The following is a 144,179-nucleotide window of genomic DNA, read 5'->3' as shown; positions in this document are numbered from 1 at the left end:
TCCCTTTTTCTTCTTTTTGGAGCATGGGATTTACACGGAGAAAGGCAAGTCAGCTTGTTGATATTCATTCAATTAGAAGACCATTTACAGGGAATATGCTTCACTCGTAAACTTTTGGAGTCGGGACTGCCTTTTGTTTTGTGTTAGTGCCAGGTGGCCTTGGTCTCTAAACAGGAGTTCTGGTTGCACTAATAATAAATAATCTTTAAAGATTATAGTAATTCTTGATTTGGAGGTGACAAAGAGGTGCAGAAAGTAAGCCAGTCATTTATGAAAATCCAGCCTAGGCTGGCTTAGCCTTTTCAGTGCTGTGAGCCAAATGTCAGCTTTGGGGCACCTCTGTAAGCTGATCTCTGGAGCTCCATCAGAGCAGGGTTCTCCTCCGACACAGGTGGGCTGACAGTTTACAGAGTAAGTGTTTGGGCATGGGGAGGTGCTCGGGGAGGTAATATGCCAGCTGAGACAGTCCTGGCAGCCAGCTCTGACTCATGAGCTGCTGCTTTGATCTGGCCTTTTCATTGCACTCATGGGAGCTGCTCCATTTTTTTCAAACATGTTGATAAATTTCTCATTTTCCCCTGTATTTGCGTAACTTGTGTAATCGCTATGAAGTGACTTGAGAGTTCTCTGTAAGTATTCCATAATCCGTGCTTGGGAGTTGTGTCATCTTGATTAGGTGCGATCGTGTAGGGTCTTGCGATTAAGGTTTTGTTTCTGTTCCTTGGCTGAATGAGAACTGAGATACTTAGGGCAGAAGCGCAGATGCCAGCAGCACTGCCTTCCTGCACACTCTGTCACAGCAAGCACCACATTTTCAGGAGAAATCTTCTAAAATGAATCTTCAGCAGACAAACTTTCAGTACAAACAAGCAGTGGAATATTAATTATGCATCAGTATGAATGAAATAGGTGTCAGTCATGTACTGTAGGCAATCACTTATTAGAGAAATGCACAAGTATGTAGCACTCAGTTGTCCATCTGCTCTCGTGTAAGAATAAGACCATAGTTGAGCTACAGTCTTCATGTTAGCACACGAAAGACATGCAACAGGGTCTACATGTATGCATACAAATCATATTATATTGCAAAAATTGTGTTTCTCTTTCACTTTGAATCGATTATTTAAAAAATACTAACAGGCTAGGAATTTGCAAGGAAATTCCATTGTACAGTGCAAAAGTTGTGCAGTTTGGAAACGCAGCAGTGAACTGCAAGGCTGAATACAGACCCTTTTTTTATTACGAAGTGACGAAGGGCCAGAACCGGAGCAAGAGGAGGCCCTTATAAAGCAGGGCACATAATTCATAATACATTCTAAGGTGTGTGTAGAAAACTGAGGATTAACCTGAACGGCCAACAAAAGCTGGACCACACACAAGGTTCAAAGACAGAAAGAGCGAGCTACCGTGACTCAGAATCTATGGAAAAAACATTAGCAATACCTTTATCTACTCGTGGAAACACATCACACTGATTTGGTCAGCTCTGCTCCACCTCTTAATCCACAAGTTTTGGTTTAAAGTTGCTGCAGTCACTCTCGAAAACCTGTATGGTGCTGGTTGTCCTTTTTTTTTTGAGTGATGTTCTGACTGGTTGTTCCAACAAGCACCAGACTTGAGGGGAGTGCCTGGCCAAGGTTGCTGTTCCCACGTCTCAAGAAGGACGCAAGGCCACCACCTTCGCAGCCGTCAGAGGTATAAAAAGGTAAAAGCACGCTGTGCCTCCCCAGCCAACTGCTTCCAGACTTCCCTCATCTCATGTGAATGTGAAGAAATGTAATCATACCCGTTTATCACCAAAGGAAGGAAAGAAAAAGGCCCTTACTCATGGTCAAAGGGAGCAATCCGGCAACACATCTTGGCATCTAATAAGACAAGAGCCAAAAAAAGAGTTACTCCTGTGCTTGACCTGAGTGGTTAACCAAAAATCAGCCTCACAAGAGTATTTTGTTGTAATAAGAAATTGCTGATGGAATTGGGTAATTCTTTGATGCCATTCTGATTCTTTTCAGAGGCTGTGCACGGACAGTCCTGATCCCTGAACACAGCAGAAATGTGACAGCAAAGAACCGTACTTTTGTCTGTAGGTCCAAGCCCTTTACTAGCCCTTTCTATTCCCTGTAAAAAGGGAATTCCTTTAACAGAAAAGTAACTTTTACACAAAAGTCACTTTTACACAGTCGCTAAGCCTGCCATACAGTTCATTTTCCCACTGCATATGTTTGACATCTGTAAGAAATATTGTTGTACATGGTTTGGATATACAGCCCACCACTCAAGCCGTGCAGAAAATCTGGAGGAGATGGCAGAAGCTCAAGACATCTGAACAGAACTTTTACTGTTAGGGAGGTACATGGGGTTTCAATCAGAATGATCCTGACTAGCTAAAAAAGAAGAAAAAAAAAAGATAAAGTATTTCTGTCTGAAACATTTAATGGTGGGCTCATTCACTCTGTTACAGAGCGGAAGCAGTGGGGATGAACAGTAAATGTTTCAGCAATGCAATTCCAGTCTTTCAAATGTTTAAGTCTGAGAAAAATTCCTTGATTTCTTCCTGTGCTCTGATACCTTAGGAACAAGAGGAAATCATCAATTCCATTTTTTAATTTGTCAGTAACTCTCCTGTCTTCTAGTTTGAAGCAAATGAATCTTCATCTTTTTTTTTTTTATATGCATCAGAAATTGAATCTATTAATTTGTAATGATCTCTTATTTAGACAAATAATTATCTATATGTAAATTTTATTCTTTATTTGAAAAAACACTTCCCTACTTTTTAATTTTTAATTTTTTTTTTTTTAATGATAAGAGAAGGACAATATAAAACAATTTAAAAAATTATAAAGACAATATAAAACCAGACAGGACTATGACACAGCTCTGCAGACCTCAAATCCCTGAGCAGGATTCTCTGTCCTGGCCTCAGAGCAGATTACAGCTGCAGTATTAAAGGCCAGTTCCCAAGGGTCTTCCCTCCCATGTAAATTAACTGGAAAGCAGTGGGGGGGGTGAGGAAAGAAGTGGGCATGGACAGTGTTAGGAGATCTGATCTGCTTCTATCTGGATGGAGTAGTTAATGATTTAAATTTAAGGACACAGTCCTGTATGGTACTGGATCCTCTCAACACTTATTTATTTCAACATTTGGTGAAGGAACTGAGGATCTGGAAAAAGAACATCTGAAATACAGCGAGTGGTACTGACACAGTGCCTGGATCCTGGTTTTCAGTCCGGCCCTGGGGCAGAACAAACCCAGGGGATTTCTGGTCAAGAAACTCAGTCATGGACTGAATATGACCAGGGCACAGCTGTTACAGACTAGATCCAGCTTCCCAGGGCTTGGCTCACCTGGGCCACCCTGGTGCTGGGCTCTGGATATATCCTTAATGCTCCTGTACTCAGTCTTGACACCCACCTACCGACTTGCCCTGTCCTCAGCATCTCACTACTAAGTCCACCAGCTGGTGGATTACATCTCTTCCCTCTCTTTTCTGGAGCTTGTGTTGGCTGTCCAGAAGGTGGGAATCTGCAAGGTGGAGGAGATGAAAGTCTCTGTCACCGACTAGAAGGTTCTTTGCAGGACATGTGTGAACAAAACCATGAAGTCTTATTGTTCATGACAGATATGGTCTTCAAAGTTTTTTTGACCAGTGGAAATATAAAATAAAAACCCTGAATTGGTCTCCTAGATTGTCCAGGACCTGGCATAGTCCTCTTGGAGTAGACGGAGCATATTCCATGTTGTGAGGATTTTACAGAGATGGGCTGTTAAGCCATACCCCACCTTCTGCTGGTTCGGCCTTTTCTAGCTACCCCAGAACAGCTTTGGCAATGCTTTCGAAATGGTATGAGCAGCAGAGGTGACACAAAAGTGTATTCACTGCTAAGCCCAGGATTGGTCCTGACAAAATATAGTGTGGATACAACCAGAGTAAAGCAAAGACAACTTGAGGTGATGTTTTGCAGGCACCTGATCTTTGCTGTTTGGCTCGGCATGCCTAAGTCTGAATGCAGCTGCAGTTTCTGAACACCCTGCATGTAGCCAGGACGACTGTATTCATCAGAAAGTGGGTGGGTCACCGTTATTAACCCCGCCAATGGCTTTTTTCATTTTTCTGTTCTAACACTGCCCATCCCAATCCTCTCCTGTGGGACGGGGAAGAGGAGGCACAGAAAAGCATGGATGCCCCATATTCTTAAGCTTCCATGCCAGACTTCTTATTTCTCACATGCGGTGCTGTTTTTACAGGTGAAAATGTATTGATTCCCCTGCTTTGGGAAAGGTCTTTTAGACAACTAACAAAGGATGCTGTTAATTACAAAGAGGTAATTCTATAGGGCATTGTCATGGTTTAACCCCAGCTGGCAGCTAGCACCATGCAGCCGCTCCCTCACTCCCTCCAATTTGGATGGGGGAGAGAATCAGAAGAGTAAAAGTGAGAAAAAACTCTTGGGTTGAGATAAAAGCAGTTTAATAGGTAAAGCAAAAGCTGCAAACACAGAAAAGCAAAACAAGGAATTCATTCACTGCTTGCCATCGGCAGGCAGGTGTTCAGCCATCTCCAGGAAAGCAGGACTCCATCACACGTAACGGTTACTGAGGAAGACAAACGCCATCATTCCAAAAATCCCCCCCTTCCTTCTTCTTCCCCCGCTTTATATGCTGAGCATGATGTCATACGGCATGGAACATCCCTTTAGTAAGTTGGGGCCAGCTGTCCCAGCTGTGTCCCCTTCCAGCTTCTTGTGCCCCCTCCAGCGTTCTCACTGGCGGGGCGGTGTGAGGAGCAGAAAAGGCCTCGAGAGCTTAGCAACAACTAAAAACACCAGGGCACTATCAAAAGTATTTCTCATCCCAAATCTAAAACATAGCACTACATCAGCTGCTAATAAAAAAGTTAATTCTATCCCAGTTGAGACCAGGACAAGCGTACTTTGCAGGGCATAGGTGAGAACTGTCTTTTCTCAAGCAATTTCTAGCTCCATTAATTACAAACCTCTAATCTAATAGTGTTGTGTGGAGTGTCAGTCAGAGATGGAGATGGACATGGAGGTGGAGACGGAGGTGGAGATGGAGGTGGAGATAGAGGTGGAGAGGGAGTCCTCCCCAGACCACGAGGAGGTGTCTCTGTTCAGTGTGACAGCCCATCCCAGGGGCTGTCTGGACATTGATCTGGGAGGTGAGCAAGACCGGGAGGCGAGTCACATGTGCCAGTCAGATTAGCAAGTCTTTACTTATTTTTTAGCACGGAGAAGAAAAGAATAAAGAGGGAGGGAGAGAGAAAAGGAGGAAAAAAGGGGAAAGGTGGCAAGGAAGCACTGATCAGGTTGATATCTGCGCTCCTGCAGTGGGCTGGGCTCTCCAGCTTCAGTTTGCCGGCATCTGGAAAACCGTGTTACATCTTTTGGTTAATTTTTAAAGTAGGCTTTAACTATTTATCATGTTTTTCATAGATCAGAAAGTAGTGGTGGCATTGTAAAAACTGTAAAGAGTAAATAAATTAAAACAAGACAGCTGTTGCAGGCTTTCCCAACCTCCCAAGAAGACCACTCGGACTGCAGCACGACACACGCCTCTTCTTGCTGGCGCGGGTCCACTATTTGTGTCACAGCCAGACAGCTTGCATTAGAGTTTGGCCTGAATGTTAAAAAGCCTTGCTATTTGAATTTAACTGAGAAATATGGAGTCACAATTCAGGTTTTAGAGCTTTTTAATTAGTAAAAGGTTAGGACAGAAAATTCAGTATAGCTCTTACTGCTGAATCCAGCCAGGGCTTGGAAGGTGGATGTTCAGCAGGTGGATGTTTACAGCAACCTGCGGTTCTCATCCTTTGAGGGTGATGAGCACCCTCCGCGTCCCCCAGCTCCTCTGAGAGAGAGCATGCAGTCATTCCTAGCACTAACGTCGTATGACAGGTTAAACTTAACGACTCCTCTTCCTGAACTCCTATTAGTGCTTGATGAGGGTAGGGGACTGCCCGTGAGCCGGGACTGTGTCACAGCTGTTGACAGAGCATCATATTCAGAGAGGCCTGATGCCAGGTGAAACCCAGAGCAACTCTATTTCCCACCAGGAGAGTTAAATCCCTGTAAAGCCACAGTAGGAAAAATCAGAATCGAGTCCAACCTAGAAAAATTCACTAGAAAGTGTGAAGAGGTCATAAGTCTTATTCAAGTTCCACTTGAGATGTGGAAGTTTTATTCCGGACCTGGTGTCTGGCTGCTTTGGGCACTGAAGCTGTCTTAAAAAATTACCTAAGGGTTTCCGCATGCGAGTATCTCTCAACAAACGCTTTTCTACCTCTCAATGAACTGCAAATTAACACTTGAAGCAGTGTTCTGCCTTCTGCCGCAGCACAATTTAGAGCAGTTTAGGAAGCGGGATCTTAGTGTTATGCTACAATTATACTACGAGCTGTTTTGGCCTTTACCTATAACAGGACTGAAGGGGGAAAAAACTCCAAATATATGTTTAGACCTAAGATAGGGATTCAGGATTTGTAACTATTTATTCATCCACCAAAAGACAACCAAAGTTATTTGCAAGCATAAGTTGAATTTGACAAATAGCTTCGGATTATATATATATATATATAGAGAGAGAGAGAGAGAGAGAGTATATATATATATATATATATAAAAACACACAAATGACCAAAAAAAAAAATAGATCAGTTTGGCATTTCTTAAACCATTTCCTAAAGCTTTTTCAAACTAGATTCATAGGCACACCTGAGAGCACCTCACACAGCTGAGGAAGAGGAGGTCTACTGCAGGGTGACAAGCTGAAGTCCACATCTAGGACAGTCCTCTGAAGTGGGAGATCAGGTGGAATTCCTCATCTGGTCAAGTGAGAATAAGGACTGGAGGGCAGCTCTCCTCCCTGCTGGAGATATAAGGGAGGGCAAAGGGAAAGAATACATTCTATTAGACTTGGTTTTAATTGATTAAAAAATAGCTTCAGGTTAAGTCAGGACAGTTTTTTTCCAAAGCTAGACAAAAATGATTCACGTATCTCTGCTTAGAGCAGTATTTTGGAGCAGCTCCTCTGAGCTGAGCCGAGCACGAGCACGCCTATGTAAGTAACGGTACGTCCCTAGGTATGACGGACCATGAGCGTGGATGAAGGAATTACTGTATAGTCTTGTTCTCGATTTGGAATTATGGTAAACATTTATCTACTAATGCAAATCGGATTCAATCTATGAAGATTGATTTTCATATAATTTGACCTTGTCTAATAAGTCTTCTTGACCAGATGAATTGCAGGGGCTTTGCGCTGATTTATTTTTGCTTATGCATAAAGTACTGTGTGCTTGTTCATTTATTATGCTTAGCACATCAGACTCAGGAAGATTACATTATTTGAAAATTAGATTTCATACGTTCATATTTTAATGTAGACCTTTCTCTGGCTGCTTGACTTCCTATAGCCCTGTCCTCCAACATGAAGAAAATCCATAAAGAACAAATGACCATTTTCTTAAGTCTGCATGTTAAATAATAAACCCAGAACTGTCACTGATCTGTGCACGCTCATGCTATGCTGGAAGGAAAAGGCTAAGCAATATTAACTTTACTCTAAACATCTTACCCTAACCTGTGTCCACAAACACTGACATGACTTAATTATAATTATACTCTTATTGTGTCGCTACAGGGAGAATTTGCCATTATTTGGTTACCTTATCTTTATTCTGTATTCCTTAACATATTTCAGTTTCTATTACTCTCTACATTAACTCCATCCCAAATCCAGAAATTCTTGAAAGGCTGGATCCAAAGTTGCTGACAGTAAGGGAAAAGCTCCCTTTCGTTGTAATGGACTGTGTATCAGGCTCCTGATGCCAACAGTGTCTTAAGTTCTTGAACGTATTTTACACCATAACTATTTCTGAAGAGAATTGTGTGAGGGGAAGATAATTATGATTGTCATTACTCTTTCTCATATTATTATCTTACTTTTCAGTTGAAGTAACCTCATGTTGCTCCTTTTGATTATCACGGTTCTTCCCCCTCCCGTATTTGCTTACACTTTAAATTTTTAAAAATATCGTATACTCATTTAATCAACTGCCCCTTTTAGAACATTTATGGTTATAGTAAATTTGTTTCAATACTGACTTCTTCAGCATCTCCCTAGATACCTCTTTGCATCTATTTCAACAAATTGCAGCCTATTTATCATTATTAATTGTTTACAGTCCTTCAAGAGGTCCATGATTTATCTCAAATTATTTAATATAGACCCCTCATCTTTTAAAATACGAAGCTGAGTTATGTCATTTAGCCAATTACATAAGTAAAGAGGGAGTGTGGTTATTCTGCTCATTGAAAAATAATTGTGTTTTGGCAGCTGTATTGTTGGACAATAGGTATAGCCTCTACAAAACTCAGCTAGTAATGTGTATGTGTGTATATATATACATATATATGTGTGTGTCTGCTACCAAGGAGCTATATATATACGTATATATCCTTCCAAGCAAGTAACAATAAAAACTTATTTGTCATATAATGTTCATGTGTATCTATACACACACACATATATACATATATATAAATATCTGGAATCACATTTACTTTTTTAAAAATAAAATTTTAGCTGTATTAGAGTTAAGATGTTTCGGGATTCTCCATCTATAGGGCCATGTTTGTAGCACTATGATTCTGCAAAATATTTAAGCATGGAATTTGCAGCATGGAATTACACTGGTGTCAATAGAATCAATGTGCCCGAAAAGACGCACTTAAGATCTTTGGTTGAGTTTGAGCTGCTTGAAGGCAAACCAATTCTAAAATAACTTTGGATGGTTCTTCTATTAATGAAAGTGTGAATATTTAAATGGTGGATACCTGTTACTGACCTATCAGGGACAGAAGCAAGCATTGAGGCTAATAGGGAAACGATATCTCTTTCTTTTTTATCATGATAGAGATCTAATTTTTAGCCCTTCAGCTACTCATATTTCAAGATTGAATAGTGTACCTCAGAAGTGTATATTTTTAGCAGAAAAATATCCACATCTAGGAGGGATAAGATATTTCCCTGGAAGGCTGATGAAAATTAAATTTCAGGTGTTTGAAACTGCTCAGGTGTTTAGAAAGTTGGAATTTGCTGAAGGGAAAGGAATTTGTACCCAAAGAACTGGCAATGTATTAAAAATGTATGGAAAAAACTGAACAAAAACGTAGGATGCATTGTGGAACCATGTGAAAAAATCAATTTCACAGTGAATCATGCAGCTCTGCAGCTGAGTGTTAATAACTCATGATTCAGCTGAGAGTCTGAGAATATTTAGTATTTCTTTTTAAAGCCCCAACTCTTAAATTCATATGATTACAGGAAGAATTCCAACTTTAATTAAATTGAAGTAAGTCCCTGCCTGCAGAACAACGCTACAAAACATGTTCGTGTATGCTCTAAAGACTTAGAAATCAAAAGACAAATAAAAGCAACCTGTAAATTTTTGTTTGTGTAGACTTTTATTGCTATTAGACTGTAAATAAACTTTATTTGTTTCATCTGGAGACTGCTTTATTCAAAATGAGTAACAATCTACAATACCGAGTTAAAGAAGGGAATACAGTGAAATGAGACAACATACGAAGCATTCTATTTAATTTAACAGAGGATTGCAGAGTGACAAACTCTATCTCAGTAAACTAAAGCACTAGCAATAAAGGTTAATGAGGTAAGAGCGAAAATGTAATCTACCTTAATGCCAGTGAAAAGGTCCACCCAACTGCTGTGTGTTTCCAACTAATAAAACACGATCGACAGGTATTACCAGCTGTGTGTAAGGAACCCAATAAATGATGGATCATTTTTCCCACTGTTATTTTTGCATGACATACTCAGTGATTTTATCAAAGAACAAGAAGGGTTTTTTCCAAGAATTACCACAAATTTACTCCTTTGAAACTTTGGGGTATCCTTTCAGCATTCGCTCTGATCTGTTCTGGGGATCATACAGGTATGTAACACACATATAAATAATGACAGCACTACTGAGGCTGCAGAATCAAGCACCCCAACATTAGGAAGTGCCACAATTGAGGTTTTGTGTAACTCCAGTCTTCCATGGGCTTGTATCTAAGTTACATGGCTAGTAAATCTTAGCACTTTCACCTAATGTTGAAGATTGGTCTAAAGAAGAGTTTGTCTGTCCAAACCCTTTTTCTCCAACCAGTATAATTTGATTTCATAAAAGATACTACCTGTGACTGCAAATCTCACTTCACAAGTGTTATTGATACAGTCTTTAATTGGTGCTATATGTTATACTTTTTACTGAACAGCCATATGCAGCACTTGGTCACTCCTCTTCACGTAGCTCTTCATCAAATACCAGGGTGTTCCCCGCAGTCTAAAGCCAACTAGTCTCTAAATCCAGTCTCTCCTGCCTCCCCCCTCCCCATTTGTCATCACTCTCTGCTCCCAGCTTTCTTGTCCGGCCTGTCCCAGTTTCACCAGTCACCGCCTCTCTCTGCTCTGATTCAAGTGGCTCCATCCTCTTGCACCTTGTGTGAAGGCAATGTAAGACGCCGCAAACACTGGAATGACATCCTACTTTTTCTCTCTACCTGTTCAGAGCAATTATTGCTGGGAAAGTCCAACTTCACCTGCCTGAATTTGGTTGGAAAAAGTGTGCTTAGATGCTCCAGGGACAGCAAGTGCACAGGGCAGTCACTGAGGTTTCTGGAAGCAAAGGAGAAAACTTTGCGGCGCAGTGGGGGTGGCACATGGATGTTGTAGTCATGCAGGAGCTAGATGTAGTGTACTCTGTTAGCAAAGTGAATGATCGGGTTTTGGAGATCCGTTCAGTTCCTAGATGTAGGGTTTCATGAAAGGCAAACATACTTGAAAACCTAAACAAATCTGCCTTAAGAATGTCCCCCTGCCCTGGCTGTTCCCCCTGCTTCCTTGTCCCCAGGCATCTATTCCTGCCAAGGCGTGAATTCACAGGGCCACCCTGTGAGCTGCCTCATGGAAACCATCTGGTTCAAGATCACCGCTGGGTGTATTCACAACCTTTTACAACGTAGTTAACTCAGATTATTGAAGCTGCTCATCCCGGGTTATGCAAATTCAAGCGACAGTGGCTGGAGTGTAAAATTTCATCTGGAGTGCTGTGCCTGCGCCAGTACCAAGAGAACTATTTATGGCAATAATATTTCTTGGGATACATCCCATGATCCTTAACCCTGTAGCACACTAAGCTACTCTGTGAAATTATTCCCAAGGAATTGTCCTTTTTGGGTGGACAAGGAGGGTGGTGGGGAGGCACAGAAGAGTGTGCGGTAGAGTGACTCTGCCATGCCTCCATAACTACAGGATAGCGATATTAGCAGTTGATGATCTTATTGGCTTAAGCTAATACCTCTTGGTGATCTTGGGTGAGACAATATAAACTACAAGTAAGTTTATATTTGATTAAAGCTTGTTTTGTATGTGGTTAGGATTCAGGTCAGGGCAATGTTCTAAAATGTCTGTTTCTGCTTATCATGGTTTTTGAACATCCCCCATCCTTTCTGCTTTTAGTCTTCCTGTCCCTGTTTAACTAAAGTCTTTAGTCTTTAACTAAAGTTTTTAGTCTTCCTGCCCCGGCCTGCTTGACTCAGTGCCAGAGCAGGGGCAGGAGCAGGCACTGGAGACAGCAAATAGTGGAAGACGACATGGGTATCTTTCAATACACTCCAATCTCTTCCAAAATTAGTTCCCCTCTCAAACCGCCCTTGTTCTAGATCTGAAAAAACACTGAAAATTAGGTCAAAACTTATTTGTGGGAAGAAGGGATAAAGTAGCATGGAGTTTAGTGGAGCTGCTCCTACTGACGTGAGGAATGAATCTGAAAAAAGTTAAGTTTCATTTTGAAGTTCTGGGCTTTCATTAGTATTTACGTTTCTTTAGCACCACAGGACCTTCCTCTGTATTTCAAGAGCAGTTCATGAGACTGTATCTCTGCAATTACACCGGGCTCTTGCCAATAGGAGTGTTGTTGTGCTTTCTCCAACAAGATTATAAGCGCTCATTTGCTTTCAGCAGAAGTTTTACCAAGCATCTATTCATATCATAATGGATTATTGACATAACACAGCAGACTGTTATGAAGTATTCCACTATGTGTAATTAGAGAGTATTTAATCTGCATAATAAAAATCCATATGAACAGTTGTTGTCATTCATGCCCAAAAGCTGCTCATCTAAATGAAGTATCTAGTTTGCCCCATAGATTTAGGGATGGAAAACAGCATTTTGAAAAAAATCTCATCTTAATTCAAGATTGCCAAAAAGGTGCTTTTACTCAGCAATCCAGATGTGGGCAATCTGATTCCCACACCCCACCCCCCAAAAAAAGGCATATAGATTTGAATGTCAGCTTCCAACTTTCATCTTGGATCATGCATTTAAAGAAGGCATTTGATAAATCCTTACTTTCCCATTCCCTGTGCCTTTGGTAGGATGCCAAGGCAGTAGACAGGGAGCGGGTCCTCCTGCCACAGCTGGGGAGGAAGCGCGAGGCAGGTTCTCCGCGCTGTGGGGCCTTGTGTTTTTTTTAACAATCCATCCACCCAGTGCCCCCACACCTGCATAATGGGCTAAAAAAGGTCAAGCTAGCATCTGTATAGCATTTAAGACCCATTAAGGTATGCAAAGTAGAGCTTAACTGGGAATATGAGTGGCTCATAGAACATCACTGGGTGCTCTGTAATGGGAGAATTTTAGGGTTCAAAAAAAGTGAGGGAGGAGAAGCTGTGACATAACGCAGCCCAGTGCTGACTGGGAAACCAGTAAGTAGGAGAAATATTTTATCCCTGTAACTCGTTAGGAATTCCTTCATGCAAGCTTTCACTAGATCAAAATTTGCAAAGAAAACAGTGCTAGCAGGAAAAGGAGCTCAAAATATTTAATAAGATGTTTATTTATTATTTTTTTACTTGTTTTAATAAACAATTTTGTGATTTTTATTTTGCAAAGGAACCTCCTTGAGTTCAAAATTAGCCAAAGCTGAAGGATATTAACTTTCATTGTAAAGAAAGATTCTGTTCAACCGCTGCCACTGCTTGTTATGTCGTGGTGAAAATCCATCTGTAAGTAGCCCGAAAACAGACAAATGAAATGGAAAAAAAACCCCAGAGGTAAAACCTCAGCTATAATTTTCACATCAGCCTTTTACAGTCAGAATACAATACAGCCATTTTGTGGTATCATAAAGAGTTGTTAGTTGTTCTTCTGGTGACTTAAAGCCCTAAAATTGTCGGCATAGTCTAGAATATTATTGTGCACGAAAGAAAAATACACTGCATAAATTCCAGAGTACCTTTTCATTTTGGCATCAAAACAATAAACTCAATTACTTGAGAAAAGGCATGTGTAGGGAGTACAGAGGGCTTGTCATGGCATTCACGACTGGAGTGTGTGTGTTGAATTATGCAGAAGTGCAGTTCACAAAGAATTGAAAAAATTCTGCTGACACAAGAAGGTACAGCGATGTTCAGGTGAGCAAGTCCTACAAAGAAACTTTGAGGCGCCCAGTGCAGAACTCTTACTTTTGTATCTAGAAATTAATGTCAAAGCGGGAATAGATGAATGGGTAGTAAGTTGTTCCAGAGTTTGTCTTAATTCTGGTATTTAACTTTTGAAAATTTGTCTTCACAACCTTAACAATGTTCTTTAAATACAGCTTTTTGCATAACGTGAATTTGGATGATCAGACTCATAAATTGCAGGCTCCTCCAGATCACAAGAACACGCGCATGCATTTGCGGTTCTCAGCCACGGAGGCAGGGTTTTGGGTTGTATTGTAATTTAAACCAAAGAATGTTAATTTTAGTTCACGCGTAAAACACTTGGGCCTATCTTTGGAGAGTCCCGAGATGTGTTATCAACCCAGATATCATATAGAGCTTTCAAGAAACAGGATTCTGAATGTCTGAGTTAAAAAAAAAGGCAAATGTGATAAGAAATATGTTGAAAGACATTCTAAATTCCTTCATCAGAGGAGAGAGATAAAAATAATAACACTCGGTAGCTAAAAAAATATAATCTGTAGAAATCTTAATGAAGTCTAATGACTCATATGAGCTGCGTTGTTAAATTTACTATCCCCATTTTACAGCTAAGCAAAAAGAAATATGAAAGCTAAGACTAACATTTTCATCTTTTGGGTGTATTAAATTTTGCAACTTAATCCATATCCTTCAGTGCTAGTGAAAAAGAACTCAGAATTGAATTCTTATTGCAAGTAAAAATTAAACTGTCACATAAAGGAGGGAGAAATTTGCAAGGGAGAGAGAAAGACCCCCATTCTGTCAGGCAGCTAATGATTAGTGACCCTAACAGGCGTTGTTTGAAAGCTGGATGCTGAAAGCTTTAAAAGGCCAGCCACCCGTACGTCTTCCCCCTCTGAAAGAAGAATGTGTATTTCAACAGTTCTCAGTCAATGTCAGTTTGGTCTTCTCTGTCTTACAGAACCTGCGCTTGAATTCTTGTAGAGCAAGGAAGCATCCATCTGGTTTTACTTTGTGTGTTGTTCTGCACGTAGTCTTCTCAAATTTATTAGCTGATAATCCTTTGGCTTCTTTACAGTCTCTTTTGCTTCGGAATTTACAAATTCAGAACCCTATTCAAGGAATCGTAGGGGTTGGAAGGGACCTTTGGAGATCATCTAGTCCAACCCCCTTGCCAGAGCAGGTTCACCTAGAGCAGGTTGCACAGGAATGCATCCAGGTGTTGACTATCTCCAGAGAAGGAAACACCACAACCTCTCTGGGCAGCCTGTTCAGTGCTCTGTTCCCCTTAAAATAAAGAAGTTTTTCCTCATGTGAAATGGAATTTCCCGTGTTCCAGTTTGTGCCTGTTGCCCCTTGTCCTGTTGCCAGGCACCACTGAGAGGAGTCTGGTCCCATCCTCTTGACACTCGCCCTGTAGATATTTATAAGCATTGATGAGATCCCCGCTTAGTCTTCTCTTCTCCAGGCTGAACGGACCCAGGTCTCTCAGCCTTTCCTCATAAGAGAGGTGCTCCATGCCCTTGATCACCTTTGTAGCCCTCCACTGGACTCTCTCCAGTATTTCCCTGTCCTTCTTGAACTGGGGGGCCCAGTTCATTTTCCTCCTTCTTTTCCATCAGAAGCTGTGGATATCTCCTAGCCTTCTGCAGTCTGTGACAAAGACCATCTGTATGAGACAATACTGCCTTTTGAGCCTCTATTTTGCTGTTATGTATTTATATATACAGATATAACGTGCTGTCTTGTGGTTGCTTAAATATACTTTATCATAGTGATTTTATGATATTTATAAAGAACTTGCATTTCCACAGGTTTTAACAGAGACAGTTAAATAACTGGGTGGTCCTGTTGATTTCTATTAGATATTTCAGCAGATGACAATCTCAGTTTCAAGAATTCTGGTCTGTAATTTAGTTGAGCTAAATAGAGGTTGCAACTCCAAGTATTATTTTTCAACCACCTTATAACAATTTTGATACAATTTTCTAATCAATGGGGATTACACTGTGAAAATGCTATGCTCAAAATTTTGGTTTCCAGCACCAGGTTCTAGTCTTTCCCTCCCTTTTTCCTTGGCAAGCTTTACCAGTAATTTTATGTTCTTATTATGCCTATGCTTTTTGTCAATTTGCTGTGAATTTGTCTTTCTCTTTGGAGTACCTGTCTACATACGTCTTCACATGTTATGTACCGATGAGGAAGCAAAATTATCCAGGTGGGAGATGCACAAACCCAGCCCCGACCTCATTCTAGGCATTCAATGTTGAAGGATTTTGTGGCCTCAACTTAGCAGCCTGTCTGATTTGCAGCAAAACTCCAGATCCTTGTTTAAAGTTCTGTACATATCAATTTCTAAAAATAGCTTCTCTGTATAATATATATACCAACATATATGCATATATGTATGTATGCATAATGCATATGTAAATAATATGAAGTATAGAGTTTTAGATTATGTATCAATGTAAATATAGATAGATACAAACTTTGCTCAATTCTTCAGCTTCCTTTTGGCCGAAACTTCACCAGCTGTCTTGAAGTTACCTGCTTCCCCTACTTGGCATGGGCTGCTGGACTTTCCCCTGGGGAACCTGTTTTTCCACTTCTGATGGCTGCTGTTGTCTTAACTGCCCTGGGGAAGTGCACATCCCTGGTTCAAAGTTGGATTCAAGTCCTGGACATGTGGGAATCACTGCTATTATCTGTGAGAACACTTAATGAGGAAATCAGAGGGCACAAGGTAAAACAGCCTGGAGAACAAACTGTCCAGCTGACAGCTCTTGGATTGCCTCATGTCTCTACATCCAGAAAGAAGAAACAAGCTTTTGACAAAGAGACTGCTGGCTCTTAAGATGTGGTTTAGTCAGATGTAGGTCTAGGAAGGCTGGTTCTTCACCTTTAGCTCAGACCATGTCTTCCAAGACCTCCTGGTTTGGAACAGCAACTCACGAGACTCTCCAGAACAGCCGTGACTCTCACATTGCTGAGATCCACAATGGTAATTCCTTCCAGACTCATTTATAAGGAGGTCCTTGTACGCAAAATTGACTCTCTCTTCAAACAGCTTCTGTTTGTGCCCAGCTTCCTTTGTATCATTAAGTGACTCGGCTGTTGATTTGACAGCATTTACCATTATAACTTGAGCATTCATTTACACTGAAAGTCCTTCAGAAGAGAAATCAGAGGACACAACACAAGAGCTCTTCCTCATCTTCCCTGGGAGTCAAGAAGTTTTTCGTCTCTTTTCTTAAATATTCCTGCAGGAAATCCCAACTCCACAAGCAAGAGCACAAGGCAAAGATCATGGGCTCCTGATGCACTGACCTGTCCTTCTGAAACAGAACAGAGTAAGGGAAGGAGGTTATTTCAGTGGGTTCTGCTTCCACAGTGTTCTTCAAGAGATGAGAGCAGACTGAAAGCCTCTGACTCATTTTTCCAATTAGGGAGCTGTGTTATCACATTGCTCCTCCACCCTAACATGGCCACAGGAATATTGTGTGGACTTAATTTGACTTGTTCCTTGTACAGACCAAGCCCCTTCAATCTGTCATTAAATCCATCGTTTAAAAGTGTTCCTTTGATTAATAAGGATACTTTATGTCCCTTTAAGAAGTCCACTGAATCAACTTGGTGAATATCCTCTGCCAACAGCCTGAGGTTGTTCCCTGTGGCTTTGATGTCCACAGGAAGTACCTAGTGCTGGTTGGTCTCTACAGTTCTTGTTAGATGGGTTCTTGATTTTTCAGTTAGAGGAGTATGCCTTCCCAGAAATTTCTTTCATGACCATAGTCATCCATTAGGTAAGACAACGTATGACTGTAGTGATTCTTCCATGGCCTAAGGCAGGTTTTTCTCCAGTACTGCTAAGCTTTTGGTACAGTTCCCAAAAACATTGCTGTTCAGTGACAAGACCTCCTAGTGCTGAGCTCGCCTCCAGTCAGCGGTAGGAAATGGCTCTCTGGATTATGGTTTACCTTTTTAGCCTGGTTGGTGATACCCTGGCAAACAACAGCAAAGATTTCAGCGGGCACATGCAGCAAGTGCGCTGATGTACCACAATGATTTATAGGACAGGACTTTTTGATCAGCTTATTTGAAATGCCCCTGACAGTCATACCCACATTGTGTCAACAAGTGGAGAGTTTTCCTCTGGGGTTCAATTAATGTTTTTGAAACTCACCAGAGTTTCTTCCCATCAGGGGCTTTGTCCTCATTGCCTTGCAAGCTTGTCTTTATGTCTTTGGTAGGACATTTTCCAAATCTTGTTCCATTCTTCATTTCTCAGTGAAATCAACCTTGAAGTTTTTTTCAGTCAGGAGAGTAAAAGGAGATGGTAGCCTTTATAAACAGGCTCCTGTATACCACCTCTTTTAGAGCTTACCCTTTATACTCATCCTAAATACTTTCCTAATTAGTGTCAGAATTCTCTCTTAGTTGTGAGAGTGACTTCTATCAGCTGTTCCTAAGCTACATGCCTCCAGGACTGAGCTGTCTGGCATACCTTTGATACTGTTTCTCTTGCACCAAGACAAAAATTATCTGTCTAATTGTGCTTGGATATAGTTACGCTGACAGTATGAGTGACATTCAACCACATATCTCAAAAAAAGAGTTACAGATAAGCTACCTTTCCTATGTTACTTCTCTGTTCAATTATCCATTTCATTATGTTCTGCACTCTCTTAGTATCTTTGCTTTCTGGACTTGTGTTTTTCTTCAGCATTTGCTTTATCATCTAGTATCTGACATGGCCAGTCCTAAAGAAGATACAGTGCTTCATTTTTTAAATAGCTGTAAATGTTAACTTTTTTTTTTGTCTTGCCTTGGCTTGCAGTTCACATTTACTACAGAATGACTCCTCTGAGATGAGCTTTTCTTGTTTCTATTCAACACAATTAGATTTTAATTTCAAAAGTCTTGCTGTAACTTCACATATAGTATTACTTGTGTGTTGTGTCCAACTGTAAATAGTATGCAGTCTTTTCATATTCAAAGTGATAATCCAGTCTTCGCATGTGGCAGTCTTGCAAAATTTCTGCTATGATTTATTCTTTCTAGCTCTTCTTTGCTTCCCTTCAGCTCTCATCTGCAGATTTTTGCAGCATTGTTTTTACTTCTTACAAACATAATGGATTTGCCCAAAGGCTGCTTCGGTCTATATTTTATTTCAAACCTTTGTGCAATCTTTTGTGTGACTTCCTGGAAATCCATTCTGATTGTATTTTGTGGGCTTCTCTATAGAATCTTCAGTTTTGTTTTGCAATTGCATCTCTTTATGGATTTACAGTTTAATACATATAAAGCATCACACATCTCCTTTTTGATTTCTTATAAGAAACTGGTACCTCTTCAACTTTACCTTCCTGTAACTGAAGAATACTCTTCATTTCTTTAGTGCTGTGTAACAGCTGTCTCAATCTTTCTCACCTGCACACAGGCTATTTGTCTGATCTGGTACACCTGACCAGCAATACTTTTTAGGCCACTTTTTAACCTTCTCAGGAACAGAAAGAATTCTTGCTCTGCTTTGCTTCAATTTTCTAGTATATTTCTGAAAAGTTAGAGACGTAGTGTAGTCATTCCTGGTTTCTCTAAGATATCCTTTACTTGTGTCGTGGTTTAACCCCAGCCACTTGCTCACTCCCCCTCCCCCTCCCTCGAGTAGGGTAGGGAGAAGAGGGAGAAAATGAGAGGGAAAAAAACCCTCATGGGTTGAGATAAAGACAGTTACGGAAGAGGAGATAAAAACGGTAACAGAAGAGGAAAAAAAATAATGGTAAAAGAATATACAAAATAAAGTGATGCAACACAAGTTGCTCTCACCACTCAATGATCGGTTGCCCAGACCGTCCCGAGCAGCGATGACAGATTCCTGCCCCCCGGCCAATCCCCATTTATATAGTGAGCATGGTATGGTATGGGACAACTATGGTATGGAACATTCCTTTGGCCAGCTTGTCCTGCCCATGCTCTCTTCCCGCTTATACAGGAAGCTGGAAAAGTTCTTGACTAATGTAAACATTACTTAGCAACAACTAAACCAATATGTGTTATCAATGTTATTCTCATACTAAGTCCAGAGCACAGCAGATAATAGAAAGAAAATTAACTCTACCCCAGCTGAAACCAGGACGCCTCGCTATCTTTTCTTCTACTTGTGTATCTATTCTGTTGCTGGTACTACATCGTCTTCTGAGGTGGCAGTGAAGAAGTACAATAAATCATCATTATAACTAAAGAGAAACTAACGCAGGGGAAAGATCTGTGTGTTCTGCTCCATCAGGTGGATAACACTGAGTGTAGCTAGAACTACTTCAAACCAAAATGCTTCTTAATGTGCCTTTTACCATGAGTGTTATTTAATGTTCATAGGTGTTATGTACTTAAAACTGTCTCTGAAGTTAAATGAGAAAGGAATGAAATGGTATATTTACGCATGAAATGGAAAAGACCAAGGTTTTTAATCCCTTACTATTTAGAAATTCTTACATTCAGTTAAGTTATTCAATGTTGTTTTTAATGGAGATATTCCAGAAAACTGCTTTCAGTTCTGGAATGACTGATCTCCTTCTAATTGACTGAAATTTGTCAAGCCTCAGATCTACAAGAAGCAAAAAGAGTACAGGTACAATACTTTGCTATAAAAAAAAAGATTTAATTAAATCCTATATTTCTAAAATCATCATAGCTGAGAAACCACCATTTTGTTTCACTTATTGTTCAGGAAAAAGGCAAAACGTAACCATAAAACAATAAGATCCAATTTGCTCATTCCTCAGCTGCAAAATCTTTTTTTCCAAAATAAATCTTTATGCTGCTTCTCCCTCCTTTGAACCAATGTTTTGGTGACTTGCTGGCGAAAATGAAAACAGGAAGAAAGACAATGGTTTGCGAAGAGCCTTTTCACTTGGGAAATATTACTTTATAGTAACTGTAGTATAATCTGTCATAACTCCAAATACAGCAGAGAAGTACAAAAAGAAAGCAACAATGGTAAGTGCCTCCCCGGGTGTTTCATGGTAATTACAGCTCTCTGGCTGAGAGAGCTAATGGCTAAAGGCAATTTAGACATTTAAACTGACCAGTTTGATTTCTCTCCTTTTAGGTCAAGATCACTTTATCAACAGGCACATAGATTGCTGGAATATCTAAGATTTTCTGGAGTGAGGTGCAGTTTCGGGAGACAGCCTTCAAAAATACGGTTAAGAGTGACAGAATCAACCATATGATAACCGAGGTGTATTTAAATGATAGCCAGAAGAGTATCGTGACCACCATTTAGAGTTTATTTTGACTGCCATTGCTATTTTGTATAGTTATTAATATGGGGGAGACGGTATGTCTAGTTGTCCTGTGTGTACTATTGTAAAATGTTCACTGAATATTCTTTTCCATTAGGCAAATATACTTTTTAATGTAAACTATTATCTTCAGCAGTGAGCCATGGAGTCAAATTTTAGAAAGCTGACTACAACCGTATTTAACATTTTCTATAAAGACACACAGAAATTCTAGCTTAGGAGGGACGCATTGCCGCATCCATGCCTCTCTCCAAATTGGTTTTATTTTCAATATTCCTGTACTCTAAAAAGTCCACAGAGGGGACGATATTTTGGTGCAGACAGGAAGCACCGTAGTTATGGAAGTGCCACTATTTCAGTGAATTTTAGTCCTGTGCCCACTGTGAACAGGAAAAGTCGTGTGGAGAGTGGGGGCAGAGTCAGCTACCTGGCCCACGGGGCGCAGCTGTGACAGGTTACCTTGTTTTAATTGCAGAAAGGCCTATGCTACATTTTTTAATACTCCTGGGAAACCAGACAACACTAACAGTCACATATGTACCCAAGGGATAAGTAAAAATCATTCAAAATCAAAACAGAGACCGAAAAACCACAGTTAATCTTTTAAGCAGAAAACCTCATTGTTTTTTACCTCCTGTGTTTGAATGTACCACAGTCTTCAACATAAAACTTCAGCAAAACACTGGGACAGGATTGTTCCGATACCTGCCATCAGCTACAGCACCCGGAGGGCTCTTCGTCGTCTCTGTCAGCTGTGCAGAGGGCAGGTGGTCACAGACGCATCTCCTGCTCCACTCACCTGCGTTGGCTTCTTTTTCATGGCCAGAGTACTTGACCCATTCTCAGCTGGACCTGCTGACAGAACAGGGTGGGTTTGCCTCAAAGTCCAGTCACCTAAAAGGAAAAGCTACCTTGTTAAAGGAAAGTTGGATGGTAGTGTAGGACTTTTGTCTAGCCTTTGGAAGGTTACCAAACACTCATTTCCAAGCTGCGTGGCTCAAATCAGTTTTTTTTGGTCCCAGAAAAGTCAGCAGGGGTGGCTGTTGGCATGTATCAGAAGAGAGCAAGAGAGACTCCATGTCCAGGTGCTGCCCTGCAAGTGGATGTGCCAAGAGAGGACAAATGCGCCCAGGTCCCTTCTCCACAGCCGTGGCTGAGGCTGGGGTGGGTGCCGGGCTGAGTGGGCAGCTGGGGAACACGGAGGGGCTGGGGCAGATGGGGAGTGGGAGGGAGAGGGGGCCGTGCAAAGCAGCAGGGGAAGGTGTCAGGAAGGGGGAGCAGGGCTGCGGGGAGCTGCTGGTGGTCTCTGAAGCTGGAGGGTGAGCAGGATGGCAGTTCCCGTGCTACCAGGGGCTCCCCGCAGGCAAACTGCACACCACACAGGGCAGGGAAGAGCAGGTATCATAGAATCATAGAATTGCCTGGGTTGGAAGGGACCTTTCAGGTCATCGAGTCCAACCACCAACCTAACATTGACAAAAACCATTGCTAAACCATATCACTAAGCACTACATCCACCTCTTTTAAATACCTCCAGGGATGACGATTCCACCACTTCCCTGGGCAGCCTGTCCCAATGCTTGATAACTCTTTTGGTGTAGAAATTTTCCCTAATATCCAGCCTAAACCTCCCCTAGCGTAACTTGAGGCCATTTCCTCTTGTCCTGTTGCTTGTACTTGGGAGAAGAGACCGACCCCCACCTCGCTACAACCTCCTTTCAGGTAGTTGTGGAGAGCGATAAGGTCTCCCCTCAGCCTCCTTTTCTCCAGGCTAAACAATCCCAGTTCCACCACATGCTCCTCATAAGACTTGTGCTATAGACCCTTCACCAGCTTCGTTGCCCTCCCCCGGACATGCTTCAGCACCTCAATGTCTTTCTTGTAGTGAGGGGCCCAAAACAGTATTCGAGGTGGGGCCTCACCGGTGCTGAGTACAGGGGGACAATCACTTCCCTAGTCCTGCTGGCCACACTATTCCTGATAAAGGCCAGGATGCCTTTCCTTAGCTGGGATTGACAGACACCCCTTGTAACGCAGAGCATCCAGAATGGAAGTTCTGCGTCTTGTATGATGGTCATGTAGGACACAAGCTCTCCTGTACATTGGTAGCAATTAGCCTCATAACTGCAGCTCATTTGGATGTGCTGTTTATCTGCTTCACCTGCCACGTGTATGATCTGCTGTGGATGCACAGAAGTGGGCATGTGCAATGCAGTTAACTGAGACCGTCCTGGCTTTACACTTACGATCTCCAGCCCCTGTGTTTGATAGGACCGCAATCACCGATGGCTTGTGGCACATAAATTATCTGTCACTGACTTGCGAGTTGTGGGAGGGCAGCCTGTACCCAGCAGGAGGTACTGCAGAGAGAATTCCTTCTGCCCTTTCCTCTCACAGGCTGCAAGAATAAATCACCTACTCAGCTCTAAATGGTGCTTAAGTGATATAACGGGGTCCTTCGCTGGCCTGTAGGCAGAGATAACAGCACTTTGATCTAGCACTGATTAAAACTGTGTTAGTCTGATGTTTGTTTACTGTTTCAAAATAAATATTTTATAACAAAAATAAAGTTGAAAATGGAATTTGACTATAAAAGCAAATCTGGGATAAATGGAATAAGGACAAGACAGCCGTTCTTTAAAAGGACAAGAGGGCTGTTCTTTAACATCAGTGTTTGTATTCAAGGATATCCTAAAGGCATGCAAGGGAATTTGACATCAAACTCCTTAATATTTGCAGGAAATGAGAGTTTTGGAGCTTGCACGAGGGGTCAAAAAAGAAGAGAATATTTGTTTGGCCTCTGCAACACAAGTGAAATGAATTAGTGGATCTGTAATTTAACCATCGCATCCATTAGCGCAGCTATTAAAGGTGGTTGCTTTTCCCAGTTTTCACAGACAGTTTTGATTTTGGGAGGATTGCCATGCTATTGACAAGCTATTAAATATAGTATTTTTTGTCTTGCAACTTTCTGATATTCTGTGCTGAAAGTATGACTCGTTAGTACTGTCATAAAAGTGTATCCAGATAATGGCACTGTGCATGTTCCGACTCCGTGCTACCTTCTCAGCCTGCCAGTGACCAAGGATAGAGATCAGGAGCATCCACTAAGTGATTTCTTCCTGTACATGCTGCATGGAGGAGAAGTCAATATTTATACCTCACACTTGATAGAATTCATTAAATATATTTTGCTAAATAACGTTCTGTATTACATATTCCTTGTCTAATATTTGCCCACAGAAGAAGTATTTGTTATGTGAATTGAATGCCTGGTTAAGAAGAACTAAATGAGTACAACATATTTAATATTTATTTGGTAGCACAACACAGTAGAGACAGGGGAGGTGAGAGAGAATGCAAATACAGGAGGAAGAAAAAGTGATTAAAGGGCGTAGACAGAACATGAAATATTTCTACATGACTACAGTGATTCTGAGAAAAGTAAGCAGCAAGACAAGCTCAGATATTTGGATTTTAGAATTTAAAAGTTAAATATCTTAAGTAACAAATAATAGTTAAGGAGGACTGTAAAGGACTCTTCATAGCAGACATGCTTTGTCTAAAAATACATTGCTTCAGGAGAACTCCAGAGGTGATCCACTTCTCTAAGACCTAGAACATTTGGGTTCTTCGTGTTTAGGGCACGTTTTATCTTCAGTGATGGGTTCTTAGTAGGAGAAATCTTTATTCTTACTTTTCTATAGTTGTAGTCCGTGATGTAGTGAGTGAAATTCGTATCACCTCAAAATCTGATAACAACAACAAAACCCCACGTTTAAAGCTCTGTTAAAAAGACCACTTACTGGAGAGGTTAGTTATGGAGAAATTGTACTGGCTAATGGGATTTTGTGAGAAATTACATTGCAGAATTTTGGCAAAGAAAGTACTTTGGATAGTAAGCAATTTGCTTTTCTGAAAATAACGTTTTGTGCTTGTAATGAAAGAAACATATCCTGCCCTGTTTTCTGAAACATACTCTCCGAGAGCAAATGGAAGTCACAACTGTACAGGTAGATGAAGGATTTTGGAAATTTATGTTATCATTTGAAGAAAACTCAAATATAATCTACCAGCAGCAAGATGCCGTGATATGTTTAACACTGAACTTTTACTGACTGCAAGAAGTAAATATATCTCTACTCGACATCATATGAATGTAAGAAAAGCTGTATCAGTCCTTACAATGCTTATTTTAGTAGATACGTGTTTGCATATGTAGCTGTGGGTAGAACTTCAAAGGTGTCCTTTTGGTAAATATAATCATAGAATAATCCAGACTTATTTCCTTATATTGGTTTCTAGCAATGTACTTTTTCTGCTCTGTGTGTAATTGTGATTATCCAATCCAGACTGGCTTTGCTAGGAATTTCTTTTTGGTATCTGCATAGACAGGAATTCCACTGGCATCAATGGATTATTTTTTTTTCCAGTAACAATTAAGTGCACCGTTATATGTAACATGGAATTTGAAGAGTTGTTATAGGATCTTTCTTAGAAAGACACATGTAGACATACATTATGTTGATGGTCTTCATATGTTTAGTTAGTTCTGCTGGTTTTGCACTGTATAACAAGTCTGCCAAATTTATTAATGCAAGCCTGAAATATGAAAATTATATCACTTGAAATTTAACTTTATTTTATGAAGAAAACATTTTGAACATCCTGAGCAAATTTCAAAGTATTATCCTTAATTTTGAGCTGGATAGCAATTTGCTACAAACAAGTTCTATGGTACAGAAACATCAGTCTTGAGTAAATATTATAGTTTATGCTCCTCTCTCATAGCTTTCAATTCACTCTGAGTGGACTCCTTTTATCAAAGTGGTATCTCAAAACTCAAATGCTGTCCATGATTAACTCCTACATACATTCGCTGTAACAAGCTCTTCCCTTGTTCTGTTGGCATGCTGTGCTTCTGATTGCACAGTATTTCTGTGCATGGTCATAGTTACACGTACAAATTTATTTTATGGTGATGTATTTTTGGTTTTGGACTTGACTTTTTCTCTTCTCCAACATTTTGTGGTGCTAGTATCTTCATTTCTTGAGAGCGTACTGTAGCAAATGTCACAAACATACATAGCTACCATTTTAATAAATGGGAGATGAGTGTTATGTACTGACAAATGGAATTGTATCATCTGAGATTTTATATCTTCATAACAATAAGCAAATTCTCTGATGATATTTGAACTCATTCTTTTCATTTACCAAATGATTTTTTTTATTATTATTATTCCTAATATCAGCTCCTCTGTAGTAAAGCAAAGAATACAAGGAGGGACCAAGCAGGAGAAAAACAGCACTGAAAGAATTGTGCAGTGAATTAAAATCAACTGAAATAGAATATAAGCGTGAAGGTACTGGTTGCAGGTATCACTGAATTACTATTTTTACCTTATTTAGTGCCTAGGTGGTTCTCATTTTTCCTGCACAAGACACAGCATAGCGTGAGACCTGACGGAGGCATGGTAAAACCACGCACACAAAGAGGACTGAAGCAGCTCTCACACAGCAGCCATCTTGTACCACCTCTTCATGTCCTCCAGTTTGCTCTCCCAGCTATTGCCTTAATGTTAGAGCAGTCAAAGTTGGAGAAAAATGGAAAAGATGTCCCTCTGGTGTATTTGTAGGTCTGCACACCCTTTTTTTTTTTTTTTTTAATCACATCTGCAATTACTGTGAAATAGAAAAGGACCTTCTCTCCGGAGAAATAGTTCTTTGCCCCCTGGTGGTGAATTAATTTTGAAAAATATTACAAAACACTTTTAGGAACATTTACTTGAAATTAAAAAGAGATACTAATTGCTTCAGTGGACACAAGTAAAAGTAAACTGCTAAACAATACTTAATGTGTCAAATACAATTAACGAAAATTCTGTTACGAACAAGCTTCCTCAATCTTTGATAGTCACTGAAGAATAGAACAAAAGGAATCAACATCACCATTTGAAAACTGTATGAGACCTTCAACATTTCAAAATCCTGTTTCTTATTTTGCTTTTTTGGGGGGAGGTTAACACAAACTTCTTGACAAGATAGTGCAGTCTTGAGAATCCCTCATTTCCAGTGTTCTTACATTATGGACTATGGGAATTATATTCATCTGCACAGCATCTTTAGATAAGTGGCTCACCAGAAATCAGTAATGCCATCCAGACAGTGAGAGCTCTCATTCTGGGAAACTAGAATAACATTCCCTGGATGAAAATTTTACAAGAGCTGTACATATCTCTAAAAGTTGTCTAGAGGTTTTCAGCTTGCATAAGCTGAGTGTCTCCATATGCGAAGAGAGTACCAGGATGGTCGTTCTTGGAATAGTAATAATAAAATTGACATTGGAAGTCATCCACTTGCAGTTTAAGCCACAGATCATTTTGAAAGGTGTCAAGAATACATTGTTTAAAAAGATGGCATCAGCCTTCTAATCACTGATTTTGTTTTGTCTTTTGATTCTTGTGCCTCCTGAACTTCTGCATAAGACAGTGCTTCCCCATGTTGATTTTCTTCTTTGGGAAAATACATATTAAAATATAATGACAGACTATCGTCATGTCATGCAGCAAAACATTATGCATTTATGCTGGAAAGAGGCCATTTATAATGATCAAGGCTTCTATATGTTGGCTTTATACTATTAGGATGTGGCTGATATTCTGAAAATGAAGCCTTTTTTCCTATCCCACAGTCTGTGAGTCATCTTGTGTGATGTTAATGTGTCTTCAGGTAGCTTTTGGTTTGGAAAATAGCATCACGGGATATGGCATGCTCAGTAGGCAGGGGTTGTTTGGGTTCTGGCACTCATGATGTAACATGAGGAAAAAGAAAAAAAAAAAGGAGTAAAAACATAGCTAAAAGAGAGGACTGAGCTGCCCAGACCAGGCACAAATTAGCTATTTCCTAAATAATATTCTTTCATGTCTGATGGACTGTAATAGCTTTCTGGTTTTAGCTCTGTTGCTTTTGCTTCTCTTTCCATTCCCACATTTCTTTCTCATTATTTTGACTTACGTCTGGCCTAAGGTAGCAGCTGGTCTACACAAATGGCATATTCCTTACAAATCTTTCAGCAGGCAGGGTTGCTATAAAGTGACGCTGTCCCTCTTTCTTTTCCCACTGCCACGCTGGATGTTACCTTCTCTCGGTCTCTGCTCCATTCGTCTGTTTGCATGGCTACGCTATAAACTGCATTTGCAAAATGATCTGGCTCAAAAAAAAAAAAAAAAAAAAAAAAAATCCCTTAAAAAGGCAATAACCAGACCGCTTGCCTGTCGGGATGGAGCAGTACGGGACCTCTCAGAGGAAGGTTACTGCCGTCTCGCTCGCCGCTTTTGCAGGAGAACCCTCTCTTCCGGTGCAAGTCCTCTGACGTTCCTGCCAGCTGTGAAACAGAATTCCTCCCTCCGCTCTGCTCAGCCTCGCTGCTTGGGGAACAGCTTGCTTTCAGCTCTGTGGGTGTAGTTATACAAAGGTTTTTTTTTTTCCAATGGGAAAGCCAGTTTAAGCCAGGCAGTTTCCTGCCCTCTTGTTCTTGCCCCTTCATCACAGTTCGCTGTCCCCTTGATTGTGCCGATGCAGCTGTTTTGTGGGTTGTGTTGTAAATTGGATCACTGAAATAAATCTGAGGGGTTTGTGTGCGTATGTGTATATATGTGTGTGCGAACAGCTTTTTTTTTAAAAAAAAAAAAAAGAAACCTGAATCATTTCAGTCATTTGATTTATAATGTGGCCCACAAAGAGTTGAATTAGAGCAGCCGAGGAGGCAGTGAGCAGTGGCACAGAGGTGGGAACAAGCGCTTGGGCTGGGGGGAGGGCGCAGGAAACTCTTAAGCCAGCTTTGTTAACAGAGAAAACTACTGTTACTATACAAGACCATGTACAAAACCTAAACTAAACAGCCGGGATAGAAAACTGGAGTAGACTGCAGAGCAGTCAGGCTCTCAAATTGCTGGAGATAAAGCTTTATCTTTAGGAAGAAAAGGGGTGGTCCCTTAATAAGCTTTTTCCCCTAGATGTCTTCTATTCATCGAGACATCAAAATCACAGGCTGTTTAGCTATTCAGAATACGACCGTGTGAATCCTACTGGGCTTATGAAGCATGTTGGTCTTTCAGTGCTGTTAAAAATGCTAATAATAACTGGTTCATGCCTCAGGCCTTGGGTGCTACTGTCAATTAGCTTCAGAATAGAGATTTATTTAAACAAATTATTTCTGTATATGCTTCTTTCCCTGACGGTTTGCAGAGGAGAGCTTTGTGACCTAGCGTACCTGATTCAGTGATACCTGCCTGCCTGTGCAGACAAACTCAGGGCAGAGAAAGAAAATGCCATCCTTGCCTTCATCTCTCTCCATATTCTTAAAGTGAAGGAGCTGCTCAGCTGCAGAGACTACACGCAGAATTAAAAACCTTTCTCTGATCCTCTAGCCATTTAAATGTCATGCCTGAGTCACAGAAAAAAATACTAATACCTCCCAACATGAGCATTTTTAGACTGTAATGCAAAAGCCATGTGTAATCCTCTACCTTCTCCTTGACATTTGTGTCAGAGTTGGCAGTAGTAAGATTTAAATCTTCATCGCTGGTCACCCAACTCACCAGTCATTGCACGTGTCACCGGAAATTTCTCACGTACATCATTGTAGGCTCATAGCGAACGCGAGCAAAGCTGAATTTGATGATGCTTGGTTTGTATGTTAAGGCTTTCCCTGAAACCAGGAGAGAGAACTGACTTTTAACTGATTTATTTTATATTGTGGAAGCCTCCCATGACCTGGATTAATTGAAGTGTTGGAGAAAGGGGAAGGATTCTAATGGCTTACCACGAAAAAATAACTTCTCATGACTTTAAAGAGGAAAACAGAAGAATGAGAAGATAACAATGTGTCATTATTATGGTGATGCTTATAGAATTTTAATAGCATTTTTAGCATTTTCTTCCCAAAATTTCAGTATTTATTCTTGGGGTACAGAATGATTTTAACAGAAACATTTAAACTAATCTCACAGCCTCGAATTTAAAAAAAAACCCTTTTTTAGAAACATTACGTGCAGTATCAGGCCTTCTCTTCTAGTGGTTTAAGGAGCAGAATAAAAATGAGTTATTCAAATTTCCCACATTGTTAAAACCAATTGGAATAATTTAAGTATGCTAACTTAAATGTAGAATATCTCTTAAATATGTATTTCAAATAATCATAATCCCATTAACATTAGTGCATTTTTTCTCCCATTATTCCTTCTAAATTCACATTCCTTTTGACTGAAAGAAATCATAATTTCTCTGAAGAATTCTGAGATGTTTCTTTGAAAATAGCTATCATCTCCTGTTGTTCTCAAAAGGACTGAAGTCACAAGCTACCTGCAATCGATGGTCAGTGTTAGGACAGTTTTTCCTAGTCTCAGTGGAATGGAATCAATCATCTGCTTTTATCAGGTTTTTTGAAGGCTGTTTTAACAGTTTCAGCAAAAGCAGGCAGAGCTGTTTGAAAGGGATCATTCTTCCTAACAAATTCTGAATGATGAAAATCAAGATCAAAATAACAAATGCTTCTCTTCAAGGTTGATCATTGCACTAGATCAACTTAGCTAAGGAGGCTTAGGAGCTAATGAGGCAAGATGAAGTAGACACGGAAAACACAGAACCAGTCAGAAGGGAAAGAGAATTTGGAATGCATCTATTACAGGGAATGGAGTATTGTTAATTTCACGTTTTAAAAAATCTTTAACCTGGTTTAAACATAATACGATGTTTTTGTACTTTATTGAACTCTTCATTTGCCCCTGGTTTCTGAGGGTACTTTGCATCTTTAAACTTTGTTCTACAACATTATGAGTAGGTAACTTTTTGAATCCAAAGATGATATTTTTGTGCAATAAGGCTTAAGGCTTGAAAGCAAGGAGAATGTAGATACACCTGGCAACAAAGGGAATTGATGCTATGAATACTGGTGTGCGAAACAGAACAGATTAAGAAAATAAGGAAGAGGGAAGAAACTGATCTATACCAGGTTCAGTTACTCCGGCAAAAAAAAGCAGCCGAAAAATTAACTAGCCCATGACATTCTCTTTACTTTGCCATTCTCTGGAAAAGGATTATTTTTTTGGGCTTGATTCTGTGATCAAGCAGGTGAAGCATTTTTTAAGATGATCAGAATGAATAGCTAAGTGTTCTTTTTTGAGAAGGGTGAATTAAAAAGAGTCTACAACAGACACTGTTGGGTAAATTATCATTTCCTGGCAAATGGGTTTAGGTGTCTTTTCAAAAAACAGAGCCAGAGGCAGAATCATGATACTAACAGCCCAGTGGGCATGCATATGGGACATGGAAACATGAGTTTAAATATCAATCTAATGAATATTTAAATAGTTTATACAAAAGGGAACAATTTCAATAGAAGAGCATACCTAAGACCACTCTATACTTCATGAGTTGGAAAATTGATAATGGTTATGTCAGTTCAAGTCCTTCTGAATTAAGCAGAGAGTATTTTAAAGCCACATCTTGCTATTCCCATAGGATATCCACAGCAGTGCTCTGCTGTACAGGGGTTTTGTAAATGTTGCCTGTCTCCTCTTAGGTGAATTTAGGCGCATGTAAGACTGGCGTTTGGGATTTTTTTTTTTTAATTGGAAAAAACTATTTTCTGAACTTGATTCAGTTCATGGATACTTTGGGGATGAGTGAAACTGTGTTTTCTTAAAGAGATGATTCTCGTGGCGGGTTATTAACCAGGCCTGGCTTCAGGAGTGATGGAACAGACGGGCTCTTCCAAAGAGTCTGACCGTACCAGAGAAAAGTGATTTAACGTTGATAATTTGTACTGCTGAGCCATTAAGTCTCCATCTAATTTTTCATCTAGTATTCATGCTTAACATTAATTTAAGCAAGGAAAGAATGAACGATCCAGAGAAAAACAGCCTAAAAATCAAGTTCAGATTGACAATGCGCTGGAGTGACTTTAGGGTAGCACAGGTTACAGTTACCAAACCCTTCCTTAAGGAATTAATAAATTCAACACATTTCTGAGGAGAAATCCAGCGCGCGGGGGGCACCGGGGCACCTGAGGGGATCCGTCTCGTCCGACCGCCAGCCTTTTCCTTCCGCGGGCATCGGCCTTGCCAGCCGCAGGGCTAACAAACCCCGCCCCAACCCCCCTCCCGCCACGGCCCCGAGACGGCCGGTCTCGGCGACCGACGGGGCCCGGGGCAGCGGCCGCGGCCCCTCAGCACCCGCCGCTCCGGGCTGACGGGCGGCCGCTGGCGGCGGAGGCAGAGAGCTCGCGCCACTGCCCCGCGCACGCCCGGCCCGCGAGGACACCCCCGCCTTCACCCTTCCCCCCCGCGGCCCCTCGACTGCGCGAGCGCCGGCGGTTGCCGGGGTACCTGACGTCACAGCTGCGGAGGCGGCGATTGGCCAATGCGGAGAGCGCTCCCCCCGCCCCCTCCTCCCTGGGACCGGCTGCCGGCGGGGCCGGGCCTGTCTCCTTTCCCCTCAGTGCGGAGCCGTCGCCGGGGTGTGCGCGGCCTTAGCGGTACCTCCCCGGCCACGTCCTCGCTGCTGCAGCTGCAGCTGCTGCTGCCGCTGCCGCTGCCGCCGGGGCGGGGGTCATGGGCCGGCCGCGGGCCCCGCCGCGCCTCCGGCTGCTGCAGCCGCTGCTCCTGGCGCTGCTGGCGCTGGTGGCACCCCGCGCCCGCGCCTGGGACAGCGGCGACCTGGAGCTCTTCGACCTGGTGGAGGAGGTGCCGCGGAACTTCTACGACTTCCTGGGGGTGCAGCAGGTGAGCGAGGGGCCGGGCGCCGCCGCCCGCCTTGAGGCGCGCCCGCTCCGCCGCCCCCTGCCCCGGTCCTTGCCCGCGGGCACGGGCCTCGCCTGTTACCGCCGTCCCTGCCTCTGCCGAACATGGCTGTCTGGCTCCCTCCCTCCTCCGCCCCCCCGCGCTGCCGCCGCCCGCCTGCTCCCCGCGGCACACGGGCGCCGGGCACGCCGCCGGCCCCTTGCCTTCTGGCCTGGCGCTGTCATCCGCCGCCAGCCCCGGCACGCCTGCCGCTGCCCCGCTCTGTCGCCGGAGTCCGGGCCCGCCCCGCCGTGCCCCGGCTCCTGTCCCTTCCCCAGCCTCCTCCTTCCCTCCGCAGAGGCTCCTCTCTCCGTCAAGTTCTATTTTTTTTTTTTTGTCCTTCTGGCCCCACCGTAAATCAGCCCTCCCTCTGCCACTGTACCTTTGTGTGTTCCTACTGCCTGTTGCTTTTTTGAATGTGTCTCTCTCTCTTTCTCCAAACGCATCTACACTAGACAAAAGTAGCTTGTGGGCTTCTCCCACTTCCCATATATATCCTGGGTTCGGCTGTTTCTCATCTTTCCCTCATTCTGTGTAGCTGCTGGTTCCTTATCTTCTTGAGACTGTGCCTTGCCATGTGTTGCAGCTCCTGTTTTCTCTCACACATGGCATGTGGTAGACTGTGACCCTTTGCCATGGTAATGGCTTGTAGATTATTTGTTTACTTTCCATGTATCTTGGTTATTGTGCCTGGTTTTCACCTCTGTTTGCTAGGTAACACTTAAGATTATCTTAAAGCATTTATTATGCACCTTCAGTTAATTTTCATGCACATGTAGTCAAGTTCCAAATGCTTTTATCCCATCTTTCTTGCCTATATTTTAGATGTGGTTGCTGGTTTCACTGCCATTTGGCATCTTCAGCTTGTATCACTTGTCCTGGCTCCCACTTGATGGCCTTCCTCATCTCTAGATGCTCTGCTGTGTGTGTGATTTTGCTTGATCTCTCTTCATGCATCTTGGCAATCTTCTTTTTGTCTTTCTTCCAGTCAGTATTCCTCTCCTCGATAATTAAATATGCAGTTCTTTATAATCGGTTACTTGACCCAGAGTCCTCAAAAAACATTTTGTTCTTTGCTCATCTCCTAGCACCTCTACATTCTGGTGGGTGATCCCGCTATTCAAATGGCCTCCCTGACAACCTTAAAGTTTATTCTGATGTAGTTCTTGTAGTTTCTGAGAATAATAGCTGTATTTTCAGGTGCATTTAATTAGGGCCATGTCTACAAAGAGAGGGGAGGTGTCTGCAATATGTAAGCATCCTGTTTTGGAAACTACCAGTTGCGTTGTTAATGATAATTAGGGGATTCTGAGTCAGTTTCATCTGTTTCTTAAGCATCCAAATACTGTGGAATACCATCATATGTACAGCACGGCAAACACTGTTACCCAAGTTTCACTTTCATGAGCCTAAAAATATAGGTTTTAACTCCTCAAAAGCAATTTTACTGTTAGATAATGTAGGGATACAAAATTTTGTTTGTTTCAATTAGCGATGTTCAGATCTGGTATGCAACTCTGTTAATATCTTCCACAGCCCTTTTTTCTAGGGATGAACCTGTACCTTGCACAAGAAGTTTAGCAAAATGTAATTTTACTTTTAGCAAACAAATATTCTGCTAGTTCGCACTTCTACTCCTAATCTTAATGGACAACTTGAATCACTTACAACGTGTGAACAGGAAAAAATTGGTGAAACTGCAACACAAGTGAAAGGAAGTTTTGTTAGTTACGAGTATATGCTAGTCACATGTAATGTCATTATAGCTGTGAATTGAAGTGTAAATAGTATTAATGCTTTGCACATGCAGCAGAGTATACCTGTGAGTATAGTAATAGAGTATACAATATTGAAGTTGAGCTTCAGTAGAAATTTGTAAGCATTGGAAGATGCTGTGTAGGTTTACAGGTTCTTCCACACTGTATCCTTTGTTCCTGCTGCTTGCTTCTCCAGCTCTGACCTGTACCTGAAACTTCAAACAAGATGCTGAAGTAGGGTTCTGACTTGCAGTGACTCACTAGGTAGCTGCAGCCGTTTTAAGTGACTGTGTGAGAAGGGTAACTGGTCTTTTAATGGGGTCAAGGGAAGTGCAAAAATCTCAGGTGTGCTGTGTCCTACCTGGGATGCCTTAACACAAAGCTGCCTTTTACCATAATGTCTCTATGTGCTGTATGCATGTTTCTTCAGGTTTTCTGTGATTTTTTTAAAACTATGGCTTAATGGGGCTTACTGGTCATTTTGTGTGTTGCTGTTATTCTAGTTGGGATGCCTTTGACTAGAATGCTGTGATTAACTTTTTGTAGTTCTGGTGATAGTGGTTTTATTCCCTGTGCTCAGGTGTTTTTTTTGGCATTTTAGCACAAGACGGATAGAGTGTGGGTGACAGTAGCCTTTGTGGCCATGCCTTTGGATTGTTTCATAATCTTTTGTCCATCAAAATTTGTTTTCCCCTCCTCCCCTCCTTCCATATTCATCTTGGTGTTGATTGCCTTGTGTCATGTCCTGATAATCCCTTCATCCTTCGTGTACATCTCCCTTGTGCAGGATGCAACTTCTGCATCTGAGATACAGATGCTCAACCATGTTTGTTAACAGTAGTATATCAGGGCTGCCAGATTTTTTTCTAAACATGTCATCTTGTGTTTTGAAAACATGTAGGGAATGACTCCAATGCTTCCTTAAGGCATTAAAGCAGCTTGGGTTTTGATGGGAGAATTGTGGTACTTACTAGCTGCCTGTTGAACCTCATATGCAATGTCAGAAGCTGATGTTGACCTCAGCTGACAAGGTGCAGAAGGCATTGTGGGAAGTCCTGTAGCTCTGTAGCATGCTTTGATGAAGCCTCTGGCTGTTGAATTTTTTCACTGAGATTGGAGAGAAATGATGGGTTTTGTTGCTAGTCTGTGCTTGCAGGAGTGAGGGTTTTGTGTTTTGTCTTTTTGAGGGCCTGGTGGAAGCCTCCTGGCATTGGCTGGTAACAGTCATGCAGCACTTGCAAGGTGTTAGGTCTGAAGCTGCTGTAGTATTTTCCAGGATCTGAGACTGAGATAGAAGATGGTCTAATGTGGGCAATTTTTGTTGTGAACGTGGAACGACAGAGGAGTGAGATTGTGGCTGTCTTGCTGTTAGCATAACTGTCCTTAGTGCTTGACTTCAAGGAGGGGTTGCCTGAGAAATCTGGAGATGCTCACAGAATGGTTGAGCTTGGAAGGATGACCTCTGGAAATAATTTTGTCCAACCACCAAGTGTTAGGGCTGAGCACCTAGATTACAAAGTATCTGTTATTTATACAAGGACACAATCTATCTATTTGTTAATCCATTGTATCTAACAGTAAGGTAGCATGTGTAAGAAGTTTTGCATTGTTATGTTGTTAGTGTTGCTATTCTGGACAATTTGTGAATTGCTCCACCATGCCGTTTCTTTGATTGTTCTTAAATTGATGATGTGATTAACTTGAATTGCTCATCTAAAACGGCTCTCAAGAAGTTTGACCTAGCAGAATGGGGAGATAAGATAATCTTTGGCTTGAGAAAAAATTACATTTCCACATCCCCCAAGTGGTTACTGAAGCTGTGTCCAAATGAAGAAAATAGAATCATAAACTCTTGACAGATCAGATGTCATAATCATTTCAGTAATCACTTCACTATAGCCAGTTTCAAACTGACAAAGGGATCCGGACCAAAGAGTATTCATCTAAAAACTCAGATGAAGCAGCAGAATTAAACCAGAGGCTACGCAGGCTCAGTAATAGAATTACCCTGTTACCTGAGAATGAGAACATGCAAATGTGATGTCAAGTTTCTGGAGGAATTCCAGGAAGATCTGGGAAGCTACAAGCCTGTATGGTGGACAGATGAACTGATCAAGTTAATTTTATTGTCTTGCAGCTTTCAATAGCTGATACCTGCATAAATATGATATGCTCTGGATGAATCAACTTGGCATCAATTGAACCTGTGAATCTACTTGCCAAAAGATGCTTTTGATTATAACTGTGTATATGGCTACGAGGGAATTACCTGTTCCTTTACTCTTTTTGGCTTCCAGTAAGGAAGGCACTGCAGGCCTCTGAATGTCTTTTGAAACTTTGTGATATGGTTCTTGGAGATAAGGGATCTGATCAAGAAGTTTTTAGGAAATGTTTGTTTGTGCAGATGTGTTAAAATGCATGAGCTGTGTTGCTAGAATTGGCCTGTGCAGAGCAGTATGTTATGTATCAGGTAGGACTAAGGAATTTCTGAATAAGGCTTTGGCTTCTACTGGTAATCAGATAAGGGAACAGGTTTGTATTGAAAGTTCTGCTAGGCCTGTTGAGTGTATGAAAGCAAACACAAGGTTTTTCCAAGTTCTCTTTGAGGTAGCAGAAGAGGCCCCGGGAGCTCAGGTTCCTGAGGGAGAGTTAACACATGGGTGGGACTTGCTGGCCAACACTGTGGATAAATATATAACCCCAAAAAATGTTGAGAGAGATATTTTCTTCATTATTGGCTTATGCCTTCCTTGTGGCACATGATATTTATTTTGAACCAGGTTCTAGTCCATTCATGTGGCTTTACTGTAGAGAACTAAGAGCACTGTATCCATGTCACTGCTAGACGATGGGTTTGCTAGATTTGTGCTGCGGCATAAAGTCAGGACTGCGTGTACAGAACCTGATTTTGATCCTACAGCTTGTGAGACACTGGTATGGCAGCAACTCCAAGAAAGTGCAAGACGTGAAAACCAAGGACTCAGATTTCTTTGGCTGCGGGAAGCCACAACCCCTCTAGATGAGCTGGGTGTATTGGGCTAATAGAATCCTTTCATGAACGCTGGAACAGAGGAGCTGTGTGTACCCTGGCAAGTAGCAGGGTCTGACAGGGTTGCGTCTGTAGAACGCAATATTTGGTGCTGAGGAATTGGTGTCCATACTGTTTGCATTTCAGGGATTTTTTGTTTGTTTGTTTGGTTTTGTTGAACTAATTCCAGGCTGGCTGTGTGGACTCAATGCCTGTTTGTGTTGAAGTGTGCTATTATTTGTGCTCCTGGTATTACATCTTACAGTTCAGTTCCATCCAAAAGAAATCCACTGTCCACTCCAGGACAGCTTTGTGATACACAGTCAGTGGGTACAATATGGAAGTTTGCTTTACATGTGCACTCCTGATCTGTACTAAAAAATTGAGTTAGATGCATCTTTAAGACTATATAGTTTATAGTAAATGGCTGACACTGAATTTTACCTCTTGGCATTTCTCTGTAAGAAGCTTACCAGGAATGAATGCCATGACAAATTGTGTGGTTTTTATGGTATTATGAGGCATTATGGGAGACTTAAGAAAATTCTCAGTAATAGGTTTTTTTGTGTAGTCTGTTTCAGTTTATCTTTCAGAAAGAATGTCAGTCTCAAAAGCTGTCAGTGTTGCGTCACCTGGCATTGCTATAGTCCCGGCTTTGAATGGGTCACTGTCCAGAAAAAAAAAAAATCTAGATAAAACTATTTTTGCTTTAGAGCTTTTTGGGAACTTTGAGTACGCAGGGTGGTTCCCTTAGGTGCGAAGAGGCATATGAGGGAGAGCTGTATCTATTCAAGGAATGCTCTCAAGTCCTCAGGAAGAACAGCCTACGTGTACCCATACAGGTCTTCTGTCTCCCTTGGCAGGCAAGGTGCACATAAGGAGGACAAGGAATGGGAAATGAGGAATAGCCTAGAAACTGAGCAGTTTGTTTCTTCTTCCCAGTTACAAACTGGATCACACCCCAAAGACTTCTTTTGCTTGCTCTTCTAACACTATAAGGCTCTTCTCCTCTCTGCTGCTATTTAAGGTTAACATATGTGGGTGGATAGTGCATCATCTGCAAATGTTTTAGAGAAAATCTAGGTTAGTAATACTGCTTCAGTCTTCCAAGCTTTGGAAGTATTTGATAGAGCTTCACACACATGCAATTATGACATCACTTTTTCAGGTGATTGTGTCAAAACTATGAGCTGTAGGCTTTTCTTGCTTTGTTTTGTAAGATTATTTTGTCTTTGCATCACAAATAGGATATTCACTGTGATCTTTGAAAGTCTTGTGCTCTGAAGTAACACAGAGCCACATAGCAGCTTGATATCTCAGTTTCTTGTTTTTGAGGAATCAAAATTGTTGGGATAGTGATTAAACATCATGTCTAAGCCAGTTTCAAGATTGTTTTCTTCTACTTGTTCAAAATGTATGTTAAGCAGGTCTAGTAGTTTTGGAAGACATTAGATTTTAATGCACTGTTAATTGCAACATCAGAGTTCTCAGTTGGAAAGATGAAATATGTTTCAACTTTCTTGCTCCAAACTCTCAAAAATAATTAACTTCTGTAACACACAACTAGGTGATAGTAGTAGCAGATCTTTATTCAGACAGTGACAGATCTTAGTAATTCTTGAAGGTGTACATTTCTTTTAAGTGATGGATGAGGGTGGGGTTCTTCAAAATTGGGGTGGGTTTTTTGGGTTTTTTTTTGACTTTAAGGAGGCGGCTTTGGCTCCTGTTATGGCAGTTAGTGAAAATAGCCCCCCAAAGCCCCTGAATATACTGTCAACATTGAGGCAGTAATAGACTCCATTACACTAGTTCAAATAAAAATAGCATTAGAAAATCCAGATTTGTTTCTAGTGGCTTTAGCTGTAATCCCAGTTCATTCCATAAAAGTAATTGTGTACTTTTTCTCAGTATATTATTGAGACATAACTCTGTGAACCTTCATGGTTTTAAACTTCATATTCGAGTCTATTACTTAGAAGTTATGCCTGGAAGTGAGATTTCCAGCAGTTCTGGAAACTCTGCTTTTTGTAAAAAATGTAAATTATTAAAATTGTGTGAAGTCATTGTTGAGATTATTCACTTGGATCCTATAGAACAAAGTTGTTTTGAACTATAGAGTAGTTTAATTTCTCATAAGAGTCACCATAGAGAAGCACTTATGATAACTGCTCAGATTTGTAAGTGAGGAGGGTGCAGGATATGGGGGTTTGTGTGTGTTTTGGTTTTGTTTTGCCTTTTTCAACAGTGCAGAACTTCCAGGTAAGTTGCTGATAGGTAATGTAATCCATTCTGGAAGTGCCCTGACATGTATCCTGTATGCATAATGTTCCCTGATGTTTTTGTTCACAGTTGCTACATTTAAAAATGATCAGGACACTTGTAAAACTTGTATTTTCCATAAAAATGGTTTTCTGTATTGTTTCCTATTAAATTTCTGCTTGGATGTTGTCCAAGGAAATCCAGGTGGTTTTTTTTGCTTTCACTGTTTGCTCCTTTCTTAAAGACACAAAAGTGTTTCAGAATCTACCATTATAAGTAGTTTTAAAGACATTTACTGTCAACTTTCCTTGACAATTCATTCATATAATACTTTCTTGATTTCTTTCAGATTATATTATCCTTCTTTATTGCTGTGTAGAAGGACATGTAGCAATAGGAAATGACTATGTTTGGGTACCCAAGGGAACTAGCAGTATGCAAAGTGCTGTGAAAAGGGTTAAACAAGGAGTCTTGAATTGGTTTTTTTCCTCTCTGCAGCAGCAATAACATTTCAGCTCTTCCTCTCTATACTTCCCGCTTCACTAATCCTTTAAGGATATATCCATAATAGCTTGATCTTCAAATTGCAGAAATAAAAACCGAGCTATTCTTCTTCCTAGAAGTTCTATGTTTGACCTGTAGTTCACTGAAGGGAGTGACCAGTTTCTTGGTGAGGAATGGTAGGTAACCTGTGCTGGTGGTCTCTGGTGCTTACACAAGGCTGCTTGTTTTATGCTTGTTTCAAACTCCTCTCCTTTGTTGAAGTTCTTATGTACGTGCCTATGTTGGTATCTAAACCAGCCACATAATTAATCCAACATTACAGTTTTGTAAATGACTTCCCGTGGGCTTTTTACTACTTGACTGCTGTGGGTTGTGGTCATCATGTTTGTCTGTAAAGCTGTGTAAAGAAAAAATCTTAGAGGCAGCATTTATTTCATTCTGTTGAATGATATCTTGACTCATTGTACCATTAAGATTAACATGGGTTTGTAATCAGATCTAGATAAATCTATAGCTTTAAGGGAGATATTTGGAGGTATCTGTGGTGCTATTTTAACTTTAAGTACTTGGTAAAACTAAAAAAATAAAATGAACATTTAGCAAATAAAATGTTCCTTGGTTGGTTTGGTGCTCCTTGTGTTCTCAGCAGAGCCAGTAACAAAGAGCCTGGGGTGTTGTTGCGCATCTGAGCCAGTGAGAAGGAGAGTATAAGAGATAACAAAGCGTTTTTCACCTATATGAATAGGTCTGATATACATTAATTTCCTCCTTTTATTCATTTTAATGTCTGAAATGTTTTGGTTTTCCACAGCATCCTAGTGGGCTAACGAAATTCAACCGGCATATGAAAACTTGCAGTTTTGCTTTTGATTTGGTTGTTAATGTTCATGCTTTTCCTTAGCTGTATGCTGTACCCGTTAAGTTTCCTTCTCTCAATTTTTGGGTTCCTAAACAGTAGGTTTGTTGTTTTTGTGTTGTGTGGTTTTTTTTTTTTTTTTTGCCCTGCAGCCTAAAACTGTTGTGTTTCTGTAAATTATGAGATTTGGGGTTTCTGGGTTTCTTTTGCTTCTTATTTCTTTGTCCATCAGCCTTGTTTGGATATTACGAGCTGTGTATAAAAGTGATTTGTAAACCATCTTATATATGTGGCAATGTGTTGTACATGTGGTGTATGTTAGTTATGCAAATAATAACATAGTTTGAATCTAACACTTTACAGCAGGGTTGTGTATTACCAGGCTCTCATCTGATGGATTGCTTAAGCGCAAATTTCTCTAATGACCTGTCTCACAGGCCTTACAAACTGTTCTTGATGTCAAATAAATAAGCAGTGGAATGAGAAGAGACTTCATAAGATGTCCCTCATCTCTGCTACGCCTGAAATTCTTCCTTCTCAGTGTTAGTCTGGAAAACTTGCGGAGAAAACCAGAAGATGCATAGGAGCTGTTGAAATAATGTCACTCTGCAATCTTTCTCTGACTAAAGAGAGAAGGAAGAATGAGGGGAGTCTTGCTTTTGGACATGGGCTGTAATTCTGAAATGCTGCTGTCTCCAACACTGTAAAGTTCTTTTGCTTGTTGAAGGAAGCATTGAGTGCTGATGAGGGCATGAGAAAGCTGACAAGTAGCCTTACTGCACCGATTTGGGGTGAATAGCTCCTGTAAGGCGCAACAATTGTTTTTACCAACTTCTAAAAATATTGTAGATGATTCTGTAGTCTGTTTTATTAAATTTCAGACTAATTTAGACTAGCTGTTATATTTAATAATCACCATTCCATAGTCAGTGATTCCTATAGTGTTCTTTTATGGGATATAAATGCTGTGATGGGAGAGTGGAAGAGTTGTGTGCCATGTAATTTTGCAACAGTTTACAATGATATTAGTAATTGCTTTACTGGACGTTGTGTCTAACAGTGGCTACTACAGTGTTACAGTAGGAAAAAGAAAGTCTGTAAAATTTCATCCTATATGGAAGCCTCTTCCCATTTCCTATGGGGAATTATTTAAAATCTTATTCAATGGAAAGGAAATCTTATTCAATTCAAGCACTTCTTTAAGTTGATTAAAAATTTGAAATAAATTTTTTTTACAACCTGAGTATACCTATCTGTTGAATAGAAAGCATTTCTTCTGTCAATTTGTAACCTGTGTGGTTTGTAGTTTCTGTTCTATTGAATATTTTCCACTTTCTATTTCTGCTTCCGTAGCTTTTCAACGCTACAAGCTAACCCAGCAACATTCAAAGCAATATAGTGAATTTGAATGTTGGACTGTATCTGCTGAGAATAGTATTTCAACAATTGAAATACAGATTGAGGGTATCAGCCAGTCAGTTGTCTCTTGCAGCTTACAGTGGTGAAAGAACAAACCTCTTTTGTACAAAAGTTATGATTTATGTTCAGTTACTTAGTACAAAGTTCCTATGCTGGAGTGCACCAGTAGTCCATCTAGTATATCTTTTTGGTCTATGTGTTTTCTGATTGAGTAATACTAGGCGCTTAACCAGAAAGCTGTGTTAATTTGCCAGGGGGAGGAATCCAGTTCTCTGCTGGACAGATAGACTAACCTATCAATGAGAGTTACTGACTTGCTGATTTCCTGAATCATGATGATTTATGCTTTTCACACGCTTACACTTTCCTGTCTTATCTACAAATGGGTATGATTTAGAGACACCTTAATTTGTGGTGGAGGTGCAGACCACTGTCTAGTGAACTTAGATTTAAGGACAATAGCTGAAGTAGGTCAGTAGCTTACTGGCTTCCAGGGCCCTGTGATTCATTGGTTGAAAACCACTATCTATCTATGCGTAGTTAGATATTCTTTTGATCATTGGCTGTGCAGTTAGATATTCTTTTGGTCACTGGAGATACCTACTTCCTTTTTCTTTTTAAATTGTTACTTTTTCCTCAGTGGTGTCATGCAGTATGGCTTCTGAAGAGGATTGATTTTTTGGATAAACATGTATCAGTTAAGAAATAATGTGATTTTTTTTAATGTTATTTGCAATTGAGAATATTAAACACCTTTGCCTTGTCTTGGTTGCAAATGTTTAATAATAGTCTAGTATTTTGTCTCAAGCAATGGATTCTAGTGCCTGTGAGGGCCTGTTTCCATTCTCTAGTCTTCTTGGCCTCCAGTTAGGGCAACCCTCCATGTCACCCACAAGCTCCTTTGATGCCTTCAAGGAGTGCTGGATGCTGTCAATATGCTCTGGCTGTTTTCTACCCTGGTCTCTTATTATTTATATACTTCTGTATAATCCTTGCACTTCTTTCTTAAATAAAAATAATAAAGCTAGTGGCAGTAGATGGGGAGTACTTGGGGAGAACATGTGAACCTAGCCATGTTTTGCAGTCCATTTGCTCCCTGTACCTCTTGGCTTCCACAGTTTTTGATCAGTAATGTCAAAAGGTGGATTCCTGGTGGTGTTTTTCAGTCAGCTGGTGCTGTACAGCGGGCTTGGAGAACTGTCAGCAATGTGTCTTGGATCGCTTAATGATTTGTAAATGCCAACCTCAAGCTCTGCTCTGTGTAGGCATGGTTTAGTTTAAGGTGACAGTCTTACCTACGCTTAATCTTCTCTCTCACTTTTTTGCCAGATCACTTTGTTTGGCATTCCCTCGCTACTGTCTGGTATCTACCCAAAATGTATAGTGTCAGCTATGAACTGTGAGATTTCACTGCGTGCCCTACTCTTCAGGTTGTCATTGAAAGTGCTGAATAAAGCCAGTCCCAGCACCAATCCCCCAGCAGGAGACCTTTCAGCTGCCTATTCTCTGCCCTGAAAACTGCCCATTAAACCTTGCTTTTTGTATCCTGTTCATTAATTTTCTATTTGTAAGACTCTTTCCTCCCATCCTGTGGCAACTTAGTTTCTTTGATAGCCTTTGGTGTGGAACCTTGTCAAAAGCTTTTTTCAAAATTGGACTGTACTGTGTCTGCTGGAGCTCCTCTCTCTGTCTTTACTAATGCACTCCGATGACTGAGGTGGGTTGGTGAGGCAGGGTTTCTCTTTGCAGAAGGCATGCGACATCTTTTCCAACATACCACGTTTATTCCTGTCTACAGTGACTTTATTTTTATAGCCCCTACTGCCTTTAGTAAGGATGGATGACAACCTTTCTGATCTGTAGTTCCCATCATCTCCTCTGTAGTTTTGGCTTTGGTTATTGGGGGTTTTTTGTGTGTGTTTTTTTTTTTTCTTCTCCTTATTTTGTGTGTGTGTGTGTGTGTATGGGAATCACAGTGGCAGCCTGCCAGCTCTCTGGTGGCAATTTTGTGCAGTACTGGGTTACCTTCCTCACCAGCAGGTCTGCAGCTTTGTGTATAAATTTCATTTAGCAGTCTCAGGTGAAAGCCATGGTCCTGGCAACTTCCTGGTATCTAATTTGTGTGTTTGCGCTAATATGTCTTTCTTGTCTATTTCAAGTTGAATTAGCTTCTCTTGACCTTTCTACTGCAAAGAAAAGTGCTGGTGTGGGAATCTCTTGAACATCTCCAACAGGGAAGACTCATTAAATAAATTATTAAATTGCACAGCTGTAGCTCTATTCCTGAATTAAACTTTTCATAGTTTCATCATCAAGCAATCTGTAGCTAGCATCCTGGTTTTGATTACATTTAAAGAAACAAAAGGATTTTGAAAATCAAATAAATTTCCACTCTAGTGTGCTTGGACAAATACAAAAGTCTGTAATAACAAGTTAGAAAGAGCTAGTCAACATGGGTTTTTAAGCTATACATTCCACAAATTCTACTGGAACTGGCAGAAAATCCACCACGTTGCTGTTTTAGTTATTGATCATTAGACGTAAGAATAACTGCTGTTATGCAGTTTTCCTGTTCTAACTTCTATGCATGTATGATTAAACGCATTTTCTTAGGAGCTGAGGCCTTTAACTGAGATATCCAGAAGGGGTTCAGGAATATATCATCTGCTTCTGGTCACTTTGCTTTAGTAACTAACATTAACTCTGTAACACCTCAGTCTTGGACAATAGTTCTCCCTTCAGAAGGTAAAATGGAAGGCTTGGGTTTGTATTACTACTTACGTTAAGACTTAGGCAGACTTGGTATGTGCCTTCCCACCCCCACTGCACTTTTTACTTATCGTACCTTTATACCATAGTAATTTTGTGGATTTATTAATTCCCCAGCAAAGTTCTTACTGTGATATACTTAAATTGTTTGGAAACAATGAGATTATTTTACTCATAGTTAGTCATCCTAAATTTGATGTTACCACTTACTAGCATTGTCTTTGCGCACTCCTATTGGTTTAAGCAAGATTTTGGTATTGCTTTGTTTTAGTTATATAAATCACTGTGAAAACTTCAATTTTTTTATTTTCTATTCAATGCTAACGTTGTGAGGAGAAAGACGTGACAGGGTCTTATGAAATCCCCCTGTTTCTAGAAGTTTTTAAAAGATAGAAACTTGCCAAAATAAATTTTGTGGCAAGGAACTTGTTTGAAAGGCAGAAACTTTAAGCAAATGTATTAAACCTAAAGGTTGTATTGAATAAAATTTATTGAATTTCAAGGTTTTAGTACAGTTCTTTAGTGTACATTCAATTTTCTTTTTCTGCTAAGTAGAGCTGATCTGTTTATTGTTTAGTTTATTGTAAAATCATGCTTCTAGGTACTATCTAAAGTAATTAAACCCTCTATATAATTCTGTCCGTTGCTTCTATGCTGTGCATGCACCTTGACTAATGTCAACAGATGTGAATTTAGGGTAGACTTTGCTCTTTGCTAACATCTACATTGCTGAAGTGATGCATTGAGAAATCAAGTTTGAGAACCCAAAGATACAATAAGTAGAAAAAAGTAGGGGGCAATGAAAGACTAAATCAGACTGCATTTTCTGGGAAGTCTAGTTTTGTAGATATGATGTATTGGGTGCAGAATTCAGATGGACAGTTTCATAGGAGAGGTGTTGGTGGTGAATATTTCCTATTTGACCTGTCCAACTTAAGTTGGACCTAGAATTGTCCCATCTAGGCTCCATTTTGTTATAGTGCAACAGCAAATTGCAATATATAGGTGCAATTAAGCATTATTTAGTGTTGCAGCTGACTTTTATCACACGTCTTAGCTTTATCTTGATTTTTGGGTAAAACCATAATGTTTAATTATATCAGTCTGTGTAAGTTTGAGTAGACTGTATTTAAATACAAAATGTTTATGTAATGCTATATTCTCCCTATAGAAGGGATAGAGAGAGCACTCAAAGTAAAAATCACACCCTAACAATAGAGAACTTTAATCTTAATATTACACTTCCTATTTTAAATCATGATGTTTTCAAGTTTTCAGTACAGAACATTTGTTTGCATTCACTTTGTAGTATTTGAAGCCTAGAGGGGATGCCATTTTTGTTTAAAAAGTGCTCTTGCATAGATTGACATATTGCGTTGCAGAATGTCGACTTCTCTTGTAAATATATTTGTGAAAATAAACTGCTTAACATTGAATATGGATATCCATATTTTCTTTCTAAGATATAATTTCATTTGTCTTCTGAACTTTGAGGAAGGCAAACAGATTTTTAACAAAAAAAATATTTTTTTAAAAGAAACTTTGTCTGGTATTTAGAGAACTGAACAGGGGCTTGGTATCTTCTTAAATTTCTGACCTAAAGAAAGCAGAAGGCTGTAAAACTCGAGTTTCTTCACTTCTGGAATATGTAAGATGCATTCCCATAGCTTCTGTGCTCTTTTCTAACAGATTAACTTGAAGGCACTGTCATTGAATTAACGGTATTCCGTTATTATCAGGGTATTGGTTATCCTGTCTGCTGTCATGAGATATGAGAGCCTTACATGACAGCTGGTTAGACATGATCAGATTGATATTATGGTGAGGAAAGCCCATACTGGACTAGGCTGGTTTCCGAAATTGATTTCCCAGTCAAGATAGAATTGTATCTTGATCAGGTATTCAATATTTTGCAGTCCAGCTAAGACAAATATACAGAGTATTTCCCATTCCAGGTGCAAGAGTACAACTTGTTAGCATAAAACCCAACACCAACACCCCCCCCTCCCCCCCGCCCCTCGACTTGCACAAGGGTTGCTTGTGGAGTCCCAGACTGTTTGGCTGCAAGCCTTAAAGAAGTACATATATTGCAGTCATTTCCATTCCTCACCCAAGTATCAGATTCACAGGACACTTTAGTAAGATAATTATTTTGTTTATTCTTAAGGGGTAGATTGTTCAAGCAGAGGTGCCTTTTGGACTCTCCACTGCCAGGGGGTGGGTGGATAAAAAAAAAAATCCACACACAAAAAAAAAAGCCACCCCCCAAAAAAAATTTCTATTAATGGATTTAGGCATGAAGGTAAGAATGCCTAAAGGGATGGTATCTGGTGTAAGTTTGCAAAGCTGGAAAATAGTGCTTAAACTCTTATGGTAAAACCTTGGCCTTTTGTCCTATTACATAATGAAACCATCATGCCGTGTAAAGATGAGATGGTAGGAGTCCTGAAGTGGTGGTCAAAAGAGGAAGGAAAGACTCCCTGAAGGATATTGATCGCTCAGATACCCTAAGAATAAAACATGAAAGAAAAACAGTGTGTTGTGAAATGTGGGAATGAATTGGTTTCCCACCCCTCAACATTTGCTGGTTTTTTTGTGTGACTAAATTAATATAAAAGCCGCTCGTTTCTGTACTAGGTTATGGCAAGAGTATTTGAGATAATTGTTCAGCCTAGAAAATGCTATTCTGACTCTCAGCCCAATGCTTAAGCTCTGGTATCTATTGAATATCAGTAATAACAGATTCATACACTGGCAAGGAGGCACCTTGAAAACAGGAATCATTTTCACAACGATCTGTCTTGTAATGACTAGGTTAAGGAAAAACATCATCACAAGAGGTGAAAAAATAGTCTAGATGAGTTCTACTAGTGTAAAATTTGTCACTTCGTCAAGTGAGATAGAGTGTGGGATAGCACTTTGCTCAGTCCCAACATGCTGGCAAGAGGAAGGAAAGCCGGAGAATCTTGTGGAGCTAGCGTGTGCTTGGAATGGCAGGTTACTCCAGGGAAGTTTCTTATTGCCCTACTCCTGCCAATTGCCCAACAGGCTCGAGCTCTTCTGTATTAAAATTTTAAGGTAAATATTGAATTGGTGATTTTAGGAAGAATTATTGCATGTGCTCTGGTATAAATGTTCTAAAATTCTGTTCTGTTTCAAGCACTGGTAATCTGGAAAATGTACTGCAGTTGCTAATACAGCCCAAGGAAAGGAGCCAATCTTCAAAATAATCATTGCTGATCTTTTGATGACGTTTTAAGTTGCATCTTGCTTATTATGCTGTCCTTTGATTTCTGTTTTAAATTGGACTTTGGTAGTTTTATTTGGATAAAGTGTGAAAGCCTACCCTGTTTTCTGACAAAGCTGGGTGCAGACAACGGATCAGATGAGTTGATTTTTAATTTCTAGGCCATAGTCATCTTTCTAGAGTCCCAGTGACATTCCCATCTTGACAAAGGAGGGCAAAGGCAGGTTTCCTTCCAGCTACTACTGGAATAAACACCTGTAGCCCAAGAAAGGAAGCAGATGCTTGCCATAGACTTCATGCATATTTTGTTTTAGTTGCTCGTCGTTGTCTCCTTTAGCCTGAAAAGATGCAAACAAATCCTCAAAATGACTGACCTATGCTGATTCCTCCCCACCCCCTTCAGTTTCTTCATTCCTCTCCAGACTTCATAGCAGATCTGTTTAGACCTGCCTACCAGGGCTTCATTTTCTAGATTAATATTTGGCAACAGGTTTAAAGTTTTCACTACCCATTAGCTCACTGGGCATCATGGAGATTTATTTTTTTTTTTCTTGCCGCCTTCCCTCCAAACTAAATTTCTGTCTTCAAACTGTCAATCGTAGAATAATGATGGTGAATGAGACAGTTACCTAAATGGCTTCTTGTTCTTTGCTACACCTAAAGCTTTATTTTTCACCAAGACAGCATTGTTGCTGGGACTGCACGGAGTGTTTCTCTTTAATGAGGGCAGTATATAGGGTCCCTGGTGGCCGCAGCTGAGAAGTGCTGACTGTGATGCTCAAGTATTGTTAGGGCTTTGTAAATACATCTTAGGAACCTTCTGCATTGCAGCTCACAGTGATTGTCCGTGCAGCCCCTGGAGCTAATAATTTTTCTCTCTTCTTTGATGAACCTTTCCATAGCTTTTGTGCTATTTTTTTTTCTGTTCTAATTTTCAGAGGCTGAAAGAGCGAACAATCTGACAGTCCTCTCTGTCCTGCTCAAGTATATGCTGTACTTTGTCTTCTTAGTCCTCTCTTTCCATTTTTTGTCCCCTCATTAAGAACTATAGTTATCAATCAGGGATACTATATAGGGCTATCTGTACCTTTTAAAGCACCCTTTCTCTGGTTACTTTTTCTTATCAGTGTATTTGATACATCCTTTTGAGATATCTGCAATCAACTTGAACTACATGTAATCACGTTCAGGAAGAAAAATTAGGGTGTTGGTTTTTTTGGGGTTTTTTGTTTTTTTTTTTTTTTTTTTTTTTTAATCTCCAACGTCTTCTACTTCTGTTTGTCACTCTTAATCTTGGAGGTCATTTTTACGCTTTATTGTGTGTTTTGTTTGTTTGTTTTTAAATGTATTCCTGCTGCCATCAAATTTTACTGCGGCTTTCACTGCTCATCATAAATTCAGTCCTTTCTTTCAGTTCAGGAGCTAAAGTGGTTGTATGCACCCTGGTTAACTTACATTTCAATTACTTCAGGAACAGCCTCTTTGTCTAATCCCTATGCTTTCTGTGACTAAAATGACTGTCTAAAATTGGTTTTGGCTTTTCAGTTGGACCTCAAGATTGAATTGCCAAGCAACAGGCAGGCAGTGTTGCCACGAGCTTAAAGCTGCATGTGGCTTTAGGCTGCATGTTATAGCCCTCTGTATATTCCCTTTTTAATTCTTGCACATTTTTTTTTTTAATCCTCACATACTTTAATTGTTGGTGGGTGTTTGTTGGTTGTTCCCCTCCCCCCCCCTTTGCTTGTTCACTGATTTCTAGGCCCTTTCTGTTCAGTTTTTGGTCTCTTCTTATGCGTGTTGTTTCTGAAGATCCATTTTCACCTATGCATGTCGGTATGAGTCCTATTTTCTCTTTCCCACCATCGCAGAAGAAACAACTGTCCTAAGTTTCATAATGTATACTTTTATTTTTTTGTGGCTTTTTCCAGTCATTCTCGAACAAATATTTGATGTGGTCTCAATTTCAGTATCTAGGTGTTAGACCAATGATTATTTTGAAGGAGGATTTTTCACAACAGTGTTTGAAAATTGCTGGTCTAGAAACAAAGTGTCTTTGGACAAGCAGGCTAGGTTCCAGGGCCAAGCAAACACAGAAGTCAGGTCTTTCAGACTGGCCTTTTCCAGAGAGAAAGTCTGGCGCTCTGGCAGTTGCTTTCCCAATGGCAAAGTTTTAGCAGACTGCTTTGTGTGAGCCTTTCAGCAGAGAGCTGGCTCTGCATGGTTAGAAGTAGGTAAGTGGCCACCTACTACTTACACTGTACAGATTTAATCTGTGGACAGGTAGACCCAGGACTTGACAAAAATAGTTCAATAGTTCTTTCCTTACCAATGAAGTATTGATAAGGCATAAAATATTTCTGGTATAGAGAATATTATTTTTTTTGTTTGTTTTATTATGATAACTATTCCTTTCTCCATTTTTAAATTTCTGTAACAGAAGTTGAATTCTTAAGCTCCACTACATGTGCTAGTCACTATTCTGTCTAACAGGTCAACACCAATATGTCTTTGTACTTTACCTTCTGCCATGGACAAAATACCCAATTGGAATAACTGCTGAAGAGAAAATATAGTGAAGTACGGTTGTGCTCATGGAAGAGCAGATAGAAGCAGTTAGTGCAATTTGACTGTGTGTATGCTAGGAGGTTTATTTTAGAGGTGTTCCTAGTCATGGTGAAGACCTGATGGGATTTCTGTAATTCGAAACATTGTACGTGGGAGTGATGGGCAGCTGTGGGACTAATGGTACTGTAAGTCACTCAAGGGTTTGAAATTGAAGTAATCAAGGTCTTGCAGCCTGGCTCCATTCTGCTGTTACTTTATTAGTTGTTTTTCCTATTTATTTGATCTAGACAAACCCTCACTTTTTTTTTTGGTGTGTTTTGTGCCTGTTTCCCCATAGGTCACTTTTGATTGTAGAGCATTAAGTCTTCTCCTGACATAACAAATGTCCACAGTTGATTACAGCTGTGGAGCACAAAGGGAGAGACTGACATAGCTGCATACTTGCTGCATTAGACACTGACGAAGAGATGGGCTGCTGTTTCGCCCTTTCTTTTGAGATACTGCCAATAGGCAACACTAAGTCTGAGGAGACGTTTATGCTGTTCCTTCTAATTATGTTATGGTATTCCCCCTAATTGCCAAATTCGGTATTTTTGAAGTGTTAAGCATTACATATATTATTGCTTAAAAATTCTTTTATTGTGATGTCTTTTTGTTCTAAATATAATGTTGGGGAATATGGATGTAGATTTTTATCCTGTGCAATTTGAAGTAAAAATGAACCTTACAAAAGAGATTTGAAACCATTACTTAATTTATTGTCTGAGGCTTTGTAGTGCTCTGGAGTAGATATACCAGAACTTCAATGCAAAGAACCATAAAGATTTTCGGTATTCAGTATTTATAGTTGTCTCTATACTGTACTGATCGTTTAATCCGATTATTGAGATTTTACATTTTTAAGTTCAGTTTTGGTTTCTTACCACTTGATGGCAGTGAAGGAGCTAGTGTTGCCAGGCAAAGGTTCAGGGCAAGAACCCATTATGAATAACAAAAGAGGAGGTACAAAGGAAGCCTCTGACATTTAATATTGTTCACATTTCTAGGTGATATTACATATACCACAAATGACAGTAGAGGAAGAAAAGCCTCTAGATGGAGCTTCAGTACTTCCAATGGGGGAGAGATTTTTATACTCAAGTGGTTTGCTCCTATTTATAATAATTATTTCTAACAACAACTTCCCCATTAAGAATGGAATGATACCAGACATAATCAATAAGTATTATCAGTGCTTCTGATGTTATAAGCATACTATACTTTCTGAAGAGCATGCAATTCTGACATTTTTCTCACACCTTCTCTTCAAATCCTACAGCATCTCAACATTCTTAGGAATTTCCAGATATTGTTAGAAATGTGTGATGTAGATTAAGGATCAGCATAATTATTCAAGCTTTTTTAAAAAAAGATAATTGGATTTTACTGGTGGACCAAAAAGGGAAGCTTGAAAAGTACTGTTCAAATTGGAAACTGCCCTGCAGCATTTACTGTTTTGCATGGTCTAGTCCCAGCGAAGAAGTGTTTGTTATAACATTAAATATTACAATGCATGGACGTGTGTTTGAGGCGCTTTATTAGTGAAGGTTCTTTTGCACTTCCTACACCCATGTACACCTCTTGCCAAGCTGGTATGGGGAAATGAACCATATAATGGCCCTGCTATAGTAATTGGCTCCACATGGGTGGACTCTAGTGCACAGACAAAACCTTATTTGAAGTAATTGGTGCTTTGTGTAGGTACAAGGGTCTGTACATGCAGATTTATTTTGGATCCTGGGTCAAACCTTGGCATTAGTAAAGGTTTCAATTTCATGCAGTGTCTTTGACATGTAAGTGATTTTGAATGAGTATCGAAAACATCCATGCAGATGATAGCAACTTGATTGAACTTGTTTGTTAAAAATACACATAGCTAATATTTTGCACTTATGTTTTTGATTGAATACTAAAGAAAGAACTTGGCTTGTTAAGTTTTGTGAAAGTACAGCCTGTTACTAATTTTAGAAAATATCGAAAACCAAAGGATAAGTTTGCATAATTATTATATATCTTAATCATTAGCAGTATTTTTCTAGTTCTATAATAGACAGTACTACGTAAACTCACAGTTACAAATAAGAGAAAATTTAGTGGAGTTATAAAATATTTACTTTGTTTTCAGACACCGTTCTTATTTTTTAAAAAGTGTTTTTATTTTTAAAAAGCATTCAAGCGCATTATTTCTAGTGTAATCTGGCATCTGTTAGCCTAATTGAAGGATTGCTGTTGCTGGTTTAATATAACAACAGGCAGAGCATACTTTTGGGGCAAAATTTAAGTTTATCTTATCAAATAAGTATCAAATACATAGTCTGTCCAGTGGTCAAAAGAAAGGGTTAGGAGACACGGTTGAAGACAGTGCAGTATTTAGAATGATTGTTTCAGCCAGCGGAGACTTATTTGCTGGAAATGCCCTTGTGAGATTGTAGCATTTCTTCATCTATAGCATTAGTTCATTGTGTGGTGTAAAAGGGTATTGAAATGAGTTTCTTGTCAATGCTGTTTTGAGTAAGATTTGTTAGAAAACAATGAAGTTTTACTTCATTACGTGATATGGATTGGCTGCATTTATTTTAATATCAGTAGAAAATCTTAGCTACTATGGTGCAATACAATTTTTAGACAACCTAGTGCAAGCCTTTTCAGCTGCTACTATTCAATTTACGGAAATTTGAAATTTGAAAGGTACAAAGAAAATTATCACAGCATTTGGAACATGAAATCAATTTGTTTTAGGAAGTTAGTGTTAATCTTGCTCTGTATGCTTGCCAGGCTGAACAGCATAATTGCCAAAAATCAGATATGGGAAAAATGAATACATACATTTATGCAAAATAAATTGTATTCTCCTAGGTGATTGTCAAGAATTTTAGCAAATGTAACTTTAAAAATAATCTGGTTTGGGTGGTTTTTGTTGTTTGTTTGTTTGATTGTTTTTTTTGCCAGAGAAGTAAACTTAGCTCGCTGATGGGCAATTTATTCATTCAGGGATTTATGTTATATGACTGCATACAATTGTTAAATCTTGTGTTCAAGAAATAACTTTTTATAAAAGGAGGGGGGCAAAAAAGGCTGTGGATGTAATGCAGCTCTTGCACTTCCTGGAGGGTAACTAGTTTGTTCTAAATAGTTTCCATGTTAATCAGTGCAATATTAGCAATTCTTCAGAAGCAATGTGTTATTTTTATTTCTCCTTCTCTGTTTAAGAGTTGCAGATAATAGTAATGGTTTCAGTTTCTATGTTTCATCTCTGTTAAAGTTGGTAAATTCATATTGATCTTTTAAAAATCCTTTGGCTTTGTTCTTTTACTGTGCTAAAACTTGGGGTAATTTTTGCCCCGAAATTGTCTCTTAGTTATATCTTTATATTAAATTTATCATTAAAATTTTGAGTTTCTTTGTCATTAAAAAAAATGTTGGTGGCATTTTTATTTGACCGTTGAGCAAATCTCAAACTGTTTGGGTTGAGGAAGCAAGTGAATTCTTGGAAAAAGCATACAATTGCACAAATTAGCAACCAATATATGGAGTAAATTTCCTTGAATATTACTGGATTCGCTACTGATGTGTATTTTGAACAAAGAATTAATTCTGTATCTGTAGGCAATACTTAGCTTTGTCATTTAAAAGTAAAAATGTTCTACCGGAACTGGAGACTTGATGCTATTGTGGAGTTAGTTTTTACCTTGGCTTACTTTTTAACCATGATGGAAGAGATACACCAATTAAAACTACTGAATTGGTGAAAATAATCAGAAGTTCCCCTTCTGCGGAGAGATCTTCTAAATGATAGATTAAAAAAGCTGATAAATAGAAAAAAAGCTGATAAAACTGATCATATAAAACTGTGTAATGATTAGCGTTTCTTGTTGTAATGTTTAGTGACAGCAGAATAAATAAGTATGAAGAAATTAAGATTGCTAATAGAATTAACTCTTCATGTTTTTGTTTTATTTTGCCACAAGAGAGCCTTTCAGAATTTGAATTTCATTGTGTTGCAAGTCAATAATGCAGTGAGCAGCAAATTTTTTGTTTGTGTGCCTTTATTCGATATTCACCTAAATTTCAGACCCAATTAAGGATTTCTGGAGACTCATTCAGTAAAGAAAGCAAAAAAAAAAAATTTCCTTTTTTGTTGTTTTAGCACAAAAGCTTTTTTTACTTCTTGTATCTGGTTTTATTTGTACCTCCTGTTAGTAATGATTAACTGAACAAATATCCTTGCCTTGTTTTTTAAAACTAGTTTGTTTTTCACTTTTTGGTACAAAAATTGATATAGAAATATGGAAACTAATTATATATATGGAAACTAATCATAGTTGTATCTTGGTGGACCATATCCCAATTTCCTTTTGTCATTTCCTCATTTTTGAGAGTTGCTTCTCTCCCTTAGAAACCCACTTGGTCTTTCCTAACATTATTAGTTGAAGAGAGGTGAGTGGTAGTGAAGACTCTTAAAAAAAATTTTGTTAAAGTCTTTCAGGTGAAGAACATTACATAAAGTATGTATGCATATAGATTATAACCTCTGTGTGTGTGTAAAGTCTGCCTAAATTAAGATGATTGTGGAAGTTACCCTCATTTGTGTTTTTCAAGGAACGCTTGCTATGCTAAGAATCATTTATAAACGAGACTCTTTCATGCAACTCTAGATCAATATAAACAGAAAGGTTTTCTTGGGTAAGATAAACTGTTCTCCATATGTAAAGTTGTCTTGCTTGTAAAGGTGCCTGTAATTTTTCAGTTCATGGATATTTAAGTCTGAATATAGATCTATAAATATTATTGAATAAAAGCTTAGCATGCCTGTCAGCTTGTTTGGAAGCATAATTCTACCAGTGTTTAGGCAGCAGTCATATTTGATTCCCATGTAAATATATGCATGAGTCCTAGGATTCCTGGAAACTTGCAGGGTTGGAATTTCAGTCTTTCAAATAATGTTTTAATTGCATGCAATTTTTGATTGCCCTATGTGGGAATAGTATAGTTCTTTATTTTAAGTTATTCTTCTATTCTTACCTACTGCAGGAAAACTATATCAAACATAAAATACATTAAATATTGTTTCAATAATGTGACTATAAATACTTAGATTCTTGTTCTTTTGTTTTTTGTTTTTTTTTTAAAGAAAAGAATTGGATTATTCATGTTTATTCAGCTTGATGGAGTTTGTCTTCCAGGGTATACAAGGCTTTTTAATTCTTAGTCAAATGTTTTACATTAAATGTGGTGATAAAATGAGATGGAGATGATACAAAAGTATTGCAAATATGTCCTGTATTGATAAAAGCTAACAATGCTATTCATATAAGCACAACAGTTCTGGATTATTTATAACTTCTGAAAATGTGCATCACAAATCATATTTCAACAAGATTCCAAGTAATTTGGATAAAAAATGGTTGCAGTCATTTGTGGTCTGCAAGTAGACATCTCCATTTGTGCTTGTGGAGGACCCTCATGTGTAGAGAAGTTCTACTGAATTATTAAGGAATAACTTTGTTGTACCGTAACAGAATTTGTAATTAAAACGCTTAGCCAGTTTCTCATGTGGCTGCCATTATTTTTAGAATCTCATTACTTTCATGATACTTGAGAGATTTTGCAAGGTTGCTGGGTCTCATGATTCTTTGTCTTAGATGATAAAAATACATGTGTCTTAGCAGAAAGAGCTTGGTAAATACTTCTGGGCCTTTTGAGCCAAAAGGTACACTTTTCTGTAAGAGAATCATCAGTTGCCTGGACACTGTGTGTTTCAGAACTGTCCGTCTACACCTGGGCTCATCTGCTTGTAATACATGTGGTCTCCTTCCCCTTCCTAATTGATGCACTCGGTTTACTGATTTCTCCCTGCCCTTCTCAAATCGTATCACATATGCTGGTTTTTAGTTCTGCGCAGATACCAGTCTACTACTGCAGATCTTTTAGAGATGTTACACTTTTACTGTTTTAAGGAATAATCCATTTTATGTTATATTTGTCTTAAGACTTGCAATTTGAAATAGGCAAGCTGATAACTAGCCACATCATTCTGCAATTTAGTGGAGCCTGTTAGAATCAAAATGATTCTTCAGAGAGCTGGGGTTTATTTAGGGGGGTGGAACCGCTGCTTATGAGTTAGTATTATGAAGCAGGTCTGCATTGCTTATGCAAATTTTTTTTTCTTTTTTGAATCTGCTTGTTTCTCCATCTCTCTTTGTACAACAGCCATGTATGTTAATATCGCTTTCAAAGACTAGTAACAAATTTCTGGGACTGCATACTGTAAAAACAGGGAATGTCAGTTTTTGGAATGTCTCAAATCTTAATTTGGTTTCTTTATGCTTGTTCATTGTGATGATTTTTAATTCACTACGTTATATTCTACAGGGTCTTTACTTATTCAGGCTCAGGGAGAGATCTGGCCCCAGTGCAGCTTCAGGCTTATGTATTGAAAGAGACTGTTGTCTGTAAAAACTGTTTAACCTGTAGATGTTGAGGGTATGTAAAGAGTGGGGGAGAAGATTGCAGGGGAAAAAAAAATGGTTTCATGGGTAAGCTAGTCAGACGAAAAGTGCCCTTGAGGATTGGATTCTGTTCCTCTCTCTGCCACAGAATTCCTATGTGATGCTAGGCAAGTCGTTTAAACGAAACTTTTCCCAAGTGGTGACTAATTGATTTGAGTGCTCTGCAATTCTGGTTGCATAATTTGAGGTACTAGGGGCTTATATGCAGAAATGCTGAGGGTTTGCAGCTGCAGCTGAAGTCAATTAAAGTCTGTGCCCTGAATGTATGGAATGTTGTTTGATACCGAGCTCTTGGAAAAATCATATATGAGATAAAATTAGCACCTGAGATTACTGAAGATTTTACCTTAATCTGTGCCTCATTTTGCAATCGGGGGGCGGGGGGAAGAAAAAAGGGAAAGTAATGCACGCTTGTCTCAAGATATTACAATGGTGAATAATATTATTGATGAACTCCGATGCTGTTGTGATGGGCTTCAAAACAAATAACCACAGCTTCCAAACGTGTTTGAACAGCATGCAGCTAAGAGCAGATGAGGCCACACATGAACAAATGTGTGGAGAAAAATACTGAATAGCTGCTCACTGGGTAAGCAGTCATCTTCTGTACGTTGCATAAAGACAGAGTGGCAGGAGCAATGACGACAGATTGTAGTTCCTTTTTGGGGAACCACCAACTTCTTCCCAAATCTCCTTTACCTGTTTAGAATACTCATTATTGCATGTACCATGTATTATCTTTATCATATTTCTGTTATCCTTTAATTTTTAAACTGTAAGTTTATATTTGAGATTTAATTAAACTCAAATCTTACCTTTTAAAAATCTCATTATTTTTTTTAACAGTAGCTTCTCTTGATACTTTAAAAAAAAAAAAGAAAAAAGTGTACCATCCTCTCTCTTGGTTCAAAGAACAAAAATAGAACTTGACCAAAAATTATCTTTTTGGTCTGTTTGCCAACAGTGTGCTTTTTGTTGACATTGCCACAGGGTATACAGCTTCCACTGCTGGCATCTGCCTAAAGTTGGCTCAGGATTTGTGTGGGATTAATTGGAAGAGGGAGCTAGACATGGAAATGGACTAATTTTAATCCCCTTCCTCAGTTTCTTCACCCAGCAGTAAATATTTCTTTTATTTTGGCCAGTGGTACTTACTGTGACTGATTTTTTTTTTTTTTTCAGACAGTTTTGCAGTATTTCTGACACCACTGTTTTGTGTTTGGGTTTTTTTACTTCCAAAAAAGACAAGTTATGAGAGGAAGAAATTGCATCTGATGGAATCCTTTTTCATTTCATGGATTTGATTGCATGGCTGGGGTTGTGAGACAGAGGGACATGCAGCTTTGGCCTGTTATTGATATTTGTAGGATTGTCAGTAACAGAATGCTTTTTTCCTTGTAGTAGCTTGTGGACTTGCAGTTTCCGTCCTTTCCTCTCCACTTGTGTAACTTTTGGTCAAAAGTTACCTACTGGATATATTCTTGCTTGTCAGTTGATCTTTCTTTTAGTCTTGACTTTTTAACTTGAAAACTCGGGAGAGAACTTGCGTTAGGATTTATCTTGGCTTCATTTAAGTCCCGTGATCACAGAACTTCTCCTGTAGCTTTTGCATTTGAAATATTCTACATTTGTCAGGGTTTCTACTTGAGGCAGTAGGACCACAGTTTTATCTTCCGACTTTCACTGTTATCTTTGATGCTGATAATCCTGTAATCCTGTGTTGAGAGGCAAGTAAATGAATTGGTAATAGCCGCTATCTTCTGCAGTTGGCTGGAACAGATTTCTGGTAGCATAGTTAATGGCACGTAACCTGTGCCAAGTTTTTATTGCTGCTCACTCAACTGCTGATTCTTCTTTTTCACAGGCATAGAAAAAGGCATGCTTTCCGCCTTTATTTTGGTCTTTTCTCCTTTTGCAGCATTTGTCTTGCTACCAGCTTTGCTCACCCAACTTTATAGTTCCTGCAGTTGGCTATTGCTGTCTGTCCTGCTCTGTACTGCTTCCAGACTGAGGAGCTATCCTTAAAATACAGGTGTCAGAAGAAAATTCCTCTTTTCTGTTACTTCTGCTTGTGATGGTGGGGAAATGAAGGTGGGGATGGAGGAAGCAAGAGATCTGTTCTTTTCAGCTGTACAGTTCCGACTGTGCTGTTGTGACTTGAGAATAGGACTCTATGGGTGGATGAGAGATAATGGGAGGCAAATATGCTCCACACAACTGCTACCTTTTAATATCAGTGGCTGAAAAACTGACCTTACATTTGCCCCTTTACTTATTTTTCCCTCAGGAGCAGGGAGCATTTCCCAATCTGTTTCACTTGTGACTTCAGAGGGAGTATTGGGTAAGAGCTATTATTTTGCCTCTCTCAGCCCTCTGATGGTGGTGACAGGCTATTTAGCTTCACAGCAAAAAAGGCTTGTTTTTGCTGAATTATTTTTATGTCTGTCTAAGGAGAGACACAGGCACATACACGTGTTTGATACCCACCGCCTTTTGTAGTGATGAGGTGGTTGGGTGTTGTGCTCACCTAACTGACGAACGCTTGTAGTAGCTCAGGAGAAGTGCTTACTTCGCGCTCGTCTTCTCAGCTTTTCCTCCTTGTGCAGAGCTGCCCCCTGTCTCTTCTAGACTTGTCTGGGTTTTCAGAGCATCTGGTTCAGCTGCAGCCTTGCTGTGGATATTTCTGTGAGAGCAGAAGCTCGGCACATGCTGCCTCTACCAGCTGTTCCCTAGGCTGCTTCTGTAGGGGAATGCCCCGTTGTGAGAGTCTCCCGGTTTGGGTACAGCCTGTCTTCTGCTCTTCTTCTGGCTCTTGCAGGCCAAGAGGGAGGCAGTTTATGGATCAGTGTGAATTAGTCCCCTCCTTCCCTGATGCAAACAATGTCTCCAAGGTAGTGCTGGAAAAGAAGAGCAGTAACTGCTTGCAGGGAATGGCTTTATGAAAAGCAGGGAAGTCATCTTTCTGCCTCTCACTTGGGCATGTGTGCTTCAGTTCAAACGTTTTGATTTGAAAAGCATAGAGGGCAATTCGGGGAACAGCATGCTACTGTGTGTAACGGTGTCTGCCCGCAGCTGCCATAAATCTTGAGAGGTAATTAACTTTCTTAAGGATTATTTGGCTCATTCTTACTAAAAATAATGTCAGATAAGCATTTTTAGTGACTGTAATACCAGTTTTCCACACAAAATTGGTAGTGAATGAGAGGGGCTGTCTTCAAGTCAGTTCCATCACAAGTCATTGCATACATGTGGCTTTTTAATATGGGCACAATTTTTTAAAATTTAATTTAGCTTTCAGTTGTTTATAAATTAGTTTTCTGTGTGAATTTTAATTTATGGTTCCTAATGCTAAACTTGATTTCTTTACCCAGGTACCTTTGAACATCGGCTGGCTAATATATGGCTCATACAGACTCTGACAGGTTTTGCGAATATTTTTTTTGGGATGTTAGTGTCCCCTGCCTTCTGCCCTGGCCCTTTATAGAATTTGCCACGTGTTATGCCATCAACCTGTGTGTTGAAGTGGTCAGGCAGCGCTCATGCTTTTAGCTCACTCTTAGGAGTGTGATAACTTTCAGCAAAGTGGTAGGCCATAGTAATACGTAATCTGTTAAGTTTATTGGAGTTTAACTGAGATGTTTTTAAAGTTTTAGGCTGGGAAGTGTCTTACAGAAATTTTGCTGACGCTGGCTTCAGTGCTACAGAGAGTGATGGAGGGCATTCCTATATTCTTTCAAGGAGGCTATGTACTAACTCAGCAGTGAATTACTATATAGGTAGTGGCATGTTACAACCTCCCTGAGGTCTTCTGAGTCCCGAGGTAGTAATAGCTCATTAAAATGGTAGTTAATGAGTATAAAGGGATCATTATGCGACTCTCCTACATAACGGGTAGGGCTAACTAGTTCAGTAGAAAGTATTCTAAATAAAGAAGGAAGGAGTTTGATAAATGCTGCTGGTAGTTCTTTATAAACCTAGCTATTTAAAGCAATGCATCGGAAAAAACACTCATAGAAACACATTTTGAATAAATTAATATGGGTTTGTAAATGTATTTTAGGGCTTTTGGAGGTATTAGTACCCTATGTAAATCTCAAAGTTACCTTAACATAGTCTGTAATGAAGCCTCTTTGGTTAAAAATATGCAGCATTTTGCCACTTCTGATCATCTGGATTTGAAGTTTAAAAAAAAACAAAACAAAACACAAAAGGACTGCCCCCTCCCCACCCCCAATTTCTTAATTATTTTTTTTTTTAAGATTTCAAGATTTGTAAACATTTTCTGTTCTATATGCCAAAAATAAATGGTGGAACAATTTCTCCTTAAGAGAGGAGGGGAGTAATGTTCCCTTAATATGATTTTGTTCATGGAAAACATAACCACCTCACACATGAGATCTTTTTTTTATACCTTTCATTTAACTATGGTTATTTTTTGGAGAAAAATATTAAGGATTTATCCAAACTGAACAATGTGTATTTTGTAGCAGTGAGGTGAAAAACTTTTTGATCTCAGTAAATGCTTTATGTTTTCTTCCAGGCTCTAGAAGGACAAAAAAAACTCAAAAAACAAAGAAAGACTGCAGACTCAGGTACACCTAGATCTCAAAGCTCAAATCCAGTGGACAGGGCTATTTTTAAGAGTCTTTAAACTAAGAAAAATAACATTGCTTCTACAAAATGAGTCCTTTTGAAATATTATGGCAAGGTACAGAATCTAGGTAAACAACAGGAAGAGGAAGGTGGAAGCAAATATAAAATATATTAAATAATCATATTTATAAAAATATATAAATAGATTGTAAACATATAATAAGTATAGATACGATTTTTAGAGAGGTGCTCCTGCTTTCAGTCATAAGTGAAGAAATTATAACTGCTGTGCCTGGATATGGTTTACTACAGCAGCTTTAGCATATCCTTATTTAGGTGTTTTTGTTGCAAGAATTAAGTATGTATTTATAATAAACAAAATACAGAACATTTTAAAAGGAATAGTTTGATTTTAAAAAATGTTTCAATTATATCTGTAGAAATTCCTGCTTGCTCTACTTGTTCAAGTTTGGTCCTTATTTTCATCTGACATTCTCAAGCAACCTTGCTGATCATATCTGTTCCATATTATCTTTCAAGGCTAAAGCAGATAACAGATGGAGAAAGCATTCTAAACTCAAATTGTGTGGATAACTTACTAGTGATCATCCACTACAGGATGACTTTCTTAGTAGCTCAGAGCGACTGCTGTGTGACATGAAAAATAAGCCTAATACCTAGCAGTCCAAGTCACGGAGCAGGGCCCCATGGTACTTCAAATTCATAGCAAAGAAGTGTTTCCTGCCGCCTCTTGATACTTGCCACTCTTTCCGAAGCCCTTTTAGGTTTTGTGAAAATCTCATTGACTCTCTTCCGGCATGAGCATCTGTCACCTTCAGTGTGACAAGAATACTGTCTTTCAGCCAGGACCTTTTAAACTGCATAAACAGATGCAGTAAATCCAGTTGGAATATTTTCAGAGTAATTATTAAATTGATCATCAAAAGGATATTTAAATTTGAAAATATAGGACTGTTAGTGACCTACTATACCCTGCTGTGACAGAACCAGTTAAATCTAAGTCACGCCTGATGAATGTATGCAAGACCTGCTTGTAAAGGAGACTTCAGCAGTCTATTCCAGTGATATGCTAGTGATGCTTCTAGGAAGTTTTCCTGGTACCTAACTTGAATCTTTCTGCACTGTTGTCTGACTGGTACTGCTTAGCCCTGATAGATCACACAAGGCAGTTATTCCATTTTTCTTTACAGCTACCTTTTAGATATTTGAAGATGTTATTTCCTTGTGTCAGCTGCCTTTTCTTTAGGCTTAAGTCACTCTTGTTCTTCAGTTTCTCTGAACAAGTCACTATTTTTTTTGCTCCTAGACCTCTTACTATACAGATTTTTTTTGCTTATCTTTTGAACAGGCTTATAGCTTTCTTTAACCGCATTGTTTGAACTGGACACAGCAATCTGCTGAGGTCTTAACAATTGCTGTGTGAAATGGCACAGTTGCTGGTTGCCGTACGGCTTGTGTCACGGTGGGCTGTGCTGCACAGAAAGGCAGCATCATGCCAATGACTCATGTTCAGCTTGTGATTCATTGATCATTTCTGCCTAACTGCTTTTTTCTGCCCTGTGTTTGTGCAGTTGATGAATTCTGTCCAGATGTAGACTATTAGTCTTCCACTTAGGAAATAATGTCATATTTTTTTAGAGCAATTCTCCAATTTGTCCAGATCTTTTAAAATTCTAGTTCTATTTGACAGCATCTTTGTAGGTTTTTCCTACCAGGTTAACAGTGATTCTGTAATTCAACTTGCTGGTTAAAATACTGAGTATCAGTGGAACTGGGACAGATCTCATAAAATCACGTTTGATATACCTTTTCACTTTTGACAGCTAGATCCTTTAACTATTCAAAGTGTGATTTATTTTCTTTCCAGTTTATTTTGCACCTGCAAGAGAAGCTTTATGATACCCATGTATTTGTCATTTATTTAAAACATTGTGCATTAGAACATTACATAAGATATGAAATTGATCACTGTCTATTCATTCCAAGCTTATGTAACAGCTTTTATTTGATTGTGTTCTTAAAATACTTTGTGAAGTTGAGCAACAATTACAAATATAAATTATAGCATCGTATTTGCATTAAGGACTGCTGGGGAGGTACACTTGTTTACATGTATTTTTATATTAGTGTGTGTGTGTGAAAATATATATGATGGAGATGTGTGGGTTTATGGGCATATAAATTGGCGTCCTTCACTGCTGATTGGGCTGAGGAATTTGCTAATACACAGTTAATATTTATTCTGAAAGTTGATGCCTGTGGGGATTATTCACCCTGTAAATGGTGTGTTGATGCATAAGATAATGGGTAGATTTTTGAAAACTTCTGTGTTGGAGATAATTGTTCTCTGGCTTCTTGTATGGCTTTATAATATTTTCTTTTCAGCCATACATCCTATATGCTGTGTCTTGTATGCTGTTTCCTCATTTTTTGGACATCAGAAGGGAGGGTAATAAACACCTTTCAAAAATATGAAAAGATTTAGAGCTTAAAAGTCTATTAAAGATACAGTCACAAAAGTGACAGCAATGATTCAGGTGACACAGAAGCTCAGTAGTTTTTATTTTTGAGGGTATTTTTTTATTTTTTATTTATTTTGGTCTTTGGTTTTCTTTAAGACTTAAGTCTGTGGTCATTAGTAATCTCCCTCCAAAAAATAACACTTACAATTTGGGAAGCAGTTATTTGAAAAGACAGGCTTGGTGTGTAGGAGCGTATGGGTCAGTAATGTCAGTTCGGGTGGAAGGGTGTAATGAGAACAGGATAAGCAAGAGGAAGAGGAGGTAAAGGCCTGGTATGGATGTAGCCTTGCTGATTCTGTAATATGCTTTATTTCTTTACCCTCTGCAAAGAAGTTGGAAACATACTAAAGCTGAAATGTAGCAAGAAAACTATATAAACAATAAAATAGCAGCATATTTTGGGCAGTACGTTGTAGGAGGGGCTGGAACTCATCAGATCCAACACCCCAAAAATCTTTGCCGCCTTAAGCTGATGCTCCACAGTGGTGGGGGTGGACTGCATTCAGCTGTCCTTGGGTGTAGTGTCACCTTTCTTGTAAATCACGGGGCTCTGCTATCTAGGGGCAAAGGCATTGAGCAAGAAATGCACTGCAGGAGACATCACATTTTGCTTTCCTTGCCAACGTGGACTGTAAAAGCGGTGGTCTTTGCTTTGTAGCAATTCAGGTCCTGTGGGTGTGTTGCAGGATCAGGAATTTTGTAGGTAATATTTTTGTCTGAGAGCTGTAAACTGGAAATCTCTGATTTTCAAGAGAACTCCCTAGAAACAACTTCCTTTAGCCTATAGGGGAATACACACAGGTATATATAAATATGTACAACTATCTATGTTATAAAAAAATTATAACGCATATTATATAAATATGTAAACAATAAATGTAATATATAAAATGGAATAAAAATAAATATGTGATAGCATTCCTGGAAACACATGTGAAATAAATAAAGGATACCTACTCATTCCTTCCTTTCAAACTATCAGAATGAAAAACTAAATGGAAATAAACTAGAACCATAGGTAGGGTTTTGAATTATCGTGTATTGGCTTGAATAATGTCCTCAGTTGTTGTTTGATAGAATCATAGAATCTTCATGGTTGGAAAGGACCTTTGAGATCGAGTCCAACCATACACACACAAAAAAAACCCCTACACTCTCTGCCACTAGAGCATGCCCTGAAGTGCCAAATCTACATGTTTCTTAAACACCTCTAGGGATGGTGACTCAACCACCTCCCTGGGCAGGCTGTTCCAGTGCCTGACCACTCTTTCAGTAAAGTAGTTCTTCCTAATATCTAATCTAAACCTCCCCTGACGCAGCTTCAGACCATTTCCTCTGGTCCTGTCATTATTCACCTGGGAGAAGAGGCCAACACCCACCTCTCTCCAACCTCCTTTCAGGCAGTTGTAGAGGGCAATGAGGTCTCCCCTCAGCCTCCTCTTCTCCAAGCTAAACATGCCCAGCTCCTTCAGCCTCTCCTCATATGACTTGGTCTCCAGACCCCTCACCAGCTTGGTAGCTCTCCTCTGGACAAGCTCCAGCACTTCAATGTCCCTCTTGTACAGAGGGGCCCAGAACTGAACACAGCACTCGAGGTGAGGCCTCACCAGTGCCGAGTACAGGGGGATGATCACTTCCCTACTCCTGCTGGCCACGCTCTTCCTGATACAAGCCAGAATGCTGTTGGCCTTCTTGGCCACCTGGGCACACTGCTGGCTCATGTTAAGGTGGCCGTCCACCAGCACCCCCAGGTCCTTTTCTGCTGGGCAGCTTTCCAGCCACTCTGCCCCAAGACTGTAGCGTTGCTCAGGGTTGTTGTGACCGAAATGCAGGACCCGGCACTTGGCCATATTAAACTCATACAATTGGCTTTGGCCCATCGATCCAGCCTGTCCAGCTCCCTCTGTAGAGCCTTCCTACCCTTCCATTTTGAATTTTAAGAGTAGCTCTAAAAATGTCGAGAGTTGGTGAGTGTTCTCTGCATCTCAGAGACAAAGCTCATGTTAAATCATAACTTATGGTTATATGTGACAGTGTTCTCTTGGGCAATCTAATTTTTCCGAAATAATCAGTTTCTGGAAATCTAAGTAAAAAAAGTAAAAGGCTAAAGTAGTTTCAACAGAAGAAAAAAATTACATATAAATACTGTTGTTTAAATTGATCAAGAAAACCTAAGCCCATGTAATTGCGCACATGTGCTGAGGAGAACACTTTTTTTGGTTTCTCAAGCATGAGGCAGCAGAATTTTCATTCATTTGGCACGCTAGGCTGAAAACAGAGTCTTCTTTCATTTGACACACTCCCCTGGAAACAAACATGCCAGTGAAGGGATTGTGCCAGTTATCAGAAGCTCACAGGAATACATTGTGCTGGTTTGTATTCATTTTCATTTCATGAATTGCTTTAAAATTTAGCAACATAAAAAAGCATTAAAACACCTTTTTAGCATTATTTTTAGTTCCTATGTATTTCCCTGCTGTGCTGTTATTCAGTTTAAATCAACGGAATGTTGTGAGACACATGGCTTGGTTTGCAGCAGAGCAGATCTCTCCTGCCGTGGTATATACTTGGAGCATTCATCTGTAGAGAAGCAGCAAATTTGAGTTTAACTCATTTTACATCCTTGAAAAAGATGAGTGTCTTAGAAAGAAGTTCAATAAAAATATAGGGTGAATTGAGCAAAAGTTATGAAGCAAGAAATTTAAGCCAAAACTCAGCTGGCAGCTGTTAACTACCAAAGTTCACAGATAGTGCTTGGTCTTCTGGGAGATACTCGCCTTTCTTTCCTAGAGTTATGTTCTTCAAGATTGCCAGCAGGTCCATCCCACTTCTGGAATTTGCTACAAGATTCTGTTTCCCTCATAGATGTTTTTCCAAGTGCAAACTTGGCAAACTCAGGTGTACTTCTTGGAACTAATCTGGTCATGGGAGCTTAAATTAGGACCAGGTTGCAGTGGATGCACGCGAAGCAAGTATGGGAGTGGCATTTTAATCAAGTTTGATATGGGTGAAGATTCATTTATTTCCTAGTCTCGTGCTGTTGCTGCTGTTAGAGGAGCAACCACGTTAGGTGTGAGTATGTCTGCTTTATGTAGCTGTTGCTTTTTCTCCTGTTGCTACTGAGCAATTTTTGTGTGTAGGAACAGCATGCAGGGGTGATTTTTTTTTTTTTAATTTTACTTAATTAATATTGTTTGTTAAAGAGAAATTACATTCTGAAAAAACTGAGGAAACAGGGGTGCTTATGATGGTGCACAGGACATGTATTGTGACATTTAAGGCTATTGGTACTGATGCTGGGAATTTTTTTGTTTGTTTCTAAGAGTCTCATTTATTTTTTTAATGTGGTTTTGGTTTTTTTTTGTTCGTTTTTTTTTTTTAAAAGGTACAAAGTCTAGAGCAAATGCAAGCCATTGAATTGTACAGTTTAGGTAGTAAGCTTCCAGAGTCAGAATGGCCTTCAAGCAGGTTGAAGAGGTCTGTGTCAGCCTATGCTGGACCGAAGGCAGGGTAAGCCTTTGCTTTCTGCAGTTTCAAATCACAGAAGAAACGTATGTGATTGTGAATTTACAAAGCTCACTTTTTGTTTCTTTTTCTGTACCATTCTGCTTTAACTTGTATACCTGAAGGTTGCCGAAAGGAAAGTAGTGACTTAGACACCTTCTTCTACACAAAAATTCTGAATGCAGTATTTTGTTGAAGAAACCATATACATTTGAATTGCCCTTGAATAAAAAAGAAAACAAACCAAACACAAGAGTTATACAAGCCTGATTTATAATTTGGGAAGGCTGAAAAAGGCCTCATGACGGCCTGTCGATGTTGAGGTTATTTACAGATGTAAGCTTCACATTTGAAATACAGTCAGCTGCTGCTCTATACAATTGTCGCTTTTGGTTGCCATATAGCTTCAGTAACACGTGCTGTAGAAAATTCTACACGTTTATTCAGCAGCACTGCAATGAACTAGATATACTGATGTCATTCTCTTTTCGCCTATTAATGAGTGACAAACAGCAAGTGAATAGAAAAATGATTTCTATCCATGTACTTGGTCCTCTGGACCACGTGCCTTCCCGTTACTAATAAAGATAATGCCACCTATTTGAAGACATTGGCAGGCATATTTAAAACCCAAGATGAATTGAGCACATTTACGACGTTAGAAGCAGTTGCTAAATTGTAAGTAACTAAGTCTTGTTGTATAACTGCATTGCACTCAAGGGAACAATTTAGGTTTTGAATTGTATATGTTGGTAAGTGAAAACTATGTAGACATTGATTATTTTTTCCCCTTGACCTAATCACTGTTTGCCTATGGCAATATCTGATATGTTATGTGTTCACCAAGAATTGTCTTGGGACCGCAATGAGGCTTTTTTTTAGCTTCATTAGTAATCATTGTTACATTAGGAATAGAAGGCAATAGAGTAATATACTTGTACTGTACTACACCAGTTTTTCTATTTATTGTAAAAGGGGGACGTGAACTCTGTAGGTGGAAGTCTGAATTTGTATAGACAGATGAGGAGACCAGATTTGAATCTTTGTGCATTCTCAGCAAGAGTTTAATTTAAAAAAAATGGAAGGTAAATGCCTATTTAGGTTATTTATTTTTTTATATGTTGTGAAAAAATCCTTTCTTTCTTTTCTTTATGCATTTGTAGTCTAATGATAGAACTTTTCTTGGTAATGCTAGAGAATTTGAAAATGATGCTGAGTAAAATAAAATTAGTAAGGTGTTTTTCATTGTCTTAATTGAATAAGCTGCCAAAAGTAAACAACACAAATAGTGGGAAAAACATTTCCTCTTCTTCCCTACCCTGGGAATCTGATGTGTATCACCCTTTAGACAAAAATTAGAAATTCCAGCAGAGTACCTTCAGAAATGAGTTTAACTTTTGACATACTGTTGATTTCTTCAAATGGTAGTTTTTTGTGTGTGCTAAAATACTTGTTTGTAGTGTAAGGGATTATGCAAAAAAGTGTAAAAGGTTGAACTTTTAACTTCTTCCTAGAGGTCGCGTAACTAGACACATGGACACTCTGCTTGTTCAATAAAGTTAGCAATTAAAAATTCCCACATGAATGCTTGCATATTTGCATGCATAAGAGGCCAAACTATGGCCTACCTAAATGTAGATTTGCAGTTTGGTATTTCTGAGAACTAATTCTAGCACAAAACACCTTTTCCTCCATTGACTTGTCTACGATGTGCATTTTTTCCAGCTATGCGGCTGACAGCTGAACAGTTTTTATTTTTGCTTAGAACATTCATTTTGCGTTATCTTTTAATACAAGTGGTTATTTTATACTTTGTTTTTCAAAATATATGTGATGGAGTTATTGCCTTTTTTCCTTCTGAACAGCAGTGACTCACATGAAAGTGGACTTAGATGCTGCACGGGGAAGTGTGTGCTGTTGTTGCAGTGAGAGTAGTTCTCAACTTGTAAGATCCATTAACTGAAAACAGGTGTATAAAGAGATGTTCAACCTTGGAAGTATGATGGGACAATACTGCTTTAAAAAGGTAGTTATCAAGAAATAGGGTGATGCTTTTGATGTTTGTATCCGCATGAGGGAGACAATGTGACAGGCTCATTTGCCTTAATTGGTGGCAAAACTTGCTAACCTGAAGCACGGTGTCAGAGAAGTCACTGAATGCACTAGCTGTCTGTAACATCACCAGCTCTTTCTGCTATTAACTGATATGCCTATACAGATGTATATGCCTCCTTAGATGTAACTGAGATTGAGACTTCTAAATTGTAAACAAAACAATACAACACGTCTTCTGAGCTTTTTCTTTAAAACAAACAAAACCATAGGGTGGTCATGGCTTTCTGTCTCTAATCTTTGGACTTCAGCCCTAATATGTAAAATAGTATCTTAGTCTGTAGAAAACATGACTCTTAACTTGGTGTTTTGTTGCTCAGCCTTGATGGAGATGTTACTGAAGGCGGCCATCAGAGTCAGTTAGCTGTAAATGAAAGTCTTTTAGAAGAGCTGACTTCAGTATGGTAGATGTTTCTTTATTAGTTTGAAAATAATCAGTCTTTGTAGCTTATTTAGGGTCATACAATGCTAGGAAGTTCTGTAGTGATGAGAGGCTTTTCCCAAAAGCCAACCACTTGCTCAGGGCAGCTCCTAGAGGATATGGAACCTTTCCTGAAGATACCTAACATTACCCATAGGTAGCATTAATTAGCAAAATGTTTGGAACATACGACATTTTCCTGTTTTGTGTTTGACAGTGTGGTGAAGAATGGGTTAGCAGGCAGACTGTCGCTTTAGAAGTTTATATGGCCCAGTTGTAATTATATCATTTACAGCAGCATCCCATATTAAATTACTTATTGGTATTATTGTTCCCTTTACAACCTTTTAGGGGCTTAATTACCATTAGTTGATATGTTCATAAAGATCACTTTCATGGTTTAGCTAAAACCATGGCCAGTAAACCATTTCCTGATTTCTATTTGCTATAGTAGTGTTGAAATATTATATTTTGTTTTGAAGACAAGCCCATGTTGTTTATGAGGTGGGCTATTAGGTTGGTAGTTGAGGGGAAACAAAACAATCTCTAAACTATTTCTGCTAACTAAGATGAACTATCTGGTTTTGTAAATTTATAATTTTTTATTTCAACTTCTCAAGGTGAAGCAACATAAATATTTCAGCAACTTTATTCTTTCAGACTTGACTTGGGATCTCGTGCTTTGCTTAAGCATGAAACAGATAAACTACCTTTTGACTTAATCTTTTACACAAATAATCATGCTGCTCCCAAAGGAAACAAAAGTTTAAATTGTTCGGATAAAACTGAAAACACAAACTTTTTTTCTTGTTTTTTTTTGTTGTTGGTGGGTTTTTTTGTTGTTTGGGGCTGTGGGTTTTTTTAAGTAATTAGAAGAATACTGTGGGACAACTCTTTATTGTGCTTTTATCAGTTTTTTAAGTGTTAGTCAGGAGTGTTCCTAAAATAATACTAAGCACATCTAAATGTGTGGTAGAGAAGAGATAAGCTGTGGTTTATCCCAAATACAGGGTTTGGAGGTACTCATTTCTTGAGGTTATCATGGTCTCCCTAATTTTTAAAACATTTATTTACTTTGCATTTTTGCATTTATTTCATATAATTCTATTAAGTGTGCATCTCAAGAATTTAATGTTTCTTTGTGCTTATAATAGCATATTTAGTCACTGTCTCTTCCTTCCCCTTAACAAAGACTTAAAAATAAACCTATAAAACAATGGCAATATGAAAGAACTCACTGGCAGTAATCAAGCTGGTACTTAACCAGAGGAATTCTGCTTTGGTGTGCACATGCCTTAGAAGTAGCTGTTGGAAAACTTAAAAATTAAAAGATGCATATGCAGTCCTTTCAGGAGAGATCTTCCCTGTGAGTAATAAAAGCACCTTCCTTTGACAGACAAGAGACTATGGAAACTTTGATCTTGCATTAGGGCATAATACCAGCGTCCTTAAAATATAATTTCAAAGCTGAATTTCCTCAAATTCTGCCTTTCCCCCTGATTTATCCTTTTCCCCTTCCTCTCCTCCAGTCTTTCTCTAATATTCACTCCTGGCCCAAACTTGTATACAGAATTATTATAGCCTCATCTTATAAAACTGAAATTTTTAAAATGAAAATAATGATTTATAATAAAAAGCCTGACAGACTAATTACAGTATTGCATTAATTATTATCTTATTTCAGCTCTGTTCCTCTCACAGCTAATTCAGATCTGGATTTTGGTGTTTTTTAATCCCCATTGACACTGTAATTTTGAGAGAGAGAATATACTGGGGAACAATATATATAAAATCAAGAAATAAACTGACAAACAGTTGGTTTCTAAAACATTGCCTTGGACATGTTAGTAATAGGATGCAAGTAGTTCTGTTTAAATGTGATGCTTTGTGGATATACAACTCTTTAAATCTTCCATTTCTGGATATCTTTATAGCATGTACTAAATAGCAATCATTAATTCAGAAATTTGTGCATCGTGCATCTAAGTTGGTACATTATTGATGCATTTTATATTCTGAGTTTTATTTTTCCTCCCAAAATGTGTGCAATTCTTATAACAATTAAGGTATAGATTGATGTCAGCGTTACAGTATAGTTTCAAGACTGCAATTTGAAGCTACCTTAGAAAAATACAATTCTTTAGACATGGTGAAGCTGAAGTTGAATGGAAATCCTATTAGTGGTGAATTACATGTAAATATTAATAAGGAAAGAGTTCATAGCAAGTCCTGAGTTTGGGAAACTGAGCGTGATAATTTGCTGAAATGATGTCTGCCTGGAAGATATGCAGACACAATAATTTTTGGTTTTTATTTGAGCTTTTAAATGGTGCAGAAGATGCCCAGATTTAGTTTTTAAGCAACAAAGTGTTTGGAAGTTCTGGCAAATATCGTTGTAATGGATGTATGGTAATGAAGGAAGTTAAGATGAAAGATGAATTGGACTGAATGACTGTTCAGCCATTTAGGCTGGGCTAGTTGCATGGTTTGGTTGTTAGTTGTCTCAAATTACGTTGCCTTTAGTTCCTGCACTTGGTTGGCTCCCTTCATGTCTGAACTAAGTTCGGGGAATTAGTTTCTGACAGTTTGCTTTGTTTTCCTTTTTCAGGATGCTTCGTCTGCAGACATTCGTAAAGCATATCGCAAGCTTTCACTAATTTTACACCCAGACAAGAATAAAGAAGAAAATGCAGAAACACAGTTTAGGCAAGTAAGTGCAATGTGTGGCAATAAAAGCTTTAGGGAAAATAGAATCAGAATTTTTTATGATGATGTAGTTTTAGAACAATGGTACACCTTTGAAATGACTAAGTTGAACATTGAATTACGTTTTTTCTGATGTAGTTAGATTAAAAACAGGTGCACTTTTTCAGAATTAACTTGTCAAATACCTCAGATTTAGTATTTACCTGTATATTACAAATAATTTGAACATAATATACTCTTAGGAGGAAAATATGTTTTGCACTTTATGTAAGATTGTTTATAAGTAGTATTTTCAAAAGCAGTAGGGAAAATTTCTGATCAGTTCTCAAGTCATACATAGGCATAATTTAATGGAAAGAATTCACTTCAATTTTTGAATTTTTTCCTTTTGAATCTTTACAGAGTGAAACCGTGAGACTGTTATAATTAGCTCTACCTTTAAAAAAACACTCCTGATGACTAAATACAGGCTACTTAATTTCAGTAAGATCTTTAGGATGAAACAACTGATACCTTCTATTTTTAAGGTGTAAGTCAGTTTGACAGATGTGAGGAGGGGAAAAAAAGTCTTTTATAGGAGTGGCTTGTTTGTGTATCTGATGACATTTTGTATGTGAATATGTTACTGTTTCTTTTGCATACTGAGTTTGCTTCTTAGCGTTGTAGGGAAAAGTAAAAACTAGCAAAGATCATTAGTTGGCAAATGTAAAATATGATGCTTCTATTCAAACTCTATAAACTCAATCCTAAAGTAAACTCTTTTGTGTGTTGTTTTTTCCTGTTTTTGTTTTAGTTAGTGGCCATTTATGAGGTTTTAAAGGATGAAGAAAGAAGACAGAGGTGAGTTAATTTTCACAGGTTCTTAAAGCATTCATGCCAGTGATATATTGAAGTCCTATTTGACTTAATTGTAACTCTTACGATGTTTTTTACATAACTTCAGTTTGTAATTCCTGTGTAGCTGTTTAATTAAAGATCGTCTGTGGCTTAAAGGGGAAGCTAGTACGTATTTTTGTATGATATACTGGTTATTCTCCTTTAAACTAGTATTTGAAAAAACTTTAAAAGCTGGTTCTTATTTGGAGCAATTTTCTTAACACTTAATCATATCCATTTTTGTTGAGTTCTGTCAATTATCATTGCTTATTTTATTAAAGCTGTGGTTGCAAATATAGGCCACTGACTCAACTGTCAGTCGTATTTCACTATATCAATAAAAGGTTTGTTGCGTATTTAAGTGTTATTGCCAGTGCATGTCGTCTTCAACGTTGTTTTCTGTTGCTTAGTTCATTGCTTTTTCTTTCGGATATCTATAATACTGTAAACTTTGATATACATAGCATAATTTTTTTATATAAATGATAGTTGTCCTTGCTGCTTCAGGGAGCAGGTCCAGCAGTATCTGAAGGAGATAGGATTAAGAACTGAAAACCTGGGGTTGGTCTGCTTTCTGGAAGACTATTTTGAACTTTTTCTTTCTTTTAAGCAGATGACTGTTTACACTAATGATTATCAGGAAAATTAGGACACTGTAAGAGTTTTTCTTTTGGATTGGAGTTTTAGTAAATCATCTTTTGGCTTACAAGTCTTTAAATAGGGCTTCATGAGATATTTCTTGAAGGATTTTTGGCTTTGTAGACATCTTGGCAGGAGTCCAGGTTTTATAGTACAGATTATCTACTTTTTGATAACCCTCTCTTGAAGTGTCATGAAAATGTACTTCATAAAAGTACTTTTGGAAATTTGCATTTTTTTTATTTCACGTCTTACAAGAGAATTTCATTGTGAAGTTCTACTCAAGGAAAGTTTAAAAAAAACTGTTAGTTAAGTGGCTTCGGACCACTTGAGAAGTGATTTATCCCCAAAATGACTAACTTCTAACTAACCAACTTCTTTTTGAGAATATTGTTAATTAGTGGAGCACAGTGATTACAAATGAGAAGTTAAAGCAGCAGTAGATTGTTCTAGCTTAGATTGATTTCATTGTCAATAACTTATTTTGTACATAGACAATGTTGTATTTTTCTTGCACGGTGTGGATGTATGGTTGGTGTTGCTTTATAGTTGATTAAATATAAGTGTAGTGGATTAAATTGTGTTTACCTTTAGAAAATTTTCTGGAAACACTATGCAGAGTTTAGAAATAACCTGTAGAGTAGCAAAGCTATGTGGTTTCATTGCTTTGAGAAAACCTTTACTGATCAGATTTATTACACGGTCTAATGGTAAACTCTCAGTTGAGCTTGTAAATGGAGGGTGGTCTGTCCTGTACCCTGTAAAGCGTAGTTGTAGCATGTCTTTAAAACAAGTCTTAAGTAAGTGTGCTAGGAGCTGCTCTCCCCTGCAATGTTGTTTCTGTTGTAAGGTAACTCATGGGTTTCTTGCAACCGTATGGCAAAGGAAAGGAGAGAGTTGTTGCTTTTTGGGATCTTCCTACTTTAGATGTTGATAATTGGCTATGCATTCTGTGAGGTGATGAACCTAGTGGAAGAGGCTCAAAAGTTTATTGTCGTGCCCATGCACCAGGGAGAAACTATGCTGCACCCTTTGTCTCTCAGGGCTCATCAACTCAGTTTTATCCTGATTCCAGAGATACTTATTTGGGTCTGCTGTAACAAAGCCAGACTTCCTTTTTTTTTTTTTCTTTTTCTTTTTAAATTTTTAATTTTCTCCCTCCCCCATGACAGCGTGGTAGTTCTTATTTCTAAAGTAACTCAGAGACCTAATGGGATGAGATGGAAATTAGTTCCTTTTCTTACAAAGTAGTTAGGAATTCTGGCAGTTTAGCTGGGAATCCCTTCACAACTGGACACCTAAATGGTTTGGGGTGCAGGATTACACCACCTGGAGAAGAGTGAGCTGCAGGCTTCTGCTTCTGTACCATGAAGTCAGCCATACATGCCTCTTGCTGTTCGTCTCGAGTGGTGTAATCCACCATCAGTCCTGGTGCACGTACAGGGAGTAGAAAAAGTAAAGGCAGGAATAAGATCCTGCACTGTATGAGATTGAGTGATTAACTCATTTTGAAACAATAAAACTGCATCTAATTACACCCTTTCTCCATGTCTTGGTGAATGCCAGAGGTGTTAATTGTTTGTGTGCGTGTACACAAACAGCGTTCTAAAACGGCAGATCTGTTGGCCAGCTGCATGTAAATATTTTACTAAAACCTTTGTATTTTTATATTTATCAGTAAATTTTTACTTAATCTGATGGCAGAAGCCTTTCTTAAAATATTATAGTTCCTCTACTGGTAATTATAATACAGAGCTTTATAATTAAAATGTGGTTTGCTTGTTGAAGAAAGTTATATAGTTGCTTGCGAAGTGTACAGATCTTATATTAGTACTACAGAATATAGTAATATTACTGTGTTAGTATTTTTCTCTTACACACTGATGCATAATCAAAACTTTCTAATATTCTAACATTAAACATACGTGCAGCATTTGTTTAATGTAGCAGTGTTTAACGTTAAATTAAACATACATGCATCAGAATATAATATTTTATGTTTTGTATACACACTGCAGAGTATGTGAAATTCTACAGAAAAGTTTATCTTTAGGGTATGTAAAGATAGGCGCATTTCCTGAAATCCACTTTACTTTAGGGCATTTATTGGTAAATCAACTTGATGATGATAAATTTTATTAGCCTTTGATTATTTTTAATTTATGAAAAAGTAGATAGCTTCATGCACTTCTATTAATTGTAATTAGGCAAAAAAAAATCTTAAATTTTAGTTTCATTGTTTGTTACCATTTTAAGGAGCTTTTTTTACCTACCAGGTCTATCCTATAACAATGTGGACTTGATTACAGGAAGCATTTGCAAAGGAATCAAGATACGCTTGTTTAGAGTAAGAAAGGTGTTTATCTTAGCTCTCATTATAATTAAATATCTGTATTCATAGGTATAAATTGTTCTGGCTGATGTTGCACTGGATGTCTTTGACAGCTTGAGTGAAAAAAGCCTCCAAAATAAAAAAAGCCAGTGCAGTCTTCCCGTATTTCAAAATAGATCTCATTAATTCAAGGTTATAGTATATAAACTACATCAGATCTCTGAAATTATTTGAAATATGAAATGCGATGGGTCTCTTCAAGGGAAAAGTAAATGATAATTATATTAAAATAGATGATACTGTAATTAGCTACTACAGTTAATGGATTTTTTTCTTGCAATGTAATTGATTCTACAGAGAGCTCTAAACACTATTTCATGAAACTTTACAGAAGAATGAAATTTTAATAATGTTGCAATTGGTTACTTGTTAGTACAAGACGAAGTCTTGCCTATAATCCTGAGTTTTTAAAATAAAGATTCAAATTAAGTTATAAATGGGGATTTTTTTTGTCTTTTTTTTCTGACCTGGTGCTTTGGGGTTTTGTAGCTTGCTAACTGCTACCTTTCAGAGACAACGGCAGGCATACTCATATGTCAAAGATTTGCTGCCATTCTATGTACGTATGTCTGAGGGAAAAATACTGCAGATGTATTTTCCCTTTTCAGCTTGATTTTTTTTTCTTATATAGAAGAACAATTAATATAGGTTGCCAAAAGAAGAATGCTTTGTCATTAAATTTTGACTCTAGTTCTTGATGCACATGGATTAACTATCTTTCATAGTTAATATAGGTTTCTATAAATAAATTCTTTAATGAGAAACTGGCTTTCAATTAAACTACATTCTAAATTTGGAAATCAAGATTTAAAAATTATGGGAAGCTTCTGAGTTTCAGTAGGATAGTTTTCCAGTTGAAACCCTAAAAATCATTGATATCTTTATTTTTCAAATACAGAGCTTAATTACTATTGAAAGCAGTGATTTATCTTTTAACAGTATATATTCTAAAAAGTGGGTTATAATAGAAGCCATCTTCCCTTAAAATGGCCAGTCGTGTGAGCCATAATGCTCATTGATAGTAAAATCAATAGAGCATTGATTCTGAGACTTAATCCTTGGAGACTGTTGTTCAGAACAGCGGACATAGCCTAGTAAATACGGAGTGCTATTTAATGCAAGAGACTCTGCTGTCTTAATTTATTTTTTCTTAACAGATAATTTATAATAGAACATGGTTGCCAAACGTTAGTTTGCAATCTTCTTTTACGTATTACTATATTGTAACCATTAGCATATATGTACCTTACTTAATCAGTAGCCGCATTTTCAGTACATCAGTTAACAAGCCTTAGTGTATAAGGCAGGCAAACGTTTACTAAATTTATAGTAGTATTAAAAAATTATTTCTTGATTCTACATATATTTCTCTGAATCTTTCAAAGGAAGAGCATCTTTTGTGATATCTTGTTATCAACCTAATTTGTTTTAAAAATGGTTTTGTTTCTAAAATACTTTTTTTGTATTCTAACAGTAAAATGTTCAGCAAATGCATTATTATTTTTTTAAATACTAAAACTTCTACTTAATTCTTAAACAAAAAGTTAAGTAGAAGTTTTAATTTTGAAATAACATCCTAAGCAATTTTTCTGAAGAGAGTTTGTGTTAAGGCATCAGTAGTTAATTTGTTCTGACTTACTGGGAAAGGAAAAAAGTTATGACTCCAAATTTATAATAATGGATATAAATCTTAGTATTCTCATAATTGTCCTGGAAGACAGAATTTTGTAATACGAATTTTACTTCTGCTAGCATTCAGAACACTGCAGAATCCTGAGGTGTTAAATCTTTTGCACAGAAATAACAGTGCCAACTTGAACAAATGTTTTATCAGAAGTCAGATTTTCTAGCTGCACTGAATTAAAGTATATTTTTTAATTGAAAACCATTGCCTCTTTTTCTGCTTAAAAAAATGAATTTTGCTTGTGGAATTATTTTTTTTTTTTAGTACATCTCCAAGGTATCAATTTAATAACTATCAAAGTAGCTACTGCAGTTGTTGCATTTAAATTGATTTACATGTCAAGACTGGCAGTTTAGCAGCTGCGCTATTATTCCTGGATCGGTCAATTTACTTGAGAAAAACCTACTACTGAGTTCTACTGACCTGCATGACAATATAGGCCCTATTTCTATTCCTGTAATTAGGCCTGCGACTAACTCAGAATATTTTTAATTAAAATATTTTGGTCAATGTGTTGCACCAAATTAGGCCTTTCAGTGCAGATTTAATTCTGGAAACGGTGTGATTAGAATATGTAATGAGTTGTGTTCAATTTAAGATTAACAGGTTGTGCATCTTGAACATACAGGTTTTTGAGTTAACTGTAGAGATTTTTTGTTTGAAACTTTACTCTGAAAAGTTAACAAATAGAAAAATCTGTTTTGCGTGTCTGTAGTTTGTTTATTTTTAAATTGATAACATACTGTAAATGGAAGACCCCAGACATACTAAGATATTTCAAGTCATTTGTGTGAAGAAAAACTGACAAATTGTCATAAAATGGTTTCTGTACAGTCAGTAGCGTTAGTAAAATTAAATGGTTTTAAAATAGATTGATTTTGGAGACAGCTTTTCAAATAGAAAATCAAAATCGTCTATCTGTGGTGAACTTTGTTTTCTAACATCAAAATCAAACCTTTAACTGAAATTCATATCTGACACAGGGTGGATGTTAAGTCTGGCAGTATTTTTACCTAATGGATATCGTGCTACTGAAGGACAAAGCAAAAGCAAAGATACCTCTCCCCTCCCCCCAACACTTGTGCTTTTAGTTTGTAAAAGGAAAATAAAAAAAGGTTTCCAGGGTTTGAGATATTTGTTCTTTGCCACATATTTAAGTGGTTTGTGGTTTGTTATTTAATTCTGTCATGGAGACCTGCCCACTGACTACTGGGCAGGTAGAAGACATCTACATTCCTAGAAGTCTGTTATTTCAGAAGGGAATGAACTGGGGGTGGTGGTGGTAGTGGTGGTGTTGCAGGAACAATCAAATTACTTTTTTTGTTTGTTTGTTTGCAAAAGACTAGATACATTTCCCCAGCCTTTGGTTCTGGATTCTGTTTGTTTACAGATGCAAGCCTAGCAGCTGACAAAACAAGGCATTTCTCTATTAAAAAAAATATATAAATTACTAAATGATCCTTTGTGTGTGTATTATTCAGGCGGTCTGTGAATTATCATTTGTTTTGTTTTATAATTGGATGGTTTGGCTTATTTCATTTTTAGCTCTCCATGAAAGCCTGTTATATTTGCTACTGTAGGTATGATGATATTCTGATCAATGGACTACCAGATTGGCGACAGCCTGTATTCTACTACAGGCGAGTGAGAAAAATGAGCAATGCTGAGCTGGCATTACTCTTGTTCATTATACTCACAGTGGGTCATTATGCTGTGGTTTGGTCAATCTACCTGGAAAAACAGCTGGTAAGTATTGGTAATAAATCAAACTTGCTTCAATTATTAGTATTGAATTTCCTCCAGAAGTTTGCATATTATAGGGATCTCTACCACTTCCCCTGTTTTGAATTTGTATTGTTCATATTTTAAAAGGATTATATTTAAAATGGTGATAATTGTAGAATGGGGCATTCAACATATCAGAAATAATAAACTAAAAACTACTTAATTTTTCTGGAATTGGTAATAAATAGCAAGAGATGGTTCTTTGTTTTTTAACTGGAAGGAAGAAGAGGAATAAAAACTCGTTTCATCTATTGATGCAGAATCATATGCTACTGTAGTCATGTCTATGATTTTTCCTAAATGTTTTTTAAAAATAATCAGGTTTTCTTCATTTAAAAGTCATACTTCCTTTGCCTTTGTTCTTAGCTAAACGCTTTTTTTTTGGTTTTGGCTTTTTGTTAACAGGATAGGCATTGGTAAGCAGAATAAAACACATTATTTTTTATTATTTTATTTTTTGTCATAAAAATCTATTGCACTTAGTAGACTAGAAAAAAGCCTAAGCATAACTTGAAAAATATTCATACATTAGCATCTATTTACTTTTTTTTATTTTCCACTGCATTATTGAAGTTGATGAATGAGAAAGGAGGCAAGTTGAATGCTTTCTCTTCTTAGAAAACTTTGATTGCTATGGAGATACACATGAGTGACAGAACTGGACTTCATGTGTGTTTAAAGACTGGATACCATGGCAACAGTTATTGTTAAGATAGATCATTTTACTTAATCATGTAGGACCCCTAGATCCATTTGCATAAATGCTACTCTACTGTTTACCCTTCACAGAAGAGTCCCAGTAACATTTATGGTTTACATGTTAATGATAACCTGTAACCGTAGTTCTTTCTACATCAAGGATGAACTGCTTAGCAGAAAAAAGAGGGAGAAGAAGAAAAAAACAGGCGGCAGGAGTACAGATGAAGCCAAACTTGCTGCTCTAGACAAAAATGAAAGGTGGGAATGAACTCTCTTGTTTTCCACGTTTTTAAAACATTTTATCAGCTAATGGTTTAGTTCTATCGTTTTTTCCTTGCATCTTTGAAATATTTTATAAGGAAAATAACTGTATTTGTAGTAACAGCCATTGCTGATTATAAAGTGTGCTGGTGTAGATTTATTTTCAGGTTTTGATTTGTAAATAAATATGTGGTGTTTATTCAGCAGATCAACAATAATGGAAAGATTAAGGCTGAATTAATGGTATCTGGCTTATAGAAAGGTATTATTTCTACAAGTTGATTTTTAGAAGATTTTACAGCTTTTTCCATCTTTGAAGATTTTTGCCCTTGATTGCAATTAACAAATTACAATTTATTTAACCTTCAGTTTATTACCATACCAAGCAAGGAGTTTTTATAGATTTTTAATGCTTGTCTGATTTAATGCTTTTTATCTGATTAACTTAAAAACAAGCCTGTTGGTAAAGGCTTCTAACACCATTGTTTAAGAAACACGTAGTGAAATAGTGACTTTCAGGACACTCCAAAAGATACCACCATTTCTTCTATTGATTCATAGAAAGAAATAAAGGGTTTAAATAGTTCACACAGCAGGGGCATGAACTGGATCAATGCGGGATGGAGATCAGAGACCATTCTGCCTGTCGTCTTTCCTGATGACATCAGTGAGTAATGCTCCAGTGAACTGCAAATGACATTAATTTTTATGTATTGTTTTGTTTATGCTACAGTCTTCATATCTGGTTGTCAGCACTTGTGAACACTTGGTTGAGACTTGAGTTTTTTCAGTTTTCAGGTTTTTTTTTTTTCCGACTGATTATGTGGCTTACAAATTTATTGAGGAAAAGCCCTTTTTAAGAGATTAAAATACAGCAGTGATTAGAAGTTAGCTGTTATGTGTTTTGAATTAAATAATCAAAATGTATCTTTAAGATTATGTAGTTACACATTTTTGTAGGAGCTGACAAGTGCTAATCATCTTAAAGGATAATGGGAAAGTTCTGACTTTGTGTGGCAGTAATAAACAACTTACAGTTTTATTTGACTGCAGGGTGCTGGACAAACCACAATGGCATGACTTACTTCCATGCAAGCTGGGAATATGGTTCTGTCTCACTGTGAAAGCTTTACCTCAGCTATTCCAGGTAATAGTAAAGATTTTAAGGTATATTACTTTATTTTTCTTGATGCTGCTATTATGCATAATCAGATGTGTAGCACTTGTTCTTATGAATTTTCTGTCTCAAGCACATACCATATATATATATATATTAAAAAATTACTCTTTGGAGGCAAATTTAATATAAATTCATCAAAATATGAATATTTAAAATCGATATTAATCTTAATGTGCTAGGGAATTCAACAGCAGTTCCTGCTAGGCAAAACTACAAGAATAAATACATCTAATTAGGAATTGTTAACAGATTGCTTAAAAGACGTTGCTAAAGTATTTTTATCTCAAGTAGGCAAATGCTATGTTTTCATAGCAAATATTAATATATAATTTAAATTTGGGGTAACAGTGAAATTACTTTTTCTGATTGAGTGAGCTTTTTTGAGTTACTGGATAATAATATAAAATGATACCTGAAATTACTAAGGTAAAGTAGCAAAGGTATGGTTGTCATTTATAAACGTAAATGTGGCAGACTTGCCGACACTTATGTTTTTTTAATCTAATACTATAAACTGTAAAACTTAACTGCTCTGACAGTACTGGATGAATATCAGCTAACAATAACTTTTTAATATCACATGCCCTTTCTTTTCATTTCCCTTGAATATACCCATTTGTTTTTAATACCTTTGTCACTGGTAATGAATGTGGATCAGGGAATGCAGAGTGGATTTTACTGTGGTTTATGGAAATACTGAGTATTAATTCTGAAGTATAAATAGTATAAATGGCATCAGTGTTCAATTTCTGTCTGTCTTCAGGCTGGAAAAAGCATATAATTCATAATTCCTAATCTGTTAGCAAAAGGCTAACAGTTAAGTTATAATTGTTATTATATAAAAAGTTATAAATGAAACTAAGTCTGGTCTTTCAGCATCCATTTTTATAGTCTTTAACCTTTCCTACAAAGAGATGCAAAAGTTAACATCTCTTCCTCTTAACTTTCGTCAGAGCTGTGTGCCTGTTTTATTAAAGAAACTTCTTTTTGCAAGTTTTAAAAGCAAAAATAATGATGCTTAATTAAGTCAACTGTTGTGTCCAAATTAAATTGATGTTCGTCCCTCATTGAGATGAGTCAGATAGAAAAGAATTAAGTTCAGCAATTGCTGTTTCTGCATTTTTAAAACTCTCTTCATAATTATAATGCTTTCTCTTCTGCCTTAATTGGAAAATATTTAAAATATTATAGAATATAGTAAGGTTCATGAAAAATTCTAAATTAGGACTTCTTATAATCTTTCTAAGATGTTGTTTTCTCATTTTTACGATTTTAAGATAGTCTGTTAAGAAGCCAGTCTAACAGGTTTCAGATTTTCTCTTCAAAAAGCAGCTCCTATGTCTGCCAGAATAGGCAGAAAAGATGGATACGACAAAAGTGATGTTTTGCGCTCTGTAGACATCTAGACAATACCTCTTGCTGTGGATTTTTAAATTCATTAAATTAATGGTAGTGGGGGAAAAAAGCTATCCAATAATGTATGGAAAATTGGAGACTAGCAAGCAGGGATTTGGTCGCTGGGGAAGTAGGATGTAGAGGAATTGGGAGCTGAAAGGCTTTAGAGCAAGGAGGAAGCAAAGGGATGGGGTTCTGGAGTAAATTGGCTCATGTGTAAGTTACACTACTGCTTAACTCCAGGGTTTGTTTTGTTGTTGTTTAAGATGACCTGCTGATTATGCAAGTTAAAATGAAATAAAATATAAGTAATCTTCACTATTAATAATATTCAGGACTTAAGGTACCTGAAATTAATTACTGTAGCTTATTAGTTAACAATACTTAAAGAAGTATTATCTCTTCTGAAGAGCATAAGAGTACCAGTGACCTAATATTGGAGATCTTTTCTGAACTGAGAGTAAAAAGATACGTTGTATGTTGTAAGTAGCTGGAACAGAGTCACCTCTGGGCTCTTTTTGAGTTGTATTTAAGGTTTTAGCAAATTCGGCCTTAGCTGCAATTGCCAACATACAGCGAAAAAGTAGCTATACTTACATGATTATACCCTGGTACAGAGATGCTGTTTTGAATATAAGTGCTTTTCTCTTCAATAACACACTAACATAGGCTAGAGATTTCAGAGTATTTCAGGCTTTTAGTAAAATCACTAGGGCAACTTGCCTGGAAGACAAGACCGCAACAGATACTGAGTAGTGTTATGTGTGCTAGTTACACCTGCAAATTATTTAGCAAGGTGTTACAGTGGTTGACATAAGGATGTCTGCTATGGATTTTAGTTGTTTATTGAGTTAATCTAAATTATTTCAGTCATTTAAGAACCAACAAGTTATTTTGAAAGTTGTCTGTTGTTCATCTGTAACTAATGCAATTGTAGATTAACTTCTAAAAATGCATCCAGATTTAAATGAACCCCATTTGGGACAGAAAAGGGTAAAAATTAGCAATGCTTTAAATTAAATGTTGTTTCTGCCACTGAGTCTTTCAAAGCTCCGTGAGTGAAATAGCTGAATTGCTTCCGCAAGGAAACAAAACCACCCGGCTGTATACACAAGTTCTTCCTCAAACAAAACTTTATAAAAAACAATAACAAACCCACAAAACCAAACCAACAAAACAAAAACCACAAGGAGATGTCAGTTTAAACTTTTTGCCACTTCTTGCATTGATTCATTTAACCTAACATCTATCTCTCCCCCCATTAGTTAATGTGAATATTCTACTTACAACAGCTCTGATTCAGGTTGCTGAGCTTCTGCCCATGCCTGGCTCTCATTTATCCAATTGAGTGTCTTTCTCCTACTTCCCCTCCTCCTTCAAAATGTCAGATTTCAGAAGGAGGCACTTAAAATAATTAAGGTGGGCCTTTACTAAAGAAAAATGCTTTGTTTGTATGCCCTCATGATGGCCTATGCCATTTTATCGTAGTCTGCATTTTATGTCAAGAAACTGGAAGAAAAATGGGTGAGAGGAGGAAGAGAGAAACTAAAAAATGATTGGTTTTTTAAGCTGTTGACAATCGTATTTTGAGAGAGACTACGTAGGCTTTTATATCCACAAATTTAGTTTAACTAAATTTGGTGTGAAAACAGCATCTTTAAGCTTGTTTGAACAAGTGAAGGGAAAAGAATACATAAAATGTATCATCAATCAAATATCTGTGGTGTGAAAGAAACATTAAGTGGAGTGTAAATTACATTGACTATTACCAAGTTTAATTCTTATAATGTAGGCTCAAGAAAAAGAACACAAATTGTTTCTCAGGTAATTTATAGTTTACTCTTTCACGAGAATACCCAGGAAGAAGGCTGTATCTTTAAAAAAAAAAAAAAAAAAAAGAAACAAAACTCAATTAAAATGCCTTAATGGAACTGAAAATTATTCTTACAAAGAAGCAAACCAGCTAAATATAGTGGGAAGAATTTCAGTTCAAATGGTCAATGTAACACAGAAAAGACAGTTGTGTTAAGCATACTTTTCTTTTGTGGAAGAACAGTTATATGTAAATTGCAGGTTATTCCCAAAACAGCTGACTAGAGTTTTTTCTTTGGATGCGCAGACATACAACTTAAGAAAAGTCATCTTTCTTTAAATGTCATTAATTATTCTTCACAAAATATTTCCTTTAGAAAACCGAAGATAGGAGTGTTTGTGAGCGTTCCTGTCAAGTACTTTTCCTCCACCTTGATGTGGTGAAGCTTGGCAATGAATGTCTTTATTTTTAGACCAACTTCATTAATGCCAGTCAGCACTAGGAAATGTTTTATTAGCCTGCTGTTGTCCTGAGTGTAATGGAGCAGAAAGCATTTTTGGTTGTTTCAGACAGAAATGGATTTTTGTTAAGAAAATAAAGCTTTCTATTATCTTTTCTCTACAACAGTGTAGGTGTAGCGCATACACCCTAGCAGCCAACTGGTGGAAAGACTGGTGGCTCACCAGTAATGAGAAGGCAGTTCAAGCTCCATACGTAGTTGCACTGGGTATAACCTAGAGAGATTATCAACAAAGCTTTCCGTTACAATTGAAACTTTTGTTTATAAAGACCTTTGTGTAGCATGAAATGAATTAAAACAAAAAGGCCAGTAATTTATTTTTATGTAGACTACCAGATGGTAATTACTGTAGCTGATTTAGTAGCCTGGAATGGATTCAAACTAGTGACCCAGAGGTGTTTAATTTCTTGGCATTTTTTCCTCAGGTTTTCTTTTAATCCATGATTACATTTCAACACCTGTTTAGAGATGGTTCAGCTTTGGCCTTAAAAGGATTGGCAACGTGTCATTAAACTCAAGAGGCTTTGCCAGCAGGGCATGTCCTTTGGCAAAGTTAGCTTTTAAACAAGATTTGATTAGGTCAGCAAACATTTGTGTGCGTTGTTTTTGTCTTCGTGTATGACTTTATATAAAATCATCCTGTGTGATTAAAATAAAATTTATTGCATTTAATAACATATGCCTTAAAAAAAAAAGGCGGGTTTTTTTGAAGGGATTTATTCAAGTCAGTAAGGTTAAATACCTCCTTAATTCTCAGTTTTACAGGGTTTTGATGTGTTCCGACCTACTGTACAGCACCAGTGTTGATACAAGTTGTGGCGAGTGAGCAATTGCAGGATGTGTGGCACGAGTGATTGTCCATTTGGTCTGTTTCTTGCTATTTTGCAGCTGTTGGGAGAACCAAAGTAGGGATGAAGCTCTTGACCCTGAGGTCAATTAGAAGCTTAGAAGCAGGTCAGAGGAGAGTGGATGGTATTCTGGGTATATGCAAGTGAGCAAAAATAATTTGCGTCTAACAGGGTACTGTCTGAGGCTCTGGAGACAAAATGTGTTTTCCTGTATAGTGAAAACTTTAAGTAAACGTAAGACACTAAAGAAATTTCCCTTTAATTGCCTGTTGCTCTGTGGCAGCCAATTTTGTTCTGCTCCTTCAAATAACTTACTGTATGTCTGCATATCCCAGCACACAAGTTAAAGGAGTGTAGCACCAAGAGTAGGTCGGGTGTACGAGGTGATAGTGGCTCACAATTAATGGTACTATTCTGCTGTGGTATGAGGCTTCACAGGGTGCCAGGGAGGCTTTGCAGCGTTGGCCTCAGTTCTCCCTTCTGCCTGCCTTTGTTTCACCAGTGTGGATGTGGAAATACCCAGCAGCTGCTGCGTTAGCACAGTGGGCTGCTGGTCACCCAGGGCATCCAGGGGCTGGGGACCACGCTTCAACTGCCCACAGGCTCTACACAGCTGAGGAGCCCGGCCATGCCTGCTATTATTCCAAGGTCAAAGCACCATTTGCTGATTATAAAGGAGGAAGTAATGCAATTCCTATTTATTTACTAGTTTGACTTTGAGTAAATATGTAAAAATGCCATAGAGAAATATAAATCATAATGTTTAACTTTTTAAAAAAAATATTATTTCCTACAGTAACACGTTGATATTACTAGGTTGTAAACCCATCAAGAGTGGTTTTGCTGTGGTATAATGGCTGGCATTTTTATTGCACAGAAATAGCAAATTGAAGGTTGGATGTTGCAGTAATTTTAATTTGACTCCTTTTTCTCTCTCTGTTTTTTGTACAAATTGTACAAGAACACTGCACTCAAAAAGACAAAAAAATAGTTCAAGAAATTAATACAAATATTTCTCTTTAAGTCTATAGATAGACTTAATAAGAATTAATGCAAAGAAAAGTATTTCAATATACTGATTTTAAGTATGCTTGTGAGAAAGTTTCCAGTTAACTGTGAATTCTGAGGGGATGCATTTTGTTTGTTGTATCATTCCCTCACCCAGAGAAGTAAGTTGTGAAGCTGATTCTATCAAAAATCTGTAATGAAGGTTCACACATGGCCAATACAGTAAGTTGTTTCCAGTGTTTGCCTTAATTCTCGTAATCTCTGGTCTTTCTGTGGTAGACCAGAAAGCCGGGAAGATTAACTGGAGGGTAAAATAAAAAAAACCCACAAAGCAAACAACCCAACAAAACCTCATCACCCTTCCTAAACATCAAGGAGAGGCTGGAGTGGCTGAGTCTTACTCAGAACTGAAGTTTTTAGTTCCAGAATTAGTAGTCTGAATAAATACTGTATCTGTTGATTTAAAAACAACAAGCAAAGCAAAACAAAATAAAAAAAACCACAACCCCCCTCCAAAATCCCAACCAAAACCCCCCCACCAAAAAACCCAACAACCAAAACCCCCCCACCAAAAAACCCAACAACCAAAACCCCCAAACAAACAAAGAAAAAAGCCCTTAAAAGTCCGGTATGAAGAATTTCTCTATTTTTGCGTAACTCAAATGCAGCTTTGTCTTGGCAATCTCAAATGTATTGACGTGAGACAATATTGATGTAAAAAGGAACTAAAATACAGGAATTTTTCAATATTCTTGGTTCTTAATTGTGGTTAAAATATTGAAAATATGTTAATGAAGCGTTTCACTGTCAATTTTATTTTTCTTCCGCAACGCTTTTTGAAATTTTTGGTGTAAAGACAGGAACTTCCTATACATGGCAGTTGAAATATTATTTAGAAATACTAATAGCAGAATTTTGTGTTTCTAATACTCTCTTTTTTTCATTCTGTTCATTTTTGGAAAGTGTATGTTTGAGATCATAGTATGATATAGCAGCATATATTAGCCCTCTTCATTATTCTTTTTGTTTAACTACATGCATATTACTGCTTTGATGGTGAAGAAAAGCAATGTATTTGCCTTGATGTTCTTTTTTGAAAACTTCTCAAACTCCTGCAAATGAGAACAAAATATTTCTGATTGGGTTAGCTGGAGCTTTTACTTAGAACAGTTCCAAGCTTTGTATTTGTGTTTCTCTTTCCTCTATCCCTTTCAACCCACAGAAGGACAAAAATGTTGTATTTCTTATGTTTATTACCAGTTAAAGGTAAAGTATACATCAGGTATAAAATGCTGATGTTGTGCATGTTTTGAGCTGTTTGGGAAAAGATCCTTTAAAAGAAAAATCGCTATGGAATCTTGGTGAAGGAACATTAGATTGGAAGAGGTTGTATCTATATTGCCAGTGTTTTTAGGGCCCTAAAATGTTTATATTGAGGCAAAATGACTGCTTAACTGTATCACTTTGGAAAAGTAAAAAATCTGAACGCAAATGTATTTTGAAATACTCTTACTACCAAAACTGAATATGCTTGAAAACGAATATTCCCATTTCGATGGATACTATTAGTAACTAATGAGGACTAAATTGAAATGTGCTTATTTATGTTAAGGCAGAAGTTTTCTTCAAAGAACTTCCTATTTTAAATAATTTTCCAGTGTTTCTTTCGTTTTGACTTATAAGGTCTAATACCCATATAGTGTGTGTCTGTGGCTAACATCTTTACTCAGGTATGTCTTTTAATTTCACTTTACAACCTGTAGAGCCATTTCTTAAGCTTTTGTGGGAAGGATTTGATTTTCAAATCTTCAAAATCTATTTTTATTAAATTTTTTGTTGTTTTTTTCTTTGCTTTACTTTATATGTATACATTTTTATGTGCGCTTCAAAATGTGCAGTCTCCCCTTTTTTTATGGTTATGGCATCAGCCATAATAAACTGTGATTAATAAGATAAAAAGCTAATGTTGCCTTTGCTACCTGGTTGTTACTCCATTTGCAGTGATAATCCATTTTATATCCATAAAGCAACAATAGTACTAAATTTCATTTACGTGCTTCTGACTAGTTTTCTTTGTTGTTCAGCTATTGTGTCTCATTTTCATCTGAGCCACATTTCCAATTGTTCCATGATTGACATGCTGGAGAGATTGACAGTTACCCCCTAGTGCCTGCTGTCTGGAGATCCCACAAGCAATAATGGATTTTACACCAGAATTTAGCATCAAATATTGGCTTTCAGTGTCAAATGGGTTAAATTTAAATGCCGGTTAATTGTAGCCATTTTGAAATCATAGCCTTAAACAAAAGCATTTTTTGGGTATCAGTAGGTGTGATTCCTGTGGATGCCATGCAACACAAACATCTCAAACTCATAGAAGTTAGTCATTACATTTATGGCTGGTTTTGTTTTTTAATGATGCAAATAGTCCAAATCTGGAGAGTACAAGGAAATTTTCCATCTGTGGTAGGGAATTCATATTTCAGGTAAACTGAAAAGAGAACCAATGCTGGTTCTAATTTTGTCATTTAATGTTATAAAATAGAAACTGCATATGTTTCCTCAAAGCTTTCATATTGTCTGTTAATGGTAGTCCTTCTGTACCTACATGTGTTTTTTATCCCCAATTCTACTAGAACGATCAAAAAAACTCTCTTACCCCATCCCCAAAACCAAAACTGTAGCTATGTGAAATGCTCTTATCTGCTATGTTCCAGCAACAAAAAATTATGTATTTAAAATTTCTTCTGCATGCCATGTGCTATGTAAACCTGGCAGAGAGATCTAACTTCCCATTTCCCGTACCCAAATGTAAAGACAAATAGAGAGTAAGAAGAGATATTTTGGAAGGAGATGAAACCTTACTGATCTCTTGTGGGATTTGTCAGATTTTTCTTCAGGCGCACTGACTTGTGTTAGTGAGATGTCTCCAAAGAAACATTACAAATTTCTGCTCAGATCTGGATCATGATTCTCTCCTGTGTTGTCCCACCTCTGTCAAGTATCTTTGAAGGGGTAGAGGCCAGTATAAGGCAAAGAACAACTCTTGTGTCATAGTATCTTTGCAGGAAGCAATGGTTTTGGATGACTTCTACCATTAGAGGCAGCAATAATGATTGCTTAACTCAGTTTTTATTTTCAAAATTTATTAAGATGTCTTATTTCATTTTTAGTGAGACAAGGTTTTGTTCAAGTTTATGCAATTATAGTTGAAATTATAAAAATATTTACTGATGTTTTACAATACATTCTACATTAAAATTTAAATCACCCTTTATATGTGTAAAAAGCAGGACTGTTAATGTAATAACAAGAATAAAAATATTTTTGGCTATAAACAACTAAAAATAGGTTTATCTAATACTATAATTAATTTTGATTTAATGCAATAGATGTTCTGCTTGCTTGGAAATGATAAATAATAATTTTTCTGTTTCAGCATTTCTATTATAGAATCATTGTTTTCGCATGAGTATAGAAATCTCTTAAACTGATAAGTGAGAGTAAGAAAACTCTCCATACCTCTTACTTCAGCAATCTGGTTGTTCGTATTGGAAAGCCTTCAACACAAATCTATAATTACTAATTAATCAGATTTTGGACATATGTAACTTATTGTGAGATTTGTGACAAGACCTTCTAGTTTTATGTGTAAATTTGCCAAATAGATATCAAATTAGAATCTAATTTAATCCTTGGATAAAAAACTTAATATATTTTTTCAACACTAATAGCGATGTAGAAGTTGGTTTAAGAGAAAAAGTGGAGTGGTGAACAAATTGAGTTTTGGAACATGCAGTTAGTGTTACCGTAATGAGTTCACACTAAGACGACTGCTGCCTAGCAATTGCCTTTGTTTGTCCCTGCGCACTCTACTCTAATTAAAAACTTTTCTTTCTTCCTTGAACTTCCGGATTGCTGATGTGAGCAGAGTGGGTACCCGGCCTCTTACAAAGCTGTGGGTAGTGATCAGAAATGTTTTTCTAACCATTTTGCTTTTCAGGTTGTTGATGAGCATCATAGTCTATAATATCAATGCTATTACATTTGAACCTGTATTATGCAGAAATTCTACATTCTAAACAAATACTTTCTATACTGAAAATTACTGTAACTCAAGGAGACGAATGTACCTTAAATTTTTTTGTGAGGTTAATTGAGAACTTAAAACAGAGCCATTGCAATAACTTGTTTGTATAAGGATGCTAATGCCATTGCAACATTTTCTTAAAGGATGCCAGACAATTATATGTAGAATATAAAGAAACAAAAATGAAGGCGAAAGAAGATGCCCTGGCTAAGGCTGAACTTGAAACACTTCAGAGTGAGTTTTTACCACTGTCTTAATAAACAAAGATTTAATATGATATACCCACTACACAGGATGTATATGAACCAACGTTTTTATAATCTTCTAAAATATGTGCTTTATATATTTCTGTACTGCTGTTATATTTAAATAAGCTTTTAATTTTGTGACTAATTTTGCGGCAGGCTGCTTGTTTGTTCCTGTAGAAGCATAAAGCTCAGGTGATAGTTATGTAGTAGCAACAAAAGGATACTTTGCTAGAAACGTTGCTTTACAGGAGAGGGAAATCTCACATGTATAGATCTCAAAGTATACATTTTTCAGAAGTGACTCTTGCATTTAAAGCATTTTTGTGTTCTCTTTTTCCTGTAAATATTTTTTAAATAACATGTTTAATAATTCTTTTGTGCATATTGAATTGATTTTTGTGATAGAAATTGAACATAATTTGAATTTCCAAAAGCATGGATGCAGATTTTGGAGATGGATTAATGCTATTGTTGAAATAAATGCCTTAAAGTCTTTACACTCTTATAAAAGACCAGAGAAGGCAATTAGCATTTCCCTTAATAAAGTATTCAGAATAATTATAGGTGACTTTTCTTCTTTCCGTTATTTGCTTTTGCCAGTGATTAAACCTACCCTCTTCTGAAGACAATTTTTAGAGTTGTTTTTTTCTGTTTGTACGTGCATGCTTGCTTGCTTTATTTACTCTACTTAAGTGTATGCTTTTAAGTTCCTTTATTCTGACAAGTGCATTGAGTGCCCTATAATAATTTACTAGCTTTGAGTATGCATAAGCCTTTAGGCACTTAAAATACAGCTGCATTATTTATATTTACAAAATAGCTTAATTTTGTAAAATCAGCAAAGAGGTCCAGTTTCAGCGATAATTCCTAACTTATCTGTAGCTGAATCTATTTTGAGAAAATGGATAACATTCAGCACCTCAGCGAGCATCGTGGACCCAGGCCAAATCTAGCAAAATAGTGCATTTAATGCTTGTTAGGAGGCCTGCCATTATGTTTGAGATACCTACCACAAAATGGGCCCTTGAAAAGGGTCTTGACCTGGGTTATTAAAAACTTGTTAAATTGTCAGATAGTAACGTATCGCCATTGTTCAAAATAGCTGGCATACATTCTTCATTGAAATCTGTGAACTACTGTTTTAAAAAGACTAGTTTTTTAAAAAGGAAGTGGAAGTGAAAGTGTAAAGTCATTAAAATTGTAGCATGCATGTTCCTGTGTTTCACTGAAAGACCACGTGTGAACTTTTCAGCGTTTCTCCTCTGCCAGGTGTCATGTGAGACTCACTTTCTTTTGTTACCTCCAATGTCAGTGCCCACACGTGAGAGGTGTGGGTTTGGCACTCTTCCCCCTCCAGGTCGCCCCTGACAGAAGCACCACCTTGTGCCCTGTCATGCTGCTGGGTGCGACATGGCGTGTGACCCCCATGTCTGCCAGGTGACCCAACGTCACTTGCGTGAGCAGGGTCCAGTCCTCACCCGTCTCACTGTATGGCTTCTTGCCCTCCCTTGGTAGGCTTGCTGGCAGGGAGCGAGAAGAAGGATTGAGAGTCACCACCTGGAATACGCAGAGTTTAAAATTTGGGCATGGAATTCATTTGGTCAGCCATAGCAGTGCTATCGCTGGGCAGCAGGAAGAGCTTTCTAAAAAAGAAATAAGACTCCCAAGAGAGGAACAAGAGGGTGCATCTATGTTACTGTGGGCAAAAAAAACTTTTTCCTGAAGCTTTCATGCAAAGCATATGTTAAATTTGCTTATTTCCTTAAATTGTTCTGCGTTGTCACTTCACAATTAAAAAATGTGCATTTTATTTGCCCCCATTCTTCTTAATTTTAGAGACCATCCGTGGATTGCGATTTCATAATAACAGTTCTATGTAACTAATTGAGTAAATGTATCTCATGCAGATTAGCAGTAGCTGTTTTACAGTGCTTGTTTTTTCATGAACTAATTGCTAGTTTACCCCCATGTCTATCTGCCTTCCTGCTGAAATTGTGCGGTATTCTGTAGGCGGCTTGAACTAAAACCAGAGAAGGGTACTGGAGGAGGAAAATATAATTTGCCAAGTAGGAAAGAGAGGACAGTACTGAGATGTCATTAAAGTGCTATATTTGGTAAGGAGTGTGAAAAAGTAATTTCTTGGTAAGTCAATATTATGCACAATTTTGATTTATTTTTCTGGCACTTTTGCAGTGTTTCTTATCACTTCTCAATCCATTCAAAACTGTCATTACTACCTTAGTAAAATATAGCAACTTTACAACTTTATGTTACAAAAATACAGCAGCTTACAGTACAGACGTTATGTTTCTTGGAAATGTGGTTTTGTATGGAATTACAGATCATGGAATAATGGAATGGTTTGGCTTGGAAGTGATCTTAAAGATCATCTAGTTCCAATCCCCTGCCATGGGCGGGGACACTTTCCACTTCCAGATAACTGGGTGTTTTATGTACAAAAATAAAAATGGTTTGCCTTATATTTTCTGATGCCCTTTTCACATTTAGATAACGGAACACAAGATTTATTTTAAAATGAAAGTGCTTTAATTAATAAACTTCCTCTTAACTTCTCCCTCTCTTGTAGTGTCACATATGCGTATGATCCCTGCATTGGGGAATGATTCTGTAACAATAGATAGCCCTGTTCTACATAATCATGGGGTGTAAAATTCAGTATGTATTAACTGAACTGAGTAATCATTAAACTGAGAAGACTTAGGCATACGTTGTCAGGACAGATGACTCTGCCACTTTTTAAACTTAAATTGCAAGGTTTAAGTAGTTATCAAGACAAATTCTAGCAGCTCTACTTGTCCTTTTCTTGCATGGAGTACTTCTTTCAACCACATCCATTTTTGGAGAAGACACATCTGTTTTTATTTCTTTATACTTAGCCTTGGTAATTCTCTTACTTTCCATTCTTCTTTTGTTTGTTTTCCCTGACCTTCAATATGGAGACTTGAATTTAGTTTTAAAATATGCCTTTTTAAAGAAATAGCACCTGCTAGATGTTCACCTGCAGGTGAACTCTTTGCTGGCATCCTAGTTACCAAACATATGTGCATTGTAAATCCAGAATTCTTGCCCTGATGCACAAGGCATCTGAAACAGTCCATGGCAAGAAACTGTTTTGTTTCTAATGTAAACCATGTTGAATATTACTTAGGGTTTTGGTTTTTTTCCTCACTCCCATCATTCAAGCTTTAACTGAAATACAAAGTTACTAGCCCTACGGCTGCATTACTAGCCTTCTTTCTGTATTGGGGCTTTATGATGATATCTATAGTGGTATTTATATCTCTTTATAGGGCTTTATAGTAAGACATATCTTACCTGAGTGTGTGCTGTAAAAAATCCAGACCCGTAGTGAAACCGTTAATACATCTGGTTGAGTTTGGTTAGGCTTGGTTGTTCTCCGTTTCCACTCAGCTTGGAATATAGTATGTTGCTTGGGTAGCTTTTTATATTGTTTCCTGAAAGTTAGGCACAGAAGACATCACTAGATCATTTAGTATAATGTGTTTATTTCAGGCCCTTACAGGCAAAAATCAGTGAAAAATACTGATTCTCATGACTTGTCTTGACCGTGACCAGTGATGCACTTCAGCTTTTAGCACCTTATTATGCAAGATACAAGATTGATCAGAAAATGTTGAGATATCTTCTGTTCTTTATGGTTTGTTCAGACAATAAATTTTACTGTTATATAGTTATATCTTAACTTCAGTATGGATTTCTCTAGCTTTAGCTTTCAGTTGTTCATTGTGAGCACTTTTCTGTGTTTAAAAAGAAGTTTTATTTGTCTGCAGGTTTTCTCTATGTAAAGCATTTCTTTAGCCCTTAATTTCAATAGATTTTCTGTATTCTATCTATTTTTCCAATGTAGTTGTAAGTATTGGACCCTGAGTTTGTGTCTAGTTTTCTAACATTTGTCATCTTCTCATTACAAAATCCTTAGTTCCCATTGGTCTGATAGCTCATTTCAGGTTGCTTGTCCACCATAACTCCAAGCTCTTACATCAAAGGTTCCTTGCACACAGTCCCTCATAAGTGCGGATACGGCATAAGGTCCTTAATAGTGTAATTTTCAAAAATACTATTGATAGGATTGGTTCCAGACTACCAGCTAGTCTATGTTCCTACTTCTTCTTCTACTTTCCTTTTCACTGAAGACCATTTTGACCAAATTTATGTGATCTAGCAGTATGCTGAAGGTGACTTTACGTTTACTTCCAAATAATTGACAAATATCTTGGATAATTGTGTTTAGTATTAATCCCTGCCAAAATGCAGTGTTCACATGCCTGCTCAGTAATGATTTGCTGACAGGCAGGTTCAGAGAAAATTAATTCATATAATGCACGCTTTTTTTTGGTCGGCATGGGTGTGAATGTTCTGATCACTTAATTGTTACCTCTGAAGCCTAATTATGGCAAACTAAGTATCATCCATTTCACTGATTGTTTTGGCAGGCCTGCTGAAAGGATTTTGAACTTGCAAGCTTGTGTGCTTTTTCCATTTGTTTCAACTAGGCTATCGGATGCCTCTCCTTACAAAATTTGCTTCAGATTTTAAGGAAAATATTCCACTAACATACAGTGTCGTGAGGTTCATTTGAAAGAGGCATGTGTGTTTCATTTTATTTTTGTTTGTCGACAAACATTATATGTTTGTTGAAAGGCAAATTGTCTCTCAAATATTGGAGGTTTATTTCTAACCCCTTTATATTATGGGGATGAGGTATTTTGGGGGAATAGGAAGTTTTGGGAAGGGTAGATACTCAGAGAAAGAGGTGAAAAACATCAAACTGTACACCTTGTGAGATGTTTTTTGTAGTTGAGGATGTATTCATCACTAAGCATGTTTTTAGTCTGTTTGCTCAAAAATAAACTAGCTTCTAGGTCTCAGTACAGCAGATGTATATACCTGTCTGTAACTCGTGATGTATTCATATAATCCCATTGGCTTTATTATGAGTACAGGAATGTGTATTTTTTAAACATATGAGTATTTTCCCCATATTTGTATTAATATTAAATATAGTTTGCTCTGTTTTTTTCAGTAGACTGTCAAAACCTCAGTAGAAGTTTTTTTTCCAGACTTTTGAGTCTATTGTTTTCTATCTGACTGTGTTGCTATATATACAAGTGCATTTTTCTCTGTCATGTTTTAAACAAATTTTAATGCTATAAATGCTTTGGTTGACTTTCATAGTTACATAGGTAAATGAACAATATTGAAAGAAAAGGAGATCTCAAGTGTATATCACTACCTCTGAACATAACTTCTGTACTTCCCCTATCTAAAATCCTTTGTGATGTTACCGTTAAACAACTTTTATGTGCTTTCCTATTCTAAAAAGTGGCTTTTGAAAATTCTGAGGTGAAACTGCTTTCAGTGGGTTATTGGGAGCCCTGTGGCAAAGGTGCTGTGACTTCAATTCTATTTATTTTTCCAAATTCAATATGACAGCTATTGTGGTGTGTAAGGGATATGCTGAACTCCTTCATCTTTTTGTATATGCATGGGAGACAGTAGAGACAGGTTTTTTAATTCTGGTTGAGTGCTTGTTTGAGGTTGTGCAGCCATCTTCTCTAGATGGGATTTCTTGTTCCTTTGATAGTCAGCAAACAGCGGGGTGTCTTATCTATGTTAGGTCTTCCTCTCTCACCTAACTGAAGAAAGCCTAGATGCTGTCTTTGATACCTCATTTTAAAGTTGGGTGCAGTGCCTTCTGGAAATACTGTTACAGAATTAGTTCTAAAACTACAGGAAGAGCGTAGATGACCTATTTGTAGGCTAGGCTTTTCATTTTTAAATGTTAGATGCATTCAGGCTCTAACTACTTGCATATTTTGAGAGGGAAAATCAGCAAAGAGAAGCTGATGGGGTGCAAGATACAGGTAAATCCAACTGTCTTGGTCTGTCTCCGCTGTTAAATAGTTCCAAGTGAACACACGCAGTGTGCTTGGTTATTTTGCAGGTTTGAAATACGGTAGTGTAAATTGTCATTCAGGGTAACTTCCTAGAATATTCTTGCCAGTATATGTGTTTCCAGTAAAGAGCTGGTGAAACCATTGTTACTTGCCCTTGCAAATCTTAACTCTGACTCCGGAAGCTATTACATGTGGCAACTTTGGAGAAAAATGCGATAATGGTTAATATATGTGATTTGGTTATAAAAATTACCTTCTGAAATAGAAAAAAATAATTTTGCAACAGTATTGTCTTGAATAACATCTGAACAATAACAGAAACACTGGTTAACACTTTTGGGCTTTCTTTTAGTTTTGTTTTTTTCGGGGAATATATGTAATTTAATTATATTTACTATGCATACCTACAGAGGGATGTTAAAAAAGATCCAAATTGAAGTTTTTACTTAATGTTTTATTTATTGAGATTAATTTTACAATTACAAGCAAAATTAGAGATTTTTCACAAAAAGAGGTCTTTGAACAACATACATTTAACAGAATGAGTAATGATCTTTTAAACTTTTAACTTTCAGCATCTGTATGAATTTCCTGTTCTTTTTGGACTTCTGAAAAAAGCCATGAAACAGTTCTCTCTCCATTTATTGCTTTCTTAGGTATTCAGTTCCTAGGAGTTTGTCGAGTCTGTGGAGTCTTTCCCCTGTTCTGCTCCTGCACATATACTGTTAGGAAAAGGAGTTCGGCATCAGTGTCTGTAGGGAACAGTCCTTCTGTCCTCTTTAGGATGTTTTTTTTTAAGAAGGTTTTCATGAAAAACAGATATTTCTCCTCTGGTGCTCAGAAAAGTATTTTTTTGGGCATGATTGCAAAGACAGATAAGCTGATCCAAAGTCCCGCTGCTGCTGAGAAGTGTAGTTCTCCCTTTCCTTGCCCACTACCTTTAAACAGCTTGGATTCTTTCTTTTCGTTTGAGTGTAGAAGAGTAGTTTTCTACTAGATTAGTGAATTGAATTAGTTTGCTAAGTGGTTGGATGACTGTCGAAGCACAAATGGAAAAGAGATGAGCACATACGCAAACAGTGGAGAGTGGAAAGGTGGAGGCAGAGTAGAAGTTTCCTCTTTTGGCTGCAGCCAGCCGTTAGATCAGCTTTTTCAGTTTAGGAGCATCCAGTTATAGTGAATATAGCATATTTTTAAAATGGGGGGGGGAGAAAAAGGAGTCCCACTTGGCATACCTGAAGTTTCTGGGTGCTTTCTGAGTGTTCAAGCTTCTTTTTCTGATCCTCATCCTCTTGTCTTTCCTAAAGTTTTGGCAGTTTTCAATCAATCTTAATTCTTTCTTTTGAGATCACCTTATATAGTGGATATGTTTTCAGTTGCTGGGGTTTAGGTTGTTGTTATTGTCCCTCTTTCCTGTCCCCTAAGTTTGCTGCTCCCATTTAATACTGTTTGAAGGACAGAGAGAGCAGAAAACAGTGATCAGTTTGAGAAATGAGGTCCAATATTTAAGTCTTCCTAAATGTGTAAGTGCTAGAACAGAGCTATTTGTAGTTACAGAAATCTGAGAACAGAGGAGCTACCTATTGACTCAGAAGCTTTTACTCAGCACAGCTGACCATAAAGCAATACAAAATTGTCCAAACTCACCTCTCTACCTTTGCCAGTTTCTTTGAAGCCGTCTGGACTTTTGAAATCTTTTAGCAGCTCTCTGTGCTTTTGCCTGTACTAATCTTAATTGCTAGGTGGTGTAGTAGTGACAAGAGCTAACTGTGTTTTTGAGGGGCTCCTCATTTGGCCCTTTTAAGGCATAATTAAGATAGAAGAGGCGATGTGTGTGCATTGCTATTTACTTTTCATAAAAAGTAAAATTATTATGTGAAACTCTGAATTATGTTTTTAACGAAGAAACGGAACCCCCTTCCTCAGTGGAAATTTTAATGTAGCATTAAGACTTGAGGAGCTAAGCCTGCTTCTGAATTATACTTCTCTACAGTATTAGTAGCGTTACTTTTTCTTCTTTTTTACTTTTGTATAGAGGAGAAGAAGCCTAAAGTCAAGAAACCAAAATCAGAATTCCCTGTATACACGGTTCTGGAGTCCAGTGCATATATTCCATCATATGATCATGGAGCTTCAATTGAAGAGATTGAGGAGCAGATGGATGATTGGTTGGGAGGCAGGAACAGAACACCAAAAAAGAAGGTAAGTTCAAAATCTTTCATGTTGTTACGTATTTTAAATGTTGATTCATTTGCTTGCTTCTCAAGAAAAGGAATAATGTATGTATACCAGCACAATATTCATATACCATTGAAGTCTGGAGAAGTATTAATTGTCAGGCAGAGACACAATGGAAAAGATTATATTGATGTTCAATGTAATTTGTGTAATGATACTGGAAATGTTGTTATAACAGGATGTCGTTGATTAAAATGTATGAAAGCTCTCTACAGTTTCTAATATAAATACTATTCTTGTTCACTAGAAATTAGTAGAACATAATGCTGTCAAGTTATATGAGGCTTGGTTCTTTCTCATAATTGCAGTTAATAACATTTTGCTTGCAAGAATAGATTCTTCTCTATTTAAAAAAAAAGGCAAAGGAAAAAGAAAGAAGAAACCTTTGCTTCTTAATATCCAGGTTTAGTATGTTTTGATTATGGAACTGCTTATGTACTTTGTGCATTTCATCTGACTTATGGAAAAGTCCTAACAATTCGACTTAGACCTATTGTTAAGGTTCTTGCTACTTAAAGATAGGGGATCTTAGTGCTAGTTAGTGTAATTATCTTCTGGTAAATTTTATTAAAACGTACTGGCTTGAAAAGGTATAGTTTTCATCTTAGGACTGAGATACACAGCTGATAGAAGAAATGTTATCAGTTGGTCTCCTGACTTGAAAATCTGCCTTGCCTGGAAGACTGAGATGAGGAGAGTGGTGTGTTTGGAGTGGAGTTAAGACAACACATTGACTTCAGCATCACAATAGCAAAAAAAGTTCCTGCTGTCATTTGTTTGATTTCTCTCTGCTGCAGATTTGCTTACTCCTTAGTTGTTTTCAAGCCTGTGAAAAATACCCTCTCCCATTTTTAGCCAGACCTAAAAATTTTACTGAATAATTTGAATATTGCATAACCAGTTTAATCATCTACTACTATTGGATTCCTAAGCTTCGTGACTTCCCAGATGCCAATTTTATCTTGCTGTTATTTTTATCTTTCTGTATTATTTAGTATATCTGCTTTATGTTTACTTTTATATTTCTGTAACAAATCTATTCTGCAAATATGCTTAGCTTTTGACTTCTTCTTAGCTTCTGAATTCTTAAACACTGGAGCACGTTTTCACACACTTTGAGAAAGTAAGAACTCAGGTCCATAATTCTATAGATGAGTTGCCTGGGACTTAGGAGCATATTTACAGTCATTGCTTTGTTTACCTTAAGACAAGAAGTGCCTGTGGGTTGGATTCCTGTTAGTTTCATCTCTGTGAACCATCTTTGCTTATCAGGCTGCGCAGGCAAACGATTAAAGGGGAAAAGATGTATGTTTGTTTGCAGTAGCTTGGGTTGGTTGCATGCTTGACTATCTAGATCCCCAAAATCACCTTCCCCTCTGATGGAAATTGAGCCTGTCTTTGGATTTCCATGGAAATGAAGGAATCAAATAAGGCTGGGCCTATTCCATCTATGATTTTGCACCTCCTACACCGAGTATGTAGAAGTTGTGTCTTCAGAGTCACTGCTAAGAGAACAAGTTGTTAGGTACATTCTTTCACAAACAGGAGTCACAGAAACTAAAACGTATCAAAGAACTGTTATTAAAAGGTAAGTAATTTTTCTGTGCTTATACCTAGAGATTCAGTATTGCATTTCACCGCTTTGATTCATGAGTTTATTTTTTGAATTATATTCTGTTACAAATGGGGTTAACATTTTAGGGACAAGCAGGCAATTTGCAGGTATACTATCTGGGTAAGTGCTGTACCTTGCAGAGTGTCCAGTTTGATAAAAATTTAGATTATGTTCAGTTGTAAATTGAAGGGAGTCCCTGTGATTTTTTTTAATACATGATGATATTTGAATGCTTAGGTTCCTTTCATTTTTGGGTTTGTTTTTTTGAAAGTTGGTTTACTGGCTCATGGGCTACAGTCCTGTAAGCTGTTCATTAATGTTTCTCCCAATTTGGAAGAGTACATTTGCGCTTTTTGGAAGCTTTTTGGAATTTCGAAGTCTAAGGTTATGAACTTGGATGCATCAAAGCTGTATAAAAGAAAAATTAAGAATTTTTTTTTATTGTTCCGTCTGCAGCAGGAATTTGGGTATTTTTTTGACAGATACTAATCTAGGAGGTAACATTATCATAGACTAAATAGCTCTGTGCAGTAGATTTGCCAACATAGAGAAGATAATGGCTTTCAGAAGTATCTGACTTACCATTGTTTCATTAAGCTTACATAAGAGCTCTACATTTTATTTGTAGAGCAAGAGTGTGGCTTTGGCACTGCAGAAAAATAGAATAACAATTTTCTTCATAAAATAAATATTACTAGTTACTGACAATAACTGGAATTCTGTATTTGTAAAGAAAAAAGGATATATGTGTCTCTGGTAAGGGTTTGATGGATTTAAATTGGTGGTTTCAGAGGCCAGTATCCTGGGCTTCCAAAAGTAGCCTAGAAAGACGTAAGTTTTTGCTGATCTTTTCAATATGTTTGATAAGTCAGGAGGTATAGGAATAAAGTGCAACTTGACAAAAGTTAAGCTGTTGGATATGGCAACTTAATAGAAGAAAAAAACAAATGTTGATGTAAAGAAATAGGTCAAGAGGAACTGGGCGGAGAGGCTGCAAGTAAGATTAATTGTGATCTGTGGATAGCTTTGGAATAAAACGAATACTTTGCTTCACTGTTTATTGAAGATGATCTTGAAAGTAAAGGCTAATGAAAATTGCTTGGAAATGAAAATTACCATCTCTAATGGGGAGGTGAAGTTTTAATCTCAAATCCAGAAGACTTTGTAGGCTAGTCCTTACCCCAGAATTCATTTAAAGTATCGTCCTTACTGAAGAGCAGACTTTGTCCTTTTTAAGAAGGAAAAAAATATATGCTGCTGTCACTCTACTTAAGTGACCTAACTGTCAGGTGCAAATGAAATAGCAGCAATGTAAAAGTACATGGAAAATAATATAAAATGCAATTTGGAGTGTGAGTCTGGTTTTGGATGGTCTACTAATTTTTATTGATAGTTGTTTAAAAACATTTGGGTTTTTTTTGTCTGGTGTCTGAATAGGATATGGAAGCTATTAAAGTACTGTTGATTACTGTTTCATTACTGTTTCCATAGGGTTTAAGTATTGAAGTAGATAAGGAATAGGCTATAGAGAAAAAAACAGCTTCCTCCTTAGGCAAAGTAAAATGATCTACCGAGGGATGTAGAAGGAAGAGTGTTTTCTAGTTTTTCATGAGGTTACATAGCTGGCTGAAAATGTTCTTATAACATAGTAAAGTTATTCTTCTGTCTTAGTTTGAGATCATGCTAAGTTTATGTTCTTAAGGGGCTTGTCTTGCTATGTTGTTACTCTCTACTTAGAGATGACTATTAAAAGAAAGTAAGTTATTGGGAGATATTCAGATAATATATTCAGTATTACAGAATTGAGGTAATTTTTCTGCATTTTTCTGCAGCAGTGATCCATCCACCTTTAGGACTCTTTGTATAGTTTTGATCATTGCACTTTTCAGAAAGAAAGAAAAATTAACAGCAAGACTAGATCAGCAATAAAAAGAAATTTAGAAAGTCATATTTATGAGGAAAGGTTAAAGAGATAGAGTTTTATACCAGAAGAGGGAAGCTGTTGGGGAACTGGATGCATCATTTTTCCAGTCCATTCCGGGCTGTTTTAGGTAAAGTGATAATCATTTATCATTACTTACTACCTTTCATAAGTTTGGAGAGAAAGAAATATTGAATTTAATTTGCAGCCAGGATGTTTAAATTTGTATTTGGGAACATGTGTAGAGGGAGACGCATAACTAGAGCACGTTACCTACACCATTTACGTAACCTTTCTTTGACCATCTATTCTGTTCTGAAACCCCATCTGTTGAAAACAGTGTGAGCAGACTCAATTGTATTTGAGAGCATGGAAATGAAGTAATGAGACTCTTGAGGGGTTTTGTTTCAATATAGGAAATCATATACCTACCTAGCACTAACTTGCATATTCATGTAGCACTGTTTACACTATTCATGCGAACTGCAGACAAAGCTGAGAGGAATTACTAAAAGCTCATTCTCATACTGATAACAAAACTCTTTAAAGCAAGTACTGAAAAAGTTTGTTTCTAAAATTATTTTTGTTTTGTCACTGAATGTTTGTAGTCCCAGATTAGAAATGCTTTCAGGTTGTTAAGAGGAGACAAGTAGCTTAATTTACTTAGCTCAAGCCTCTGATTATTTTTTTTTTCTTTATCTGTTGACAAAAATTGACTGGAAAAAGTGTTCTATGTATGCTTGTTAGGGATTAAGGGAAATTTAGAAGGGAATATTACCATGGGCTTCTTTCTTGGTTGCATTATTTCGTGGCCTGCATATGTTGTTAAGTCACTATTGGGTTACTTTGGAGCCCTTTAACCCTTTCCTTTCCTGCTGGACAACCTATTATGTGGATCTGGAAAAAAAACCAGCAACTTATTAGAGGACGTTTTTTGTTACATCTGATCTTGTTCTGTCCTTTCTGCAAATATTCGTGCAAGAATATATGTATAGCATTTCTGGAATCATTCTATTGATGAAACATTGCCAAGTAATTTCTCTCCCAGTGGGATTTCTCTCATATTCTTTGTTTTGATTTCATTTTACATGATTTGTAACACACGTTGTTTTCATGAGAGTTCATTGTTTATGTGAATAATGTTGTTGTTGCATTAAAATCTTGGCCCTTGAGAAATCAATGGGAGATTTATCATTGTCTTCAGTGGGACCAGGATTATAATTCTTTTTGGTTTACAGATTGCTCATCTTCTTCCACTGGAATCTCCTCTTCATTCCGTATCATTATTTGACTCATTTGTCTCTGAGGATAGGGTTCCAAGTTCTACCTCAATGAGGAGTGAATACTTTTGACCTTTTGATATGTGCTTGCTCTGTACAGGGGAGATAAAGGTGGAGAAAGACAGTGCCTGATCCCTTCCAGCTGGACCAGATGTATAGATAGAAAATCATGTTTCTCATTATTTTTGTTTTTCATGTTATCCTGCGGCACTTCTTGGCATTTGGGTATGTTTGATATTGCACCTGGCTTGATTTTACTAAAGTAAGAGTAGTAAAAACTATTTTTGTGCACAGAACTTGGGAAGTTCAGATAGCGTGGATCTCCTGTATTTGCTACACTTTACTTTTTAACCTTAAATTAGGATTATTAAAAATACCGTGAAACAAAAGTATCCATAAGCATTGTTTTTACACAATTTATTGGTAGACGCTGGAAACATAGTAGTTACCATGTTTTCCAATTGTTAGGCTCTAGGCTGTGCTCATCTTGTACTGAACTCTTTTTCTGGTTAAAATGCAGTTTGTGTTTTTATTTTTCTCAGCCTGGGTCATCAAAGCACTGTGTTTCATAGATAGGATATTGGTAACTGAGTGAGCTTTTTAATCATGAAGGTTTTATTTGAAAGCTGGCTGTGGAACAGTGATATAAAATAACTTAACTTTAAATGTGTAAAGGAGGTCTCTCTGCTTTATAACATTAAAAGGCAAAATGCTATACACATGCTACATTGTTATTTGGTTAGTTTAAAAAATATAGTTTTGACAATTAAATCTTAGTCTTTTTATAATCTTGCACATTTCATAATTGCCAGCTAGCCTGCCACCTGCTCTCTTCTGCCTTGAATCTTCCCACATCTGTGCTGCTTTGAAATCTGAGCATGCTTTTTCTTTAGTAGCAAATAACATGGTGCTTGTTCTAATCAGACGTCATATGACGGATTACCTGAATACAGTTTCCAGGCTTTTAAAAAATGTTAATTCCTTAAGCAAGCAGCTTGTATCTTAGCAGGATTAAGGTGCTGTGTAAACCAGATGTTTTAATAAATTGGTCTGCAAGGGGAGGGGTTATTCTGTTTTAGTGTGCTACCTGAGGTCATCTAGTTTTGAAATAACTTAATTTTCTTTTTCTAAGCAGTGAAACAAATATGGTATCTGAAAAGTGTGTCTGTATTCTAAATTTTTTTTTATTCCTGGGACAGGTACAAGTAAGCAACTAGCAGTCCGAGATTTCTTCATGGTGTCCTGCTAGTGTGCCTCGACCCTGACCCAGAGGGATTGCTGTAGGTCGAGAAAGCAAATCACTCCGTGTGCCCATTGAATGTAAGGCTCTATATTGAGACAGACTGCCAGCAACCATACCTGTTAGTGTCAGTTATGAAGCTATTCACTAGGAGCTAGTCTTAGCTCATAATACATTTTAACCTGGGCTACAAACTCTCATCAAATGGTGATGGCTTTGAGTCACTATTGATCTGGGCCATATTGAATTCAGTAACCCTGAGGTGAAAATCTCAGTATTCTATTACCAAACTCTTAAGCAATGTAGTGTCACTGAAAAGAGACTTCATTTAAAAAAAAACACACAAAAATCTGTATTACAGTGATACCGAAAGCGTTAAGCCAGAAGACTTCAGGCTTTCCTTTGGTTTATTATGCTTTGTGTCACTGCAAATGTTGTGCAGTCAGCCCGAGTAGAATATTGGGGTTTGCATTTTAAAATAAATCTACAGTTTATGTCCTATAGGTAACTCCTACAGTTATCATATTTACATTAGAGTTATTAGTGTTAATGAAAAAACTACTTTTATCCTATACACATACTTTTTAAAATAGGTGTTTAAGTCTACCTATATAATATACTTGGGCTCCTGCCTGAGGTCAGTGAACAGGTACAGAACAATGTATACATGTTTCTTCTGTGCAGCAGAATGATATTGATAAAATATTAATGATAACATTTGGGAAAGTGTGGAGAAGGCAACCGTTTGTTACATACTGTGTTTATGAAGTAGGGAATAGGACCTGATTTACCAAAACAATAGACAGGCACCTTGGTTATTCTAAAATGTTTGCGTAATTTTTTTGTCCTGTACATATGTATTAGTGATTCTGTTCCCCTCTCTCTTCCTCTTTGGTAGCCACCAAGTCAGTTAGCCTAACGAGTAAAAGAAAACTAGAACAACTTAATTTTTCAAGCATCATACTTAACAGCCAATGTTTTTGTTGGTTTTATGGCTAATCTTATGCTTCTTTATATGACTTGAACCAGAACACTCTATTTGTAGCAAATTAGTGTATTTAGCATATTTCTAGCCAATTGGAGGTTTTTTTATTTTGTTTAGAAACAATAGATTTCTGTACTCTTTAAATCATCTTTCCTTAAATGCAGAGGTTAACCTTCTTTTCAGGCTTCTGTCTTAAATATTTAAGTCTCTATGGATTTTACTTTGGACTTGAGTAGCTTTAAGGAGAGAATAAATGTGACTTTTAAAAAAATATTTTTAATTATTGAGTTTTCCTTGGAGAGAATGACCCACATATTTAAATCTAGAATAAGATGTCTCTGCTTTTGAGCTGTGAATATCAAATTATTAGGGTCAGAAATCTAATTTCATCTGCAGTATTAAATATGCGATGCTTTTAATCCTCAGCTTTTCTTAAGAAAGAATAAAATTATAGGATGATGATGTTATATTCTTAAATTAGCATCTCAAATTGGGGTTTTCGGTGTTATGGCAGATATACATTCAAAGAACAAATTATATTGGTAAAGACAAAGTGGAGACAATAAATTCTCCTAGTGGTGGATTCATAGAAAATTGTTGTTATGACTGGGACAAATGCCAGAAGTAGTAAGCATTGAACCAAGAATTATGGAGTTTTGCCTGAAATAGGTCAGGAATATATAAAGACTGTGAATAAACACTAACTGAACAACTGCTATGTAAGAATGTGGAATTTATGTATTTCCTTTTCTGCCTTTCTCTCTTCAATCTATTAGTTAGTTAGGTTGGATAGGTTAACAAAGCATAGGAAACTCTATTTCTTTATTTATACTTGTATTTATAGGAAGTAATGGTGTGTTTATAGAATATGTAATTCAATAATATTCTGCTCTCAAATGCACCATGCTTAGGCTGGCTAGAACTAGTTTGGGTGGAGAGGTGTTGTAATCTAGACAAGCAGGAAAGTCATGCTCTGAGCCTTTAAGGAGAATATTAAAAAGCATCTAAATGATATAGAGAAATGATTTGATATGACAGCCAGGGAAAAAGTTTTTTGGAAACGGCATCTTTCACAGCACAACCAAAATTCACTCTAGATTGCAAGGGAAACAAACAGCCAAAATATGTGTTTCTCTAAGGACATTTCCTAAAGATAGTAACAATATGTTATATAAACACTTATACACTAGTTTAAAAAAATCAGCCGTGCATATGTATTGAATTAAGGCCATACAGTTGACATTTGCCTGATATTTCCTGATCTTGATTGAGTTTTTAAACTTCCTGTCTAATTAAATATAGTAGCATAGGTTCTTGTCTTGTGCAGACAAGAAGAATAATACACTGATTTCAACACCATGCGAATAGATGCTGTGGTGTCAAATTCTAGCTTTCAGTAGTTTTTCAACTGAACTTGTATTCCAGAAGAAGTGATTGATGTGACTTGCTGCCATAATTCAGTCTGACTAGTTTTACATGTGTGTTTTCCATATATAATCCTCAGTTTTTTGAGTCTGTCGGTTGAAAACTACCCAAGAGCTCAAGATAATTGTGCGAAGTGTTAATCTGTGTGGACAAACACACAGGGTTTTTAAAATACATCTCTGTTTCTGCGCTGGGCAACTCTATAACCTCTGTTTAGACACCGGCCTGGGTCCAAACTAGGGCTATATAGCTTATGTTATATTAACTTTTATAACTCAGGTTGGGCTTCTTAATTTACCTCAGGTCTCGAGTTTCATTTCTGAGATTGACATGATGGTTGTCTATCGCAGAAAGACATGGGAGTTGACATAAGAGAAACCTGTGAGGAGAAACAGGAGTTCAGTCTTTGCCAGTCAACTGTTGAAAATCTGACTCTCTTCATTGGGAGTCTCTTCTGTCCTGAAGCTGATATCCATTTTACATCAATTTGGAAGAAGGTGTGCGCTGCATTTGTAAATATTAGTCTTCATTGCACTGGTTTTGTCACAGCCTGGGAGAGATGTAGCAAAACATCTGATGGGACTGCTGAGATTTAGCTCAGCTGGGGCCAGGGGGTGGTGGAAATCGTTTTTCTTGTCAGTTTTCCCTCCCTGTCACCTCCCAAAACAAAGTCTCAACTGCAAAAGGAGGAGTAGAGAAATAGAAGGAAGAAACTGTAGTCGCATGTGTCAGGGGTAGAAGCTGGAGTAAGGTGTGAAAGCTGGTTAATTGCTGTGGCCTTGCCCCACTTACTCGCTGCCCATCCGACAGAAGGGAGAGAAAGCAGTCCAGTGTTGACAGCGTATCCTCAGAATTTTGCCAATAAATGAGAAGCAAGGATGATAAATATCCCTGAAATGGGATTTTCACAGGATCCACAACTTAGGGATCAGGAAGAATTTGCAGGCTGTGGTGCCAGCTTCTGTAGTGCAATTCCCTGCTGCTCTTTTTGGCTTTTTAACGTGAATTTGAAAAGTGCGGACTGTTGCAGAGTAGTTACTTTTCTTGGTATGAGTTTAGCTATCTTTAAATTGGAGAATGAAGTTAAGGTCAAATAAATCTAATTTTAATTTATAAATGTAAATAAGTGTTGATGTTTCTATATTGTATTTTGCAGACAAACCAGTTAAAATCTGGTTAGGTTCAGCATCTTACCTTGTTTCACAATGCACAGTGCTGCTGCTTTTTGTTTCTTCCTGAGGCCGTCACTACAGTGGGGTTTGGTCAAATTTATTTATAGAAATTGTCCAGAAACTATAATCTAGGGTAAACTCCAGCAACTAAAAAGAAACTGAGCAATGTGAGAGATGTTTGGTTTTTGTTTTCCCAGTAAAGATAAATATGTAACCCTGCCTTGCCAAGGAATGATTTAGTACTACTGACATAAGCATTTTGCCACTTAGGAATTTTCAGAGAATCTCAATCTAGTCATTAGCTATTTTCTGTGTAGTTTTTGACAGGCAGGATGCAGTCTTGAAATGATCACCCTTTTAGTCTTCAAACCCCTTAGTTCAGCACACTTGAGCATGCAATTGCGTGCCATTTAAATGAATAGGAGTTGTGTCCATATTTGAAATTAAGTACACTTTGAATTGGGATGCAAATTATTTCGCCTGAAACATTCTTTACAAAATGCTACTGGATAATATATTACTTACCCAGACCTGCAACAGAGGAGAGCACTCTTAATGATGGCACAATATGAGAAATGGTACATTGCAGTTGAGATTTGTTTGTCATCTTGGTGATGGCACTTCCCATAATTTCCAAAAGGCAGAATTTCTTAAATACAGTGACTATCCTTGAGATGCAAATTGTGAAGGAGTGGAAGTTCTCACATCATTTGCATTTGAGTACTGTGGAAAATCTGTGTTTTGCTGCAGCCTTCAGACTTTCACAAAGTAAACATTCATTTACAGCATGCATTTATTTGCAAAAGTAGCAGGTTTCATGTGTTGTACAGCAGCAGATTTTTTACCTAGACCTCTTTAGGGAACGTTGGCATTCTGACCATCCAAAGCTCTCCTAGTGGTGTTCTCTTTATAATCATGAGAAACTGGGTGCCTGGATTTTTTGTTTTGTTAAAACACGCACAAATGAACACAGAAAATATAATACTTCAATGTTTATTATTTACTAGGTGATACTTGTAATTCACATTGGAAATATGGATCAGAACAGCTCTAAAAAGAATAATGTCAGCAAAGAATCTAGGTAGTAAGTTAGTAACTTCTGGTGTGTGTGTGTTTGGTTTTTGTTTTTTTTAACTATGCTGGTCTCAACTGGATATCTTCCAGTATCAGCAATATTTTGCTGCCTTGGGCTTTTTCTTTATAGTCCTTGTTTGGAAGACTTGCCCAGTAACAAGAAAGTGAGCACTGGAGGAATGAGACTGACGTTAACTGTACATTTTCAAATGGCCACAAATTATGGGAAGGGAAAGCTATGTGTAAGAGAAAAGTGAAAGCTAACTTTGATTTTTAATTAGCACAGACTTTGTGGTTATATTTGGGAATTTGACAGGCAGATTCAATGTTTATATGTTAAGCAGTTTAAGTAGTGTTGCCCTTATTTTCAATTACACATATACTATTTCATGATGATTAACTTCTCAGATTCTGCCTTCCCCCCCCCCGATGTTATTACATGACTACTTGGACTGTTGGAAAACAGAACTGAAAATTTACTTTAGTATAGGCCATGTTCATAACATTTTCCAGGTAGCCCATTTAGGGTCCTAAATGCATATTGTTTCTGATTCTTGCAGGCATCTTCTGGTGGGATGGTAGATTTTCTTTTTTTTCCTTTTCTTTCTTCCCCCCGGCTTCTTGGTCAAAATTCACAGCTGCCTTGAGCCATGTCAAAATATCTATTAGGTTGTAGGCTAGATACCATTCTCAATTTTTGTTCTCTACCAAAGAGCACTTGTATATCAAAACCAAATTGCTAAGTTTTGGTTAGCAGAATTTTATCATCTTTGGACATCTTGTCCATTTGAAGAAGGGTGCTGAATTTTTCCTTTGGGTTTTACCGTACTGATAGACCCAAGTTGATGAGCCATACATAGTATAGAATAAATGTTTGAACATCATTGGTGGAGATAATTGCTCTGTAATTGTGCAGTATGTTGGGTTGCAACTTACCTCCTGTATTTGAGTTAAAAATGAAGAGATCAGAATATCCAGGCTGGTTTTGTTTTAGGGAATAACTGATTACTGGCAAAGCAAGATAGCATTGCCAGTGAAATAATTGAGTTGCATTTGATGTGGAAGGAGGAATGTTATTTAGACATTAACTGTGGTGTTGAAATAATTCTGATGGAGACAGTTAAAACGATTCTGATGGAGACAGTTGAAACTATGTTATGAAGGCAAAGGACAGCAAAAGAAAAACTGGTTTTGGATAAGCTATTTAAGGTGAATGAAGACAGGAGAAACAGGTTGCCAGGAACAGACCAAGGAAAAAAAAAACCACAAAACTAAACAAAAAACCAAATCCAAAAGGTTTTGAGATAGACATCTGATCTTGCTCTAAAGCGTGCCAGGACGTAAGACAAAAGCTGGATGAAGGACCGAAGAGGACAGCACCGCAGAGCAGTCAGTCAACAGGATTATCAGTGTCGTAATATCTTGTTCATTATGACACAATCTGTGAGACTGAGGATGGTTTAGTGTATTGAATGTTTTTTAATACCATATGTTAATGTTTGAAAAATACCCGTAACATAGCTGATTATACTGAAGTGGATTAAAGAAGAGTATACAGCCCAATATGTAACAGACCAATGCTGTTAAATATTTGACACTTCTTTGTCTGCTTAGTATTTCATGAGACAAATAACCTTGCAAGTAAAAATACTCCTTACTAATAAATACTAATCATATGCTTTAATCTATCTGCATGCCTTTGGGCTCATCTTCTCTATCGAATTTAACAGCATGGCCGAAGATTTTTAATGTATCAAGTAATAATGAAAAAAATTGCCACCTGCAGTCTGTTGAGGACTTACTACCCTATGCACTTACTTATTGAAGCTCATGAAAGTTACAAAATTCTTTTCCTGAAGAACATATTGATCTATATGCTCTTGAAGACTTACTTGGCATTTCATGTTCTCTATCAAATGGAAATACTTTTTAAGCTACATTAAAATATCCAACTAGAGTGGTGTTTTGAGAGAGAATTAAACGAGAAACATCTATTCCTTTTCTTTGGGAATTTGTCTCCATATTAATGTATCACAGGGCAAACCTAATTACCTATTCGACCTATAGTTTATTTGATCTGCATGCCTGAGTGTCCTACAATCAAATTTACTGAAGAGCTTCTCGCTTTTTTCTGCATTAAAACAATTGCCTTGAAGCAGCTAACAATTAAAAAATAAATGAGTTAACACTTTCTGCTAAGTGCTACCGTTTAAGTTGTAATATGCAATTAAAAACTACATTTTAATTTCTGTTCAATTACATTTACTTAAATAGTAATTTTAGCGTTATATTTATGAACCATTTAATTGTGACGTTTTTCCTCTGGCTTGCATGATGGAAAAGTAGACTTGATTTTGAGCATGCATCAAGAAATAACCTTTTTTCCCCTCATGGTTTTCTGTAATGACAAACAGAAAAACACAAAATTAGCTGATCTTTGTGTAAATATGACAGAACAATTTCATTTCAAAAGCCATAAAAATATGTCATCGTTTGAATTATTTTTCATGTTTTTGAAAACTATCTACTTCATAGGAGGAATATTCAGGTTGCTTTAGGGTAATGTAGGTAGGGGTTTGGAACATTCCTGCATGTATTTGGTCATGTTAACAGCTATGGGTTAAAGAAAGCTTTGTATTAAGTTGAGAATCAAAGCCTGGTAGAACCTGCAGTGTGAAAACATCGATTGTAGAGCAGCGGCCTTCTTCAGGTATGTATTGCTAGAGACAGATGCTTTACTACATTTTGGCTTTATCTCCTTTTTTTAAAAAAAGAAAATGTCATTTGAGTTGATGCATTGCAAATAACTAGCTAACATATTTTTATGTTAATACTAGAGGGATCTTGCTATGGAACAAGCTCCATATTGGAATGGATGAGGATTTTCTCATCCCCTCTGAACCCAACTCCCTCCAAGTTCTTTTAGCATGTGGAAAATCCCTTCATTTGAAGCATTCTCTAACTTCCAGCCTAATCTTATGGTAAATTAACACCTGAGTGCTCATGTCCCACTTCTGTAATGTGTTAGTCTGTTATGTTTGTGTAACTGGGCGTAGGGATGTGAACAGCATCAGAAAACCATTCTAGATTAAACAAAACAAAACCTGGCCTAAAAAGCTTGTTTGTTCATTTTATTTTCTAAAGCTGGATCTCTGTGTCTCTGAATGGACCTTATTTCATCCATTTGGTATCTCTTGCTTTTTTGATCTCTGAATAACACTGGAAGTTTATAGTCACCCTTCTGCCAGTAAACCTGGCTCTTTTTATGTCACTTCCAGCGGATGAGCTTCCAGCTTATGTATAAATTGAAGGGCTCGTGAACTTTATTTAATGCCATCCCATTTGTATTCCCAGATTCATAGAGTTCTAGGATCCTTGCCGAGAACCAGAATTTTAGAATATTTTTTTTCTGGTATCGAACCCTGATGTTATACAACAAGAGCTGTTTGTTTTCATGAAAGTTTATATCTTAGGGCTGGAATGAACCTTGAGAAATCTAGTTGTGTTTCCTCTTGTTAAACAAGTTCAGGTCTTATAATGACCTGTGCCTTAATTACATGCTGAATATATCTCATTTTGGTGAGGAGACAGCAGCTTCACTGCCAAGAAGGGTTCTTAGTATCTTTTAATTAGACTATTGCTGGAGAAGTTATCACAGAACAGTCTTTCAATTCCTGTCCCGTCCTCATAACTTAGTGTCTTCATTGATACAGCAGCGTCAGCATGACTGGTGGATCCACTTAAGAAAGGATGAAGCATATAATGTAAGAACAAATACACTTTTTGTTCTGGGGTTTTCGAAGTTTGATGTGAGTGGGCTAGCAGGAGAAGGATGGCAATAAATTATGTGATGAGTATGTACTGAGAGATGTACTAGGAGAACTGTAGCTCCTGAAATGTCATCCCTCATGCCTGAGGAAGGATGGCCTCTGAAAAGAAAACTCAAATTTACTAGAAGTGCAACAACAGATAGTAGAAGTTGTGCCTTCATGTATATATTGTGACTGCATGGAGGATTTGTGGGATTTTGGATGCATTTCTACACTGACTTGGATAGATACTTTTTTTCCCCCTCAAGCCATGTAGAATTTTAAGAAATGTAACTTTGAAAAACCTTTTATTTTTGTTAATGATTTCCTAACCAATAAATTACTTATACCTTCACTCAAATTTTTTAATTGTTTTAATAGGGCTTTGTGATTCAGGATACAAGAAGACACAAATGTGAGTGTCCCTCTAAACATCAGGAAATACTTTTTTACTGTGAAAGCGACAGAGCGCTGCCACAGGTTGCCCAGGAAGGTTGTGGAGTCTCCCTTCTTGGAGATAGGTATTCAAAAGCTCTCTGGTCATGGTCCTCAGCAACTGGCTCTAGGTGGCCCTGCTTGAGCAAAGTGTTGGACCAGATGACCCCCAGAGGTCCTTTCCAACCTCAACCATTCTGTGATTCTGTACTGTTAAGTGGTACGCATTTACTCATTGACTTCAACTCCATTCTCAAAGAATGCAAGGGTAATTTCCATTTTAATTGACTAAAAGAATTGTGAGAGAAACATCTTATTCATCAAATATAACTTATATCTTTGCTGGTCAAGGAAAACTGAAATAGGAATGATTCTTCAAAACACCTCCTATTAAAGAAAGCCGGGGTAGGAAGTTCATTAGTTAATTTAGGCTTCTGATACTATTTGAGGACTGTATAGGGAGTCATTATTCTCTAGCTTTAAATTAAGACATTTACGCTTTAATAACTTTGCTCTTGGTTTTGTTTCCTTTTCATATATGCTCATTTTATCTGTGTTTTATGGAATTGTCTGTTTTATCTGTGATCTCTTTGAACCTTTGTGATCACGAAAGGGCTTTGGTATTTCAGTGAAGGCAACCAATACATGCTGCTGTTATATGACAATAACATCTTTAGAATGTAGACATCCATGGAAGATGTTCCTTTTTTATAAGCTAGTCAAAAAAAGAAAAAATATTAATACATTTTTCAGAAGTGCTTAAATCACTGAGGGAGTAATTTTGATGAGAAGTCAGTAACTTTTACCTAAAATTATCATTGGTTATTGTAGGAATTCCAACCAATTAGTTTTGTTATACTCAATAGATAACAATTTTTTTTAAATTTATTTATTGCAGAGGTAGATTTGCAGACAACTGTATTGCTAGCAGAGCTTTACTTTAAATCTGGTATTTGTGCTGTTTTAACCAACAACAGCAATCATAGATGCCGGTAATCTTCTACTCCTGTAGTTTTGAGGGGAGATCACCAAAGGATTCTTCCCCAAAACTTCTCTTAGATACAAACCAGGATGTTGTAATTTATTTCGTAATTCTTTGGTGCCTTTACTGTGGCTGGCTGCCAGGTGCCCACCCAGTCACTCTCGCATTCCCTCTTTTTCCAGATGATGTAGCTTTAACTAGATGATCATTCATATCAATGACTAGTCATTAACAAGTTATTATTTTAGAGCAATTTCAGCTCTATTGACAAGAAAATATTTCTATTAAAGTAATTTAGAGATGTTTTTTGAAGTGTTCTTGTTCTTGCAAAACCTGGAAATTACTGTTCAGCATTGCTTCCCCCTATAGATTCTTTATGAAGAACTGGACCACTTTCAAAGAAAGTATTAGAAACTGTTCTTGGCTCTGAATTCTCGAAGTAGGAATAAATAATGAGTAGGAAAGGGGAGGAAAGATCAGCTCTGAGCAACTTTTTGTAATTTGGGGATTTCCATGAAAAAAGGTGGAAAATAGACATAAAGAAAATTGTAGAAATTACTCAAGAGTTGGAAATTATATCTATGGGTACTTGGAGAGTGACCTTTTAACTTAGCAGATGCCTTGATGGGAGAAAATACTTGTTATAAAAGGGCCTCTCAGGCTGGGAGGAAGACACAGAAGGGCCAGTGTCTAGAAGCGAAAGCCAGAAACGTTGGAATGAATGTAGTATAATAGCAATCATCTTGTGAGTATATAGCTCATCCAGCGCTTCATTTTTAAGTCACCATTTGCCACCTTTTCTGCTAGGTGACTGATTGCTACTGTTTTTCGAGTATCTTCAACTTTCTGAATATAGTCATAACTTTAAAAAATGGTCTTACTGCTTCACGTAGCTGGTTCTTAACTTGATTTATATTTACTTCTCATCCTCCTCCCCCGCTTTTTGTCTGTCTGTTAGAACACAAATTTTTCATTCTTAAGATATGGCTTATTATAAGTCTAGGAATAGCCTAGCAGCACCATGTAACGCTGCCAAAATTGGTGGTGGGAGAGTCTATTATTCACTCAGGCTTCCTGCTGAGGTTAAGTAAGCAATATATATATAGATATATATATAGGTACATATAGATGCGCAGCTTAGGAATGAGAAAGCTGAATAATGATTCCTTTTGGACCTGCATTAGCTGTGAAACGTACTTGTAAATAAAGCTTTTAGTTGTGTAGATGTTTCTGAATAAATTTAAAAAAAAAAAAGTCAAAATCATGAATAATCAATATGGTAGCCAGTAGAAGAATCTCAAATATACCCATTTTACTGGAATTAAGTTATTCTTGTTTCAGACAAAAAAGTGAAGATATCTGCTTAATTGGGGGGAAAAAAGCTTCAGAAAGGGAAAGGCTTATGCAAAAGAGCATAAGATTTGCAAGTCAAATGCAAATCCAAAAAAAGGTAAGCCCCAGAACAAAAAAAATTGTTACTTTTTTCATAGAAAATAGGTGAAAGACCACTGCCAAGGGTTTTGTTGAAGTACTGGAGGATGAAAATATAGAGCAGTTTCAAGAAGATGCTCTGGCTAAAAGTGCTTTTCACCCACTTTACTGCAAAGGAGTTCAGGGACTTTTGGACATCATGTACTGAAGGCAAGTGGGAAGGGAGTGTTTTAGATTGAAGCATTCACCTGAAGTTCATAAATAAAAAATTGCTTGGTACAATGGTCCTCACCATTAGTTGACCTAAAAAGAAATCTAATATTAAATCCATTTAATACTGCTGTTAATATTTTAGCAATTACTTAAATGAACTTTGAAATGAGAGATGGAAATAGGGTACCAATTTTTGAGCTTTATTGGGGATTCTGGGAAATACAGACTGGTTAGCATGAATTCCATACCGGGTAATTTTTTTGAAATTATTAAATGAATGATACTATTAGATGCGCTGAATTTAAAATAATAATAAAAAGTCAGTGTGAATTTAAAGAAAAGTCATGCCTTATTATTAGAGCTTTACAGTGTACTTGGATTTTTATAAAGCTTTTGACAGGTTCTGTCAGCAAGACTTCTTACAGAGACAAAGTAATGATAAGATGAAAGGGAAGATCTTCAGCGTAATGCTTAGTTAAAGAACAGGAAACATAAATTTTTGTTATTGCAAAATGTCACTAGAGGAGTTTCACGAATAACTGCAAGGATCTGTTCAGTACTGGAAATGGTGTATGGTGTGGTGAATTGCAAGGGGGGGGCTGCAGAATTATTCAGGGCAGCACTAATTTAAAATGTCTGTGAAATCCCCATTCTGAAACGGGCAAGGTCTAGAAAAATCTCTCCTGAGGGGTCCTATCTTTTCCTATGGACTCTCCTACTGCAGAAAAGATGTCTTCAACCGTATGTTTAGAGACTAAAGAAACCACACTGCTTACTGATAGTGTTTGGTTGGTTTTTTTTTTTTTTCACTTTCTCCCTCCTGTACTATGTGCAGAGCTGTAGAGCAGGGCTGAAAATATATCGGACAGAGAAATGAAAAGGCAGCAGGGTATGGTGAGTGAGAAACTGAATGTGTGTAAGAAGCTTAAAATGTTGATTCAAGAGCAAAAATGGGATGAGGAGAATGGACAACTTCATCATAGGTTTTGTAATAGAAATGGATTCAGCTTCATGCTTGGAAATGCCTGATCCAGGTTGGGGGCAGCTGTGAGGAAAAGAATCTCTGTCCTGGAACATTTGCTGCTGCAGGTGGTAGAAAACCTGATACTGAGAAAGGGGAAACTTCCTGCTTCTCTTCTTAGGTTCTCACTCTTCTCTAAGAGCTGTTGTCTACTTGCGTTATGTATATTGTTTAATATTTTAATGCTTTTAATGCTGAAGGCATTCCTGTGTGAGGAATAGTATAAACAAAAACAACTATGGTTAGGTTATTATCTTGACACACTTGTGATGTAAATGAAGGTAATTAGTTGTATCTTCATATTTACATGTCATTTCTTTGAAAAATTTTAAAATTAATCTCTAATGTTCCTTTAGACCTATGTAATATATTGTTTAAGATTAAATCATTTAAGTTACGGGAACCAGAGGATGTGCAACAAAGAATTCAAAGAAAATTTAAGGATTAAATAATTCAATTAACTGTTTATTTTCTTGGGTGCCATTCTATTTATTTATTAAGTTGTCAGTGGAATTCAGGGACCTTTGCAGGCCTGTAAATCTGACATCTCTTTAGGGAAAACTATCAAAAACTGAAATAAAGAATAGAATTAATAAGCACCAGGTAAATACAACCTGCATGGAGTCCTGAACATTGCTTCTATAAAGGGAAGTCCTGCCTTAAACCCTCTGGACGTCTTTGAAGGATTAACAAATATGCAGGGAGAAGGTGGTCTGATTGATAAAGTCTGCTTGATTTTCCAGAAGGGTTTAACAAGGCTTGTACGCTTTTGAGGAAAGAAAGCAGTCATGCGATAAGAGGAAGGATCTTTTCCCAGGTAAATAATTAGTTAAAGGTTGGGAAACGGAGGGTAGAAATAAATAGCTCTTTCAGTAGAGCAAGGGTAGCAGTGGAGTTTGGCTGGGTTTCTGCTAGGAACTGTGCTGCTCAGTGTATTCATGTAGTACATGATAATATGGTAAAAAGGTGAGCTGTAAGGTGAGAGAGTTTTATCAATGATAGTAGTATTTGGAATAATGAAGATGAAAACAGACACTGAAGAACTGCAGAGTGATCTTACAAGTTTGTTTGCTTGGGCAATAAAAAAGGCAGAAAAACTTCCCAGTATGTAAATATGAAGTGCTGCAAATGGTGATATACTGCATGACTGTCCTAACTTCACCCACAAGATGCTGAGCTCTGAGCTGGCCATGATACATGAGGAGTGAGATCTTAGGAGGTATCAATGCTAGCTTCATTGAAAACATCAGCTCAGTATCATTCAAAAAACAACGCAAATGTTAGAAATTGTGAAGAAAGAAATAGAGAGCAAAACAGAAGAATCCTTATGCCACTGTATAAACTTATGATTGATCCTGCTGCATGCGGTTTGGTACCTTGTTTCAAAGATGTTGGTTACAATGGAATTGCAGGTGGTTTGGAAAAGGGCATCATGGACAGTATTATGCATAAAATAGCTTTTACATAAGAAACCTGGCGACTAGACTAGGACTTTTTAGCCAGGAAGAGACAATTTATGAGGGAATACTGTAGAAGGATATTTTGAACAAAGTTGTAAGTGACATGGAAGTCAGTAGATGTAGACTATTTGATGGTTCGTCACTCAAAACGAAGAGCTAGGTGTCAGCAAAGCCAGCAGGAGCCAGGTTCAAAACAGACAAAATAAGACGATTCCTTGTATAACAGGTAGCAGATGTGTGCAACTCCTCAGGAAGATGATGTTGCAAATCCAGAAAGTTTACATAGTTTCGGGGAGTCTGGACAAAACGTTGAAAGAGAGACTCATTGAGGATTACTAAATAGATAAAATATACTGGCATACAGAAATTCCTTGAGCTGAAAATAATTGGATTTAGGGACAATATTAGGGGAAATATAGGTAACCTATATGCTTGCCTTCCTCTTAGTATCTGCATGCGGCCCCTGTTTTTTCAAAGCAGAGTGGGACTGGAAAGGATGAATGATAAATATAGTCCTTCTTGTTATCACAAAGCATGCGGTAAAGTTTTCTGCAGCTGCACTCCCTGAGCACAAATGATGACCTTGCTGGCCTACCTTGACCATTGGTCTGAAACAGTATTGCTGCCCTAATGGTTTTGTTGGCTCAATTAATAAAAAATTGTACTGGTGGAAACAGGATTTGAAGGAGCAAAGGGTTGCATGAACACGTTGTGGCTTTGAATCTGAGTTCAGATCCTTAATACCCCTTAGCAGATCTTTAGAGCTTCACAAGAGATCTTTAGAACTGTAGCAGATCCTTAGTGTTCACCCACAGCTGGATGACAATGCCAGATGTGTATTTAGACTTGATAAAACAAGACTGACTTCAGACTTCCTGTAGGTAAACCAAGAAATTATAAGAATATGGAAGAATAATGCCCAACAGTATGGGCAAGACATTAAATCAGGAATACTTTTACATTCTGGTCTTACAGTTACTGGATAGAGACACCACCTTCTCATAAAGTAAATGTATCCTGAATTGCAAAACTCTCTGGGATTTTGCTAGGACCCTTATTCTGCAAATGTTTGCACAGGTATTTTTAAATAGATGCTGCCTCATGGTTTATTTGCAAGATCATGGACTAGACATGCTCAAATCAGTGAATCAACAAAATTAGCATAGCACAGAGTCCTAGCCAGATTAAAAACATTATCCAAACTTCCATACAACAGTGATTTTAATTGAATCTACAGTATATTGATGACAGGAAGAAATGGTCTAAAGCTAAAATTTAATCTAGAAAAATCCAATTATCTTATATTGTCAAATCAATATAAATAACTTTTAAAGTTTCTGTATAAACTCTCAAAATACTAGCCACTTCCCAATTTTATCAATAAAGGGGTATATAGTTTTATACTTATTAATGTTAACAGGTCTAAACAAGTAAGACTGTTTTTTTTGAAAATACATGCTTTATTGTCTAAAAATTTGCTTTTAATGTAATTGAAAATAGAGCAGCTCATATTTAAAAACATCCTAATAGTGTAAAACTGTCATGCTGAAAAGGGTGGTATGGAGTAGCTAAGTGCAGATACACACGTAAGAGTGACGATAAGCAATAAACCACATTAATATTTCTTTTCTATAGAAGGTGCGTAGTGGTTTGGGTGAACTAAGTCTTCAATATTACCAGCTATGTATGATAAACCAGGTTAAAGGATTATTATTTGTGGGAATGCTATGAATTTTTTGTATCAACACTTACAGTTTATTTTCATTTTAAAGACTGTAGACTGTAACTCTGTACTTTTAATTTTGTATTCAGTCTGGGGAGTTAATCTCAGAACGGGGCTTTTTTGATGCAAAATCTGAATGCTTGCGTAGTAACAACAGCTGTCCCCTCACCATGTGGTGTCTTCCATTGCTTTACTGTAGAGATGAATTTTTGGCGCAGTGTTTCAGTAATATTGGACACACATGGTTTTAGGTGACAAAGCAGTATGTTTATGCATTCATTTGACTCTCACAGTTACAGTTGGCTACAGATTAGAACAGGGAGAATACATTCACACCATGACCACCCTCATAGCTGCTTGTAGTAGTTGGATCACAGTAGGCGCTGTTGCATCTAAAGACACAATTAACTGTTGCTGAGGAATTGCAAATTCACAAAAGCTCTTTACAGCTGCAGCAGTTGAGAGTGGATTTTCTAAAAGCTTTTTCAAAGATTTTCCGAATTTGTAAATGTTTTAGATCTTCGCCTTCTAAAATTACTGTCAGCTTGAAATAAGATTAACAAGTTGATATTTTAATATAGCTAATTAATTCTTGTGCTGTGAATTAACTATATAATTAGCTACAGATCTACAGAATGATTATAGTTTTGTCTATTACTTAGGAAGATAACCTTAGGACTTCTGTAATATTTACAAATGGTTAGTAAAGTTTCGAGCACATAGGAAAAGCAAAGTCTGAAAACAAAACTTAATCAGAAAGCTTCTGATGAGTGTACATCACTGAAAAGATCATCTTGATTTCCGTGTGTAATTGCTTAGATATGCTTTGGGGTATGGTAAGACAGAATAGCTGTGAATTCACTTTAAAAAAAAAAAAAACAAAAACAAACCCAAAAAACCCCCACGAAACAACACCAACACCCCCCAAACAGCAAAAAAAACCCCACAAAGTTTTAATACAAATTAAATAGAAAATCACAGTACACTGTATATTAAGGCTAATTTTGAAATATGAAATTTGACTAGTTTTTGAACAAAAGGGTTTTAACCAAAAATCTTAGAATTCATTATTTAAATTACAGTGATGAAAATTTTTATAAGTAGAAATCAAGTACCCCAAATCTTCCCTTCAAAAATCTCCGAGAGATATTTCAGTATAAAATCTATCTGTGGAGTATAATACAATAAATAGATATGTGGAGTGGATTAACTTGTTTAATGCAGTAAAAGTAATAAGGTTATTGTGCAATGTGGAGTTTTTTCTAAGTATTTATCATTTCTTCTGTAGGCCAGAGTGTAATTGTATGATAATGCATGTAATATATCTGTGAGATTTCTCATATACACACACGTTATTTAAGCATCTTGCGTTTGAGTCATCATAGATAATTCATTTTTTACTTGTATGAAAAAACTATGCGAATATGAATGTCTGGGGCTTTCAGCATTGAATAAAGGACTACATGGATCCAAACCAGGACGATTGATGAAATCCTTGCTACTATTGGCTATTATTTACTGTCTTTTAAGTGGCAGGTTGTATTTATGCCAATTTATCTGCTTCAGGGAACACTCTTGATAGCAGAACAAAGTGAATAAAAGTAGTTTGCTTTGCAAATGAATGCAAATGGTGGAGCCTTTCGGGAAGCCCTTTAACAGGAGCACTGCACTTTGATTATGAGTGAAGCTGCCATTTGGACATGGTGAAAAGAGCACGCTTGAACCATTGATTGGGGGAGACAGTAAAAAGTCAGGCAGGGCCCCGTGAAGCTGGCGGTGCGGCAGGCGGATGTCAGTGTGGTTAGAGCACAGTGGGAGAATGACAGCCAGGATTAGTGTCAGGGAGAAGCTTTGCTGTAGTTGTGGAGATGGTCCCTGGGGTCACTCACCTCTGACTGTTGTTCTCTGCTGATGGCTCTGTAATGCAAACTGCTTGATACGCGCCCGTTCATTATCGGAAATGGTGATTAGAAGAGGTATGTCATAAAGAATTCCTTAAAAATAAGTAAAACGGCAAACTGCTGATGGTAACAAAGATTTGGCTCTGCAGTTGTTGCCAAAGATGCTGCAAATGTCGAAGGCGGTTACTGCGTCTTGCCTTCCAAGGCAAGCAAAATTTTGTGCCTTAAACTGCTCTAATTGTGTGCTCCTTGCTTTGTTCGCTTTTATTTGGCTGTTATGAAGACAGTTATTTTTAACAGATTGTCTTACGTAGCTAGAGCAAACATTTTTTATAGCTTTTGGTTATTGGGTGGTAGAAACATCCGGTTTGGTTTTGTGGCATAACAGTGTTTTGTGGGCGGAAGGGGTGTTCTTTAATAGTCTTAATGGAATATTAGAATCAACAGATTTCATTCCTGAATCATCCCAGAATGCTAAAACATAGGATGATTACAGTAACAAAAGCCGAAATTACTGTTCTATTTAGAGCCTTTTTTTAAGTTGTAAAAAATCTGAAAATGAGGATATTTTCTTTGTCTTTGCTGAAAAAATCTTACATGTGCAATTAAATAAATGTCTGAAACTTCCCATTTTAAACTGTGATTTAATCTTTAAGTTTTGCTGGTTTTTATCTTTACTGCATTTTATAGTGTTATGTATATTGTATAAATGTTGATAGAAATTAAATGTGTTAGTGTATATAATATACAAAATGTGGTCTTCTGAGCATTAAGGATTTTTAAACCTTACTATTGCTCTATTGTTTTTATCTGCTTTCAGCAACAGCACAGGGAGATGGTACCCAGATACTTGAAGCTATTAAGTTTTTGGTTTACATGATTTGATTAATTCATTTGAAGATTATTTTTTTTTCAAGTATTATTACCTCACAAAAATATGTCCAATATCCCAGAGTGTAATGAATGTTTTACAAATGTTTTACAGGCACCCGAATGGACAGAGGAGGACCTCGGCCAGCTGACAAGAAGTATGGTTAAGTTCCCAGGGGGGACCCCAGGTCGATGGGAAAAGATTGCTCACGAATTGGGTCGATCAGTGGCAGATGTGAGTTCACTCAGATTTGCATTGTATAGAGAGTGACAAACCAGAACAAGACAGGCAGTGTAGAAGGCAGACGTATATGGGGGCCGACATTGTCTTTTGAGAGAGGCTACAATCCTTTTAGGACCTGGAAGTGAACCATTAACTAACTATGCAAGAAGCAGATGTCAGCCACTCTCTCCCTCCGCAATTAACAGCTGTAACTGATCAGCTGGGAGGGGGATTCTGGTGCTTGCAGGCTTGAGCTACTGTAACCCAATAACAGAAAAACAATGCACTTCGAGTTTTGTAGCAACCTCCTTTCACTGCTAAGCGAATGCTTGTGTGACTTGGTTAAAGATTACGTTTCTGTTTCAAGCCAGTCCTTAAAAAATGTAGATGAGCTAATGGTGTTTAGACAGGTGGTTTCCATTAATTAAGCTGAAATATCTTTGCAAACTTTAAAACGAGTTATACATATGATACTGTTTCAGTCCCCTTTTCTGGATTATAGCGTGGTTAATAATGATACTGTGTAAAATGATTAACATCCTTGTTAATTCATATTTTATAGTATTGTACCAGATATCAAAGAAAGCTTGTACTTACGGTTTTTAAGTGTTATGGTCTTAAAACCCTTAGGGGCTAGGCTGTAAAAGACTTTTCCTTTTCAAGCAGTAGATCACCAGAACATGATGTAGTGTCTGCTGAGGACCATTTGAAAGCCTTTTCAGCTGACCCTATTTTATAGGCTCTGGAGGGGTTAATGAGAATAATGTTTAAATCTGTTGATGTACATTTTGAGATTAGATGGTCTTTATTTATTATATTTCAGGAATTATATCAAATAATGAGAAACAAACCCTCTGGCTAAAGTGAAATGTGACCCCTTATAGCCTTCTGGGTAATTTGCGTACTTAAGTGGTTTTTTTCCCTGTTGATATAATCACAAAAAGATATTTTTAGAAGTTATTTTTAAAGATTTAATGCATCGATACAGTTCTGTTACTCACATATACTAGAAAGTAAGCCATTTGCATTCTTACCATTTTAGAACAACACATTATTTGCAAATAAGTGGATGTAAACAAGAAGTTACTAACCTGCTAAGCAAATGAAACTGTCCTTGTTTATTCTGTTCAGTGTTGTTTGTCATAATCCTGATGTATTCATACTACTGAAGTGGAGGGACTTTATTAAAAAGAGGCTACATTTTACTGAGCAGATATTAATAGCAAAAATATTTCACATGGCTTGGTAGTATGCAGTGTCCATGGGAAAGATCTTTTGGAGAAAATGATTAATTTGCTTGTTACTGATCATACAAACATGCGGAATGCTTCCACATATACCCATCACAAAACTAACGCTATCTTAACGCTGCCTTTTGCACCCATTTTCTGCTTTATTCCTTGAAGCAGGTGTAAAAATATTGTTTATTAAGAATCCTTTGCATAGTATATTTGGCCACCATACTTGCCTACATCCGGTACTGGAAGGAAAAAATGAAGCTTGTTTGCTTCTTCCCTTAGCAAGAATTCCTGAGCAACATGCTCTTGGATGTTGGAATTGGACAGAGAGTGGATTGGACAGAGAAATGAAAAAAAGGCATATATTCTAAGAGCTGTCACTTTCTTGTATGAAAAGAGGAATTTTCAGGGATGTTTATGTGTAGAGAAAGTTCTGAGTGTAATCCTTTTTACTTCAATGACTTCCAAGAATGTGATTTAATGTATATGTTTTCCACACGAGTTTTTGCTTCTCCAAAAATTTCCCACTGCTGATAATGCTAGGTCATCTTTCCTGACACAGGCGGCTTATTAGAGTTTCTGCTACTTTTATCATTGCATGCACAGAGTTACACTGGTTAGGTTTTAAAAGGAAACACTTAAGCTAAAGCTTCCTGGAAACTTCGCTGAATCTCAAAACTGTTATTGCATCAGTATCAGGAATGTTGAAACTGAGAACTACTTCAGATATATCTATTCAGCTATTGAACAAGATGTATAGCATATCCTTTATATTTGTTGAAGGTGACATAGAATAGCATCTAAATTTACAGCAAGGATTCTTATTTTACTTGGGGATCAGCATAGTTGAATAAGAAATGTTACGCTAAAGCTGCAGGAAAAACTTGTCATTTTGTTCAACTTTGTGCACAGAAAAAGAGGTGTTTGCATTGCAGGCAGGGTTCGCCACCCAAACAACTGGTCCCTGTTTCCACTGGGAGGAGTGCAGGAGGATAAGTTTTGGTGTATGAGGTGCCGTTTTGAAATAGCTTGTGTAACAGTTTGGGAATCCCTTGCTTTAACTTTAGTCAAGCCAGAGATAGTTTGAAGTGTCTGTTATCTGGCAAATGCACTAGATATTAAAAAACAAAAACATTGAAGGGTAAATTTGAATATTTTTTTCCAACATTTTCTGTGACAGCAAATACTTCTTAAAAACTTGAGACCACTTGCTGCTTGCTTCTTCTCCTGTAAAGTACCAAAAGCAGTAAGGCTTGGTTTTCCTTTCACAGCTAGAGAACTATAGTAGAAAAGATTGACAAGGTACGATGTGCTTGTTTCCATGTGACTTCAAGCGTTCAAGCCCTTCTTAATAGTAGGTTAGCTAAATAGCTGTTAGTAAAAACAGTTCAGAATAATCCAGTCCAAAATGATCTCTCTATTGTTGCTTCTGTCTCAAAGCCTTCTTCCTCAGCAAAAAAAAAGCTTAGAAAAATATTTCAATACTTTTTGAAGAATAAGCTGAAACAATTCATATATAGCAGAAGAGCATCAGTGAAATTCACTCCCTCTAATCACCCCAAAAAATTTCCATTTTAATTTGTCTTTAACTTCTTCCTTCTTTTTATAGTTCTACATCAAACTATATTCATTTCCACTGGCAGTTTTTAAGCAGGATGAAGTGACTTGAGAAGAGTGTTCTTGGCTTTTGTGAACTTTTCAGCTTCATGGTGTTGTTTTAACTTAGTTTTGTGAGTTCATTTGTTTTGGAGGTTTTTTTAATATTTTTATGAATTTTCGTCCTGGCATTGTGTTAATGAGTTTTCGAATAGTAAGAAGCCAAGTTTCTCATGCTTGGAGCTTTAATACTGCTTTTTCCTCATATGAAGAAGGCCCAAAAAGTTTGTGTCCCCAGAGAGATTTATTCAGCTTGGAAAAATCTTCCTTGATTTTGCTAGAACATGACTTTGATACGCCAGAACCTGGTGAGCACATGTAAATCTTAGAAAGCCAAGAGGAACTGAAAGTATATTGGAAGATTAGTAGAATTCAGAAAGGTCAGGACAAATTAGAAAAATTAGATGCAAAAAATAAGGTGAAATTAAAAAGACAGTATATGCAAGGCCACACAGCAAAATGCTGATCAGGTTCACAAATAAAAGATGCCAAACAACTGGGTAGGGGTAGCTTAAAAAGCAGGAGGAATGTGGAGATAATGAGCTAGACACAAGTCAACAAATAGTGAGCTGTTACGAAAAAGGCAAGCGTCTTCCTGAGAATATACCAACAGGGGGATGGTAAACCTGCATCTACATCCTGAGTTTGTGCCTGGTTTTCAGTACTGCACTCAAACACGCGATTCAATATAAAGAGTCCAGATGAGAATAAAGAGAATAATAGGTCTCTAAAGTGTTACCGACAAGGAAAGATTGTAAAGGAATTCATGTTGTTGAAGTGAAAGAAAATATGAACTGAGAATGTAAGTATTCAACTACATAAAAGGAGAGCTGTAAAGAGGAATGCATCGCTTTTATAAGGCAAAAAGTAATTACCCCAAATTTTATCACAGGCTGCAGAGTTAGGCATCGAGGGGCAAAGAATTACAATGGAGATGATAAAGCTGTGGAATAAGCTGCTGTGAAGTCTCCACGTTTGTGGGCCTTTAAGAACAGGTTAGATGACATCTGGGAGAAACAACATCAATGTAGTGATTCTGCCTGAGGTTAGGTCCTTCTCTTCATATGGTCTGTGATTAGACTAGCAAGTGCAAGCTATCTGGGAGGAAAGGGAGAGGAAACAAAACCGTCCCTACAATTGGAAGCACGTGTGAACTCATTTTAAAAAATGTAAAATTAAAGCCAGATAGTCACCGTAGTTGGTTAGAAATCACTGCCTGTGCCTTAGCTTGACTGTTCTTAAATTCAGTAGTTCCTAACAAAGTGTTCTTACAGGTGTGGTTTTTTTCTACTAATATTCAAATTGGGGGTTGTATACATTCAGGTTTGTCAACTGTGTTATTTCCCAAAATACTGCACAAATATGGATTATTATAAGGCCCGTTATATGGTTACGTCTACTAGATTCGCCGTCCAAACAGGTACATCCACACGATGTGAGTGACATTCAGGCCAATGGAAAAATGTCAGCCAAAATCCAACAATAAACAGCTTTCTCCATGCTGTAGTGCCCCTGAGCTCATTCAGCTCTACTGTTTCTATTTGTGCTGCCTCATGTGATACCAGCATAAATATCTTTGCAACATACTCCTATGCTTTTCAGCTCAGAGCTAGGTTAAGCTTCCAACCGTGGTGCAGACATACTGAAAGAAGGCTTATTCCTTTAACTTTTGTCATGTTAAATATAGAATATGTTTATCGTGTCTCTCTTCAGGAAGACATCTTCTAACAGCCAATGAATAATCAAGCCAAAATAGAGGAGGTTAAGTTGTGCTCATTTTATCAGTATGTTCAATTATTTAAATTGCTAATTGTCATTTTAATATGTGCATATTGGGAATTTAGCAATCTTTTCCCATAAAGATGATTTTCAACTGGCTTAGTATAATGAAATCTTATTGCTTTCACAACCGAAAGCTTCTACAGCTTTTTAAGTCACTTTTATTGCAATTGGCTGGTGTTATAAATTAGATTTTCAGGTATTTTGATTATGAAGGGGAAATGGAGTTCAGTTGACTCTAATCAGGGTTCCTGCCTGCTGACCTGGTTACCTGTGCCACTGCTCTCTGTCATCCTCTAAACATCTGTTCTTTGACCCATTTTCCTTGCTGAATTTGTTGCTCCAGGGTTAGTTCTCATTCCTGTCCTCCGATACTTAAGGAAATAATTGACCTTTTAAAACAAAATAAAAAAGTTGTGCTTGAATTTCCTATGCACTGTGAACACCCTATAACTTAGTATAAATAGTGAATGGAATGGTGTTTCAAGACTACTATTTCTGAAAAAATTATATTGTTTGATTTGACAAATGCTAAGCCTTATGAAGATTTATAATGATTGTCAGCTTTTGCTGAATTCAAAAACTGAGAAAAAGCACTTACATGTGAAATTGTAGAAGTATATTGTACTTGACAATACCTACCCTTATAGATAAAGAGTTAAAAAAAAATATTTGCTGAAAGGCATAAATTAATTTCAGTAACTACAAAGGATGTTCAAATTGTAAAAATAACAGAGGAAGTAAAAGCTGTCTGGCATGCCAAACAGACTTTAATGTGATTATTAGGTACAGGTTTTTTAAATTAAAGGCAAAGAGATCTCAGATTTCATACTTGTGAAGTAATATCATTCACTTGTCTTACAGGATTTAAACTGATTCTGTTTGCTCCTGCAGTCACTAATCTCATGCATTTGTGTTCCAAAACCAGACTGATTGGGATTTGCTGCTTGTATAGAAAAACACTAAGGTAGACAGCAAAACAATAGACACGTGGATATATTTAAGCAGACATTCTGAATCATCACGAAACCCAAAAGCATAAGGTTTGGGGGGGTGCATATTTTGTGGTGTCTCTCGTATGTCCAAGCAACAGTTTCATCCTTTAAGTCTGACTGCTTGAGTTCATACTCATTGTACTTTATATGCCATTCTAAAATAATTTCATATTTTTGACAAATGCAAGCTCATTACCTTGCCAGCAAGAAAACATCTGGATGAGAAATGAGCCACATGTAAAAGTTCATGAATTTATTAGTTTTTTTGCTTCTGGGGATTAAGTGTTTTCCTAAGTCTGTTTTACTTTTCATTTTGTATACTATGTCTGTGTTAACTCAGTTATTGTGCGGATATTCTGAAACATTCACCCTTAGCAGCTTGCATATATTTATGTAATCAATACTTTTTCCAGTTGCTTATTGAAGTATAAAGACCTAGCTCTGGATTGAGGTCCAAAAGAGGTTATGAATATCTAAGATGGGATTTAGATTGTATGTAGGTCATGTAGATCCCTCAATCTGAGAGTGAAATCTTCAAAACACCTGTCTAATCCCACAGACACACCAGAAGGTCTCTGTTGATACTTGGAGAGGAGGAAAAGGTGGCTGCTGTTTACAATTCCCTCATTGCACAAAGTTTTATTCTGTGCAGTCCTACAGTTGCCCCTACAGTTTTTGCAGAATTGGGCAGCAAATACATCTTACACCCAAATGCAAAATGGATTGATTTCCTTCTCATAAAACATTCTTCTCACTTAAAGGAGAAAGTTTTTTACAGAAGGCAGCGGGAAACCAACTTTTAATTCAAACAGATGTTTGTGGGGTGGTCAAACCAGTGCTGCTGCAACTTTTCAGGGTGGCTTGAATTAATGTAATGTCACATGTACATCTTGGTGAGCTGGGTTTGAATTCCATTGCAGAATTCAAATTTTCTGACTCTCAGGAAAGGTGATGCATTTTGCATCAACAGTCTCAAAGTAAGATGTCCAAGCAGTTGTTGCAATGAGCATTTGAGCTAAACTCCTCTCTTATGTGAGTACCAACAGTATTGACTGAAGACTCTCAAACGTGGATTTTAACTGACCAAAAAAAAAAAAAAAAGAAAAGAAAGCCCAGTATGAAGTCTCCAGCATCATGACTATTCTAGTTGCTGAGTTCTTCCTCTTTCTGTGGCCTGGAAAAAAGGAGTAATTCTTCTGATGCTTTAAATTAACTACTTGGGCACTTAAACTAGAGAGATGCCGGTATTCTACATCTGGTGATATAGGCTAGGTTTGCCTTTTTTGCAGGCCACATCTTAAATTGCCTCATAATTAAACTCACAGTTGAGGGAATTTCTGTTGAGGTAGCTACCTCTTCTCCATCTGCTGTGGGCTAAGTTCAGAATCACACAGGGCTTCAAAGTCCATAACCATAAGAAAAACAGTGCCGTTGCTGGCTGCATCTGGTTGGTCTGAGCAAATGCAGTGAAATTCATAACATAGTTCTTTCAAGAATAAAAGCATGTTGTCCTTAAAATACTCATTTGCTATGTTAGCATTAAATCCAACATGTAATTTACACCATGGATAAAGACTAGTTATGTTACATACTTTTGGGAATGTAACAATCTACTAAGCAAACTGTTATAAGCAGTGCCAAAACAAAGGTACATCTTCTGATCTGAAATATTTCATTTCAAGAGATCTGGCAAGTTGCAAATTAGGGCACTTGCAGAAATGAAGTATGATTCGGCTTGATGCTTCAGTATTTGAAGTTTTGCCAATCTGTAAAAACCTGAAGATAATTTTAGCAGCCCTTTTAGTGTATGTAAGGGAAGGCAGTTGATAAAGCAACAAATTTTGAGTCTGTCACATGAAGATAAAGAAATGGGTTGTTATTGTTGTCTGACTTGGGTCAAACAGTTCTTGATACAATTGTGGTTGCTATGATAAAACTATTTAGAGCTAGACTGGAAGAACAACTCAGTGCAGCAGGTGGTATTTTCGTTATAAGGGGAGAACTTCAAATGTGGTAATCTATTCTGTGCTCTTCTGGAAGGTTAGATCTGCAAAACCCTACTACTTTGACAAAGACAGGAAGGCATTAAAATCCTTCTGTATCTGTCTTTCCTTTATCAGAAAAATGTGATTATAACTCAGATTAGCCCCAAAGATTCAAGAAATTTCTCATTGCTGCATATTAGCCTCAACTACTCACAGGCTGTCTCCACATTGGTTTTTTTTTTTCCATAATTCCACAGATCTTGGTGTTTTTGCAGGACATAGCTAGATGGATACAGGAAGGTAACAACTGGGTGAACAGAGCACTGCTGCTGGGACAGCAAATTTCTGACAGTTGATGGTGAGAAGTTGTCAGCTTTAGCAAATATTTAGAGAACTCCTGCTCAGGAAGATGCTAAGAATAGTAAAAAATTTTATCAGAAGCTCCAGTTTTCAGTAGCACAGTAACCTCATCCTTCCTTGCAAGAAGGTTATATACACTTGGGAAGCCGAGAGACAAGGGTTATTTCTTCCTCTACAAACCCCACATTATTTTCTCAGAATGTTGTCAGAACCTGAGAGATTTGTACTTTTGTAAGTATCTGGTGTAACCCTAATAAAAATCCTATTCAGAGAAGGAATCCTATTCAGAGAAGGAAGGTAGATTGTTGCCCACAGGATATTGCCAGGAGACAGCAAAATGGCAAAGGCTTGAAAGCCCCGTTGGTGGGTGCCCTGCAAAGCTGGGCTGGTCTTGGTGCCGGGAAGGGTCAACTGAAGTGATGGGCAGGTGGCTGCTGCTGTGGAAATGGGGAGTTGCCCTTCATCTTCTGCAAAAGGGCTGTTTCGCTCTGTTTGGCATCAGTGGGATCACTGTACCTGGTTTTACAGGGTTCTCCTTCCAGGTCTGTCACAGTTCCGTGCCTTTTTTATGCCTGCCTTCCCTGCAGGATGAAAAGCAGCCTCTCATTCACGTGACAGCAAAATTTCCTTTTGCTTGTGCTACTGAGAGTCTTCTAAGCTGACTCTAAATAATTTTTTTTTTCTCCTGTCCCATCTGAAAGAGGTGGCAGGTGTCTGGGATAACAAGAGATTGAACATCTGGATGGTCACAGTGAGGAATGTTTTTACTGCTAGGTGCCTTGTCGAGTAGTAGCTAGTCTTGTGTTCTGGACTAATTGTCAGCCGTAGAGGAGGAAACCAGCTCTGCCTGGCTTTCATCGCATAAAATCATCCCACTAATCCCACTTGCTTTCAATAAAATCTTTTTGTAGCTGAAAAGCTATTGAAACTGAATTCAGAAGGGAGTTCCCAGAAGCAAACTGTTCCTGTGGCTTCTTTCTGTATGATGGTTTGATTCCTACTTCTACTTTGGTTGCTTTCATCCAACTTTTTCTCTTTTTTTGGTCATCTTGCTCTGTCTACGAAAATCTGTTTCGCTGTGCATGTGATTACCTGACTTTATTTGTGACTTCTGTTATCCCTGGGGACTACAGGGACGCCTAGGTTTTTTTGGGCATAGAAACAGCAACATTTAAAGTTGATTTCCATAAAATAATGGGAAAGGGAACAGACACAGTGTGTCTGTTCAGTAGTACAAACACTTGCAGGAATATGAGATCTGCCCTCTTCTGTTTTAAATCAATTTCACAGTCTTCATCCTTATTATTGAAGGTGTCCCCAGACCCAGAATTTCTTAAGGGCTGTCTAATACTCTGGTGAAAGCCGTTGTCAGTAACAGCAGGCTTTTAGCACAACTTTTCACAGTCATGATAAAAACTCATAATTTAGTATACGTTAAAACTGCAATTTCAAAGCATTATGCAGGAACAATCAGCAATAATAACTAGAAGAGTAATTCTCAACTGCTTCATACTTTGAATAACAGTATTTCCAAGTATGTTGTCTGTTACCTAATGAAAAAGTAGTAATAGAAGCGAGTTATGATAAGAAATTGAGTAGAGAAAGCAATGGAGCAACTTAAGTTGCATTTTTTTTTTAAAAATCACTGTTAAGAACTAGCTAAGTAGATAACACTACTCACCACTGGAGAGGAAACTTAAATTTATTTTAAGGATGTCGGAAAGTATGGAGGAACTGGCAACAGAAGAGTCTGCAAATTTGAGTGGCAAGAGAAAATATTAAACTCAAACAGATCAAATTGAAATACGATTTCATATGTTCCATAGGTTGGATTCTTAATAATCCTTAGTAGTTTAATACTGACATGTTATGATTCTTGCCCTGTGTCAGCATCTTTAATAGCAATGACAGTTGAAGCTGATGGACAAATAAATCTTAAGTCTAAATAAGTGATACCTGAACTCCAAATGAAAAGAGATGGAGTAAACATGAACTGTACATAGCACCGGGTAAAGGACTTGCAAAATCATCCATATGAAGAAGAAAGCTGACCGAAAAAAAGAGAATAAAAGGCAAATAATCTTCTCATGTAACCTGTGAATGATAGTAAAGCTGCGAGTAAGAAGTGTGATGAGTTGTCAAATTTATGTCAACTGAAGGTACTTGTTTAGTGTTTGAAATTGTAGATTTTCAGTATCTAAACCATACAGGCAGTTGTTATTTCCAGCTTACCTGGTGAATGTTCAAATTGAAACTCCATCAAAATATGGACAGATAGAATGCCTTCAAAAGAGGAAATAGTAGATGTGATAAATGAAGTAACTTTCTACAAATGCTACATCTGGGTCACCAAGTTATTATGGCTGAAGTTATTAAAAATAAGATAACCTATGGCAAAACTGTTATTTCTGAATTCTTTAGGGGAAACTCATGGAGGAAATGTGAAATGCCAGTAGGATCTAGGAATAAACCAAAATCCTTTGCTGTTCTAGTGGAGAAGGCAGGTTTAGATGCTAGTTCAATTAGATGTAATATGCAGCAAAATTTATATCTATTCCGGGATACCTACACTAACCTAATTTGGGAAGGTCTGTCTTGTAAAGGAAACTTCAGTCCACCTTATTGATTTGCACCACTTCAAATGCAAAGTTTATGTTGCATGTGTAGTCTCAGTTTGAAAGATAAGATGATAATTGCCAACCTCTGGAAACATCAGAGGTTCACCATGGAAAACACCAAACATTGGCATTGAGGTGGCAGCTTGGAATACCTGTCTCTGTCTTTGCTTGCAGTTTATGCTGCTCTATTTTGTTCAAGGAATCTTTTCTTCTCTCTTTTTCCTGCCTCCTTGGCCTTATGAGTAGGCTGTAAATCTTTGAAAGAAGTACTTAAAAATAGAAAAATGGTTTAGAAACAGTTTTCTGGAACACATGAACATGGATAATGCCTTCTTATAACTGCAGTGAATCCACTGCATCATTGCAGTAAGCTCTGAAGGATCAGCTACTTGTTTGCATGACAAGTTCTTCTCACTCTTTTCAAAATAATCTATTATCATCCAGTTTATATAACATAATTTCTACTTAATAGATGGATAGCAGAACACCACTAAGGATCCGTTCTGTTCAGCAGTTAAGAGTGAATTCCCCTCCGCTCAGTCTGTTGAAGCATTGGCCCTATAGAGACACTCTTCTAATAACAAAAATGGAACATGAACATTTTAATTTGGATTATTTTAGACTATAAACTCTTCAAAGAAGACAATTTCTATTAGTGGAACACCTGTTTCAAGGAGGATCCATCCTGTTGTTTCAAAATCAGGATCATGCAAATCACAGACAGAACTGTTAGTGCTGCTTGAAATTATCTGTTCATATATTAGTATTCTGAGATTTCTCTTTGAACAATTAAAACTTTATCATACTGCAACAGTAGAAACTGCAGTTTTCCTATGCCAGATGTCTACATCTGGGTAAAGGTTTTGGTTAATTAGAGTTGGGATTTTTTTGTTCATGGAGTTTTCATCTAAACTTAATCATCCCAGAAAATGAGGCTTAATTTGTAGGGAAAATAGACCACTTTGCCTTGTTAAGTCTTGCTGTCATTTCGTTAAGGAGATGCACTTGCCTGTTTTTAAAGCAAAGTCCTGCAATTTCATGGGTGAAAGGGTGAGTGGGAGGAACCGAACAGACTAGACTAGAAGCAGACAGTACCAAAGTATTTTAACTATTGAAGTACTCACTTATGAATCTTGTCATGGAACAAAAATCCTGAATCTTTATATTTTATTCTTCTTCTTTCAGCAAATAGCTGTATAACCCCCTGGCTGCTCTATATAGAGGATAATTGTTAGCGTTAGCTAAAACAGCAGAGGTCTGTGCTGTGGCTCTGAAGGTCTTAATGACTCATATTGTGGGTAAATATGATCCCACGTGGAGGAATTTTTGACTTTGTAGGTGATGTGGTTTTTTTATTTTTGCCCTGGGTGGCACACTGGCAAGTGCCTTACACTGAACGGATGCTAATATCTGAAATCCCAGGTTCCAACAGCAGGAAACACAGGATGCCCATCCCAGGTAGTACCGGTTCCAATTCAGTGTGTTGCCTGTTTACATTTTAAGTTTTGTTTGCATGGCTCAGGCTACTTGATTTCAATTTCCAGCTTTTTCACAAAGACCTCATATTCAAAAAAACTGAAGTTGAAATCTGGTATTCATAAAATAATTTCTGTAATTAAAAAGTGTGTATATTTCTTTGAGTGCTACATTTTGAGATGCTTTTATGTGGCACTTGAATTTTGGACTCTGGATCACTTGATATAACACAGGTGCTAAGTGATTAAAAGGATCTTAATTTTAAATGAAGCCTGTCTTCTGTGTTATCTATAGCAGGGTCTAGAGATTTGGGATGGGGAAGCCCCTTGTTCTGGGTGGGGAGAAAGCCTTGTTTGTTTCCCTCCACCAGATTTAGCATTTTCATTTTTGCTTAAGTTACTTTTCTCCTAGGACACAGATTTTGGTATCCACGGAGAGGTTGAAGCCGGCAGCTCTCCATCTTTTGGATTCTCAGTAATAAACAGGACTGCAGGCCTGTCTGTTAGTGTGCTTCATCATCCGGACCTACATGGGTTATTTCATTCTTTTGTTCAGTATTGAGAAACTAATATATAGAAGATAACTCACTTGTTTCCTTTCCCCCCTCTCCTTGTGGTATTTTTAGGTTTAGAGAACTGGGACTTAACAATGAAAGAAAAATAAAATTTTACTATCAACTGTGACGTACTGTGATGATAGTAATAGAAATGTGTAGCATTGTTTACTTTATTTTAATAAGCTAGGAATGTTTTAGAAAGCAAAAAGTCTAGGAAGTTACTTTTTGCCAGTTTGGGATCCATATGTGAACAAAGCCAGCAGAACACCATCAGCCTTGCCATATTTAATGTATGTTCAATGTTGGTATTTTGCAGGAAGTTGCTAATGAATTATTCAATAGCCTCAATAACGTAATTTTTTTAATAGTCCTTTTTTGTTGTTGTTGTTTTCATGCAGGTTACCATGAAAGCCAAACAACTGAAGGATTCTGTTATGTATACACCAGGTGTGTGCTACTGGGTCCTCACTGATGCTTATAGAAAGCGGTATATTTGGATTATAGCTTTGCAAACACGGTGCGTGCTGTGCCTTTCAGGGTAGGCTTTGCAAAGAGAATTTTGCAACCTTGCCTTGCTTTGAGCAAAGAGAACCGATGGGTATTCTGAGGGAATGTTTCCCTTCAGCTACATCCTCCCAGCCTTTCTTATTCGTTTTTTTGTGGGTTTTGTTCGTTTGTTCAGGCTGTTCTGTTATGTTTGTTTATAGCAGTGTGGTAATTTACTGCTACTTCACATATGCCAGATAAGCTCATATTTGTCAAAGTTCTTTGCTTTGTAACAAATACCTTGATTTCTCGATAAGCATTTTCCTTAAGCTCATAATCCAAAAGAGCTTTTTCTCCTCTCTGCACTATTCTGGGTACCTTTTATTTGCGGGCTGTTCCCTGCTTGTTTGTGGTTTGTTCTATTTTTTAGAAGTGTAACAACCATACTTGTAACAGGTATCATTAGACTCTCCGAGCTTAAAACGCTGGCCCAGAATTCCAAGAATGTCAAAGTCAACGTGAATTTGCCAGACCACATAATCACCCAGCGAGAAAGGGAGGAGGAAGAGGAAGAGGAGGAAGAAGGGAACTACGATCATATCCCAGAGCAGATGGATGTCCAAATAGACCAAAAGGAGACCATTGTAAGTGAAACTAGACACCGCAAACGAAAAATTGTCAAAGCACCTGAAGTGACTTTACCAGCAACGAAAGAGGTACCAGAAGAGAAGGGCAGAGGAAGACGCCAGAAAGATTTTGATAACACAGAGCAGGAGGAAGAGAGTGATGATGAGAGCAGAAAAAGAGAGAAAAGCCGTGCCCCGGAAGAACTGTGGACTCAAAACCAACAGAAACTTCTTGAAATGGCCTTGCAGCAGTATCCAAAGGGAACGTCGGATCGCTGGGATAAAATAGCAAAATGTGTTCCTGGAAAAAGCAAGGTATGCGTAGTTTTGTTTGACGTATAGTATAAATTTGGGGGGAAACACATTTTCTACCGATTTATGACTACCTTAAGAACTGAGGGTCCATGCAGAAAGGTGAGGTCTTTACTTAGCCTATCGGTCCGGGTATAATCAACCTAAAGAGCGTTACTGCCATGTTTGTTGATTTTATTTAGTATATAGTTTCATTTAATTCCGTTTGTTTGATCTATTACAGAAAATGTTGAAATACCTCCTGTTTCATTTAAAATACCTACCTCTCCTCTGCCTTTCAGATCTTCAATTGCAGGACAAATTAGATTTTAAAACAAATTTTGATTCAAAGTTAGTAACCAAAAGCTGGTGAGCCGCTTTGCTTACACTTTTACAGTACCTTTCTCAACCCATCTCAATGAACAAACAAAATAAGTAATCCAGCTGCGTTAAACGCTCAATAATCTATCTAATGTTCTTTTTGTAAGTATAATCTTTTTAAAATAGCGTTCATTGTCATTGATATAGTTTGTCTGTACTAGATTCCATAATAGTTGTGATTGATAGCTTAGTTTGCTTGCTTCAGTCATTGTAGCTGCAGAAAATCCTGATGTTATTTGTGCCAAACGCAGTGTGAGAGAGCAGGAAACGTGGGGGGGATTTGCGTAGGTCTCTGGCTCTGAAACAGTTCAATAGTATCTGGAGTCAGTAGGCGTTAGTGACTGTAAAGGCTTGTCTTAACCTATCTGCAGCGTGGCTCATACCAGAATAACTGCTCTGAAATAGATTTTGCAATACAACTCTAATAATTGCATTTACAGCCATTGTCAAGAATGGGCAACTGCTTTTTTGAGTTTGTGTGCTCTTCAAAGAGAGAAATTATCCACTAAGAAACATAAATTGCAAGTTCATTTATCTAATCCACTCTTCACTAGATGTAGATTCTCCTTTTGTGCAACTTTAAAAAACAAACAAGCAAAAATCCACCACCAAAACCAAAAACACTCCCCCCAAAACTCCACACAACCCCCAGAATCTCGCTCTTCTAGAATGAGGTAGCCTGTATAGAGTTAAAGCAATACTAACGTATCAAACTTTTAATTAATGCTTTTGTTTTTCCTTTTAGGAGGAGTGTATAGCAAGATACAAGTTGCTTGTTGAACTGGTACAAAAGAAAAAAATGGCTAAAAGCTGAATGTTCTGAGCAGAAGAGATGTAGCTCCTCTTTGTCAAAATGGGGTTTTAAATCTCATACGCAGGAAACTGCATTTTTGTACCTCAGTATTTCTATACGTCATGTGCCTTAGTAAAAGAAAATATCAATAAATCTTATACCATCTTACCTATTTTGTGTGTTGAAGAATGAAGGTGTGTTTTTGTGTTGGAGAGCTGCTTATGCAGATGCGTGATAACAAAGTTTTAGAAATTAGTGAACCTTCAGGAAAACCCACACTGATAATTGCATACTGGAACCGGTGGGTTACAGGTAATGAATATACAGAATATAAACAATTTTTAAATGTTGTTTTGAGAGAAAGAATTGATCTGCAACTGTTAAGCAAGGATGAGAGTATTGGAACTCTGCACTCAAAATATTTTTTTCTTTCTTGCAGCTATAAATAGCAGACAATGTGCTTACAGGTGTGTCTGCTGCTACACGAAGTGCCTATTCATTCTAACAGTATTTGGAAATAAGCAGTATTTCTAATCGTAACTTCCACATACATTTATACGCACCTGCAATATAATTCGTTTTTTCTGAACCCTGCAGACTAATACACTGTGCTGCTGTTTGGTAAAGTTGAAATGGGTAAGAACACTAAAGGCCCCTAATTAAGGTATGCAAGGCATATACTTCATGACTGGATTTTAAGTACAGACTAGGACTTAAAAGCTAACATTATTGTGCAAAGACTTCTCATATCTGGGGGGTTTTGTATATGCTGGATTCAATATAGTTTGATTTTATATTTGAAGAATAGGTAATAAGGGTTATTCATGGCTTGCTATTTTGTTTTTCATAATTTTGGAAAAGTTTTACAAACCATAAAATGCTGGAGTAATGGGTACTTATTAGGCTGTAAATGATATCAATAAATCATAGCAGTGATTATAGTCTTTTGCAAGAAACATTAAGGACTTTTCTAAAGAATTATTTACCACTTAAATTCTGATTTAATACCAGGATTCTAATAAGCTTTTGAGTTTTAGTTCAAAATTAAACTGAAAAAATCAGAGGACCATATATCTGAACTCAAAATTGGAGCTTAGTGGCCTGAAAATCTCTGTTAACTTTGTGCCATTTACACTCTTGATTTTCTCCAGTAATTGTTTGCCAATTGTGTTGCTTTTGACAGATCAGAACTGCACAAACTTCATCTCATTCCCATAAAACTTTAACGGAGAAGTAGTTAGGGAAGATGACAGTGTTCTGTATTTGTTCCTTACCAAGTGGAAGGTTTATGATTGGTTTTGGTCATATATGAAAAAGTAATTTCAGTTGGTAGAAATAAGGATACTGCGGAGTATTTAGTAGACAGAAAATAATGCATCTAAATTTTCTTTCACAGAGAACTTCACAGGTTGACTGCATTGGAAACTAAACATACCTAGAAGCTGTACTATGATCTGTGTGTGCTAATTAATGAAATAGTAATTCTGTGCTACTAATGCACCTATGAAGGAAGAGTGAGATGTCTTCAAGAGATACCAGGAAATCTTAACGTTAAAAAGGTATTAATCATCCAGAACGCTCTAAGATGACTATAGCTTCAATGCCAGATAGTTGAAATGGCTACAAAGAAAAGCTGGTAAAATGGTTGGGTGAGTTGGTGAAAATTAACTTGGCAGAGCGTTGAGAGGGCTGGGGTAGAAGAACACGAGCGAACGGAGACGTATTTGTTCATGAAAAAAATAGACTGGTGGATGGAATATTTCTGCTCTAAGTAGTGAGGCTCTGAAACGGCCTTCTGCAAACAGGCAGAGAAGTGGAATATGAAGGGCAATGAATGGTAAAAGGGAGCTTGAGCAGTTTACTGTGGTGGCAGCTCTGGTTACGTGTAACTTGAGGGCTGGCCTCGGGGACCATTCATTCTGGGGCATGTTCTTGCGTCCCTGTTCAGTTTCTTTGAATGGAAGATCCGATTCTCATCCCGGTTACGCTTAGCTGCTCCGGAAGGGTATTCTATGTTTGATTTTACTGTAAAAATATTTTCTTGTGAGTCATTTTTAAAATGAAAATCAGAATTTGAAATACTATGTTCTTACCCTAAGGCCTAGGGTATCTTTTTCAAAACACACCACCAGCCTGTATACCTTCAAAAATGGAGTAAAGCTGTACCTTGGTGTGTCTCTTGGAGAGAACCTCTTTAATGGTCAGAGGATGAATCCCTCAGACGAGAGGGGGTGTGTTCAGTAAAAAGAAGGGCAAACAGGAATAATCAGCTGTACTGACAGTAGCTGCCAAGTAACTGGAGAAGTAGCAGATCTTCGAGAAGAGGATTTGTGTTTCACTATATTTGTGAATATATAGTGAATTTGTAATTCGCTATAATGCAATAAGCTGGTAATGTCTCACTGTTCAAAAAACAAACAAATCAACAAAACCAAGTCATGGGAGAGTACAGCCCCTGAGGGGAGGGGTTCCGCTCTGGGTTTACAAGTCTTCACCTGGAATGCTGTGCCTGTTTGGTGTCACGCTTCGCAGAAGATGCAGACCCTGCAGAAGAGAGCAAAGAGAAAGATCCAGAGTCTACAAAGCCTGGTTTGCTGGGAGGGACAGAGGAATTGTTGGTGTTTGCTCTACACTAGAGAGGCAGAGAGAAATCTTCAAGTCTATAGGGGGGAGCTTTGCACTTGCTCCATCTCTATGTCTCTGTGATGTAATTAATACAGAACTGTTACGTGTCTGTTGTGGCTATGAAGAATAAGAACGGGCTCACTTTGGAACGAGAAATAGTTTAGTTAGATATTGGGACAAAAAAGCCAGTGGCAAATGTAATAAAGACTTGGGAGGACTTCGACACCTTTATCATTGGAAATCGTTAAAAACACGTTAAGAGTATCTGCTCAAGACTTGCCCATATCACTGCTGTGTGTGTGTGGCAATAATTACACGCTGCCTGCCAACACCTTCCCCATCTCTCCACCCCAGACTGTCTTTGCGGGGTCTAAGGAAGAAGGATGAGCACCAATTACTGGTAAGAAACTTTTATTTTTCCTTGTT

General features: G+C 37.6%; 1 protein-coding gene across 2 annotated transcripts; it reads left to right on the top strand.

The window, feature by feature from the left end:
• Positions 1–32,281: 32,281 nt before the first annotated feature.
• DNAJC1 (DnaJ heat shock protein family (Hsp40) member C1) lies at positions 32,282–141,296 on the top strand. Of its 2 annotated transcripts, none has more exons than XM_054190452.1 (12): positions 32,282–32,605; positions 73,396–73,497; positions 74,287–74,333; positions 80,665–80,830; positions 81,729–81,826; positions 82,883–82,976; positions 92,827–92,917; positions 100,906–101,072; positions 125,781–125,900; positions 138,950–138,998; positions 139,494–139,978; positions 141,081–141,296. In XM_054190452.1, the coding sequence occupies exons 1-12, from the start codon at positions 32,435–32,437 to the stop codon at positions 141,147–141,149; spliced, it is 1,659 nt and encodes a 552-aa protein (XP_054046427.1). In that variant the 5' UTR covers positions 32,282–32,434; the 3' UTR covers positions 141,150–141,296. The 2 variants fall into 2 exon arrangements, with proteins under 2 accessions (XP_054046427.1, XP_054046429.1); XM_054190454.1 differs by lacking the exon at positions 32,282–32,605 and adding an exon at positions 70,169–70,280.
• The last annotated feature ends 2,883 nt before the right edge of the window (positions 141,297–144,179 follow it).

This window comes from Rissa tridactyla, chromosome 2, assembly GCF_028500815.1.
Source record: "Rissa tridactyla isolate bRisTri1 chromosome 2, bRisTri1.patW.cur.20221130, whole genome shotgun sequence".
NCBI lineage: Eukaryota > Metazoa > Chordata > Aves > Charadriiformes > Laridae > Rissa > Rissa tridactyla.
This window is presented reverse-complemented; position numbering and strand designations above follow the sequence as displayed.

What these genes read in the sequence shown, in the direction of transcription:
- DNAJC1 (XM_054190452.1), top strand. Translation starts at nt 32,435, where the DNA reads ATGGGCCGGCCGCGGGCCCCGCCGCGCCTCCGGCTGCTGCAGCCGCTG. An exon ending in ACTTCCTGGGGGTGCAGCAG is followed by an intron (nt 32,606 to 73,395) that starts GTGAGCGAGGGG and finishes TTCCTTTTTCAG; the next exon opens with GATGCTTCGTCTGCAGACAT. An exon ending in GTGTTCCTGGAAAAAGCAAG is followed by an intron (nt 139,979 to 141,080) that starts GTATGCGTAGTT and finishes TTTTCCTTTTAG; the next exon opens with GAGGAGTGTATAGCAAGATA.